The 107,110-nt window shown below is 44.2% G+C and overlaps 1 protein-coding gene across 5 annotated transcripts; it reads right to left on the bottom strand.

The window, feature by feature from the left end:
- Positions 1 to 36,829: 36,829 nt before the first annotated feature.
- Positions 36,830 to 106,659, bottom strand: tbc1d2 (TBC1 domain family, member 2). 5 transcript variants are annotated; one of them, XM_041186669.1, is made up of 14 exons: positions 106,268 to 106,657; positions 105,552 to 105,976; positions 83,869 to 84,016; positions 67,408 to 67,543; positions 65,196 to 65,335; positions 60,890 to 61,089; positions 58,285 to 58,665; positions 56,812 to 56,922; positions 52,301 to 52,485; positions 48,532 to 49,035; positions 43,764 to 43,884; positions 41,088 to 41,273; positions 39,045 to 39,166; positions 36,830 to 37,874 (listed from the first exon to the last, which is right to left on the bottom strand). In XM_041186669.1, the coding sequence occupies exons 2-14, from the start codon at positions 105,951 to 105,953 to the stop codon at positions 37,619 to 37,621; spliced, it is 2,892 nt and encodes a 963-aa protein (XP_041042603.1). In that variant the 5' UTR covers positions 105,954 to 105,976; positions 106,268 to 106,657; the 3' UTR covers positions 36,830 to 37,618. The 5 variants fall into 5 exon arrangements, with proteins under 5 accessions (XP_041042603.1, XP_041042602.1, XP_041042605.1 ...); XM_041186668.1 differs by having other exon boundaries at positions 105,552 to 106,657; XM_041186671.1 differs by lacking the exon at positions 48,532 to 49,035 and having other exon boundaries at positions 105,552 to 106,659.
- Between the last annotated feature and the right edge of the window lie 451 nt (positions 106,660 to 107,110).

The following is a 107,110-nucleotide window of genomic DNA, read 5'->3' as shown; positions in this document are numbered from 1 at the left end:
TCTCTATCTAGTCTGTGACTCTCTCTCTCCTTCTCTAGTCTGTCACTCTCTAGTCTGTCTCTCTCTCTCTCTCTAGTCTGTCTCTCTCTTTCTCACTCTCTCTCCCACTAGTCTGTCACTCATTCTCTCAATTTTGTCACTTTATCCCTTTCTAGACTCACTCTCTCTCTCTAGTCTGTCACTCTCTCTCTCTCTCTCGTCTGTCACTCTCACACTCTCTCTCTCTCTCTAGTCTGTTACTCTCTCTCTCTCTCTTTCTGGTCTGTCACTCTCTCTCTAGTCTATCACTTTCTCTCTCTCTAGTCTGTCACTCACTCTCTCTCTCTCTCTAGTCTGTCACTCTCTCTCTCTCCTTCTCTAATCTGTCACTCTCTCGCTCTCTAGTCACTCTCTCTCTCTCCCTCTAGTCTATCACTCACTCTCTCTCATTTTGTCACTCTATCTCTTTCTAGACTCACTCTCTCTCTAGTCTGTCACCTCTCTCTCGTCTGTCACTCTCTCTCTCTAGTATGTCACTCTCCCTCTCTCTAGTCTGTCACTCTCTCTCCCTCTCTCTGGTCTGTCACTTTCTCCCCCACTCTCTCATCTGTCACTCTCTCTCTCTAGTCTGTCTCTCACTCTCTCTCTTGTCTGTCTCTCTTTCTCCAGTCTGTCACTCTCTCTCTCTTTCTCTCTCTCTCGTCTCTCACTCCCTTATTCTCTCTCTTGTCTGTCACTCTCTTTCTCTCTCTCTCTCTGGTCTGTCACACTCTCTCTCTCTCTCTCTCTCTCTCTAGTCTGTCTCATTCTCTCTCCAGACTGTCCCTCTCCCCTAGTCTCTCTCTCCCCTAGTCTCTCTGTACAGAATGTAACACTTGCTTTCACTCTCCAGACTGCCCCACTATCTGCCTTTCTCTATCCAAGCTGCCCCACTCTGTCTCTCTCTCCCTAGGCTGCCCCACTCTGTCTTTCTCTCTCTCTCTCTGTAGCCTCTGTCTACAGACTGTTCTCTCTCTCCCTCCCTCTGTCTCTCTCTGTCCCTGTCCCCCTCTCTCTCTCTCTTTGTCTCTGCAGGTTATTCCTCTCTCTCTCTCTTAGACTATCCAACACTCACCCTCTCTTACAGACTGTCCCACTCTCTCCCTCCCTGTCCACAGACTGTCCCACTCAATCTCTCTCTCTCTCTCTACAGACTGTGTGTCTCTCTCTCTTTCTCTGTAGACAGACTGTGTCTCTCTCTTTACAGAATGTGTGTGTATGTCTCTCTTTCTACAAACTGTGTGTATGTATGTCTCTCTCTCGTTCTCGTTCTACAGACTGTATGTGTGTGTGTCTCTCTCTCCCCACACTGTCTCTCTCTACACACTGTCCCTCCCTGTCTCTCTCTCTCTCTACAGACTGTGTCTCTCTCTCTCTACAGACTGTGTGTCTCTCTCTCTCTCTCTACAGACTGTGTGTGTCTCTCTCTCTCTCTACAGACTGTGTGTGTCTCTCTCTACAGACAGTGTCTCTCTCTGTCTACAGACTGTGTGTGTCTCTCTTTCTACAGATTGTCCCTCCCTCTCTCTACAGATTGTCCCTCTCTCTCTACAGACTATCCCTCTCTCTCTCTACAGATCGACTGTCCCTCTTTCTCTCTCTCTCTACAGGCTGTCCCTCTCTCTTTCTCTCTCTCTCTCTCTCTCACCCCCCTCTCTTTCTCTTTCTTTCTCTCTCTTTCTTAAATGATATCACTTAAAGCAGCCTAGGTTTGATTTATGGCCTGTGCTTTGTTCGGGGTACCCCAGGCTCTCTATGTACTTGAAATAGGGAGGGGGGCGAGGGGAGGGCGGAATCAACCAGGGCATTCACTCGCCGGCTATCCCATGCATTCAGTTGGAAAAAAATAGATGAAGAAAGAATTGGGCTGTTTCTTCCTGGGTCAAAATCTTGGAACTCCCTCCCTAACAGCACTGTGGGTGCAGCTACACTATACATATAGCAATGGTTGAAGAAGATGGTTCATCATCCCCTTCTCAAGGGCAATGAGGGGTGGACAATAAATGCTGACCTGGCCAGCAACACCCACATCCCATGAACAAATAATAAAAAATCATCAGACGAGAAAAAAAAAGTCCATCCAGGCAGTCCATATAATTGTGATGGCTCTGCCTCACCTTACAGAGTCTCCCCACCATCCCATCCACCCTCTCAGTGCGATATAATCTCCTGGGAGAGGTGAAAAACCTGGGAAGGGGGGGGGTGAAAAAAAGCTAAACTAATTTGCAGCGGGGAGGGAAATCTGGAAAATTCTTCTCTGTCCCTTTATCAGTGATCCAAACAAGTCCAGGAGATCTCACCAACCCTGCCTTGTATGACACAGTATGCTCCTCTGATATGTAATGATCCATCGCACCCCATCTAAGAAGAGGTCCAGCTCTGTATTGAAAATACTCAGTGAATCAGCTTCCACTGTACAAGGCAGCAGATCCTGTTCCCCGGTAAGCAGGGAGCCACCTAAGGTCTGCTCTTGTTTTGCCCTTACTTGACTCATGCCAGAGTACGCTTCCATTCCATAGCCCATTAGGAAGAAGTGGTGGCTCATTGGGGTATTGCTCTCTTATCCCTGGGTCCAACGATTGTGGGTTCAAGTCCCACTCCAGAGGCTTAAGCACAATACCCAGGCTGATGCTCCCAGTGCAGTACTGAAGTGGGGCTTCACTGTTGGGGGTGCCATCTTTCAGATGAGATGTTAAACTGAGGCCCCTGTTTGCTCTCTTAAGCGCATGTCAAAGTTTCCATGGCAATTATTTTGAACAAAAGCCTGGGTGGCCATGGCCAATATTAATCTCTCAATCAACATTGCAAAAACTGTTCATCTGGTCATTATCTCATTGGTGTTTATGGGAGCTTACTGTGCACACATTGGCTGCCGTGTTTCTGACATTACAACAGTGACTACACTCCAAAAATTACTCTATTGACTGCTAAGCACTTGGGGATGTCCTGAGGCCATGAAAGGGACTCTAAAAGCATACAATATGTCTTGGTTAAACCTTAAGTGTCTCATGTAGGTGGCCATACCTCCTGTCCAGAAATTAATTTGTGGAATCACAACAGATTTCAATAGCTTCCTACCTTATCTGTGGTTTGGTTGGTAGCACTCTCACCTCTAGATTGCACAGTGCTGGGTGCAAGACCCCCCTCCCCAGAACATGAGCACAAAAATCAAGACTGACGCTCCAGCACAGTATGTTAACAGGACCCAATCTGATTGGTGAAGCAGAAACCAAGACAGAGATATTCTTTATTGAGAGAGTTTATTGACATGCTCAGTCTCGGAGCTTTCCTCCCACTCAACCCAGTGTCCCAGCTATCCCCTATTTATGGACTTTTTTAAAGAAACAACATTAATAAATTAAACTAAATAAACTGGTGGGAACTGTATCTAAAACAAAAACGTGAAAGGAAACTTACAAAATGAAATCAAAATGTCCTTTCAGGGGTGATGATGAACGCCCAGCCCTCCCAGTGCCCACCAATCGCAGAAGGCCTCGAGCATACTGATGGGCACCACATGCTCCCTCTCTAGGGCCACCCAGTTATGAACACAGTAGAGGGGCAGACAGTCAGGCTAGATGACCCCCTCGACCACCCACTGATTGGACGTGTTGATGGTCACCTTGGCCAGGCCCAGGAGCAGGCATACGAGGAGGTCCTCCACTCTCCAACCCACCTCCCCCACATCCCCTCCCACCACCACCCCCCCCACCCCCCCCACACACCCGCCGCCCCACCCACCCGCCTCCACACCAGGTGACCAAAGATCAGGAATGTGGGGCTGAAGCGCAACCAAAAATTGAGGGGCAGCCCCTTCAAAAAAAAAATGAAAGCGGGACTGCGATTTTGGGCAGTTTGCATACACGTGGAACACGGACTCCCCTTGGCCACAGAAAACCCACCCGGCCTGGGAGTCCGCGAGCCAGCTTAACCTACGATTGTACGGCACTGCTGCACGTAACACCCTCCACACCAGGACCCCAATGGAGAAAGGGGGGACTCCCACGTAGCGAGCCCTCCGCTGGGGACCTCCCTCACCACCGGACGGTACAGTAGCACGCCTCGGCATCTACTGATGGTGGAGGGAGGCGAGGAAATGGAGGCTGTGCAGCAGCAGCAGCAGCAGGCCCTACTGGAAACCCCTCCACGCCGAGCGGACAAGCACGGAGGGAATTTCCATGAGGCGGCTAAAATTGCGGGGCTGCAGCTCCTGAGGGAGGTGTCAGACACAGGACCAATATGAAATTTGGTCCGAAAGGGGGTCAGCTCAGACAGCAGTCCACTGTACACTTGAGTCGCCTCAGCGCCACGAGTACATTCGGGTCCAAGCACCACCGTTTTCAGGCTGTAGTTGGCTTTGGCCGTGAGCTGGACATTGACAGACGCAAAACAGAAAATGCTGGAAAAGCTCAGCAGGTCTAACAGCATCTGTGGAGGGAAAAAACCAGTTAATGTTTCGAGTCCATATGACTCTTCTTCAGAGCAGACACATGCCTGGAAAGTTCCTGCAGCATCATCTAGCTCTCTCTTCCGCCAGCCATCGAAATTCGTATTGAATGAGGTGTGGATTCCTGAGCAGCGACTCCGACGATAGCCGCTACTCCTGATGGGAGAGAACTCTGGCCTGAGGCAATCATGTTCCAGACTTTTATGTTTTTGGTTACCAGGTTTGCTTTGTCTGGCGAACGCTAGCTGCACCCTTGATATTAACACATTTGTTGGTGCTTGAAACAATATAAGCAGAGAGACCGATTAACTGAACAAACACTGTTGGTTTATTGGAACTAAGAACAGAGCACTGACACAATATGTGCTTCTTCAATCACCTCCAGTTACTCAAGAAGCCCGCGCTGTGTAGCAATTGGTCAATACAGTCACATGATCAACTAACTACACCCTCTTAAAGGTACATAGCACTCCACATTACAACACAAACCATAATCAGTTCCCTATAGAAGACAGGCAACTCCTTCAGCGAGGAATGGAGACCCCTCCCAGGTCTATAAACAGGAGCTGCAGGTCATAGTTGAGGCTGTGCACCTGGAGGAAGAAGTATGTCACCAGGGCACACCACTAGGGAAGGAGCTTGACATAGAGGTATCGTTGCCAGGTCTGGAGACAGAAACCTGCCGCTTGATGTGAAGACACACCAGTGACTGCCCACCCTCCCTGAGCAGGAGATACAGAACTTCAGCCACCACCCTGTACGTCCTTTTGTCCCAGAAGAAGTCATTAAGCCTCTTCTGTATTTTTGTGACAAAGGAGAGAGATCAAAGTGACCAGCTGGTACCACAGCATTACAGCAATCAGCTGGTTTATGACCATCACTTGACCCCTGTAGGACAGCACTCGGAGCAGTCCTGTCCAGCACCTGGGGTGAGCGGTGACTTTGACATCCAGCTCTTGTCAGTTGGCTGGCCAGGATTGCTCAGCAGGACTAAGATGGACTCCCAGGTAGAGGAGACTGGTGGTATTCCAGGCGAAAAGCCCGAATTCCTCCAATAGGGGGTCCAGCTGCCACTGACCAACTAGAGTCCAGAACAGTTGATCCTGGCAGAAGACAATTCAGGGTAGATTTTCTGGCACTCCCACATCCTCCGTGGGTCTGCTGGGTCTGTGAACATGAGCACGCCATCAGCATAGGCTGAAAGGACTACCCTCATGCCCGGCCGAGACAGAGCCAATCCTGACAACCACCTTCGCAAGAGGCACAGGAAAGGCTCCACGCAAATAGAACATAGCTGGCTGGACATGGGGCAACCCTGATACACTCCTCCCCCAAAACGAAGGAACGCCATCAGGGACCCGTTAAGCTTAATCAGACACACTGAGGCAGCATACAGAAGTCGGATCCAGGCAACGAAATGTGTCCCGACTCCGAAAGCTAGCAGAGTCCCAGATAGATATTCGTATTCCACCCTGTTGAACGCCTTCTCCTGGTCTAGGGAGAGGAAGGTGCCAGACAGGCCAGCCCCTCAGGGAACGGTGGATCAGGTACCAGGCGAGATGGATGTTATCGTAAATGGTCCGGCCTGGGACGGTGTAGAACTGGTCAGGGTGGATCAGGTGGACCAGCAAGGGGCCAAGATGTGAAGCCATTGCCCTGGTGAAGATTTTATACCCCATGCTGAGGAGGGAGATCGAGAGCCAATTCTTAAGCAAATGGTTTTGGCGGCCTTGGGGAGGGAGTTGAGGGGGGGGGGGGGGGGCGCGGTGGTGGGGTGGGGGGGGGGGGGGCGGGGGGGGGGGGGGGTTATGATTCTGTACATGCCCCACCTCCTTACAGATGTGGCACCGCACACTGTCTGCCAACCAGAAGATCTTGTATCCGGTCCCCTTGTGCTCTACAAGGAACCACCCCGCACCCCCCCACCCTCCAGTACCTCCTCCCAGACCAGGTTTATAAATGCCTGGCACCAGAGGGAGCTGGCTGACCTCCGTGAGGCCGCGCGGGATTGGTAGAACCCCAAACCTGTCCTCCCCCAAGGCAATGTAAGTGGGGGGTGGAGGAGCTCACCGGGTATGAAGGGCGAGACACTTGGAAGGACAACTCTCTGCACGGTAGTCTCAAGGGGGTCTACCGACAGGAATACCCCACCCACGATGAGCCCCTTGGCCGGGGCCAGGTGCACCGTCCACTCAGTCGTCAGGGAAAAGACTACCTTACCGTATATGCGGCAATGATGGCCGAGGGGCCAACAACCCCAGTCATGGCTTTCACGTACTCCTCAATGGTCATGTTGGGGTCGGTGTAGCTCTTCACCCAGAGGTTCTTGCTCAGATGTTTGAAAGGCGATGGGGCCCCAGGAGCAGCAGGGACTGAGGAAGCAGCCACCCCTGCTTCAGACTTGGAGGGACCCCACCACAGACGAAGATGGCGTCATCATAGCACCAAGAGCTACGCCCAGCCCCTTGGTTTTAGTTGAAATGTTTTAGGTGGGGAGTCTAAAGATAGGTGAGTGAAGCCTCCCCACCAGAAGAGGGAGAGGGAGAAAGGGTGAAGGCTGATCAGGAGGGAAGGGAGGGAGGAAGCTCACACAAGCTTGATGGGTGCTTTACACTCTCTCATGCAATGTTCTTTTCCAGGGGCAAGGGGAGGGAGAGTATCTTCACCTGGGTCAGCTGAAGCCACCCAGGCACAATCCTCTGGTGATGGTATGGAAGAGTTAAGTTGGATCAAATATTCACCTAGGCAGGTCCAGCCTGACTCAGGCCAGGTAATGATGGGAACTTTTGTATTCGGTAAATAACAAGTTGATGTTATTCAACAATTCACTGTTTGAGCAGCCACATTCGGAATACTTTCCCAGTCCCACTCGCTGAAACGCCCGCTCCATGTTTGGACAAGAGGGGAATTTGCAGGGCTCTTAATGAGCTTTAATCTGGTCTCTTTGCAGTGCACACACCCACAGCTCATTGAAGTAGTCTGTGTCTTCCTCCCCTTGCCAATAGCAACAATGAGATAATTGTGCAGGGCTCTTACTGAGCTATGATTAAGTCCCTCTGCAATGCACATACATTCTCAGCTCACTGAGGTAGTCTCTCTCTTCATCTCCTTGCCAAAAGCAATAGTCCAGAGGCACAATCACAAACACAGCACCCATCTTTGGATGTAATAAGTCCTTTGTGCTGTTTTTATATCTTCCTCTCCCTCTCACAGCAGAGAGGCTTCAGGGGCAGCTGGAAGGCCTTTTGGTGGATTCAGGATGTTCCTGGACTTTTCTGTAAAGACAAAAAAAAGCTGTTCTGAAGTTGCATTTAAGTTGAAAAAGGTTTTCTCAACTCACCCAATGGGTTGAAGTCTGCAACTTCATCTCCCTCTCCCTCTCTTTGACATGTTCAGGCTCATCAGCTCACCCTCCCACTCAACCCAGTGTCCCAGCTATCCCCTATTAATACTTGCTAAGGACAATTTATACCCATCACTTGTTTCTCTTAACCTTAACAATGGAATTGATAAACTTTAAAAATGTAACTACCAAGACATTAACACAATACTGAGGGAGTGCTGCAATGTTGGAAATGCCATCTTTCTGATCAGACATTACATCGAGATCCCACCTGCCTGCTCGGTTTGATGTAAAAGATCCCATGGCACTGATTTGAAGAAGAGCAGGTGAGTTATATACAGTATCCTGGGCTCAATATTAATCCCTCAATCACAAAAAAAGTTTATCTGGTCATTATCACATTGTTTGTGGCAGCTTGCTGTGCACAAATTAGCTGCCACATTTCCTACATTATAACAGTGACTACACATCAAAAATTATTTATTTGGCTGCCAAGTGCTTTGAAAGGCCCAAGGTAATGAAAGGTGCTACATAAATGCAAGTCTTTCTTTCTTCCGTTTTTATTACCTAACAAGAGCAAGCTCCTGGGTGATAAAGCAGCTTCCCTGGCTGACTTCCTCTTCCAAGTCCAGAGACACTGAAGCCAAATTCAGCAAAGCCCATAATTACCCCATTCTGTCAGATATGTAAAGCATTAAAGAGTAGGATTTATGTCTTGCAAGAATATCTCCAATGTGTTTTGCAGCCAGTGAATTGTTTTGAGCTGCAACAGCTGCTCCTGTGTAGGCAGACATGTGGCGAGGTCATCACATATTGGAGCGAAGAACTTCTGTTTGGCTCAGTTCCAAACCACATGGTGCATTTATCCATTACTGCCTCTGGTGTTCTGAATATCAACTATTATGCTACAACAACAACAACAACTTGAATTTACATAGCACCTTCAAAGTGCAGTTTAGAACGACCATTGCTCCATATTATAAAAACTGATGTAGAAGCACTAGAGAAGAGCAAAGAGGATTTACAAGGATGATACCAGAATGGAGATGTTCTAACTATCAGGAAAAACTGACCAGGCTAGGCGCTTTTCTTGAAGAGAAGACTGAGGGGTGACCTGATAGATGTTGTGAAAAATTTTGAAGGGGGTTCAGTAGGGTTGACACAAAGGATGTTCCCACTTTTGTGGAGGAGTCCAAAACTAAGGGCTATAAATATGAGTGTCACTGATAAATCTAACCAAAGAATTCAGGAGACATTCCTTTACCCAGAGAGTGGTGAGAATGTGGAAATCACTGCCACAGGGAGTGGTTGAGATGAATAGTGTTAAGTGGAAGTTCGATAAGCACATGAGAGGGAAAGGAATAGAAGGATATGATGATAGGGTGAGATGAAATAAATAGGGTGGGGGGAAGACTTGTGCAGAGTGTAAATACTGGTACAGACCTGTTGGGCAGAATGGCCTGTTCTGTGCTGTAAATTCAATACTACAAACAGAAATGAAATAATTAATTGAAATAGACACAATTGTAGAATTGCCTGGCAGTGTAAACAGGACAAGTACACTCATGGGGATACAAATACTGGGCTATAGCATGGAAGAAGGTGTGCAATCAGCTTCCTTAGCATAACGGGCTTTTCTGGGTTTGTCTGTGATTGTCTTATCCGAGTGCGTTCAGTAATCAGTGTGTGAAAAAACTGTTGCTTATTTTTAATTTTGCAACAGATAGCAATGTTATTTTTAACTTGTTTGCACACAATGCTTGAAATTAATCTTGTCGAAGCACATTAGCACGTTACCTGAGCTTGGCAAAGGCATTATGAGTGACCTGGTGCCCCTCCACCATATAAACAAGCCAAACTCCCCTGTCACACAGGTACATCTTGTTCTATAGTTTTGTCATGAGGATAACAAGCCAATTTTATCATGGAAGCCGGATTTGCCCATTGTGCTCTCTGTAGGCCTCCCTATAAAATCACACCTCCTGGGACCTGCTCCCCTTTGAAACAGTAATGCAAATGAGCAGTACATGAACACTGTTCTCCTTAACAGGACATAACCAGGAGATGAATTAATTATGAATTACAGAGAACATTTTAAACCCTGAAACAGGCCATTTGGCCAATGGCCCAAATGATGTCTATTCTCTCTGACGTCTATTTTCCACACAAGTCTTCACCCCATCTATTTACTTCATCGTTATTCCTTCTATTCCATCTGCCTCATGTGTTTATCTGGTGTGTGCTACACTTCACTCAGGGAGTCCAAATTGCTATGGCAACATACATGTTGTAATCTGGATCTGTGGATAGTGATGTTGGAGACAGCAACTTTCTTTCCACATGGCTGACCGGAATGGCTCCCTCTCTTACCGCCGGCCTTTGATGTGTTTTGGAAGCATTTGCAGGTTGATACTCAACCTGTTTGGCCACATTATGATTACATTTTCCCTGGCCATCAAGTCCTTGAACCTAGAGCTTCTGGCTGTCATGAAACTATAATATTTTTCATAATATTATTGTAGGCTCATGGGTGTGGATGGTTCTGTCTGTGTGACTAATTTAACTGAATAAGAGCCAGATAGACTGCAAGGTTGAAATTATCAAAAGACTTAGGTATAAAGCTGACTATTGAAATGGGGATGGATAAGCGAGGATGATGGTTAGACAGATAGGGTATGAATGAAATTTGCATTTTTAGATAAGTGAAGGGGTGTTTGATTGTCAAGGGGATGATAGGATGTTTACAGCTAACAAGGTCAGCAAGACCAAGCAGTATGTTTATTTTTCCCAAAGGTACTAATCAGATTGGCAACATGAAAGATTTTTATATTATGAGAAAAGTAGATTTCTGATGACATGTAAAACAATGGGATTTTACACGTTAAAGAGACAGAGAAGTACATAAAGAAGGATGGAAGGCTTTGTAGGTGCGGCCATGTAACATCTTGAAAGGTATACCATGTCAAGCAGCCCTGCGGAACAGCCTCTAGCAACCTCTCCAGAAGTCTGCTGTGTCCAGTAACTAAAGTTGTGTTAAAAGCCTTTGGAATTACACTGTCGAGTGGGTGCTGTGGTAACCTTGCTGGATTGCTTACTTAAATTTAAAACCTATTTTGGACTTTTGCCTTAAAGGGAGGGTGCAGTTGGGAGCCTGCTTAGTTAAGAATTTTGGAAACTGTTAAGGCTAAATAACCGTGTGACTGTAATCTTGGGTGTGTTTATTGGTTTGTTCTTTTTCTTTTGTTAATAAATGTTTTAATTTAATTTTAAAATCTCTAAAGGTGTTTGTGGACTCAATCATTCTGAATTCAGTACACATGTCTTTTTGAAATAAATAAAAACTACAAAACCATTGTATTAGCATGGCCAGGTTTCCCTTGTGGATTTGCACCGCCTGGCACATATCACCTGCCACATCATAACACTGGCTCAGAGGCTGGGACGCTACTCACTGTGCCACAGGACCTTTATGTGTTGATCTAGCTTCTCCTTAAATGTTCTTCACCTCAGAAACAGTAAGATTAGTTTTGAAGAAGTAACCTAAATGCCGGAGTTATGTGCCAGAGGCACAGATTTTTTTGTTTGAAAAGGAGCAAGCATCTGGCTATAAGTGAGACTTCATGTATCTGTGATCAAACTTGGTTTCAATCTACCCTTTGTTTTCATGGTATTCCCCCTGAAATAATTCACATGTTGGACAGCTTTAAACATGGCCATCGCCCTCACCTCCATCACCCCCAACACCTCATCCCCTTCCCACTACACCTTCCCATGTAATCACAGAAGGTGCAACACCTGCCCCTTACCTCCTCCCTCCTCACCATCCAAGGGCCCAAGCACTCCTTTCAGGTGAAGCAACGCTTCACTTGCACCTCCTTCAATTTGGTCAACTGCATTTGCTGCTCCCAATGCAGTCTCCTCTACATTGGAGAGACCAAACGCAGACTGGGTGACTGCTTTGCGGAGCCCATCTGGTCTGTCCACAAGCATGACCCAGACCTTCCTGTCGCTTGCCATTTCAACACACCATCCCTGCTCTCATGCCCACATGTCTATCTTTGGCCTTCTGCAATATTCCAATGAAGCTCAATGTAAACTGGCGGGACAACACCTCATCTTCCAATTAGGCACCTTACAACCTCCTGGTCTTAACATTGAGTTCAACAGCTTCAGACCATGAACTCTCTCTTCCATTATCGTCCCCCTTTTTAATCCCCTTTATATTCATTTTTATTTTTTATTCACTTATTTTTATTCATTTATCCATGGGTTTATCTCCTTTTTATCCCATTTTCTGTTCCTTTTTTTCCCCACCACTACCCCCTTCCCATCCCCCACAGGGCCATCTGTTACTTGTTCCATGTTGTTTTTTCACACAATGCTACCTTATTCTGCTATAATCACATTCTGCTTACTTACCTGTATGCCACTATTAGCACGTTTTTTAAAGCACTAACCACCACCATCAACACTCCCTTTGTTCTTCGGTTCATCAATCCCTCCTTTGTGCCCACCTATCGCTGGCCGCTCCACCCCCCAAAAACACTATAAATTTCATCACATTTCCACTTCTCTGCTGCTCTGACGAAGGGTCATACGGCTTTGAAACATTAACTCTGTTCCTCTCTCCACAGATGCTGCCAGACCTGCTGAGGTTTTTTTCCAGCATTTTCCATTTTTTGTTTCAATTGGAGCCAGCAAGGATTGGGAAGGCCAAATGGCCTGGTTTTGTGCTGTATGTAATTCTGTTTAAAACTATAATCCAGCGCATGTGTTGTTGTGGATGGAGGCAGGAATCTGAAGCAGGTTTCTCCCAAGAGGTAAAATATTGGGTGGAATTGCCCCAGGATTTGCACTAAGTGCGATATTGGGTGATAAAAAGGAAGTTTTCCCACGAGCTGCAATGGCGGCTTTTTCATGGTGTATCGTCCCCTTCCCGGCTCATTAATAATGCATTCCTGGGAAACACGCCAGGTCGCTGGCAGGCAGCCTCTGATTCGCCCACCCCACTGTCACCTCAGCCGTCAGTAAACTGGGTGCCATATTTAAAAGTCGTCCCTGCACAAAGCTAGCACTCTTCGAAGGATAAGAAGCTGCTGGGAACTGATGGCTTCCAAAGGGAGGAAACATGCAACGCCTTCCTCTAGCACCTATTGGACGCAGTGGAGGCCCACCGCAAAGTCCTCTACCCCCACTATGGGCAAAGTCCAGCAAGCAAGGTCACCAATCCAGCATGGGAGGTGGTGGCAGTATTGGTCAGTGCCAATGCCCTGCAAAAGAGGACAGCCACCCAGTGCCAAAAGATGATGAATGATCTCCTCCGTTCCGCCAGGGTAAGTCACTCTTCTCATCACTCTCAACTCACACACTCACAAACCCATCATACATCCACAGGGATCTCTCTCACTGCCGATTCAAGGGACATCACCATTCACTCTCTTCCACATACGTTCATCTGCCCTGCATATCATGTCCTCATCCCATCCATAACATTACTCATATGCCAGGCATCCTTACTATCTAGCCGGGCAGGCATCCAGCTCTTAATCTATACTCCTGCAGGGCAAGCTGGCTCACAATAAAAGGGAGAGATCACAGACTGGTAAAGGAACGCCTGACATCAAGGTCCTCACAGACTTTGAGAGCAGAGCCATCCAGCTGGCCAGCGATGATCGGGACTGGTCCTTTACTGATAGTGAGGTCGGTGGTGCTCAACCAAGTGAGGGTCCAGCAGCGCAACATCGATCAGACACCCATGCTGTGAGTGATGTGTCCTGTTTCACACACCCCTGCCATGCACTAATTATCTGTCCTTGTTTTCTCAGGCACATCTGGGAAACAGCCGAGGGAGTACACGACCCAGGGCATTGACTCATGTCCTGAACACACCTTGGAAGAAGAATCTGATGACACCCTCATTGAAGTCCCATCACAGCGCTCACCCACACTCTCCACCAGTGCAGAGACATACGCCTCGGTGGGACCTAGTGCTAGAGTAACCTCGGGATCACAATCTGGTGACCACATCGCACTGTCTGATCCGCAGCAGGCGGAGGCAGGGACTTCCCAGGTCCCCGGCACTCGGAGGACTGCTGGAGGGCAGAAATCTGCTGAGTCTGAGTCAGATGACAAGCCTATGGAGTCAGTCATACCACAGTTGCTGGAGCTGCAAAAGCAAGCTCGGGAACATCAGGAAGGGATGTCTATGCACTCCTCAGATTACAAGGCACAATGGAGGAGTCTGTCCACCTTCAGTCTGAGGTGATAGTGCTGGCATTGTAATGCACCGAGGTCAACACTGGTAGGATGGCGGCCGCCAAGGTGACCTTAGTCCAGGACATTGCTCCTGCACTGCTGCGGGGGCTCAATCTGTCGCTGATGTCTTGGTTGGCCTCCATTCTAGCTTCCCCTTCTCCTCATGGAGTCAGCCAGGGGCCCTAGGACACTCATAGGGAGAAGGATCAACAGGTGCACACCCCAGGGCCATCCACATAGGTGACTCTGGGTGTGCCTAGCCCATCCAAATCCCCTCTTCCTGTGACCCCAGCAGCTCCAGATCCACAGGCCGAGGAGGGTGCCACTGCCATACAGCAGGACCCCGAAAGCAAGCCGAGGCTCGCCAAGTCTCACCCCTCCAGAGGATGAACGTCAAGGTCATCACAGACAGAGTGTAGCAGTCAGCAGGCTGCTTCCATCTCCACTGTGGATGTCGGGGGAGCATCAATACATAGCAGAGAGTTAGGAAGATTAAGAAAATGTAGTTTCACCTCATGGGTGCAGGCATTAATCATATTTACATAATACTGACAATTGTAAATAAACTCCCAACAATGTCACCCTTTCTAAGGCTCCTTGTTACGATGAGAAGTGTTCGTGTCATTCAGATGTGAAACCTTGGTTCCTGCACAAGATAAAGGCAAGTGTCTCAGTCCAGTCCACAGTCTCTTCCCTATGCTTTGTGCAACCTTCCCAGTGTAGTGATGGTGCACCTTCACACTCATTGAACACATCAGTCATGTCTGCACCTTGATGGTGCTTGTCATTGCTGCCAGAATGTCCTGGGCTAGCGGCACAGTGTTCCGCCATTCTCTCTGTGTGCTTTCAGCACCCTTAAGTTGGGGCTGGCCCCCCATCTCTTCAGCATCTGTTCCTGGTGACGGTGTGCTCCTGAAGGGTTCAGCTCATGAAGAATGCCACAAGATCGGGGAAACTTTAACTTCTCCTGATCCTGGGGCATCCGTCATGGCATCTGTCTTCATCCTCCACGAATCTAGCGGTTATGAGGGCCTCCCGAGTGTGCCTGCCTTGTCTGGTCAATGTAATGGCCTCATTGCTGTCATTCTCGCCTTTGAGGACCTCCTCACCCTTATCCCTGTCAGCGTCTTCCTCATCGGAGGAGACATGCAGCTCCTCCATCTCCTCCTCAGCCAGCTCCTCTCTCCGTTGCAGTGCCAGGATGTGAAGGACGCAGGAGGCAATGACGATATGTTACACCTTCATTGGACTATATTGCAGGGCTCCGCCAGACTGGTCCAGGTGCCAGAGCTCATCTTCAGCATCCCAATGGTCTGCTCCACCAAGTTACGAACTGCTGCATGAGCCTCATTACACCGTCTCTCTGCTGCAGTCTGAGGCCGCTGCATGGGTGTCATCAGCCACATCCTCTGTGGGTAGCCTTGTCCCCAAGGAGCCAACCCTGCAGCCTCTGTAGACCCTGGAAGACATCAGGGGTCTGGGACCTGCTAAGGATGTAGGGGTTGTGGATGGTCCCTAGGAATCATGTGCGCAGACCTGCAGGATGCGTTTGTTGTGGTCGCACACTGACTGAACATTCAGCGAGTGGAAGCCTTGCGGTTGACATTGTTGACTGCTTGTTGCCACAGAGATCTAAGCTCCACACGAGTGCAGTCGATGACACCCTGTGGAAAACCTGAGATCTGCACAAATCCCAGCACTCCTGCTTGCTGGCTTTCCTGATTCCGAGCAAAATGCACAAAGTTCTGTGACTTTGTGAATATGGTGTCTGTGAACCCTTTGATATACATGTGTGTGGAGGATTGTGCGATCCCACACAGGTCACCTGTGGAACTGAGGAAGGAGCCACTTTCATGGCCACTGACAGTGGATGCCCTCCAAGTCCCCGTGACACCAAATCCTGCAGCAGGTGGCATATGTGACCAACCAGTTCCCTGGACATGCACTGTCTTTGGTGACACTGGTTCTCGGACATCTGTAGGAATGACAAGCGCCTTCTGTAAATCCTGGGTTCAGCTAGGTGCCAACCCACGATGGTTCACTGTGGCTCTTCAGTGGTGTGCACAGGATCCCCAGCCACCCCTTCTTCTTGAGGGTGCTGTTCCTCCCTCTGCCCAGCCAGATGCCTCTGTCGCTCTCTTCTCCATCATCTCCGCTCCCTGTAAGCCATGAGGCATACAGCTAGGTCACCAGGCCCCATGCTCCTGATGGACTCCTCCTGCAGGATAAAAGAGAGAGACACATGGGTTAGCATTGGTGTACTAAAAAGCCTTCTTGGTTAAGTCTGAAGGCCCCTTAATGCATCCAGGAGAGTGCTGGCCACCACTTGGATGGCCAGAGTTTAGAGCACTGCATGGCTGCCCAAAACCCCAACCACTTCTGCCCCACTCCACCCGATTGGCAGCAGCTTTGCCCACTGGACTGCATGCTGTGCTCTCAGCTCAGGCACAGGCATTCTCTTGCAAGGCTGTGCTGTTAGCTTGAACCATGGGGGAGACTGGTCCAAATTGGGGTAATGACACTGCAAGGGGCTGTGAGCGCCTCCGCCAGTGACTGCTCCATGGTCAGCCTCAGCAAGGAGATTATACAACATGCACAGCCGTCCAATTGTCTGTCAGCCCCCTAAAAAGCTCATTAACTTGCAGTCTGTGCCCAAGGGGTGAAAAACTCTGGAGCATTTGATGGCCCATTCAGGCCTCTGGGTTGCTTGAGCGGGCAGACAAGCTAGAGGCCCGAATCCAATCATGTCAATGTGGCTGCGCCTGAACTGTCTCAGCTGCGGAAGAATCCTCACTTAATACAAGGTTTCCCTAACGTGTGGCCACTTCCCTTCCCCACCCGCCCCCCCCGACCCCCCGACCCCTCCACATGTGCTTGTGCACCACCATCAGACCATGCTGCCTTGCCTCCCCAACTCACCCCAACCGCAGGGTATCCCTTGCCCCAGCACTGCACTGTCAGCCAGCTGGGAAAAAGCGATTTGCCTGTGCCTCTTCCTTAAAGTCGAACAGACGACCCTCGTGAGCACTGCGCAACGTTAGTGTGCTCTCACCGCCGAGTTCCCCTTGAAGTTCAGCTCGCCAGCTGCACACCTCTTAAATGCTGTTGAGAGAAACCTTGGCGTGTAATCACGCCAACGTGCTCGTATGATCCAGCATGGGGGAGGGGGATGATTCCAGTGGGCAGTCAAGATGATGTGATGCAAATGCATTGAAATTAGGTTCCTGACGTTGGATGGGGGAGGGGTGGGGGTGGAGGTGGCCCACCCTTGATGGGCAGAGCAGACAATCGTAAACTGGTTTCACAGCGGTGTGAAACTGGTTTTTGGCTTTCACGCCATATTGTCCGCTCATGTCCGCCATGACACCCCGACACTAAAGTTGGGGTTGGGGGGGTGGTGGGGTGATGGAAAATTCCAATCATTAACTTTGATGCCAGCTTCCATGTTTTTGTTTCACAATTTTATCCGGAAGAATGAGAAGAGGCAATACAAACCAACTAGTACAATTTTGAAAAGGACAAAAGAACAGAGACTTAGGAATTCATGTACACAATTCTGTATTGCTGGAGGGAGAAATTTGACACTGGGCCATTGAAGGAGATGTTGGGACAGGTGACTGAGGGTTTAGTCAAAGAGGAAGCCCCTAAAGAGCATCTTACAAGAGAAGAGAAGGGATTAAGACACAGTTGCCAATGGTGGAGCAATGAAAATCAGGAATAAGCATGAGATCAGAATTGGAGGGGCACGGAGGTGTCAGTGGGTTTATTTTATGTGATGGAGGCATTGCTGGCATTTGTTGCCCTCCCTATTGCCCTTGAACTGAGTGGCTTACTGGGCCATTTCAGGGCAGTTAAGAGTCAACCACATTGCTATGGGTCTGGAGTCACAGGATGGCATATTTTCTGCTCTAAAGGGAGGGAACCAGATGAGTTTTTACAACGATTGATGATAGCTGTCATTGTCACCATTAGACCAGATTTCAAGTCCTGATTTATTAATTGAATTTTAATTCCACCAGCTGCCATGGTGGGATTTGAACCTGTGTCCCCAGAGCATGAGCTGGGCCACAGCATTGCTAATCCAGTGACATTACCATTACGTGCACTATCTCCCCAGTGGGGTTGGAGGAGATTACAGATGTGGGGAGAGGCTGAGGCCATGGAAGGATTTGAAAACAAGGGTGAGAATTTTAAAATCAAGGCATTTCTCAAAAAGCTGCTCCTAAAAGCTTCAGAAGAGGAAGAGGAAATGGGATTGAATAGATTTTTTTTCAATGAAATGAACAAACCCAATTTACTTACTTGGAAATGGTGAGACATGCTATGCAAATCTGGAGTTAATAGGCAACTGTCTGACAGTGAATCTCATAAAACAATTTCCATCCTTGCCCTCTGACAACTGACTCCTACTTTGTTATTGTGTTGCAAGATACACCTATGAAAGACTTTTATCAATTCACAACTATACAGGTAACATAAAACTTGCACCCTGATTATATGATCAGGATGTTCTAATGGATAGCTGTAAGTCATTCATTTACCCTCATTTACGCATTTGGAGAGTATCTCAATGAATAAGGATAAGGGTTGGACCTGAGAGAACGGAATGCAGCAAGTTCAGAGAGACACAGGTTAGAGTGGGTGAGAAGAGCAGAGAAATTGAGACGACTGATGTCCCAACCCTAACATTGTCATCAAACCTGCTGAAAAGGGTGATGCTGTTGTTGTCTGGTGCACTGATTTGTACCTCGCAGAGGCTGAGCGTCAACTCGCAGACAATTCCTCCTACCTCCCCCTGGACCATGACCCCACCATTGAATATCTAGCCATTGTTTCCAGGACTGTTACTGACCTCATCTCCTCTGGAGATTTTCCTCCCACAGCTTCCAACCTCATAGTCTCCCAACCTCGGACAGCCCACTTCTACCTCCTACCCAAAATCCACAAACAGGACTGTCCCGGCAGACGGACCGTGTCAGCCTGTTCCTGCCCCACGGAACTCATTTCTCGCTAACTTGACTCCATTCTCTCTCCCTTTGTCCAGTCCCTTCCCACCTACATCCATTATTCCTCTGACACCCTACATCGTATCAACAATTTCCAGTTCCCTGGCCCCAACCGCTTCCTCTTCACCATGGATGTCCAATCCCTCTACACCTCCGTCCCCCACCAGGATGGTCTGAGGGCTCTCCGCTTCTTCCTCGAACAGAGGCCCGAGCAATCCCCATCCACCACTACTCTCCTCCGTCTGGCTGAACTTGTTCTCTCACTGAACAGTTTCTCCTTAAACTCCTCTCACTTCCTCCAAATAAAAAGCTTGGCTATGGGTACCCGCATGTGTCCCAGTTATGCCTGTCTCTTTATGGGGTATGTGGAACATTCCTTGTTCCAGTCCTACTCTGGCTCCCTCCCACAAGTCTTTCTCTGGTACATCGATGATTACTTCGGTGCTGCTTCATGCTCTCATCTGGACCTGGAAAAATTTATTAATTTTGCTTCCAATTTCCACCCCTCCATCATTTTCACATGGTCCATCTCTGACACTTCCCTTCCTTGACCTCTCTGTCTCAATTTCTGGTGATAGACTGTCCACCAATATTCATTATAAGCCTACTGACTCCCACAGCTACCTTGACTACAACTCCTCACACCCCGCTTCCTGTAAGGACTCCATCCCATTCTCTCAGTTCGTGCACCTCCGTCACATTTGTTCGGATGATGCCACTTTCAAAAACAGTTTCCCTGACATGTTTTCCTTCTTCCTTAACCGAGGTTTTCCACCCACGTTGGTTGACAGGGCCCTCAACCGTGTCCGGCCCATCTCCCATGCATCCGCCCTCACACCTTCCTCTCCCTCCCAGAACCATGATAGGGTCCCCTTGTCCTCACTTATCACCCCCACCAGCCTCTGCATTCAAAGGATCATCCTCCGCCATTTCTGCCAACTCCAGCATGATGCCACCACCAAACACATCTTCCCTTCACCAACCTCCCCCCCCCCCCGGCAGCTATCCATAGGGATTGTCCCCTCCAGGTATAGAATTTCAAGCACTGAAAAAGACCATTTGGTCCAACAGGTCCTTGCCAGTGTTTATTCTCCTCATCAGCCTCCTCCCTTTATTTCATCCTTAGCAACATGATCCTCTATTTCCTTCTCCGTCATGTCTTTGTGTAGCTTTCCCTTAAGTAAATCTATGCTTTACATCACAATTGCTGCCCATGGTAGCGAGTTCCACTTTCTCACCACTCTGCAGTTAAGGAAGTTTCTTACAGTTTAGGGTCCTTCCACCATTTTACACCAGGCATTTACACTGGAACCAGTGTAAAGCTTGGGTGCAGTATTGGTCAGAAAATGTTTAGTGTCCTGTGGAAACAGGTGCAACCCTCATTCCAAGTGGAGTGAGGCACCTAGACTGCCACGTACTGTATTTAATCTAATTGATCTAAAACTTCGCTGCCCATGTCTTAACTCATACCAAATCCTGTTCATCCATCACCCCTGTACTCACTGACTTACACTGGCTGCTGGTGAAGTTAACATCTTGGTTTTAAAGTTCTCACACTTGTGTTCAAATCCCTGAATGAGCTCGTGGCCCCCACGCCCTTTCTCTGTAATATTCTCCAAGCCCACAACTCTCTGACATATTTATGCTCTTCTAATTCTGACCTCTTTGCGCATCTTCAATTTTAATTGTCCTGCCATTGATGGTCGCGCCGTCAATTGCCTGGGCCGAGTTCTGAAATTCCCTTCTTAAACCTTTCCACCTCCCTACCTCGCTTTCCTCCATTAAGACACTCTTTAAAACCTACCTCTTTGACCAAACTTTTGGTCATCTGATCTAACATCTCTTTATGTGGCTCAGTGTCAGATTTTGTTTTATAATGCTTCTGCGAAGCACCTTGGGACATTGTATGTCCTTAAAAGTGCTATATAAATATAAGTTGTTGTTGTTTTTGATCTGTAGTGCATTATGTGAATGGCAACAATTAAATTGTACTGTAATGTACCATTGCAAATTTTATGAATAAAATTTGTTTTTGAAACAAAAATAAACAAATATTCTCCTGAATTTTCTATTGGATTTATCAGTGAATATCTTATCTTTATGAACCCTAGTTCAGGACTCCCCCACAAGTGGAAACATCTTCTCTATGTCTAGCCTATCATAATCTTAAAGACCTCAATCTGCAAATTCAGCCCTCCGTCTTCTCTTTGACAGATAAAAGACCCTTGTGCTTTCACTATGTTTTACAGATATTAAGCAGTTTGCAATTTTCAGCCTTCGGTTTCCAAAATGTCACATTTGAAAAAAGGACCAGTTTTAGTGGAGGATCCTTTTAAAACTTACATCTTTATGGTTCAGTGTGCAAATCAGCTCTTGCGATTTCATTAATGAATCATAAATTTTTTATTATGGATTAAATGCATTTGATTCTGGGCCATAAGGAAGAGGGAGAGAATAATTGTCCTCTTGCTCCCTTGTATCACAGTGAACTACGTGCACTAAAACACGAGTGCAAAATCACAAAAGGCTTATCAAATTCTTGCTAGCTGCAGGTGTACCTGCAGAATCTTTCATTTCAGAGGGGTCCTCTTGTTCCACTGTGCCTGTGTGGCTCTTTGAAAGAGCTACCCAATTAGCCCCACTCACTAGCATTGCAAATTATTCCTCTTCATATACTTATCGGACTCCTTTTTAGAAAGTTACTGTTGCATTTGCTTCCACTGTCCTTTCAGACAGCACATTCCAGGCCATGAGAAATCGCTGTGTAAAAAATAATCTCCTCATGCTGCTCTTTTCTTTAGCAAACTACCCCAAGGGGAGAATCTTGCCCTTGTCGGGCGGGCGGGAAGCCGACCGCTGCCTGCGATTGGGGCCGGTAGGTGATTTCACGCGGGCGGGCCAATAAAGGCCTGCCTAGCATGAAACGCAAGCGGCAGCATTCAGTGCTGCCTGTGCGGGCAGGGGGAGGGAAGGGCGGTGGGGGGGAGAGGCGGAGAGAGCAGGGTGAGTACAAACATAATCTCCCAGAGGCACAGAGCTGCCTTAGGGAGATGAAGAGTTATATAAAATATAAATAAACACATTAAAAATGTAATAAAACACGTCCCCCTAAGGTGACTCATCCCACCAGTGGATGAGTTTTCCTAAAAAAATGTAAAGGCCCGTAAGGGTTGGACGGGCAGCAAAACATTCTTTTTAATTGATAATTTAATGGCCTTAATAGTCCTTTTAATTGTCGGCGGACGCACTGCCGACTTCAGCACGCGCCCGCCGTATGAAATTTCGCACGACTCCGCATTGACATCGGAAAGCTTACCCAAAGTCAACGCGCCTCATTTTACACTTGAGTGGGTCAGACGCTCACCCACCCGCCCAGCTTAAAATTTTGCCCCAAATCTGTGTCTGACCCTTCTGCCAATACTCCTTATGTACTAAAACCTTTCATGATTTTGAAATACATCTATCAAATGTCCCCTTAGCCTTCTCTGCTCTGAAGAGAACAGTTCTAGCTCCTCAACATAACTGAAGTTCCTCACCCCCAGTACCATTCTAGCAAATCTCTTCTACTCTCTCAAAGGCCTTGACATCCTTCTTCAAGTGCGGTGCCCAGAATTGGCCCCAGTCCTCCAGCGGGGGCCCAACCATGATGGATAAGAACATTAGAGCATAAGAAATAGGAGTAGAAGTAGGCCATTCAGCCCCTCAAACCTGCTGCGCCATTCAATAAGATCATGGCTGATCCGTTGTAGCCTTAACTCCATTTTCCTGCCCCCATAACCCTCGACTCCTTTGTGAATCAAAAATCTTAACTCAGCCTTGGATATCCTCTCTCACTCCAACTCTACACGTTCGGAATTGGATTTGGAAAAATATGTTAAATAACAAGGATTTTTAACCATGAAAATTTAACCGATGCATTATTAGAAGAAACAGAACCAACTCAATCCAGCATAAAGTCAGATGTTCTTATTTCTATGAATGTTGGCTCTCCTTTCGCAAAAATGTAATTTATATTCAAGCAAATATTCAACATTTTAAATTGCTTGTTATGCCTGTGTGACTTTACCCTGTTGTACAGTGTTAGTTGCATTCGTGGTTCTGCGTTGTGTCACGCTGATTAGGTTCTCTGATTCTCTGGAGTTTCTTTTACGCCAAACTGCATCAAAATGTAAGTGTAGACCAACCAATCAGAGACAGAAAAGTGATAAGGTTTGGAGCTGCCCCCGCCCCTCATATCGAAACAAAGGCTGCAGATTGAATACTGGAGAGATTGAATCGAAATTCTCTCTCTCTGTTTCGGTTTAGATCTTTATCAGCTCCATTGCTGAATTCAGCCTCTGCTAATTTTTAAACACTCCCACTTTAGCAAAGAGCAAACACAAGAAGTTCCTGTATTGTCTGATGCATTCTGCAATCACAGTTCTGATCTGAAGCAATGCTTTAGGCAGTGGCATCTTTTTCACTTGAATACAAATTGTTGAGATTGTCACCTCCAAGGTCTGTCCTTTATCTGGAACGTAGCTTGTTCTGTCAATTATCAAAGTAAACAATAGCAAGATCTGCTATCACGCTTGGGGCACCAGGGAATTTCTACTAAACCTCAATAAATCACTGGTTAGGCCCAGTTTGTATGAAAAGGGGGATATCTGGGTTTGAAATGCAATCTGTTCTACACTCCTATCTGGCTTGCTGTCGTCATGCGACTATGCCTTGAGGCAATATTCAACATTAGAGCTCAAGGTGAAACAGAACCCAAAGATCAGTATGAGACTGCTATTACACAGCCAGCAGAATCATGTGAATTCGGACAGGTAAAAGGTGATCTGATTAAAGAGAGGTTGGCCTTAAGCATACGGGACCCCTCGGTGAGAGAAAGTACCTTGAAAGATGAGAAACCGATGCTCGAGAAACTGATAGAAGTGTTTAGAAATGCAGAAGCTGTGAAACATCCGCTATAGCATATGAATGGCTGAGCAGACCAGGAGATACATTATCCTGAGACACAGTCTAAGTCGAAAGAGCAGAGCAATGGTTTGTGACTGTTACAATGATGACCACAAGTCATTCACAAACCGTGGTGATCCAAAAAAGTCCTCAAAAGTAAGGTTAAGGCTACAAGATGGGACGAGACACATACTGAGAGGACAAATTAATCCGAGAGCCCAATGCAAAAGCAAGAATGAAGATCTGGAGTTCCAGATCATAGGTAGGATGCAACAACCACTCATCTCAGCCGAAGCAAGTCTAAAACTTGGACTTGTAACCCTGAACATGCCAACAGAGAAAGGGCAACAAAAGACTCCAGAGAGAGGGAAACATAACCCTACAAAGCGAGGGAGACAGGAGCCTCAAGATAGAGGGAGACAGTATTCAAGTAAACCGCAAGATGGTTGCCGACCACATCAATGCAATGAAATGCACAAGCTGAATTTAAATGAAGCAGTTCTACAGGAAAATGTACACATCAGAGCTGAACCGGAAGCTTTGAAGTGCAAGATTCAAGCTGAGTATATACCGTTGAAAACATAGGACAAACTGAAGTCTTCAGTGAAACAAGCTGTGCGAGATCTGAACAAACAAATTTCAGAGACAACCAGGAGGAAATGACAACCCTCAGTTCCACGGTTGATAAAGCAAAGTGGGAGCTGAGAAAACTCAACAAGATGTACAGCCAGGCAAAACAGCAGAAAAGGCACACAAAGAAGTTGAGACCCTGAAAAAGTTGCAGCCCTGAAAGACTCCTTGATTTGGCTATGGTCACCAACTTTTAGAGTGTTTTATAATCAGCAAGTCAAGAGCAAAAGAAAAGTCAGGCACAGCTTTATTTACAAAATTGTGAAGTCATTTATCATAAGGCCATAGAACTGTGCAGTATAAATACATTCTATAAAGAAGGAAGAAATTGAAAGAGAAAGGAAAGCAAGAATGAGAGAAAGTGAGAGAGAAAATGAGATAGAGAAAAATAAAGAGAGAGAAAGAGAACAAGAGAGCAAGAGAAAGTGGGCAAGAGAAAAACAGAAAGAAAGGCTTGTGTTTCTGTAGCGCCTTTCACAACCTCAGAATGTCCCAAAGTGTTTCACATGAAGTACTTTTGAAGTGTAGTCACTGTTACAGTCTAGAAAATATTGCAGCCAATTTGCACACAGCAAACTCCCACAACCAGCAGCGAGATAATAGCTAAATCATTTGTTTTTTTTTAAAGCAATGTTGTTTAAATGATAAATATCACCTTCTCAGCTGGATGTGAAAAGATCCCATGGTATTATTTCAAAGAGCAAGGAGTGTTCTCTATCTGTACAGGTTTATCATAACTTCTTTGCTTTAGTACTCTCTGCCCCCATTTATAAAGTCCAGAATCCCATTGATAATCCATTGTCTCAACCTGTCACAAGAACACAAGAAATAGGAGCAGGAGTAGACCAACGGCCTGCTTCACTATTCAGTACAATCATGGCGGATCTCGGGCTTCAACATTTTCCTACCCACTCCCTATATCCCTTAATTCCTTGCGACATCAAAAATCTGCCAATTCCTGCCTTAAATGTCTTCAACAATGGAGCATCCACAACCCTCTGGAGTAGAGAATTCCAAAGATTCACAACCCCTTGAGTGAAGAAATTTCTCCTCACCTCAGTCCTAAACAATTGACCCCCTAACCCCGAGTCTGTGCCCCCCTTGTTCTAGAGTTTCCGACCAGTGGAAACAATCTCTCAGCGTCCACCATATCAAATCTCTTTGGAATCTTGTAGGCTTCAATGAGATTACCTCTCATTCTTCTAAACTCCAGAGCATGTAGACCCAATTTACTCAGCCTTTCATTACAGGACAACCCCCTCATCCCAGGGACGAATTTAGTACACCTTCGCTGTATGGTCTCCAATACAGGTCAATCCTTTCTTAAACGTTGAGACTAAAACTGCATACACAGTAATCTATATGTGGTCTCACCAAAACCCACTATAACTGTAGCAAGACTTTTTTATTCCTGTACAGCAACCCCCTTGTAACAAAGGCCAACATGCCATTTGCCTTCCCAATTGGTTACTGTCCTTGCATGCTAACTTTCTGCATTGAATTTCCTGCATTCCTTACCTGTCCTGCCACCTTCAATGATTAGTGCATATACACTCCAGGCCTCTCTGCTCTTGCACCCCCTTCAGAATTGTACCTTTCATTTTCAATTGTCTCCTCTCATTCTTCCTATCAAGATGAATCATTTCACACTTCTTTGCATTAAATTTCATGTCACTTCCCGCTCAGTCCACCCAACCTGCAATTCCTCCTCACAGCTCACAAAATACAGGTCGAGTATCCTTTAACCAAAACCCTTGGGGCCAATTGCGTTTTGGTATTCACATATTTTTGGCTTTTGGATCCACTGTATATATGGTAGGCCCAGGCCTACTTACATTACCACAGCCTAAGCCCAGGCTAGCTATAGTCTACAAATACTAGAGCTGGGATTTTCCAGCCCCGCCCACTACTGGGATCTTCCAGTCCCACCGAAAGCCAATGGAATTTTGGCTGGCCCGCCGCAAACCTCACAGCAGGTCCCACCACGGCAAAGCCAGAAAATCCCAGCCTACGTTGTTTCTCCATTTGCCAACTCTCACACACCCTATTTCTTACCTGATAACACTTCTTTACATCTGTAATATATTACATTGCTTTACTAACATACAAATTAACTGCAAAGCTGTTCAAAAAAATGTTCGTTTTTTGGATGTGTTCAGTTTTCAGATGGATGAATGGATGGGTGAAGGAAATTTGACCTGTACTTCCAGGTTTTGTCTCATCTTCAAAAAGTGAAATTATTCCCTGTACATCCAAATTGAGGTCATTAATATATATCAAAACAGTGCAAATGGGATAGTGCAGCACTCCCTCAGTACTGAGCTGAACCATCAGCCTAAATTTTTGTGCTCAGAGGTCTCTGGTGTGGGACTTGAACTGATATCCATCTACGATAGAGCACAGTGTGCTGTCCACTGAGCCAGAGTGGCAAAAAACTAGGGTGTAGGACGACACGGTCCTGTTTCATTAACAGAACATTGACAGTGGAGCTGAACACCAAGGAATCATGAGCAAACAGCCACACCTTATCCTTATATAAAAGCAAAAAACTGCAGATGCTGGAAATCCAAAACAAAAACAAAAATACCTGGAAAAACTCAACAGGTCTGGCAGCATCTGCGGAGAGGAACACAGTTAACATTTCGAGTCCGAATGACCCTTCAACAGAACTAAGTAAAAATAGAAAAGAGGTGAAATATAAGCTGGTTTAAGGGGAGCTGGGACAAGTAGAGCTGGATAAAGGGCCAGTGATAGGTGGAGATAACCAAAAGATGTCACAGACAAAAGGACAAAGAGGTGTTGAAGGTGGTGATATTATCTGAGGAATGAGCTAATTAAGGGTAGAAAGCAGGACAAGCAAGGTACAGATAGCCCTAGTGGGGGTGGGGCAGGGTGAAGGGATTGAAAAAGGCAGAGATAAAACAATGGAAATAGGTGGGAAAAGAAAAATCTATATAAATTATTGGAAAAAAGGGGGGGAAATCGGAAAGGATGGAGGAGAAAGTTCATGATCTAAAATTGTTGAACTCTATTCAGTCCGGAAGGCTGTAAAGTGCCTAGTCGGAAGATGAGGTGTTGCTCCTCCAGTTTGCATTGAGCTTCACTGGAACAATGCAGCAGGCCAAGGACGGACATGTGGGCATGAGAGTAGGGTGGAGTGTTGAAATGGCAAGCGACATGGAGGTCTGGGTAATGCTTGCGGACAGACCGAAGGTGTTCTGCAAAGCGGTCACCCAGTCTGCGTTTGGTCTCTCCAATGTAGAGGAAACCGCATTGGGAGCAACGAATGCAGTAGAGTAAGTTGAGGGAAGTGCAAGTGAAATGTTGCTTCACTTGACAGGAGTGTTTGGGCCCTTATCCTTAAATTGGAGGGAAGGTCATTGATGAAGCAGCTGAAAATAGCTTGGCCAAAAATTATCTCCTTTGCCTTCATCATGTAACTACGATCAAGATTATGGTGCAACAGTTAGACTTACAACTGAACAATGTGAATTGGATAAAGCAGGATTTTAGAAGGATATGGGGAAGAAAGACAGACTGGGCCTTATTTCACTCGTGCAGTCAATCCTTGTGGCTCCTTAACTAAAGCAAAAAGGATTGAATAGCGATGTGTAAACAGTGATGTCTTTTAGTCTGAATTTGAATTAAATTTGAATTTAATTTGAATTAGTTTGAAGAAGTGGCCACCTGTCATTGGAATGTCAGCAAACAGCACCACACAGTGGTGAGATGTGGTCCCCATTTGTAATACTACGATCAGAGTAGGCACTCTCAGCTGTGTTCCTTTATAAAAGCAACCAAAGGCAAGGGCCTCTAACTGCAAGGAGCAGGGTGATGTTAGTGTTGGTTGTTGGGGGGTGGAGCAGGGGTGGATGCAGTCCCGTTTGGAAGGTTGCGGGTTTAAGTCCCATTCCAGAGAACTGCGCACAAAATGTCAGCTGGCATTCCCAGTGTAGTGCTGAGGGAGCACTGCACTGTCAGAGGTGCCGCCTTACAGATGAACTGTTAAACTGAAGCCCTGTCTACCTTCACAAGTGGACATAAAAGATCCATGGCACTACTTTGAAGAAGAGCAGGGTGTTCTCCCTGGCATTGTCGTCAATATTTATCCCTCAATCAACATCACTAAACATAGATAATCCTGCCTCATCACATTGCTGTTTTTGGGAGTTTTCTGTGAGCAAATTGGCTGCTGCATTTTCTAAATTACAATAGTGACTACTCTTCAAAAATATATCATTGGCTATTAAGCTCTTTGGAGCATCCTGTGGCTCTGAAAAGCCCCTAGCCAAGCTGTTCCAGTATAGCTACAACACTGGGACTGGCATCTACCCGACAACGTGGAAAATTTCCCAGGTATGTCCCGTACACAAAAAGCAGGATAAATCCAACCCACCGATTAAGGCCCCATCTGTCTACTCTTGATCATCAGTAAGTGATGGAAGGGGTCATCAACAAAGAAGCACTTGCTTAGCAATAGCTTGCTTGCTGATGCTCAGTTTGGGTTCCACTCAGCTCCTGACCTCATTACAGCCTTGGTTCAAACATGTACAGAAGAGCTGAACTCCAGAGGTGAGGTGAGAGTGATTGCCCTTGATGTCAAGGCAGCATTTGACCAAGTGTGACATCAAGGAGCCCCAGCAAAACTGGAGTCAATGGGAATCAGGGGGAAAATTCTCCATTGATTGGAGTCACAGCACAGAGGAAGATGGTTGTGATTATTGGAGGTCAATCATCTCAGTACCAGGACATCACTGCAGGAGTTCCTCAGGGTAGTGTCCTAGGCCCAACTATCTTGAGTGCAGCTCCAACAACACTCAAGAAGCTTGACACCATCCAGGACAAAGCAGCCCACTTGATTAGCACCCCTTCCACAAACATTCACTCCCTCCATCATCGTAGCGGCAACAGTGTGTACCATCTACAAGATGCACTGCAGGAACTCAACAAGGCTCCTCAGAGAGCACCTTCCAAACCCACAACTGCTACAATCTAGAAGGACAAGGGCAGCAAACACATGGGAACACCACCACCTGGAATTTCCCCTCCAAGCCACTCACCATCCTGACTTGGAAATATGTCACCGTTCATTCACTGTCGCTGGGTCAAAATCGTGGAATTCCCTCCCTAACAGCACTGTGGGAGTACTTAGACCACATGGACTGCAGCGGTTCAAGAAGGCAGCTCACCAACAAGGAAAAGCAAAACACTTTGGATGCTGGAAATCTGAAATAAAAACAGAAAATGCTGGAAAAACTCAGCAGGTCTGACAGCATCTGTGGAGAGAGAAACAGAGTTAATGTGTCAAGCCCATATGACTCTTCTTCAGAGCTAAAGAGAAGTAAAAATGAGATGGAATTTATACTGTTGGACGGGGGTGGAGCAGGTAAAGCAGAATAGAAGGTCAGCAATAGTTGGGGGCTAAAGAGAGATTGACAAAGATGTCATGGGCACAAGTCAAAGGGAGTGTCAATGGTAGTGATGAAGACTAAAGAAGGTGCTGATAGTGGCATAAAGGTGAGAAAGCAGAATGTGTTAAGAGCAGAACGCCACCATTTTCTCAAGGGCAATTAGAAATGGGCAATAAATGTTGGCCTAGCCAGCGATGCCCACATCCCATGAATGAATAAAAACCAAATGTAAATGCAAGTCTTTCTTTCTAATTAGTCATTCTTTGTTCAGGGTCTCTGTAGAGAAGCACCAAAGTATCAGGCAAATTTAGGCATAGCATCATGTAGCCAAGTCACTCAAGACAGACTCTCTTGGAATTCCTATGCCATAATAAAGGCGTGTCATTTAGATAAGTCATTGCTAAAACACAAACACACTGCAATTCCCAGCTCAATTTTCTGTTTATTCACAATAAGCCAACCTGCTGATTTACCATCTGGCCTCTTGTCTCCAGAGTCCTCGCCAGCCCACCTTCTGAGTGATAGGAGCACCTCTAAAATTTCATAACCTGAATGTTCAGTCAACTGGTTAACAGTAATGGGCAATAAAAATTATCTCCTGATCATAAGGGACATGGGATCTAGTTACAGGGGAGATCAATGACTCTAAGCACCAGAGGATATGTAGTATAGGCACAAAGATTGCAACAGCTACCATCTGAAAAATAAACTTCCAATTTACATGCACAATATAGAGGGATGGTGGTATAGTGGTAATGTCACTGGACAATTAATCCAGAGACCCAGGCTAATGATCTGGGAACATGGGTTCAAATCCCACCATGGTAGCTGGTGGAATTTAAATTCAATTAATAAATTTGGAATTGAAAGCTAGTCTCAGTGATGCTGACCATGAAATTATCAGTGATTGTTGTAAAATCTTATTTGGTTCACTAATGTCCTTTAGGGAAGGAAATCTGCCGTTCTTACCCAGTCTGGCCTACATGTGACTCCAGACTCACAGCGATGTGGTTGACTCTTAACTGCCCTCTGAAATGGCCGAGTAAGCCACTCAGTTCAAGGGCAATTAAGGATGGGCAACAAATGCTGGCCTTCTAGTGACTCTCACATCTCATGAAAAAAAATGCATGTTAGTTGGAGTTACAATTTAACAAATGAGAAAGTTATGATAAACAGGCATTGAATAATTTGTTTAAATTAGGTAACATTTAAGTATGCAAATTTAAACCTTTTTATGAGGGACTTAGAATGAGTAGCGTGTTCCCAGTAGGGTAGATTCATGTCTTTATGTCCATTTACTTTTTCTAAGAATGAAGACAAATCTAGCAAAGATTTTGATCTTTGTGGTACATTATTTTCTGTAAAATTGAAGTTTTGGTAACAAATTTAAAACGGTATTCTGCAACAATTTCCAGCACAGTATAACTAACCAGTTTATTTTTACTTGTCTGTTATTAAAAATATACATATATAATCAACACAAAACATGCTGGAATAAAACAAGTTTGGATCATTTTACAGGCCTTTGTCTTTTTATGTTCTTAAAACCTACTCCATCAAGTAAAATATGAGAGATGAACAGATGCTGCCTCCTGGAGGAGTTGAAAGGAGATTTATTTTCTATACGCTTATGTGTTTCGAACAATTGTAATAAAGGTATTTTGAATATTCCTGGAGGTTCCATCACATGACTTGCCCCCACACTCCAGTCAGCCAACACATCCATCCTTGTGACGTACTGCCTTCCTATGCCAATTGAAAAGCAAAAAGACTCATTTCCCACTTGAATGATACTTGACTGTCAGCCAAACAGCCTTTTTTCCTCCCCATTTTCAATATTTTTTATATCCGCTAAAGAGAAATGTTCAAAGAAAATTGAAAAACTATCGTTTTTAATGTCCCGATGATTTTTCTCCAGGATTACACCCTGCAGTGCCAGGAAGATTGATCTTCAATTCCTGGAGGCTCCAGGCCAATCCTGGAGGGTTGGCAACCCTATGAGGTATGGTTTAAAAAAATCTCATGTAAGACCAGAGACATGAGGAATCACTCTCTGGTTCGGTTGAGATGAATATTTTAATGACCATGATTTAAACCCTTCAGGTCATTCGGTGGATAATGGAACGAACAACACAACTCAGGAAGATCCTGGATTTAATGCTTTAGTGCTATAACTGATCCTGGCATCTTGGGGCTGGGAAAAATATCAATTCCAATCACTCGTTGAGGATTCCTGTTGGAAATTGTGTGGACTTCAGTTGAGGGCAGGGTCAGGAACAGCTGTGATGCTGTCAATGGTGCAACAGGTTGCCAACACCCAGCATCCAAGACTCGCTTTGTGGAGGAATGTCCTTGTCCACAGGGTGTCAAACCGTCACTGACAAGTGTGGGGCTGGTCCCCGGCAGGTATCAGCATCTTCAGGATAAAGGGAGGAGGGTGAAAGCATTTAACATATCGTGTTTGGACTGTGAATAAAACAAAGTGCAGAAGTGACAGCCACCTCCAATAATGTTTGTAATCATTATTAATGAGGTTTTTAAACACACATACCCACCCACCCACACACAGACACACAGAAACATCCACAAACACATAGAAACACACAGACACAGAAACACACAAAACGCAGCATCAACATCACCTCAGCTGGTACATGTGGAGTGCATCACCCTAAGAAATGGGGTTTTAATTTCCATGGGAGTTTGTTTGTGGATGAAACTCTCTCAAATATTTGTTCAGCTGTATTAGTTTCAACAATGATAAAAGTAAGCGACTGAATTGTTCAGGCTCTGCAGAATATTTTACGCCAATTAAAACTTAGCATTACAGATGTATGACAAAATTCATAATATCTATTATTTTTTTTTAAATTTCCAAGGGTTTTAAAGGGCCCTTTAATAAGTACCTGGATGAGCACTTGGCACGTCATAACATTCAAGGCTATGGGCCAAGTGCTGGTAAATGGGATTAGGTAGGTAGGTCAGGTGTTTCTCACGTGTTGGTGCAGACTCGATGAGCCGAAGAGCCTCTTCTGCACTGTGAGATTCTGAGAGTTTTGGTACCAGGCTCACCGACTGTGCAGCAAGAAGCAACACAAGGTGCAGGCAGCATACCTCATGCAAGACCAGGGCACTTAATGATAACAGTTGGCTGCATAATTTTGTTTTAGAAACATGTTAGTCTCATCACCTTGTCACGAGTATTCTCCAGAAGTAGAAAATTAGGTCTATTGCCATTTAAAACTATCACCTGACTGTTAGTCCGCTGGACACAAATATGGATAAACCCTGCCCGCTCCAGAAAAATCCAACATTATTCATTTGGAGTATAACGGTCGAAGAATCTAATTGGCTGTGACCATTTGAGCAGCGTCCATAATTACAAATGTGAAACTACTCAAGAGCGGTAGATTGGAGATCAGCTCTGCGGTTTTCCCATCTTCATCTTCCCTCTCTCTCTCATCCCTCACCCACACAACCATTTAAGCAAGTGACAGTGGGGTTAGCGGAGGTTCATACCAGAGGCTCAACTCTTGACCAGAAGGAAAAAGAGCAACAACAACTTGCATTTATATAACGCCTTTAACGTATTAACGTAATAAAATGTTGCAAGGCACTTTACAAAGCGCGATAAAGCAAAATTAGACACTGAGCTTCTAATTGGGTATTAAGTCTGATGGTCAAATGTTGGGTCATGTGGTAGGTTTTAAGCAGTATCTTAAAGAAAGAAAGGTAGAGACGTGAAGAGGTTTAGGGAGGGAATTCCAGGGCTTGGGCCCTAGACATCTGAAGACACGGCCACCAATGGTGGAGCAATTAAAATCGGGATGTTGAAGGGCCCAGAATTAGAGGAGTGCAGGTATCTCAGAGGGTTGCGTGGTTGGGGGAGGATTATGGAGACAGGGAGCAACAAGGCCATGGAGGTATTTGAAAAGAAAGACGAGAATTTTTATATTGAGGCATTGTTTATCCGGAAGACGATTTACGTCAGTACGCACAGGATGATGGGTGACCGGGGCTTAGGACACAGACAATAGATTTTTGGATGATCTGATATTTACAGAGAGTAGAATGTGGAAGGTTAGCTAGCAGCACATTGGAATTGTCAAGTCTAGGGGTAATAAAGGCAAGAGTGAGGGTTTCAGCAGCAGATGAACTGAGGCAGAGGCAAAGTTATGATCTTAGGCAGTGGCATGGTGTGTGGTGGCAAAATCCTCTCAAGGCACCTACATAAACTCTCTTGCATGCACACACACGCACATACGTCCTCGGAAGAGGAGTCAAAAGAGGCTGGTTTGATTATTATACTCACCTGCTCTCAAATGCTACATGATTTTGGATTACATCATGTGTGCAAGAAAAGGTGTAAAAAAAAATTCTAATCCACTACAGGACCTTTGGACATAATGATTAGCAGGTCCTTGTAAATCACTGCATTGATAAGGTCATTAAAAGATAAAACAAAATGGCCACTGGTCTAAACTGCTGGGGACAGTTTCTATAAAGTTCTGGGAGCTGAAGTCCATCAGAGACTGCTTTTGCTTTCTTGGGAGGGATAGGCCTGTTCCAGCAATTGTTGGGAGAGCTGGCCACAAGGTGAGAAAAGGAAAGGCTGGAAAGTACTGACCCAATCTCTTCGATCTCTATGAAATATTCATCTTAAATTGTATCTCTATTACAACTATAGCTTGTAATGTAAGGGTCTGGTGCTTGCAGGCTTAATGTGGGGACTGAGTACACAGTGATGTAAGAAGGCACATGACCCAGACCTCGGGTCAGTGTGGTGTTGAGCAGAGACGTGTTAAGATCTAGACATGGAGATAGCTCCTTGCCTGTACCCTTTGCTGTATATATGTAAATAGTTACAAGTAGTTAATAAAGACTTGCTGGTAACATACAGAAGATTGTGAAGACTTCCTTAACAGACACATTCTGTAACTAACACCATTATAACTTAGTTCACCATGAAAAAGCCTTTGAGAGAAAAGGTAAAACGCTGTGGTATCCGATTGATATGAGGTCACGTAGGTAACTTCCAGTCACGTAGCCAAGTCATCAGAACGCTGTGGCAACCTGTATAACCATACTGGAGAACAGTGTCTTCAGAAGAGAGGGAAGAAAGTTGGAAAAACAAGCACACATTTGAAAAGACACACGTGTGAATTCCCCCAAAGATCCAGATGTCAAAAACAACACTTTCCATTTTTACAAAGAAAACACATCACAAAAGTGAGGTTACATCAGCGATGCGACTTGAGGGGGATTTGGAAATGGTAGCGTACCTTGCAACACGGTTACTGAGTGAACGACTCAGTGTTTAACTTGAGGTATAATTACACCATGAGTTTGGAATTGTGAGCGTGTATTGGGTGTGAGGTTGGGTGTTTTAAAAAAATTTGAATAAACTAATTTGTGTGTTGAATGTGACAATGTTAGAAATGCAGGCCCCTTTAGGAGTGAATCAGAACAAGATTCAGAGTGAACTGAGACCAGGTGATGCTCATTGAAGCCTGGGCTGAAGAGTTGGGGTTTTTTCCCCAGTAAGGGGGGTTTGCTTCTGGACAGGGAAAGGATCCAGAAGAGAAGAGTGGAAACTGGTATTTGTATTGAACTATAGCTTAACAATTCACCATTGCAATTCACAGAATGTCTTTTGCTGCATGGTTCAGTAAATGGATATCCACCTATTAGACAGAATGCTCGTTGTGCCAGATAATTGAATATTTCCAAACCATAGCAACTAAATCACATAGCTGTGCAATGCACCAACACAAGTCTCAAGCCAGTCTCCTTACATCCAAATAGCTGGGCAGTTCAGCACTAATCCATTTTAAAAGGAATATCAGACTCTCTTTGGAACAGCCCCCCCCCCCCCAAAATTACGAAACTGTGCTTAGCTTGCATTCACATTATCATTGAGAACATCGTTACCAGTGGCAACAGAAAGAGGCATCTCAGATGGGTTTTGGCTCTTGACACCTGAGCAACATTGCAATGAGGTAATGGATACAGGCCCTGATTGGACGGGCTATGATTGACATCTCTGATTGCAAGCTTTCCAAGGCAGTTTTCAAACTGCATGGTCACACAGGTTGAGTATTTTTCCATGCACCCCCAACATTGGATAAGTGAGTTTCTGAAGAATAAAAATAGCAATTTTTAAAAAAGATATTTTAAGTTTTACATGTTTATTGGCCACGGCCCTTGATTGACCGATTGTGCCTGATTCCTGCCAACTCCCGAGAAGTCATCCCGTACCCAGCAGTGATGAGAACTGATACAAGTTATAAATTTCTCCACAATAAATATTTTATTTATTCTGTCATGGGATGTGTGCATCACTGGCTAGGCCAGCATTTGTTGCCTATCCCCAATTGTCCTTGAGAAGGTGATGGTGAGCTGCCTTCTTGAACTGCTGCAGTCCCTGAGGTGTAGGTACACCCACAGTGATGTTAGGGAGGGAATTTCAGGATTTTGACCCAGCGACAGTGAAAGAACGGCGATATATTTCCAAGTCAGGATGGTGTGTGGCTTGGAGGAGAACTTCCAGGTGGTGGTGTTCCCATGTGTCTGCTGCCCTTGTCCTGCTAGATGATAGTGGTTGTGGGTTTGGAAGGTGCTGTCGAAGGAGCCTTGGTGAGTTCCTGCAGTGCATCTTGTAGATGGTACACACTGCTGCTACTGTGCATCAGTGGCACAGGGAATGAATGTTTGTGCATGGAGTGCCAATCAAGTGGGCTTTGTCCTGGATGGTGCTGTAATAACACAGGTGAGGTCAACAGTTCAATTTTTATTGTCATACATTTTTTTTAAAAACTTGTACATAGGGATAATATCACCCTCTCCAATGAGGACTTAAATCAATCCTAAATACTTGGAATTGGTTTTGGGATTAGATTTCTGTCCCATAGTTGGAAAACTACTTACAAATAAGTTTGTACAACTAATATCCAACCACTTATACTAATAAGACATTCTCTGTGGACAAGCTTATCTGTTGAGTTCTAAACTGGGCTAAAATCAGGCATCAAAATAATAAATAATCCTCTTGTATGAACAGATGATTTATAGTCCACTCTCCTCTCATCTCTCAGGACAGGTTTCAACACAATTCAGACTGATTGGATGCAATCTCTTCCCTATCAATTAGGCAAAAGTGTACCGGAGCAGGCTTACTCCAGTCCTAGCAAACCTGACTCCAAAAGGATCAAAAAAGCCGAGATATTTCCGGACTGCGTGGCCCAGTCTCATTCACAGGATGTCCGGTGTGAGATCTGAAAGAAAAAAGTTCACAGCGATGCAGGTAACACTCTCCTGAGCTTTGAGGAAAGGCGCCTTCACCTGGGGAAAAGTGCATCAAGCTTTACTCTGCATCTGGACTCCGCTCCAGCTGAGCAAGGAGATTTGATAGTGACAAGGATGAACACAAGAAAGATACCACATAGTGGAACTGAACAACTTTCCTCGTGCACACTCCCTTGTAAGTGAAGGAAACAAGTCTTGAAGAAGGCCATTCCCATTATTGGAGATCTTGAGTGTGGGAGCTCCTTCTTGAAGAGCATGCTCATGACTTTGAAGTGACCCCTGCAGGAAATTCAGGTGATAGCGCCCCAGGATGATTCCTTTCAGTTTCATCCTCATCCTCGCTCGCGCCGTCAATCGTGACTTTTTGCTCCACTCTTTCTTTCACGTATGCTTCCCGTATGCGCTCCAGCTCGCTCAGCTCAGCGTTGAGTTTCTCCAGGTGTGCTGTCCGGCGGTTTTGAAGCAACTTCAAGGGAAACGGGTTCATTTCTACAAACGCAATGTTCATGAGCTTCCTGTGGAATACCAAACAATTACTAACCATTTGAGATTAAGAAAGGAAAGTGCTTGCATTTAATAGCACCTTTCATGACCTCGGGCATCCAAAAGCATTTTACAGCCAATGAAGTACCTTTTTTTTCCCCCCAAGTGTAATGTAGGAAACGCAGCAGCCAATTTGCACACAGCAAGCTCCTAGAGGCAGCAATGTGATAATGACCAGATCATTTGTTTTTGCAATGTTAATTGGAGCATTAAGTACTGGCCCAGGGAATCAGAGAGAACTCCCCAGCTCTTCTTTTAAAATAGTGCCATGGGGTCTTTTACATCCACCCGAGAAGGCATAGGAGGCTTTGGTTTAACATCACATCCAAAAGATGCCACCTCCGACAGTGTCGCATGCCTTCCGTACTCCAATCGGAGCGTCAGTCTAAATTTTGTGCTTACGTCTCTGGAGTTGGACTTGAAACAATAACCTTCTGACTCTGAGACAAGAGTATTGCCTATTGAGCCGTGGCTAGCACATAAAAAACAATAGTGATATATATCGAAGACAGCACAATGCTTGAATAGTAGACCTACAGTCACGTTGGTAGAAATTGGATGGTGTGTGCCCATAATCACTCTTTTATTGGGGTCAGAAGGTTTTGGGTTCAAGTCCCACTCCAGGACTCGAGCACACAATCAGCACTGGAGAGGTATTACATTGTCAGAGATTTCCAATCAACGATATTAACATCAAGTTATAAACAGCTCCTCTGAGGAATACCAATGCTATTGTTATTAATAGGAATTTATTTCTAAACTGATAGGATGTTTCCTCTGGCTGGTGAGTCTAGAACCAGTGGACACAACCTCAGAATAAGGGGCAGGCTATTTAAGACTGAGATGAGGAGGAATTTCTTCACTCAGGAGGTGGAGAATCTTTGGAATCTATAACCCAGAGGGCTGTGGAAGATTAATCATTGAACATGTTCAAGGCAGAAATCGATAGATTCATGGATACTAGTGACATCAAGGGATAGCATGGGAAAGTGGGGTTGAGGTAGATGATCAGCTTTGACCTAATTGAATGGTGAAGCAGGATCAATGGGCTGAATGGTCTACTCCTGCTCCTTAGTTCCTATGTTCCTACATTCCTAAACTATCCAACATTTTGGTAAATTCTAAACAAAATCAGGTCTTACCTTCCCTCTGAAATGTTTTGTGTCGCGCATCCAAGGTAGTTATAAATGGCCAGGCTATCATTAAGCTTCAGAATTTCTTCCTCGTTGTATTTCAAAATTGCTAATGCATAGCGGAATATTACCTGCAACACAAAGAGACGACATGCTGTAGCCTCGACATTTCTGCCCCTATCACCTCCACACAAGGTCAGATGTCAACCGTTAAACCCAACTCGTTTGTCCATTCTAAAACCTTGCGCTGTGGGTAATGCCATGGGATCGGTGACCGGCAAGAATTCTGTGAACTTTTCAGCTATCATAAACTCATCCAGCACAGAGGGAGGCCATGTGGCCTCTTTGAACAAGCTACCCAACTGGCCCCGCTACCCCCTTACCCTTCTCCATAGCCCTGCATTTTTTTCCCTTTTCAAGTGTTTACTGAATTCCCCTTTTGAAAGTTACTCTTGAATCTGCTTCCACTGCTCTTTCAAGCAGTGTGTTCAACATCATAGCTTGCTGCACTATAAAAATTGTCATGTCACCTCTGGTTTTTTTGCCAATTATCTTAAATCTGTGGCCTCTCTCTTTGCTGCCAGTTTGGCCACACAAACCTATCTCAGCCCATGCTGCTCTCACTCCTATCGAATCATCCACACTTTCAGCACTCAAAGAAATCAGCAGCCGGCGCAGCCATGATGGGCTGAGTGGCCTCCTCCTGTGCTGTATCATTCTGTGATTTTCCAGCTGACTCCCCCCTCTCCATAAGCTAATGGAAATGGGGCCAATTGCTGTGTTGCGTCTGGTTCCAATCAGCCAACTCTGGTTTAACTTCCAGACAAGAAACTCATTACCTAATCCATGCTCCTTATTCATTATAGAGTTATAGAAGGAGGCCATTCAGCCCAGCGTGCCTCTGCTGACCTTCTGAAGGAACCATTCACCTGGGGGCAGTCCCCAGCCTTCTCCCTGTAGCCTTGCTTTACAGCCAATAATCCAAACTTTCTTGAATGCCTTAATTGACCCCACCTCTGCCACACTCTCGGGCAGTGCATTCTAGATCCTAACCACTCGCTGTGTGAAAAGGTTTTTCCTCATGTCGCCATTGCTTCTTTTGCCAATCATCTTAAATTTATGCCCCCTGGTTCTCAATCCTTCCACCAATAATAACATTTTCTCCCTAACTACTCTGTCAAAATTCTCTCATGATTTTTGAATACCTCCATCAAATCACCTCTCAACATTCCCTTCTCCAAGGAGAACAACCCCAACTTCGCCAATCTATCTTCATAACTGAAGTTCCTCATAGAAGCATTCTCATCAATCTTTTCTGAATTCTCTCCAATGCCTTCATATCCATCCAATTGGTTTGGTGCCCAGAACTGAATGCAATACTCCAGATGAGGCCGAGCCAGCGTTCCAGACAGGTTTAATAAACTTTCTTGCTTTCGTACTCTATGCCCCTGTTGATAAAGCCCAGGATACTGTATGCTTTATTAATACTCCCTCAACCTGTCCTGCCACCTTCAATGGTTTCTGCACATAAACACCCTCTGCTCCTCCTTTAGAATTGTACCCTTTATTTTATATTGTCTCTCCACATTCTTCCAGCCAAAACGCATCGCTTCACACTTCTCTATGTTAAATTTCATTTGCCATTTGTCTACCCATTCCACCAGCCTGTCTATGTCCTTTTGAAGTTCTACACTTTCCTCCTCTCAGTTCACAATGCTTCCAAGTTTTGTATCGTTCACAAATTTTGAAACTGTGCCCCTGTACGCCAAGGCCTGGGTCATTAATATATATCGGGAAGAGCAAGGGTTCTAACACTGACCCCTCGGGAGCTCTATTACAAACCTTCCTCCAGTCTGAAAAATATTTTCCTGTTATTCAGCCCATTCCGTATTCATTATTTTCCTTTAGCAGAACTTGACCTTCTTTCTGACCCCAATTTGTTGTTTTTTTTCTTTTATGAAACCCTGTTTAATATACATACATTTTAACTATCATGAATATCTTTAGAAGAGCAGAAGAGTAGAAAGTATAACTTCAAGATCTTAATGGTACCTTTGTTCCCTCATACAGGAATGCATCCCAGACCTGGAGTAGGATGTTACTCTGAAGGCTGTCAACAAAGAGAACGAGGAACCAGTTAAACGTAATGTGAGAGAGGTCCACATTATACTGATCGAAGTGGGACATGAGCCTGGGCAGCTTCTCTGACAAGAAATCCTTAAATACTCTCTGGTCAACCTGTAATCAGAGAAACAAGGAATTAAATGGTCACACAGCACTATCCTCTTTCCTGAAGAGTCATACAGACTCAAAACGTTAACTATTTCTCTCTCCACAGATGCTGCTAGGCTGCTGAGTTTTTCCAGCACTTTCTGTTTTTATTTCAGGTCTCCAGCATCTGCAGTATTTTGCTTTTACCAACCTCTCTCCGGTTTATAATCCTTGACAAAATGAAGTTCACTATTGCTCCATTATCTTTCACATGTACTTAATTTGCTCCAGTGACTGGGTGACAGAGAACAGACCACTGACAAACAAGTAAAAGGTCCAACATCGACGAAAACTACATAAAATTACATTGGATTTACATTGAATGGATAGGCCATTCAAACATGGATCAGTTGAATTATGCTCCACACAAGTCTGCCCCCACCCTTCTTCATCTCACCCATCACTTCCTTCTATTTCTTTCTCCCTCATGTGTTTATCCAACTTCCCCTTAAATGTACCTATACTATTCCCCTCAACCACTCCCTGTGGTAGCAAGTTCCACATTCTCACCATTCTCTGGCTAAAGAAGTTTCTCCAGAATTGCTGATTGAATTTATTCATGACTATCAATACTTATGGTCCCTAGTTTCAGACTCCCCCAACAATGTAAACATCTCTATATCTAACTATCAAACCCTTTCATAATTGTAGCAAAAAAACTCCAACAGTTCACTCCTCAGCCTTCTCTTTTCGAGAGAAAGGAATCCCAGCCTGTTCAGCCTTTCCTGATTGTTGTAACTCATCAGTGTAAAAACCTCTCAAAAGCTGCGAGTGCATTGGGACTTGTTAAGGCTCAAGGCTCATCATGGTGCTCACAAAGTCAAGTATAAAACTCAGCACCATCTTTGCTGTCTAACTGGGGATAAACTGCAAGACTGTCTGGTTAAGTATTACGTTAGTGCCTGCAGAACATCTATAGTTCTTCAAAAGTGGCTCAACTCAGGCAAGGTGCTTTGAGATGTTTGACACACTTTTTTTTTTGCCCAATTGCATTCAAAAGCTAGCGTCTGGCACAGTACAGAAGCCTGACTTTGGGTTTAACCTAACCTCCAACTCAACATGGGAACACTTGTGACACCAGAGTGTCGATTTTTAAAAATATATATAATGAGTGCAAACTCCCAGGACGGAGCCTCATCATCAACACGTTGGGAAATTCTCAAAAGAAAAGCTCTGGATATGAATGTGCCCCTTAGAGTACATGCTCTCACTAACAGGCAAAGGGGTAGAATGTGTACCTTAGAGGAGGAAACTGTGGGGGGAGACTCTGCACACAGCATATCAGGCAAATATTTATTGCTTGAGCCACTGCACATAAGCGATACCAATTTCTGGTTCTTGGTCACATATGGTAAGAAGCCAGTTTATAGTATGGAGGCTAGCTTATTCCAACAAAGTTATTTTTACAAAAATATATTTTATTCATAAAATGTATAAATGTACATTACATGACCAAAGTTGATATCACATTAGGTGTACACCAAATCAGTTTTTTTCCAGTACTATATATTACTCATTACATTTACAATTAATATTTACAAGATTCATTAACATGTTATACACACAGCCCGAGAGGTTTTACCCAGTTTCCAGCCCCTCAGAGTTGAATGGCTGAAAGGGCTCCAAAGGTGGCCTTTCCCCATTGTGCCTTTGTGGCCCAAGCTTTAGCGCATCCCTCAACACCCAGTCCTGGAGCCTGCAATGTGCCAGTCTGCAGCACTTGGTCATCGACAGTGTAAGGCAGTGCAAAGCCAAATTCTCATGGTAACGGAGTTGATCCTTCAGAAAGCGTCATACTCCATTAATCCAACCTATCGCTTGAAGAACTCACTTCAGACTTGACCCCTACAAGCGTCCTTACTGAGAGAGTGTGCACCTTCTATACCAGGTAAACAGGTATTATACCTGCATGGATTTCTTAATAGCTTCCTTTGGATGCTTAAACATGATGAGCATTCCTACAAATGTCTCACAGAAACATGGTCACAAGAAGCCCTGCGCTTAGAAGCGTGTTAACTATTTGTCTGCTGTAATTAGCTTCATAAAAGTTCACTAAACGTCCGAGAACATCAGATGACCAACAGGAGATTAAAATCCTTCTGAACCTTCATTCATTCCCCGTAATGTATGAAACAATTCTATTGGATAAATGGAACCCAAGCCAGTTGGTGAAGTATGAAACTAGATACAAGTCCTTTTCTTGATAGCTGGTTTATTTACAAAATGCAGCATTACATATGTCTGCCTCCTATCTACTAACCCAGTGTCCCGGCACAGACTCTCTTTATAAGTGCTCTAAGTACTTAATTAAACTATGCCCCCTCACCAGTGTCTCTTGACAATATAATTAACACACCATTAATATACCCAACAGGTGTAACCCCTCCCCCACCACCAAAAATGTCCAGACACTTGTGAAGAATAGATTTAATTGATCAGAGAGACATAGATTCTCACCTGGGAGCCAGTGAGAGTCTTGCTGTAGTAATCCTCTGGCATAATGCAGTCAATAATGGCCACAAGGCACCAGAAAGCATCTTCTTCTTCTCGCAGGATCAACAATGCAATGGCCGCCAGTCTGGGAAAAGTCATTTTGATATTACTGAATAAGCAGCTTCCTTTCTCCCAGTGATCCCTCTTTTCCTCCTTAAGTTTAGAATTTCAGTTGAGATACAGGCCCAAAGTAACAGCACAACAACAACAAACTACATTTGTATAGTGCCTTTAATGTAGCAAAACATGCCTCACAGGAACAATTATCAAACAAAGGTTTGACACCAAGCCACATAAGGAGATATGAGGACAAGTGGTCAAAAGCTCAGTCAAAGACGTTGGTTTTAAGAAGACTTTTAAGAGGCAGAGAGGTTTATGGAGGGAATCCTAGTGTTTAGAGCCTCAGGAGCTGAAAGCATGGCCGCCAATGTTGTATCAATTAAAATTGGAAATGCTCAAGAGACCAGAATTGGGGGGGGGGGTGCAGAGATCAGGGAGGGTTGTAGGGACGGATGAGGTTACAGAGACAGGGGCAGAGGAGATTTAACACCGTGGTGCTAAAATAGAGGCGTTGAGAGAACAAGGGCCAAAGTAGATCAGCGAGTACAAAGGATGATGGTCAAGGCAGATTTGGTACAAGTTAAGACACAGGCAGCAGAGTTTTGGATGAACTCATGTCTATGAAGGTTGGAAGATGGGAGAGCGGCCAACGGAGTGTTGGAATAGCATGTCTGGAGGTAACAAAGACATGAACAGGTAATCTCCTTAGCAGCTCAGGCTGTCTTTTCTTGATGAGAAATTGTGGACAATGACCTTTGAAAGACTATTCCAGCACAACCAAATCATTCTGAAGCCCGATCATGAAGTGGGAAACCAGACGCCAATCTTTTTACTAAATTCTCGCTTTATTTACAGAATGCAGCTTTACATATGTCTGCCTCCTCCCTAACCAACACCCAGTGCCCCAGCGTTCTCTCTTTATATCCTTTTAAATACAACAATTAAACAAATAAGCTAATTAACTAATGAATAAGCTAATTAACTAATGCCTCTTAAAGGGGCAGTAACAAAAAAGAACTTCAAAGAGAACTTATCAAACTAAAATAATATTTCGTGGCAGGGGAGGGGGTGTGATGCAGCCCCTGCAGTGCCCACTGGTCGCAGAAGGCCTCCAGCAAATACATGGACACCATTTGCTCCCTCTCCAAGGAAACACAGGCGCGAATGTAACCACAGAGTGGGGGGCGGGGGGCAGGCAGTTGGGTCAAACAAACGCCTCAACTGCCCACTGCCTGGGCTTGTTAAAGGTTACCTTTGCAAGGCCCAGGAACAGGTTAACGAGGAGGCCCTCCTCTTTTCTTTAAACCGCAGAGCTATATAAGCAAGCGGTGGTAGGTGAATTGTCCTCGCGGAGTGTCGGTAACGACACAAAGGGCTGAATGGTCTCCTTCCGTGCTGCGACCATTTAAAGAGTCCAACTAATCTTAAGCAAGATATGCGCATGCCTCAAGTCCAAGAAGGCTCCCTTACCAGTACAGGGATTGACCCTGCGACCTTGGCGTTATTTGCGCTGTGCCCAAACTATCTGACCTCACCAGCTTCTATCAGACTCTCTTTATATGTGCTCAAGATACTTAATCAATCAATGCCCTTCGCCTGTGTATCCTCAACATCAACATTACAATGAACATACCATTAACATATTCACCACCCAATAGGAGTCATTATATAACCAATCTGGTATGGGAGAGCTTGTATCCCCCTTTCCCTATCCCAGGGATGCTGCATTAATTGTAGCATCAGGTGTCAGCTGAGTGGACAGCACTTGTCTGAGTCAGAAGGTTGTGGGTTCAAGTCCCACTTTAGACACTTGATTACATAGTCCAGATAGACACTCGCAGTGCAGCACTGAGGGAGTGCTGCGCTGTCCGAGGTGCCATCTTACAGATTAGACATTAAACCGAGCCCTCGCTGTCCCCTTAGGAGGTTGTAAATGATCCATGACCACAATGAAGAGGAACAGGGGAGTTCTCCCTGGTGTCCTGGCCAATATTAATCCCTTAAACAACAAAACTTTTTAAAAAAATAGATTATTGTTGTTGTTTGTTGGAGCTCACTGTGTGCAAATTGGCTGCCACATTTCTGTTTTTCCCTACATTACAACAGACTTCAAAAGTACTTATTGGCTGTGAGGCAGTTTGAGATGTCCCAAGACGGTAAAAGATACTATAGAAATGCAAATCCTTCCTTTTGCACAGTAGGTTCTGCTTTGGGTTTGGATTTGAATTCATCCCAGTCTGAGGGCCTAAAGGATTCCTCCAACTCATTGCATTGTCCATTCTGCTCCTTATTCCTCCCCCATAGCCTGAACTGAAGTTGAGGACACTGATCCCACTCACTGGCTTCACTCCCGAGGAACCACACCAGGGCAGGCGGGCTGGGGCGGGAGCCAAACTCTCGTGCGGCTTGGTTTTGTTCAGAGAGGAAAGCTTCCTGACGCTCTCAGTTCAAAGTACCCTGCTGGCAGCCTGCCCAGAGAAAAGCTATCAATCTGCCAGCGCCCTCGTCTTCATTAATGCTGCATTGCAGTGATCTTTGTAAACAGGGAACTAAACCAGACGAATGGCTGGTTCTTGGTAAAACATGCTTCATACTGAAATAACAGATAGGAGCCGTTGAAACAGGTCTGCAGAGTGTACTGTTTTGCAACAGCCATGAACGACTGAGTTCATCAATAGACAACAACAGGAAATACTGTGATGGTAGGGGCTGGGGCAAGAGGAAATATATTTGTAACAACAAAAACAAAAATACCTGGAAAAACTCAGCAAGTCTGACAGCATCTGCAGAAAGGAACACAGTTAATGAAATGTTAACTGTGTTCCTCTCCGCAGATGCTGTCAGACCTGCTGAGTTTTCCCAGGTATTTTCATTTTTGTTTCAGATTTCCAGCATCTGCAGTATTTTGCTTTTATCTTTGGAAATATATTTGTGTCTCAGGTTCCACAAGTACTTTGTCCACATTCTATCCCACACCAATCCCCACACACGTCACTCTTGTCCTCGTTGACATACCACCAGCAGGGATGGTGTCAAGCGGCCCACCCATCGATGGGACAATTGAGGGCCTTAAGTGGACATTTAATTACCACTTAAAGGCCTCATCCTGCAGTCGCTGGAAGAGGCCCACGCCAATCAGCCAGCTTGGCAGGTTTCTCTACGCAGGCAGGTGCCAGGAGGAGGCGGGGGGGGAGAAAGGGTTATCTCCTTAAAGGGCCCCCTGGACCCATCGGATGGCCCCTCCGCAAAGGCTGCTCTCCCCCACCCCACTGATTGGCCTCTGAAAGCCCTCCCACCCACCTTCGCTTGGGCAGCCAGCGAGACAGCCAAACACCGACCCAAAATCTTCCTGATCTAAGGTCGCACACCTCTGTGCCAAAGTGGAGAGCTGCCGGCCTCCGATTGGCCAGCAGCTCTCCAAAGACTGGACTTCCTGTTGCTGAGGGGGCAAAAAACTCCCACTTCCAGCCTATTAGCAGGCAATTGACCGTTCAATAGCTGCATGGCAGCCCGTGTTCCTTTGGCGGCTCCTCCGTCCAGACATTTTAGCCAGTGTGGGGGTTGGGGGGCGTGGTTGTGGGGAAAACTGGTGCCTCGTAAAATTCAGCCCCCTGTCTCCAGACCAGGCCCCTGAATTACTACCAGTCCAGTGACAAACCGTGGGCCGGGTTTTCATGCACCGAATCGAGTTGGGGAGGAGATGCCAAAGGCCTGTTTGCCGGTCTGCTGCCCCCATTACCAACCCTGCCTACTTTAGCTAGGCCGGGGTGGGAGAAATGACAAAGTGAAGTCACCCATATCGCTACTCGGGCACATTTTTATAATTAATGAGCTCGTTAGGAGCTTGCCGTCTAACGTCCCAAGGTTCTCGCACTGGGAGGGGATGGGGGAGAGGAAGGGGGGTGGTGGAGGAGGAGGGGGGTTGTGGCCAATGGGAGCTGCAAACAGCTCGATCCTGTTAGGAATAGGGTCGGCAGCTTGGGAAAAGTTTTCCTTTTAGTGAGATATTAAAAAAAAATTGAAGTTTTGACGAAAATCTTTATCGCGCAGCAATGAAACTTTAATCACACCAACATTTCGCTGCCCTATCCCTGGGTTCCAGCTCTCCAGCCTCCCCGGGAATAATGCAGTTTCTCTCCGAGTCAGGCCACAATGTGGTCGATGGCCCTGGTGTCCTTCCTGCCTCCGTTCACGACCCCCACCAACACCCTCCCAACCCCCTTCACTAGTCAACTGGAAGATTTGTCCCACTCATCAGTTAGGCTTCAACCTCGATAAAAATGGACCTCAGTTCCCGGCTTGCATCAGAATTGGGGTTGGGGGTGGGGCAGGTTCGTGACCCGGAGATGAAACCGCCTCCCATAATCCCGACTCTCCGGGAAAATCCAGCCCCGTGTATCTGCGTGTGTGTGCGTGTGTGTGCGTGTGCGTGTGCGTGTGCGTGTGCGTGTGCATGTGCGTGTGCGTGTCTCTGTGTGTGTGTGTGTGTGTTTATCTTTCTGTGTCTGTGTGTATCTGTATTTCTCGTATGTGTCTGTGTGTGTGTGTGTGTGTGTGTGTGTCTGTATCTCTTGTATGCGCCTGTGTGTATCTGTATTTCTCGTATGCGTCTGTGTGTGTGTGTGTGTGTGTGGCGCGCACGCATGTGAAAAGTAAGGTTAAGAAGGGATACCTGTTCAGTCCTTGGCAGTACCCAATATCGGGGTTTTGCCATGAATAGGCCAGTAACACACGGCGTAGCTTCTGAACCATTCTGGAGTTCGGGGAGCTGAAGAGCCTGTTGTTGGTCAGAGTCCGGTGGAGATCCAGTTCAATCTGCTTGGATGCTGCTTGATCTTTGTTCTTGCACAGCTTCAGCAGCTCCTGGTAACGTTTAGAACCATATCGCTCGCTTATGTGCCGAACCCACCGATTGACACACCACTTCCAAACATGTCGCCGGTACTCCTTGGGGATGCCATTACGGATCAGGCTCTTTAACTCTGGTGATGGCAGAAGCTCACCAAAGGTCCTGCCCAATAGATGGTTTGCCCATTTCACCTGGATGGCTTTCTCCTGGCCTTCCTGGCTAGCTATGAGTTGGATGGATTTTCGTTCAAGTGCCTGGATTTTGGCCAAGAGGTCTCTGTCCTGCAATGGGGAAGACACCGTCCTGAAGCCGTATTCATCATACTCACTAGGATTGGAAGGAAGAAACAAGCAGAGTTTACTGGTGAATATAACTGCAGGTTACGGGAAGATAAAAACATTTTTCTCAGCTCTGGCAACTTACTATCCCGAGTGGCAGCTGTGTCTCAGCTGGTGGCACACTTTCACCTCAGAGGCAGAACGTTACAGGTTCAAGTCCCACTCCAGAGACTTCAGCACAAAATTCCAATCAACACTCCCAGTGCAGTACCGGGGGAGGGCTGCACTGTCGGAGGTGCCATCCCCCGGATGACATGTTCAACCAAGGCCTTTTAAGTCAGGAGGACTTAAAAGATTCCAAGTTAACATTTCAAAGAGGAGCAGGAGAGTGCACCCCAGATGTCCTGACCAATATTTATCCCTGAACCAATGTCATAAGAAGTCTGGTCATTATCACATCACTGTTTGTGGGATCTTGCTGTGTGTGAAGTGGGTGCTGTGTGGTCTGGGGCAACTACGGGTCGATTAATTGCTTGTTGATTTTACAATCATTAATGGGCTAATCATAACTGATTGAATTTCACAGTTCTTAATTGGATTAGCCAGAACAATATGGTCACACATGGGGGAAGTATAACTGTGGCTACTGTAACCATTAATTCTTCGAGAAAAGACTTAGTTTAGCTACATATTTCTTCCCTGCATATGCTTGAATGAACTTCGCTATTCCACATATAATTGCCTCCGGAGTGGTGCTTGAAATCCTCACAGCATTGTGTTACCTACATTACAACAGTGATGGCACTTCAAATGTGTTTCATTGGCTGTACAGTGCTTTGGGGTGGCCTGGGTTTCTGAGGGATAACGCAAATCCTTCTTTCTTCAATTAATATTCCCCCCCCTCAAATTTTAATTATTGAAAACTGAAACTGCAGAGGCTTTGAGGTGAAGGGGTAAATGGAACATAGGACTTAAGAGGAGTAGGCCATTCGGCCCTTCGAGTCTGCTCCACCATCCAGTAAGATCACAGCTGGTCTGATTGCAGTCCAAACTCCACTTTCGTGTCTGCACTGCCACCCCCCCCCCACCCCCCCAGTCCCACCAATAACCCTTGATTCCCTTGTCTATCAAGATGGCTCCAGGGTAAAACATGGAATGTGTTTCAAATCAGCAACCAACCATTGGCCCATCTCTTCAGCTTTTTCTCAAATAAAAACTTCCGGTTTCAAATGAAATGCAACCACTTCCCCGTCCCCACTTCCCTTGTCAAAGTTCACTCAGCGTAACTTTGGCAGGACAACAGTGGAAAATCCTGGAGAAATGGCATTTTTCCAGGGTTCCAATGACTTTTTTTTAAAAAAAACTGGTTCATGGGATGTGGGCATCAGTGGCCAGGCCAGAATTTATTGCCTATCCCAATTTCCCTCGAGAAGGTGGTGTTGAGCTGCCTTCTTGTACCGCTGCAGTCCATGTGGTGTAGGTACACCCAAAATGCTGTTAGGGAGGGAGTTCCAGCATTTTGACCCAGTGACAGTGAAGGAACAGTGATATATTTCCAAGTCAGGATGGTGAGTAGTTTGGAGGGGAACTTCCAGGTGGTGGTGTTCCCCTGTGCCTGCTGCTTTTGTCCTTTTAGATGGTAGTGGTCATGGGTTTGGAAGGTGCTGTCTAAGGAGCCTTGATGAGTTGCTGCAGTGCATCTTGTAGATGGTACACACTGCTGCTACTGTGTGTTGGTGCTGGAAGGTGCGAATGTTTAAGGTAGGTTACCAGCTGCGATTAAATGTATTCCTGGAGGTTTCATCACATGACTTGCCCCCTTACTCCAGCCATCAGTTGGCCAACACATCCACCATTGTGACGCACCGCCTTCCTACGCTAACTGGAAAGCAAACAGACTCATTACCCAATTGGATGATGCTTTACTGTTAGCCAAACAGCCTTTTTCCCCCATTTTCAATGTTTTTACATCTGGTGAAGAGAAATGTTCAAAGAAAATAACAAAAAGCAATCTACTTAATGTCCAAATGATATTTCTCCAGGGTTGCACACAGCAGTGTCCTGGTGATTGATCTGCAATTCCTGGAGACTCCAGGCCAAGCCTGGGGGTTGGCAACCCTAGTTTAAGGTGGTGGATGGGGGTGCCAATCAAGTGGGCTCCTTTTTCCTGGATGGTGTGAAGCCTCGAGTGTTGTTGGAGCTGCACTCATCCAGGCAAGTGGACAGTATTCCATCACACTCCTGACTCGTCCCTAGAAATTGTAGTAACTCAAGTTATGGCAGGACAATGGGAAAAAAGCATTAGAAATACTAACACCAAGGATTTCAAGAAAGCCAAGGTAAGCAGGGGGAACATATGCCACCACAGACCTGGTACTGGTTACACTGAGTAGTGCCTTCACCCTCAAGACCACCACAGGGGTAGGGAAGTAGATAATGGTGCAGTGGTAATGTCACTGGACTTGTAATCCAGAAGCCCAGTGTAAAGCTCTAGGGACATAGGTTCAAATCCCACTATGGCAGGTGGTAGAATTTAAATTCAATTAATAAAAATTCTAAAATATAAAGCTAGTCTCAGCGATGGTGACCGTGAAACTATTGTCATAAAAATTCACCTGTTTCACAAATATCCTTTAGGGAGGGAAATCTGCTGCCTTTAACTCATCTGGCTTACATGTGACTCCAGGACCTACATCAGTGTGGTTGACTCTTAACTGCCCCAACCTAGCAAGCCACTCAGTTCAAGGGCAATTAGGGACAAGCAACAAACACTGGCCTTGCCACATCCCATGAAAGAATTCTATACTTTACTCTATAATCGATGAAGTTTAGAAGGATGAGGGGGGATCTGATTGAAACTTACAGAATACTGAAAAGCCTGGATAGAGTGGACGTGGGGAAGTTGTTTCCATTAGTAGGAGAGACTAGGACCCAAGGGCACAGCCTCAGAGTAAACGGAAGATCTTTTAGAACAGAGATGAGGAGAAACTTCTTTAGCCAGAGAGTGGTGAATCTATGGAATTCATTGCCACAGAAGGCTGTGGAAGCCAGATCATTGAGTGTACTTAAGACCGAGATAGATAGGTCCTTGATTGGTAAGGGGATCAAAGGTTACGGGGGAGGAGGCGGGAGAATGGGGTTGAGAAACTTATTAGCCATGATTGAATGGCGGAGCAGACTTGATGGGCCAAATGGCCTAACTTCTGCTCCTATGTCTTATGGTCTAATTAAAAAAAACGTAAGTCCTTCAAAGCTTCAAAAACAAAGAATGAGAGATTTTCCAAATTAAGGTTCACCATCTTGTTCCTACTCACTTGCAAAATCTGCCCCCTTGGTTACCAAATTTATCTTGAATCTCCCTTTTTGACTGGTCAGCAATAAGCTGCTTGACCATTTCCTGTGGCGTCCCATCTTGCTTGCTGGCATTGTCCTCAAGCTTGTGGAGCATCGTCAAATACTTGCTCTCAACCTGGCAGTATTTGGCCTCCAGAGCAGCACACTGCAGTGAGAAAAGAAAAGTCCCTGAACATCGAAAACAGACACAAAAAAAAGTAGTTTGCACATTTAATTTCACAACAGCCTCAGTTCAGGTGGAAAATAAGGCTTTAGTGCTGGAAGTAAACAAAAGCCCTAGCGACTAAGAGTTTTGATGGAGGAGGTGAGGGCAAGCTGTTTCCACTGCCAGAAGGGTTGGTAACCAGAGGACACAGAGTTGAGAGAATTGGAAAAGGAATCAAATAGAAGATTCCGAATTTCTTTCTCAACACAGTGAGTTGTTGCGATTTGGAATGCGCTGCCTGAAAGGGTGGTGGAAGCAGATTCAGTAGTAAGTTTCAAAAGGGGAATTGGGTAAATATTTGGAAAGGTAACATTTGCAGGGTTATAGGGGTGCTTGGGGGGGGCGGGAGGGGAGTGCATTCGGGGAAGGGGGTGAAATGTGGGATTAACTGAATAGCTCTCTCTGGGAGCTGCCAAATGCATCAGAAATTTCCGCCAACTCCAGCATGATGCCACCACCAAACACATCTTCCCTTCACCCCCCTGCCGGCGGTATTCCGCAGGGATCTTTCCCTCCGGGACACCCTGGTCCACTCCTCCATCACCCCCTACACCTCAACCCCCTCCCATGGCACCTTCCCATACAACCACATAAGGTGCAACACCTGCCCCTTTACTTCCCCTCTCCTCACTGTCCAAGGGCCCAAACACTCCTTTCAAGTGAAGCAGCATTTCACTTGCACTTCCCTCAATTTAGTCTATTGCATTCGTTGCTCCCAATACGGTTTCCTCTACATTAGAGAGACCAAATGCAGACTGGGTGACCGCTTTGCAGAACACCTTCAGTCTGTCCGCAAGCATAACCCAGACCTTCCTGTCGCTTGCCATTTCAACATTCCACCCTGCTCTCATGTCCACAGTCCTTCCTTGGCCTGCTGCAATGTTCCATTGAAGCTCAATGCAAACCGGAGGAACAGCAGCTCATCTTCTGACTAGGCACTTTACAGCCTTCCGGACTGAATATTGAGTTCAACAATTTTAGATCATGAACTCTCTCCTCCATCCCCACCCCCTTTCCGATCCCCCCCCTTTTTTCCAATAATTTATATAGATTTTTCTTTTCCCACCTATTTCCATTATTTTTAAATGTATTTCCATCCATTGTTTTATCTCTACCTTTTAGCCTATTCCTTCACCCCACGCCACCCCCAACTAGGGCTATCTGTACCTTGCTTGTCCTGCTTTCTACCCTTAATTAGCACATTCCACAGATAATATCACCACCTTCAACACCTCTTTGTCCTTTTGTCTGTGACATCTTTTGGTTATCTCCACCTATCACTGGCCCTCCATCCAGCTCTACTTGTCCCACCTCCCCTTAAACCAGCTTATATTTCACCTCTTTTCTATTTTTACTTAGTTCTGTTGAAGAGTCATACGGACTCGAAATGTTAACTGTGTTCCTCTCCGCAGATGCTGCCAGACCTGCTGAGTTTTTCCAGGTATTTTTATTTTTATTTTTTCAGGAATTCCTTTAGTTGACTTTAATGACAGTGGGGAGGGTGTGGCCATGGAAGAGCTGAAGGAGGAAAGATGTGTTTTTTTTAAAAAAAGCACTAGATATTCTGAAGAACCTGCGGCAGAAGTACTTTTTTCAGTTGTGGAATCGGTGTGAATTTTCAACGTATCAGATGGCAATGGGAGGAATATCTGCAATGCCCCACCAGGCGGAGACATCTCACACACACTCCATCCTTTCACAGCTCTCCCTCAGACCTTCCCCTTATAACCAGCTGCCATTCATAGAATCGGCAGCACAACTTCCCAGGGAGAAATTGAACATCCTCCCTGAAAAAACAGCTGTATTCATTAGCTAAGAGATGATGGGTTTGCCCTTTATCTGTATTGGATTTCATCTTTCATAACTCTCCCCAATGGAAAATTGTGGCCAGCTTTTCCCACAATTTGTTTTAAATTGGTAGTGCAACACCCCCACCCCCCTCCCCCCCAGCCCAGTTTTAGTGTCTTTTTTTTTTAATGTGGGCATCGCTGGCATGGCCTGCATTTGTTGCCCACCCCTGACTGCCCCTGGAACTGAGAGGCTTGCTAGGGTCATTTCAGAGGCCAGTTAAGGGTCAACCATATCGCAATGGGTCTGGAGTCACATGTGGGCCAGTCCAGGTAAGGACAGCAGATTTCCTTCCCGGAAGGAACATTAGCGAACCGGTTGGGTCAGGAAATCGTTTCATGATCACCATTGCTGAGACTGGCTTTCTATTCGAGATTCTATTAACTGAATTTAAATTCCATTAAATGGGATTTGAGCCCCAGAACATTAACCTGGGCCTCTGGATTACTCGTCCAGTGACATTACCACTACACCACCATCTCTTCCTGTAATGCATTGAAATATAAATCTATTAGATGGATCAGAAATAATAATGAGATCCTGATTCAGATCCCAAGAGGACTTCACTTAATACATCTCTCCATCTGAGGGAGTCTAAGACTAGGGGCTGTCAAAGATAGCCAATAATAAATCCATTTGAGAATTCAGGAGAAAAATCTTTACCAAGCAAGTGACGAGAATGTAGAACTCCCTACCTTAAGGGGTAGTTGAGGTGAATAGCTATAGATACATTTAAGGGGAAACAGATAAACACATGATGGAGCAAGGAATAGAAGGATTTGCTGATAGGGCACGATGAAGTAGGGTGGGAGGAAGCTCAAGTGGAAAAAAATCAAGAAATATTCAAGGAAAAAAGGAGACAGAAAGTTGGAATCTAATAGCCAGTTAGCCTAACATCTGTCATTGGGAAAATGCTAGAATCCATTATTAAGGAGGGAGTAGCAGGACATTTAGAAAATCATAATATAATCAGACAGAATCAACATGGTTTTGTGAAAGGGAAATTGTGCTTGACAAATTTAGTAGAGCTCTTTGAGGATGGATGTAGGGTAGATAAAAGGGAACCAGCAGATGTAATGTGTTTGGATTTCCAAAAGGCATTTAATAAGCTGCCACATACAAAGGTAAGATAAAGGTAAACACAAGATAAGAGTTTATAGTGTTAGGGTAATACATTAGCATGGATAGAGTTTTGGCTAAATATCAGGAAACAGAGTCAGAATAAATGGGTAATTTTCTGGTTTGAAAACTGAAGCCATTGGGTGCCACAGTGAACAGTGCTGGGGCCTCATCCATTTACAATCTACTTTAATGACTTGGATGAAGGGACTGACTGTATCGTAGTCAAATTTGCTGATGATACAAAGTTAGTAGGAAAGCAAGCTGTGAGTAGGCTACAAAGAGTCTGCAAAGGGATAGAGATAGGTTAAGTGAGTGGGCAAAAAATTGGCAGATGGAGTATAATGTGGGAATATGTGAGGTTGTCCACTTTAGCAAGAGGAATAGAAAAGGAGAGTATTATTTAATTAGACAGAGGCTGCAGAATGCTGCGCTCCAGAGAGTTCTGGGTATCTTTGTACATGAATCACAGAAGGCTAGCAGGCAGTTACAGCAAGTAATTAGGGAAGCAAATGTAATATGTTGGTCTTTATTGCAAGGGAATGGGGTATAAAAGTAGAGAAGTCTTGTTACTAACGTAGAGGACATTGATGAAATCACACAGAGTACCGTGTACAGTTTTGGTCACTTCACTTAAGGGGGTATGTACTTGCATTGGAAGTAGTTCAGAGAAGGTTCATTAGACAGATTCCTTGAATGAGGTGTTCGTCTTATGAGGAAAGATTGAACAGGTTGGACCTATACACACTGGAGTTGAGAAGATTGAGAGATGATCTTCTTGAAACACATAAGATTCTAAGGGACCTTGACAGGGTGGATGCTGAGAGGATAATTCCCCTTGGTGGCGGAATCTAGAAACAGGGGGCACAGTTTAAAACTAAGGGGTCGCCCATTTAAAACTGAGATGAGGAGGAATTTCTTCTCTCCAAGGGTCGTTAGTCATTGGAATTCTCTTCCACAGAGAGCAGTGGAGGCTGGGTCATTGAACATATTCAAAACAGATTTTTAATCTACAAAGGAGTCAAGCGTTATGGGAGGGGGGAGGGGGGTGGGCAGGCAGGAAAGTGGAGTTGCAGCAACAATCAGATCAGCCATGATATTATTGAATGACGGAGCAGGGCTGGAGGGGCCGAATGTCAAGTCCGACAGCCATTCCTCATTGCCCCTTCAGAAGGTGGTGGTGAGCTGCCTTCTTGAGCTGCTGCAGTCTGTGTGGTGAAAGTACCCCCGCAGTGCTGTTAGGGGGCTGTTCCAGTTGCAATGTATACCGTGACCTGTTCCACTCACCCACCCCCATACCTTCAAAGCCAGAGCCTTCTCCCGATCAGCAGTGGCCTGCCAAAGCTTGGTGACTTGGTAAATCTCGGAGTTTAAGAACTTGTTTTGGACTTTGTAAGCTTCTTGATCATCCTGTCAAAAATAAAATCCCAAAATATTTGAAATGGGCGACTTCAAAGTAACAACGGTTTATTTTTTTTTTAAAGTGAAGAAATGTGGCTGTACTTTCAAACTTCAAAAATTATGCTTTCTTGAGAAAAAAGTATGATTCATAAGCCATCAGAATAAGCATTGATACAGGTACTCCAACCACTTCAAGTTTAAATATGTTCCTGCTGCTTTTTATCTTCAAATCCACAGCAGCTTTCAAACTAAACGTAATCTCCTCTCAATAAACACAGGGATTTGGGATATGCGATAGAGTGAAGCCCCCATTTGCATTCTGCCTCTCATTAGGTAAACAACAACAACAACAGTGCCTTTCATGTAATAAAACATCTAAAGGCACTTCATAGGGGCATCAACAAACTAAATTCGACACCGAGCCACATTAGGGAATATTAGGGAAGATGGTCAAAAGCTTGGTCAAAGAGGTAGGTTTTAAGGGGTGTCTTAAAGGAGGAAAATGAGGAGGAGAGGTTTGGGAGGATGGGGGCTGATTTTCAGAGTTTAAGGCCTTAGCAGTAAAAGACACAGCCACCAATGGGTGAAGCAATGTCAATCGGGGATGCGTAAGGGATCTCGGAGGGCTGAAGGTGGTTGCAGAGATAGGAAGGGCCAAGGCCATGGGTGGGCTTGATCACATATTTGAAATCAGAGTTGCGCAGAGGCCAAAATTGAAGGAACTCAGAAATCCTGGAAGACCGGAAGAGATGGCAGAGATGAGAAGGAGTGTGGACACGGCCTCTACCAATTTTACCTGATACATCGAATGATCCAAGTCACATTTTACCTATGGATGCACAAAAGGTACATGTAACGTTGGTTCATCGCTTCACCATTGATGGCCGTGCTTTCCGCTATTTGGACCCAAAGCGTCAGAATTCCCTCTCTAAACCTCTCCAACCCTCTCTCCCTTTCCTCTTTTTTGAGTTTCTTAAAATCAACTCTTTGACCAAGCTTTTGATTGCTAAATCTCCTTTAGGTATCAGCTTTTGGTGGACAATGGCTCCTGTGAAGTGTTTTGCAACGCTTCATGACATTAAACAGTCTGAAAAGGAGAGCTCAGGCCGTTCAAGAGTGAAGCTCAGAAACACTTCAACGCACAAAGTGTGGTAGAAGTTTGGAACTCTCATCCGGAAACAATTCTGGATTTATTGTTCATTTTAAATCTGATATTTAAAGGCGTTGTCAAGGGACTTGGGGCAATTGTGGAGTTAGCTGGAAGATCAGCCACAATCGCATTGAATGGCAGACAGGCTCAAAGGGCTAGACGATCTTCCCGTGTCCCTACATAAGTGCCAGTTTGTGTCGTCATCAGCAATACCCAATCACCTTTAAATGTACAATTTGCTCCTCCAGTTTTCCAATGGCCTCTGTGGTGATTTTATCGCAGGTTTCTGGGAGGCAGCTTTCGTTGGCCATCTGCTGGGAGAGTTTCAGGATGACCTCCTGCTTGGCATGGTTTTTCTCCATCAGCAGCTGAGCATGTTGCTTCATCTCCCCGGTGAGGTCCGTCTGCATGCTCAGGCTCTGCTGCAGCTCTTGCTTTTCTTTCTCAAGCACGCAGGCCCGGTTTTCCAAGTCGCGGATCTGCCTCACTTTGTGCCGCACCAGCTCCAAGCGGGTGGACTCGTCAGCGGAGAGGTATGTGTTACAAGCCCTCTTCTCCTGCTGCGCGGCCTCAAGAGCCTTGTGCAAGAGCTTGACCAGTTCCTATCACAATAATCGGCAAATGTCAGCAATCAACTTTCTTACTCTTGAAACAAAAAAAGGCCCTTAGGCAATCTCGCAATCCCAGCTCAAAAAGAAAAAAAAATACAAAATGAAATAAACACTGGAGAGAGTGCAGAGAAAGTCTACCAGGACGACCCCAAAAATAAGGAATGTTAGTGATGGGGACAGGTTAAGAAAAATCAGTAAAATTCGGAAATGATTGGTACTGGTCTGAACTGGAGTCCCACTGTATGGTGTACAAGATCAGTTCAGACCAGTGCCAGTCAGTTCCCAAGTTTTACCGTTTTTTCCTTCTGGATGAGGATCTGGGATTGATCTCTGCTTAAAGGAGAAGGGCAGACGGCCATTAGTTTTTGGAATTCTCTCCCTCACCGACCCACTGCTCTCTGGGAAAGAGGATTCCAAAGACTAATCACCCTCAGAGAAGAAATTCCTCCTCATCTCCATCTTAAATGGCAGACCCTTTATTTTGAAACCGTATGTCCTAGTTCTAGAATCCCCCATGAGGGGAAACACCCTCTCAGCATCTACCCAAGCCTCCTCAGAATCTTATGTGTCAAATGTGAGTAATAGGAGCAGAAGTGAGCCTGTCCCTCGAGCCTGCTCTGCCTTTCGCTAATGACCAATCTTCCACCGCAGTTCCCCTTTGGCAATTGCCACATCTCTCAAAAGCTATGATTCTCAGTCTTGAACATACTCTGCAGTTCTGCAGCCTTCTTAAACAGGACACATGACAGAAAACTCACTGCGGTGTCTCATGGCCCTGTGATGCAATGCCATAGGAAATGATAAGTGGTTTCAATATTGTCACCATTTCCATCTTATTTTAGAGATATTACACATTGGATGGAAGGTGATGATGTGCAATTTGAGCCATGGGTTTGTATAAAACACCCACTTGGACAAAGGGGAGATGGTGACATAGTGGTAATGTCAATGGACTAGTTATCCAGAGGCCCAGGCTAATGCTTTGGGGATATGGCAGCCAGTGGAATTTAAATTCAATTAATAAATCTGGAATATAAGGCTATTCTCAGTAATGGTGATCATAACGGCTGTCATCATTTATTGTAAAAACCCATCTGGTTCACTAATGTCCTTTAGGGAAGGAAATCTGCCATCCTTACCCAGACTACATGTGACTCCAGACCCACAGCTATGTGGTTGACTCTTAAATGCCCTCTGAAATGGCCTAGCAAGCTGCTCAGTTCAAGGGCAATTAGGGATAGGTAACAAATACTGGCCTTGCCAGTGACACCCACATCCCATGAAAGGAGAAAGAAAAGGAAAGAGATAAGAATTATTCCAACAGGAATTTATGGCTACAATTATACAAGGGAAGAAGGATTTGCACCTTGGAATATCTGGAAGTGCATAGATCACAGCTGACATTCTGGCGATGGGGTACGGTAGCCCAGTGATTACGGGACAAAAGCAGCATCAGCTGAAATTCCAGCATGAGAAACATTTCCGTTATGTACTAAGTGGTTGACATCAGTCATTGCTCAGTGGGTAGCACTCTCTCCCCTCTGAACCTGGAGGTTGTGCGTTCGAGTCCAGCCCCAGAGACTTGAACACAAAACACAGGCTGACACTCCCAGTGCAGTACCAAGGGTGTGCTTCACCATCAGAGGTGCTGGCTTTCACTTGAGATGTCAAACTGTGGCCCCACCCGCCCTCAGGTGGACATAAAAGATCCCACGGATGTAATTTTGAAGAAGAATCAATGTACTCTCCTGGCTCTCCTGAGACCAATATTTATCCTTAGCCAATGTCACTGAAGCAGAAGATCTGGTCATTATCTCACTGCGTTTTGTGGGAACTGGCTGAGAGCAAATTGGCTCCACATTTTCTACATTCCAAAGCGGCTACATTTTAAAAATTGTCAGTAATGTGCTTTTGGGAGTCTACATAAAAACCAGTTCTTTCCTTCAATGTCCTTGGAGGGACTGACAAACCATCCAAAGTGAAGAGAAAAAAATTGCAGTGAAATAGGGAAAAGGAAGTGACAGTGGGACTGACTGGATTACTCTTCAAAGGAGACGACACAGTCTTGATGGGCCAAACGGCCTCCTTCCGTATTGTCCTGGTCAATGATTCTATAACCCTTTAGAAATACAAGTCAGATGCTTTTTGCCGTGATTTCAGTAACCTTGTACTAGGTGCTGCCATTACAGGAGTTAACAAGAGTAGGTTGCCTTACCCTCTGTGCATTAAGCTCATTGGTGAGTCCCAGGACATCATTATGTAACCTGGTGGCCTTGTCAGGGGCAATCTCATCCGTCACAGTGTCCTTCCCCGGAGTCATTGGAGTGCTAGTCTGTCGAATGGTCAGTGACTTCAAACTGCCCACTGAACATTTTTGAAATGGAGTGTTCTGTTCTTCCTGCTGTGTGTCCTTAACTAAAAGAAAAGGCAAACATGAGCCCATTACACATTACTGTACACACTGCATCTGGAGGGCAACTCAGTAAGGTCACAGTTCCAATGTTTGTTTGCTGCAATTGGGGAATTTTAACCTTCAGCCTCGCATTGGGAGTACATTTAAAACCACCATCACTGGGTTGACCTCCATTTCAGCGGAAAATCAGGAATTTCCCCCCATCTTTTCATAGCAGGCATACCAGTATTTTTATAGGATGATACAGCACAGAGGAAGGCCATTAGGCCCATTGAACTCATGCTGGCTCTTTGAAAGAGCTTCCTCACCTGTAGTCCTGCCCCCACCCCCCAAAAAAAGCTGAAGGAGTAAATACTTTTGTCTCTGATTCAGAAGTTTGTGGGTTCCAGTCCCATTCCAAGGACATGAGCACAAAATCCAAGTGAACACTCCAGGTGCAATGCCAAAGGTGTGCTGCACTGTTGGAGGCCCTGTTTTTCAGGTGAGATTTTAAACCCTCTTAGGCGGAGGTAAAGATCACGCAGCACTTTTTGAAGAAGAGCAGGAGAGTTTTCACCGGGTGTCTAGCTGACATTCATTCCCTCAATCAATATCTAAAACAAATTTATCATGCAGCTGTTTGTGGAATCAAGCTGTGTGCAAATTGGCAGCCATGTTTTTACACTACAACTGTGACCATACTGCAAAAGTATTTAATTGGCTGTCAAGCGCTTTGGGATGTCCTGAGGTCATGAAAGGTGCTATGGAAATGCCATTCCTTCTTTTCTTTTCCTACTAATCTAAAAAACTAGCAAACGTTTGAGTGGAGAAAGTTAAAGTCATGTTTAACGTCAATCAAGAGTTAACTGTGACACAGAATCACTTAATTGCTAACAAAATGGGCATCTCCAGCGTGGGACAAGGAGGGGCTAAAAAAAAAATCAATATTTAATAGAAACAGCATTGAAGTTTTATTTTACACTCAGAATAACAGAATTGCGAGTATCCTTTGATAATGGACATGTTTTTTTTCCCCTAAAGTCCCGCCATCACGGAAATATAAAAGGAGAACCCACCACTTAGTAACTCAATAGGGTGGAATTCAAACATCAGTTTTAAAATGCAAGTTGCTGGCAGAGGTTTTTCTTTGCTTGGTCATTTTCCCAAATATTTCAGAAAGCACTTGAACGTGACAAGCCAATCTTTCACAGCAAAGCTTAATCCCTTCTTTGCTCAGAGCTAATCCCCTGCTTCTCTTTCCAGACATGGAGCGGATTTGTTTTGTCCGATATTCGACAAATTAGACCAGAGGGAAGACCAGAGGAAATGGTGTATTGTTACCACACTGCCCTGGATCATTGGTGAACACTTCTTGTTTGTGTAGCAGAGCATTATAAAAGATGTTATGATTGCCAGGGTTATGAGGAGAGCGGAGTGATCCACAGACCACGGGATGCTATGTTCCAAGGTGAAATTTACTCTCTCATTGAAAAGACCAACGTAAACTAGACACCCCCATCTACTGCCAAAAAAGCTAGATACGTAGAAACTAGCATCCACAGAGCATTGCGAGTGAACAGTTCAGGCTCAGGATTAAGGACCAGCTGTGCTCCGAAGAAAACCCAAGTGATGATGTTGAAGTGGCTTGGTAAACTCCAAATCAATGATCACGGAAGCTGCCAATCATGAGGGAGGCAGGTCAAGATTAAGATTCACAGAGGCCTTGAAGGTGAACCTCATGAAACGTTGCATGCCTACCATGGACAGGGAGAAAGATGCACACAGAAGAACTACCTTGGGGGTCAATCTCAGGCGGTGGTGTTGCTTCTTTCAGACAGCAAGGAGTACAGGCAGCTACGGACAAACAGCAAGCTAGAAAAACCAGGCAGTCCCAACAACATCAGACAATTAATCCTTTCTCATGCTGCAATCAGGTGCCATAGCCACAGTCAAAAGCACAGTGGTGACTTCACACACTCAAGAAATGGCCGCTGTTAATAACGAAGGGAAACCAATGAGAGCAGCCAGAGGATCCACAAATTAGAAGACACAGATTTATGGTAATTGGCAGAAGAACCAGAGGGGAAATTTTTACACATTATGTTACGAACACTCTGCTTGAGAGGGCAGTGGAAGCAAATTTAGTAGTAATTTTCCAGAAGAGAATTGCATTAATTCTTGGAGAAAAATAAATTTGCAGGATCATGAAGAGAGAGCAGGGGACTAAGACTAATTGGATAACTCTTTCAAAGAGTTGGCACATGGACAAGAGGTCCTGGTAGCATATTGGCTATGTTACTGGACTCATAATCCAGGAGCCTGGATTAACGCTCTAGCGACAGAAATTCAAATCCTACCACAGCAGCTGAGAATTTAAAAATCAATCAATTAATAAATCAGGAATAAAAAATGCTGTTCACATTAATAATTATTATGAAACTACCAGATTGTTGTAAAAACCTATCATGGGGGAAAATTGGCTGTTCTTGCCCAGTCTGAGCCTACACATGACTCCAGACCCACAGCAATGTGCTTAATTCTGAAATGTCAAAACAAGCCATTCCTTTTTTTTTTAATTATTTCATGGGATGTGAACATCGCGGGCAGGGTCAATATTTGTTGCCCATCCCTAATTGCCCTTGAGAAGATGGTGGTGAGCTGCCTTCTTGAACTACTGCAGTCCATGTGGTGTAGGTCCACCCACAGTGCTGTTAGGGAGGGAGTGTCAGGATTTTGACCCAGCAACAGTGCAGGAATGGTGATATAGTTCTGCGATGAACTTGATGTACCATACAGATTTCTCATTTGAAACAGATAACTTTATTACAGAGTTCTTTTAGAAGCTACATACTCGAACCAAGTCCAAGACTAGAAAGCTCCGCCCCCAGGGTTACCCACACTTAGGGCTCATTTGTCAGAACAATCATGTGACCCCTAAAGGCAATAGGAAAGGTTATACCTTCAATAACTACAAGTTCCAAGTCAGGATGGTGAGTGACTTGGAGGGGAACTTCCAGGTGGTGGTGTTCCCCTGTGCCTGCTACCCTTGTCCTGCTAGATGGTAGTGGTCATAGTTTGGAAGGTGCTGTGTAAGGAGCCTTGCTGAGTTGCTGCAGTGCATCTTATAGATGGTACACACTGTTGCCACTGTGCATCGGTGGTGGAGAGAATGAATATTGAAGGTGGCAGACGGGGTGCTGATTAAGCGGACTGCTTTGTCCTGGATGCTATCGAGCTTCTTGAATGTTATTGGAGCTGCACTCAATCGGGTAAGCGGAGAGTATTCCATCACAATCCTGGCTTGTGCCTTGTAGATGACAGGCAGGCTTTGGGGAATCAGGAGGTGAGTTAGTCACCTGTTGTAGGTGGCTCATCATCACCTGGTCAAGGGAAATGAACAATGGGCCCTGCCAGCACTACTCACAGCCCAAGACAAATAAAATACAATGGGTCAAATGGCCTCCTTCTGGACTGTATCATTCCATGATTTTAGCAGAGGAGGGGGAGAAAAGGTTGTACAGGAACTATCGACAAAAGTCCACTTATGATTTTATAGTGCTTGATAAATTATCAATAAAACCAGAAGTCTCAACCTAGACAATAAAGGCAAATGATTCATTGTGTAAACTGTCAGTATTCACAGACTTTGGAAAACAGAATCTGCAGGAGGCCCATCAGAAGATCCTGGTCCCAGAGTCCAATATTTCAGTCATAAACCTGTTCTTATGCCAGGTTTGGCCTCAGGACCTTAGTGGTCTAGCGACAATGACTCTCAAGCAAATTATTAATTTTCAGTCTAAAGGTTAAGTTAATATTTGCTGCCTTAACACCTTGCAAATCTGTTTCCTGGTGAGTGTTTTTTTTACTATCTATCCATATAAAAAGCACAAGATTGTAGTGATATGTTGTTCATAAATGGGTACTTTCCAGGAATATTCCTTCCAAAAGATGTGGTACATGCCGTCTTCAGCCCATATTGAACCAGTTAAAAAAGCAAACAGAGACAGATAAATCAATCAGTCACAAATGACTGCGATCCCCTGGGGTGAGGAGCTCAGCCAGTTTTGGAAATATAAACAGATTAATTTTTGTCTGTAAGTGTGCCTGCTGTGTGCATGCAAGGTCCCACCTGATAGATCTCCTCCTTTGGTCTGGGATAGATCTTCAGCCATCTCATTAGGTCCCTGACTGACTTCCTCAAAACACGTCCTATTTTCCCTGAACAGCTTGCTTCCGGAGAACTGAAAGACGGCTTTAGAACCAAAATTTCTGTTTTCGGGAAGGGAACAAACAAAACAACAACAAAAAAAACCCACAATGCAGTGGTGATTAGTGTAAACAAGTCTTCAGTGAGTGAAGGGCAGTGCAGCAGATCCACTACCTAACAAAAACAAAGGATTAAAAATACAGCATGAAGTGAATCTGATTTTAGGACCTATCAAAGGCATGCATTGTTAAAACAAACTGCAAGTAAAGTCACAAGGCCATTTGTGATGTGTGTGTGTGTGTGTGTGTGTGTGTGTGTTGTAAGCTGTTTTTGTGACAATTCTGCACAAGTTTAAAATACCTTAAAACATTTCCAAGTTTGAGTTCAGTGTCATCATATTCTATTGGCGCTAAACTTGCTTAGGGATTTTCCACTTTAGATAGGAGCATCACAAAACCATGCTCAAAATATTTACAGCACAAAAAACAGGGCATTTGGCCCAGCTGGTTTATGCTTCACACCAGCCTCCTCCCTCCCTACTTTATCTCACCGCATCAGCGTAACCTTCTATTCCTTTCTCCGCCCCCCCCACATTGTTCATCGAGCTGTCCCCTTTAAATGTATTTGTGGTATTCAGCTCAACCACTCCCTGTGGTAGCAAGTTCCACATTCTCACCATTCTTTGGGTAGAGAAGCTTCTCCTGAATTCCCAATTGGATTTATTAGTGACTGTAATGCACATGGGTCATGCAGGGTTGGGGGAAGAAAAATAAAGCAACAAGTTTCCCACTCCAGCCCCTAACACAGTAACACCTTCTTGAACATTCATGTATGCATACATCGGGTCACGGTAGCACATTGGTTATGTTATAGGATTAGTAATCCAGAGACGCAAATTCAAATCCCAACACGGCAGCTGAGGAATTTGAACTCACATAAATTAAGTAACTGCCAGATTGTTGTTAAAAGGCCATTCTGGTTCATAAATATCATTTAGGAGAGGAAGTCTGCCATCCTTAAGTGGTCTGGCCTATATCTGACTGCAGATCCAATGTGGCTGACCCTTAACTGCCTCTGAATTGGTCTAGAGAGCCACTCAGTTGTCAAGGTGGCTTCTCAAAGACAAGGGGGAAATGTCAGTCTTGTCACATCCTGTGAATGCAGGATCAGCTCAACTAATCCATAATCTACCTCACACAGCTGACTAGCTTGCCTGTACTTGCTAACGCCTAGACCTACTTGAGTAATGAAGTCAAGAGCCATTGCAAATATTTGAACAGTAGGTCAATACTTGCAAGGAGGGGCAGGGGGTGATAAACATTTTTTATGAAGATGTTGCCCCTGTGAACAATAAAATGTCCAGTGGGAGTCAATGAAATAAATATCAAATGACATATTCATAATTCAGCCCAAAAAGGAGGCTATTTGGCCATTGTGCATCTTCTGACTCTTTGAAAGTGCTATCCAATTCGTCCCACTCCACAAATGCTCTTTCCCCATAGCCCTGCCAATTTTCCCTTGTCAAGTGTTTATTTGGACTCTCTTCTCACAGAATTACAAAATTGTTACAGTGAAGGAGGAGGCCATTTGGTCCATTGTGTCTGTGCCGGCTCTCCAAATGAGCGATTCACCCAGTGCCATTCTCCTGTCTTCTCCCTGTAACCCTGCACATTCTTCCTTTTCAGATAATAATCCAATCCCTTCCCGAATGCCTCAATTGAACCTGCTTCCACCATACTCTCAGGCAGCGCATTCCAGATCCTAACCACTCGCTGTGTGAAAAAGTTTCTCCTCGTGCCTCCATTGCTTCTCTAATCAATTACCTTAAATCTGTGCCCGCTGGTTCTCAATCCTTCCACCAATGGGAATGGTTTATCTTCTGTCCAGATTCCTCTTTATTTTGAGCACCTCTATCAAATCTCCTCTCAACCTTTTCTCCAAGGAAAACAATCCCAAACTCCCCAATCTATCTACGTAACCGAAGTTCCTCATCCTTGGAACCATTCCCTTTTTGAAAGTTACTGCTAAGTCTGCTTCCCCTGACTTTCAGGCAGCGCGTTCCAGATCACAACACAGCTTGCTGCGTACTCTTCTCATTCCCCTATCAAAAAGTATCGTGACAGCAAATACTCACTGGATTTCTGTCCCCAGGTGCTTGAGAGAGATGTTATGCAAGGTGGTTGGCTGCAGTGCGACTGGTAGAGAAGCTGCCTCCACTCCGACGAGACCAGTGGGCGTTTTCACGGGGTCCAAGAATTGGTCCGCTTCCTCTGAGGAAAGTGAGAACGTTTTGTTCCCCCTCATTAATAACGTGTAAGAGTGACCCGCTTGTCAGCAGTGCCAATCATTCCCAACATATGCTCGCTGAAATAAAAACAGAAAATGCTGGGAAAACTCAGCAGGTCTGACAACATCTGACCCGCTGAGTTTCCAGCATTTTCTGTTTTTATTTCAGATTTGCAGCAGACGCGGTGTTTTGCTTATATCCTTGCTGAAACTTAGCTTGCTGCTGCCATTTTGAAGAAAAGTTTTCCACGTTATTTCATAACCCAAACCACACAAAGGACCAAGGCAAGAATTTTACCCCTACAACAATGACCCCTAGAATAATCGCCTTAAAATCAATGTGTAGCTTGTGACCCGTCAACTTTTGTTAATGCGCACGCATGAGGAACAATGTTACATAGGATATACAGGACCAAATCAGGCCATTTGGCCCAACCTGTCTGTACTAGTGTTTGTGTTCCACTCGAGCCTCCTCCCATCTTTTCTCATCTAAATCGACCATTGTAACCCTCTATTCCTTTCTCCCTCATATACTTGCTTGGTTTCCCCCCCTAAATGCATCTATGCTATTCATTCAACCACCCCTTGTAGGAGCGAGTTCCACATTCTCACCACTCTCTGGGTAAAGACATTTCTCCTGAATTCCCTATTGGATTTCTTGGTGACTTTCTGACATTGATGGCCTCTGGGTTATGCTCTTCCCCACAAGAGGAAACGTTCTCTTTGTATCCACTCTGTCAAAACCTTTCAGAATTTTAAAGACCTCGATTAGGTCATCTGTCAGCCTTCTATCTTCAAGAGAAAAAAATAGAGACCCAGCCTGTCAATCTTTTCCTCATGCGTTTGCCCACACATTTCTGGTATTATCCTCGTAAATCTTATCTGCATCCTCGCCAGTATCTTTCTATCCTTTTCATAACCAGAGCTGCACACAGCGTGGTCTAACCAAGGTTCGATACAGGGCTAGTATAACTTCCATACTTTCCAGTTGTATTCTTGTAGAAATGGAACCCAGTGCTTGGTTTGCTTATTTTTAATGTCCTTGCTACAGCACAACTGCTAGCGATTGATGTATTTTTATTCCTCCACCCCACCTAGACTCACACCCTCTGTGGTAATGTGATGTGTAATATACCTTTAAGAAGAATGTTATAATGGAAGATCACAAGATCTTAGTATCCAACAGCAGAGTAGCACGGGCTACCTCTGTCGTTAATAGTCTGTAGTCAGTAGTTAGTAGTAGCAGCAGTAGTGTAGGGATAGAGTTTGAAGAGTAAGCACATGTTTAGTTGCTGCTGAGTATCCTTGTAAATTAACACAGAGTTTCTACCTATGAAGTGGCTGCTACTCAACTCGATCATTATCACCAAATAGGCCACCCCTTACAACAAGCGTGCAAACAGGATCCAACAAACCGGCAACGAGGGTTGAACAAGTTAAAAAGAAGCAAGCAAGAAAAACGAAATCAGCACTGGACCTCGCACAGCAATTGTAAGTAGAAGTTCCGTTCAAATCGTCAAAGTAGCTCCCTCATCATGCCGCAATTCAGAAGAATTGATCCTTTCGATCCAGCAATGCGCAATTGGTCCCACTATATTGAGCATCTCTCATTGTTTTTCCAAGCAAATGAGATTACGGATGAAGAGAAGAGGTGGGCGATTCTCTTAAGTACATGTGGGAATAAGACTTATGACTTGATTCGAAGATTGATGGCACCCAGTGCCCCAGACTCGAGAAATGTTGATGATTTAGCAGATCTGGTGAAGGACCATTACCAACCTAAGCCCTCAGTAATGATGCAAAGGTTCAAGTTTAATTCAAGAATTAGAGCCCCAGGGGAGACAGTTACAAGCGATGTGGCAAGCTTTAAGCAATTAACGGAGCATTGTGAGTTTGGTACATCCTTAAACGATATGCTTAGAGATCAGTGAGAGGTGTGAATGAGGACATGATTCAAAAGCGATTGTTATCCGTAACAATTTTGGATTTTAAGAAGGCACGAGAGATTGCACTGACAATGGAAGGTGCTGTTAGAGATTCAAAAGCGATACAGGGAGCGCAAAATGCTGCTACCCTCCATATTGTGCGGGAAGTCCCAGCCAAAAAGGGCACGAAAATGCAATACTCAACTGAGAGGCAGAAAACAGCCTCCGTTTGCAGGAAAATGAGAAAAACACAAGACAGTGTAAGGAAAGAGTCAAACAGACTTTTAAACAAAAGAAAAAACCAGTGAGATCTACAATGTAGAAGAGCCCGAAGGAACAGATTCAGATATTTATTCATTGTATAACTTGAAGGTTGTTGGACAAAACCAATCTAAGTAACAATGAGAGTGAATGGTAGACGTATTTAAGTGGAAGTGGACACAGGAGCTTCCAATAACTGGGGAACATACCTTCAAATATCTGAGCAATGGGGAACATCATTTAAATTTGGAAGAAAACACTGCCCAATTAAAAACATACATGGGCGAAGACATCCAAGCCAAAGGCATAAGTATTGTAATTGTTAATTATGGGAGCCAAGGTAAAACTACCCTTGATGGTAGTGACAGGCGAGGGACCAAACCTTCTAGGGCAAAACTGGCTAAAAGAGATCAAGTTGGAATGGGCTGAAATTTTCCAGTTGAGAGCAAGCGGGTTACCAGAACTAGCACAAAAGTACCCCACAGTCTACAGGGGCGAACTTGGGAAGACCTAGGGACTGCAGGCATAAATTCATGTGGATCCAAAGGCCATCCCCCAATTCATGAAGGACAGACCAGTACCTTATGCATTGAGAGAAAAGGTCGACATCGAATTGGACAGAGTAGAAAAGCTGGGCGTTATACAACCTGTGCAGCTTTCAGAATGGGCAGCGCCCATAGAGTTCTTAAGCCCAACCAGAGCATCCGAATTTGTGGAGACTACAAATTGATGGTTAATAAAGTCTCTAAGCGAGACAGATACCTCATACCAAATATCGAAATCCTGTATGCCAAACTGGCAGGTAGAACCACTTACACGAAGCTTGGTATAAGTCATTCATATCAACAATTAGGGTTAAATAATGCCTCCCGGGAATTCATCACAATTAATATCCAGAAAGGGTTGTACCAATATACTCTATTGCCTTTTGGCATCTCCTCAGCTTGCACCATCCTCCAGAGAATGATGGAAAGTTTACTACAGGGTCTGCCCCAGGCTGTTTTCTATTTAGATGATGTTTTGGTGACAGGGTTCATTGAAAAAGAGCACATGGCAAACTTTGAAGAAGTCTTAAAACGTTTCTTGCAAGCTGGAGTGTGTTTAAAAAAAGAAAAGTGCACATTCCAGGCAAGGGAGGTAATCTATTTGGGTCACCGGGTAGATTTACCTGGTTGAGTAAAACATGAGAGACATAAGAGAGGCACCTGCGCCAAAGAACACCTCAGAACTCAAATCATTCCTAGGAGTGATCAATCATTATTGACTGTTCTTACCAAATTTGTCTACAAAACTCTTTTCCATTATAGAACCACCCATCACACAACAACAGGTATCACACCTGAGGAACTATTGGTGAAATGCCATCTCAGGATGAGATTGAGCTTAATAATGCCAAATTGAGGGAAGGTGGAGAGGAGTAAGGAAAGTCAGAAAACCAGACATGACTGGCATAGTCATGAGAGAAAATTTACCATGGGAGAAACAGTATACATGAAGAAATTTGGAGAAGGACCAACGTGGTTACTGGGTGAAATAAGTGCAGTGACTGGACCTCTATCTTACCAAGTGGAGGTGGAAGGCCGAGTTGTATGGATACATGTGGATCGTCTGAGGAAAAGAGAAACTATGCACCAAGAAATGATGCCGCCAGTGTTCGCAACCAGGTCAGCGTTTCCTGTTGAGAGAACTGAGCCCAGTTCAGACACGTCTGTTGGTCCTTCCAAAGTGGAGGATACAGATCTGCAAGTGCCCACCGAAGCACCTGATGATCAGACACCTCCAGGAAAAGAAGTTCCTGACAAGGCATCTGAGGTTGTAAAGCTGAGGCGTTCTACATGCATAAGGAAACCCCCAGAAAGACTGAATTTGTAAATTACTTATCAGTGTAAATATTTTACTATTTTGAGAAGACTGTAATTGTAAAAATAAAATATATTTCTGAGTAAAGGGAGAGGTAATCTGATGTGTAATATACCTTTAAGAAGAAATTTATAATGGAAGATCATATGATCTTAGTATTCAATAGCAGAGGAGTGCAGGCTTCCTCTGTAGTTAATAGTCTGTAGTTAGTAGTAGTGTAGAGATAGAGTTTGAAGTGTAAGCACTTGTTTAGTTGCTGCTGAGTATCTTTGTAAATAGACAAAGTTTCTACTTATGAAGTATCTGCTATTCAACTCTATCATTATTACCAAATCGGCCACCCCTTACAACAAGCGTGCGAACAGGATCCAACAAACTGGTGACTAGGATCCAATACCCTCCAAGTAATAAGTGACCTCTCTATTCTTCCTACCAAACTGTACTACCTCATGTTTATCTGTGTTGAACTTCATTGGCTAATTATTTGTCCATTCTGCAAGTTTATTAATGTTCTCCTATACTGCGTTGCTGACCTCTTCAGTACTGACTATCCTCCCCAATTTGGTGTCATCTGTAAATTTAGAAACGTCCTGGGTACTTGGGGTATGAAGACGGCATTCTAGTGTACTGGATAGACGCTACCATTAGGGTCACTGTAGATACTGCTTCTGAACATCCGCATACAGGGGTCATTCCAGTGGGTAGGTTGATACCCAATGTATATTTTTTAAAATCTTGCATTTATATAGCATCTTTCACAACTTCAGTGTATTGCAAAGCACTTTACAGCCAATAAATTAATGCATAGTATTTATAACCCAGAAACAGGCTGTTCAGCCCAACAGCTTCATGCCAGTGTTTATGCCACACCAAGCCCACTTTTGAGGTGTAGTCACCATTGTAATGTAGGAAACACTGCAGCCAATTTGCACACAGTAAGATCCCACAAGCAGTAACATGGTGATGATCACAGATAATCTGGTTTGGTGATGTTGGTTGAAGGAGAAATATTGGCCCCAGGATACCGGGGAAAACTCCCCTGCATTTCTTCAAAAAAAATGGCCATGGGAGCTTTCCTATCCACCTGACAAAGCAGACAGGGCCTCAGTTTAACAGTTCATCTAAAAGATGGCATCTCTAACAGTGCAGCACACTCTCAGTATGACACTGGAGTGTCAGGTTAGACTTTGGGGTCACATATCTGAAATGCGTCTTGAACCCACAACTTCGAACTCAGGGGCAAGAGTGTTACCCAGTGAGCCATAGCTGGTAATGTACTGATGCAAGGAAGACATCCAGCATAAAAGAACAAAACTGCAAGTTATGAATAGGAAAAATAATGTAGCTTAGTGTTGTTAATATGTTAATACAGTTTGCACTAATGTTAGCATTGAACACATTCTGCTTGCACTAACTTACTAGATGTCCAAACGTATTTATAGTTCAGCACCTCAATTCTGGTTCTCTTTTATTCTGATGGTCAACAATGGATCTGTTTTTATGCAGTTACAGTGCCACTTCCTTTTCTGAAAATAAATCCGCCTGTACTTCAAAACGTAACAGATGGTGAGAAAACCACCTCAACAATCTACCCGTCGCAGATGCATCTGTCCGTGACCGTATTGGCTGGAGTGGCCACTGCACAGTCTTTGTGGAGGCAAATTCCTGTCTTCACACTGAGGATGCCCTCCATCGTGTCAGTCACGGCAGTCATACTAAACGAGATAGATTTAGAACAAATCCAGCAACTCAAAGCTAGGCATCCATGAGGTGCTGTGGGCCACCAGCAGCAGAAGAATTGTATTCAACCACAATCTGTAACCTCATTCCTGGCATATCCCTCACTCTGTCATTACTATCAAGCCATGGGACCAAGCATGGTTCAATGAGGAGTGCAGGAGAGCATGCCAAGAGCAGCAAGAGGCATACCTAAAAATGACATGCCAACCAGGTGAAGCAATAACACAGGACTACTTGCACGCTAAACAGTGGAAGTAGCACGTTATTGACAAACCTAAGCAATCCCACAATCAATTCCGTCATCACAGATGCCAGTCTTCAGCCAATTCAATTTACTCCATGTGATATCCAGAAATAGCTGGAGATCCCACAAAGGCTATAAGCCCCAACAACCTCCCGATTGTAGTACTGAAGGCTTGTGCTCCAGAACTTGCCGTGCCCCTAACCAGGCTGTTCCAATACAGTTACAACACTGGCATCTAGCTGACAATGTGGAAATTTGCCCAGCTATGTCCTGTCCACAAAAAGCAGAACAAATGCAACCCGGCCAATCACCACTCTATCAGTCTACTCTCAATCATCAGGTGTCATTGACAGTGTGATTAAGGAGCTTTTACACAGCAATTGCTCAGTTTGGGCCACTTGGTTCCAGATCTCAGTATAGCCTTGGTCCAAACTTGGGCAAAATAGCTAACTAGCAGAAGTTAGTTGAGAGTGACTACCCTCGTTATCAAGGCAGCATTTGACGGAACGTGGCATTGAGGAAGTTGGAGTCAATGGGAATCAGGGGGAAACCCTCCACTGGTTGGAGTCATACCTAATACTAAGGAAGACGGTTGTGGTTGTTGAAGGTCAATTATCTCAGCTCTAAGACATCACTGCAGGTGTTCCTCAGGGTAGTGTCCTAGGCCCAACCATCTTCAGCTGCTTCATCAATGACATTCCTTCCACAATTAGGTCAGAAGTGGGGATGTTTGCTGATGATTGCAAAATATTCAGTATCATTTGCAATTCCTCAGATAACGAAACAGTCCACTCCTGCTTGCCGCAAGAGCTAGGCAATATTTAGGTGTGGGCTGATAATGGCAAATAACATTTGTGCCACACAAGTGCCAGGAAATGGCCACCTCCAACAAATGAGAATCCAACAATCTCCCTTTAACATTCAACAATAGTACTATCACTGAATCCCTCACCATTATCATCCAGGGGGTTATCATTGAGCAGAAACTGAACTGGACTAGCCATATAAATACTGTAGCTATAAGAGCAGGTCAGAGGCTGGGGATTCTGCAATGCATAACTCACCTCCTGACTTCCCAAAGCCTGTCCACCATCTACAGGGTACAAGTCAGGAGTGTGATGGAATATTCTCCACTTGCCTGGATGAGTGCAGCTCCAACAACTCTCAAGAAGCTCAACATCATCCAAGACAAAGCAGCCCAATTGATCGGCACCCCATCGACAACCTGAAAACATTCACTCCCTCCACCACTGGTGCATAGTGGCAGCAGTGTGTACCATCTATAAGATGCACTGCAACAACTCACTTAGGGACCTTCAACACCACCCTCCAAACCTCCACCACCTAGAAGATCGAGGGCAGCAGGTGCATGGGAACACCGCTACCTGCAGCTTCTCCTCCAAGTCACTCAACATCCTGACTTGGAAATATATCATCGTTCCTTCACTGTCACTGAGTCAAAACCCTGAAATTCTCTCCCTAACAGCGCTGTGGGTGCACCTACTCCATATGGACTACAGCTGTTCAAGAAGGCAGCTCACCACCACCTTGTCAAGGGCAATTAGGGATAGGCACCAAATGTTGACCTTGGTCACATGCCATGAACGGATAAAATAAAATTATGGTAAATCTCCTCTGCACCCTCTCCAAGTCCTGACATCCTTCCTAAATTGTGATGCCCAGAATTGGCCATGTTACTCCTACTGATGTCTAACTTGTGTCCTATAAATGTTCAGCCTTTCTTTCTTGGTTTTGTATTCTAAGCTTTTGTTCATAAAGTGCAAGATCCTGTATACTTTTCTTTGAAAAGGAAGTCATATAATCAGTAAATAGTAGTGAGGCAAAAAGAAAAATAGTAATTATCTTATCTTAAATATTCCTTCTTGACTAGGAAAATGCAATTACATCCCCAAGAAGCAGACAAGAGTTATCTGCCAACCTCCCATTGTTCATCCTGCCTATCTCTTACTTTCTGGTGGCTTCTGAAGGACAGCTGGATTGAAACAAGACAGAAATATATTTCCAAAACCCTTTGAAGCTTGATCAAAAACAAACAGGAACTCAAGCACTTATCTCAAGCTGAAATAGAGCTGCCAATCAAATACATACTTACAGACAGAAACAATTTGCAATTCCAGGGACTGCTCCCTCGGCTGCCAAATTCAAATCCATTTGTTAACTGAATGCAAACTCCTTTTAACTGAAGGCTGTGTATCAGAGCACATGTCCCATCCAGTGTGGAGATGATTGGCTAATTGGCCTGTCAATTAAGTATTGAGCCCACAGTGCTGTGTGCACCGAGGACTAATTTTACATGTGGAATTTGTATGATGTTACAGCCTCCATTCATTTTACTGGAGAAATAATCCTGCCTTTATTGGGAGACTTTGCTGTAGTGTGTACAGGCTCAGTTTGCTGAGTAAGACTCTGGACTGTTTGCTGTTGTGAGCTGTTTACAACAGACTGTTCACTGAGTAAATGGATTTTGTTTGCTATAAGATAGACTGTTGGCTGTGAGTCTTGCTGCATGTCCTGCCCATTCTCCAGCTGGTTGACTGACAGAATACAACTCATTGGCCAACAGTGATGTCAATACTCACTTTGTTCACTATATTACTGTTAGACACAACACAAGGAAGAGAGGCAAATGGCTATTTAGCATCAAGAATGTGGTTTTGCACAGATGGATTTGAAATGTCTCTGGGCTAAATGAAACCTATGGACCTCAGCCACAAACTGAATATTTTAAGAAAATCTCATTCAACCCTCACAGAAAAGAAGAAAAACTAATTTTTTACAATGCCCATTGACAGCAAACCTGACAATCACATAAAAGAGAATGCTGTCACAAATCCTGTTCAGCTCCAGAGTAATTCTTTCCGTACAATAGGGAGGAGCTCGCTACCAATTGACCAAAATGGCGACAACTTTGTTCATCCAGTCCAAATCTCTTAATGATGAGGCAGAGCAACAGCACAGAAGGAAAGGAAAGGATGGAAATCCTGCACTGCGGATTCTAGTACCTTGTGGCACGTCCTGCCCCATCTTCCCAAAGGTCTGAGGATCGAGAAGTGGCCTGTTCAGTCACATGAAGACCCATGGCAGAAACCCACATTCCTGAGTGGACGTCATCCTTGAACCCAGGGACAGCCAGCCACAATGGCAATTTGGGTGATGACATAAAAAACACAGATATTACTCCCACCCACCAAGTTCAATTTTACTATATGATGCAATGGCTAATTAGGACATGTCCCAAATTTTCCAAGGGACAGTTGCAAATGTCTCTTAATTATTTGACTTTCACATCATATGGAAAACAGAAGGTAAAAGGTCCATCTCCCTTGATAAAATTACATGATGTCAGCTTTTGGCAAAGAAAGCCACAACAGATCATAGATGAAGTCAGTCAGTATTAGGGTATAACTCCCAGTATTCTGACTCACTATCTCTTCCAGAGTGGAACAAGATTGACAGGTTTCATACTGGCTTCTAAACAAACGTCAAATAACTTTAATAAGCAACCTGCATGTCAAAACAAGCTAGTCATTCCCAAACATGACTCAAATGAGGGTAGTGTCTGCTATGACTCAGTGGGTAGCACTCTTGCTCATTGACAATATTGGCAACATGAAAGATTTTTATATTATGGGAAAGGTAAAGTTCCAAAGGCATATGGAACAATGGAATTTACATATTACAGTGAGAGAAACATATATAAAAGAAAATGAAATGCTTTGTTGGGGGGCCATGTAAGATCTAACAGGAGTTTGTGAAACAACTTTTCGGAAGCCTCCAGCCATTTGTGCACAAGTTTGCTGTGTCCAGTAAATAAAGCTGGAGACAAGCTTTTGGAATTCCACTGTCAAGTGGATACTGTGGTGATTTGCTGGCTTGTTTTTATAAATCTAAAATCTATTTTGGACTGTTGCCTTAAAGGGGGTGTGTAAGTTAGACTCAGGTTAATTAGGAATTTTAGGATTTGTTATAGTATTAAGTAATTGTGGTCTTACGGATGTGATTGAAATGTTTTCTTTTGTTAATAAATATTTTAATATAATTTTTTAAATCCCTAAAGGTCTTAGTGGACTCATTACTTCTGAAATCAGTGCCCATATCTTCTCATAATAAATACAAATTGCAAAACTGTTGTGATAGCATGACCAAGTTCCCCTTGCGGATTTGGTCTGCCTGGCACACATCATCTGCCATGTCATAACACATGTGATGCTTCTCCTTATGGTGTAGGAGCTATGTTATCACAGAGTGGAAGATGGATCAGAAAGGCCAATTGACTATGTCTCGAGAACCCGCTCCACAGCCGAGAAGGGTTATTCTTAATTAGAAAAGGAAGGTTTATTGGTGGTGTTCAGCGTGACGAAATTCCACCAGTACCTAGATGGATGACATTTCACCGTTGTGTCGGACCATAAACCATTAATGGGTTTATTCATTGAGGATAAGGCCATTCCGCCAATAGCATCAGCAAGAATACAACGTTGAGCTTTGATATTATCTGCATATGAGTATACCTTTTTGCACAGTCCTGGCTTACATATTGCACATATGGATGTGCTCAGTTGTCTCCCATTACTAGATAACATTGTACATGCTCCAGTGCCACAGGAAGTTGTGCTTGTGCTGGTTTTCTTGGATCCTTCACCTGTGTGCATAGCAAATTAGAAATTGGACAAATAAGAGATCCAATTTTGTCAAAAGTCAGAGACCTTGTATTGCAAGGGTGGTCGAATTCATTAGTGTCTGAGGAGATGAGACCATTCCATGCCCGAAAAATAGAGTTAAGTTGTCAAGATGGAATCTTGTTGTGGGGATCAAGAGTTGTCGTCCCTTCGCAAGGAAGCTTCACTGTGCACATTCAGGCATATCAAAGCTGAAAATGCTTGCGTGAAGGTACGTCTGGTGACCAGGCATTGACTGTGACATTGAAAGCATGGTCAAGCACTATCTCCATTATCAGCAACAACAGAAGTTGCCTGTTTCAGCTCCACTGCATCTGTGGGAGTAGCCTGGTCAACCTGAGTTAGACTATGTATTGATTATGTAGGACCATTCTTAGGTACCATGTTTTTAATTGATCGTAGATGCACATTCTAAATGGATGGATGCGTATGAAGTCAGATTGCCAACATCGAGCACAGCTATTGAAAAGCTGCATAATTTCTGATAATGGTACAGTCATTACCAGTACAATGTTTCAGAAATTCATGAATTTAGATGGAATCACATATTAAAACAGCCCCTTACCATCCCTCATCAAATGATTTAGCTGAGAGAGCTGTGCAAACTTTCAAATCTGGAATGAAGAGGTTATCAGAAGGTACTTGAGAAACTCGCCTTTCCTGCTTTTTTCTCAGTTATTGTACGACACCTCATTCGACTGCCTTCATGTTCCACACCATCTGAATTATTGATGAAACGCCGCCTATGTACAAGGTTAAGTCTGGTGTGTCTAAACTTAGAGGGGAAGGTACAGAAGAATCAGAATAATCAAAAATTGAATCACAATATTCTTAACAAAGCTCAAAGATTTAGTGTAGGAGACACAGTTTTTGTGCGGATTTTTGGAAGTGGACCTTGTTGGGTTCCTGGAACAATTGTCTCAGAAACTGGTCCCTTGTCCTTCCAGGTGGAAGTGGAAGACTAAATTGTTTGAAAATATGTGGACCATCTCCAGGATACAGATGCATTCTAACAACCTACTAGTCCGCCTGTGATTAATGTCGAATCATGAATTTCTGAGGTGACAGATTGACCTAGAATAGACACGCCTGATGTCTAGTTGCCAAACTCTGAACTGCCACTTTCTAATGATGCATCTAGTGCTGCAGTTCCTGATCATGTTGATCCTGTGGAAGAACCTCAAGTGGTAGAGCTACGTTGCTCTAAACGAATAAGGAAAGAACCTCAGAGACTTAATCTTTAATCACCTGAGTTGCATATATGTATATATTGTTGGATATTCAAATGTTGTCTGAAATTGAAACTGCAATAAAAACTAAAGGGGGAGGAAATGTAGTAACTGAAGGTGTAGCCTTCTCCTACTGTCTATCGGGGTCACATGATGTTCTTGGAGGCTCCGACCAATGACCCCCAAGTACGGGTCATCCGGAAGGAGCGGGGCTTTCAGACGAGGATCCTGTTCAAGCATGTGGCATCTGAAAAGCTCTCTTGAATAAAGTTTATCTGTTTCTTGTTGAAACCGGCCCAATACGCCAAGTTATTACAGCCAGCTTCCAGCACAATGTTTCTTAAAGCAACAGAAAAGATTGCAGAAAATCAGTTTGTGCCGAATCCAATTTGCAGTTGAAATTCCGCAATCTTTTGCACTAGTTTGGCCAATTTCAAGCAAAGAAACCAGGATAACTGAACAGAAACCCTTGGCCAAAGGTGTTTTTGTTTTCATTTTGGTGTCACAGAGTCATAATGGCACAGATGGTGGCCTTTCGGCCCATCGAGTTTATGTCAACTCTCTGTAGAGCAATCCAGTCAGTCCCAATCTCCCGCTCTATCCCTGTAATTCAAAATCACAAGTGGCCTGGGCAGAGTAGATAGGCAGAAACTGTTCCCACTTGTGAAAAGATCAAGACCAAGAGGGCACAGATTTAAAGTGATTGGCAAAAGAAGCAAAAGTGATATGAGAAAGAACTTTTGTTACACAGTGAGTGGTTAAGGACTGGAATGCACTGCCTAATAGTGTGGTGGAGGCAGCTTCAATCGAAGCATTCAAGAGGGAATTATATTGTTATCTGAAACAGAAGAAAGTGCGGGGCTATGGGGAGGAGTCGGAGAATGGTATTAAGGAAAATGCTCATTTGGAGAGCTGGTGCTGACACAATGGGCCGAATGGCCTCCTTCTGTGCTGTAATGATTCTGTCGGTCTGCATGATTATTTCCCTCAAGCACCCAACCATTTCCTTTTCAAACCATTTCTTTGTTTACTTATTGTAGAATTTTAGCAATGGGCGAGAAGACAAAGAGGCTGTTTGATTGTAAGGGTCTGTTGCAGGCGGGAGGTCATGTGATGAAACCTTCAGGCATATGTCCAGCCAGAGTTGGCAATCCAAGGCTAAAGAGCCAGCTGAGCTGTGTGCAATGGGCAGAAATATTTACCTCACCCTCATTCCCTGTGAAGTCTGCCAAAGGCTATTTTCTCTCAAAGTCATGAAGGCCATCCGAATCTGCAGCAACTTGTACTTATATAGCACCTTTAATGTAGTAAAATGTCCCAAAGTGCTTCACAGGAGTATATAAAGCAAAATTTGACACCCCCAGCTACATTAGGAGATATTAGAGCAGATGACCAAAAGTTTAGTCAAAGAGGTAGGCTTCTAAAGAGTCTTAAAGGAGGAAACAAGTTTAGGGAAGGAATTCTAGATCTTAGGATCGAGGTAACTGAAAGTACAGCCATCAAAAATGGTGGAGCAATTAAAATTGGAAAGCCAGAATTAGATGAATGCAGATATCTCAGAGGACTGAGGGAGTGTAGATTAGAGGTAGGGAGGGAAGAGATTATGGAGGAAGTTAAGAACAAGAATGAGAATTTTAAAGTCAAGGTGTTGCTTGACCCAGAGCCAATGTAGCTCAACAAGCACAGGGGTGATGCATGAACAGGACTTGGTGCCAGTAAGGATACGGTTTCTGGTTGACTTCAAGTTTAGAGAGGGCAGAACATGGGAAGCCAGCCAGGAGTGTGCTGAAATAGTCGAGTCTAGAGGTAATAACGGCACGGATGAAGGTTTCAGCAGCAGGTAAGCTGAGACAGGGGCTGAGACAGGCAATGATACAGAAATGGAAATAGGCAAACAGTCTGGTGCAGCCACAGAGAGCTGCCGGGAGATGAATAGAGTCGGTGGCTAGTGGGGACCATATAAAAATATTTTGAATGTTGCGAACTGATTCAATAGTTATTATTTTCCAAGCATCTGTTCTATCAGCACCTTGTTGTAATTTTACTTGATGCCAATATCATAATTGTAAGCAAAAGTCAGTTAGGCTCAGTGGCTGCTCCCTAATTGAGTACGATAGCTCCTACTCCTTAAAAATTCAGTACACAATGTCTTCAGACCCTTGGCAGTGTTTAATTTCCAGAGGCCCTGTCACTCTGTCTGTTCAGGTAGATTCAAAAAATAAGCGAGTGATGTTCAAAGAGCAGGAGAGTGACCCCAGCTGCTATTCATCCCACAATCAACATCACCAGAACATTTGTTGGCACTCACTGTGCACAAATCGGCTGCCACATCTGCGAAAAAGTGACGTGTCAACCGTGACTCAGTTGGTAGTACTCACGCCTCTGAGTCAGAAGGTTACACATTCGAGCCCCACACCAAAGGCCCCACACCACAAATAGAGGGCCACGCTCCCACTACCAGCACTGTCAGGGGTGCAGTCTTTCGGACAAGATGTTTATCCAAGGCCCTGTCTGCCTTCTCAGGGTGGGTGTGAAAGATCTCATGGCCACTATTTGAAAGAGAATCAGAGCACCTTTCCCCGTGTCCTAACCAATATTCAACCCTCATCCACTCATCTGGTAATTATCACATTGTGCGGGAACTTGCAATTTGTCTACCACGTTTCCTATATTATAAGTGACTACTCTTCAAAAAAAAGTTAATTGACTATGAAGTGGCAATAATATCCTGAGATTGTTAATATTCTGAGAGTGTGAAAGGTGTTATACAATTGCAAGTTAATTTTGGAGCATTCCAAATGCTTGAAAGCTCCTTTGCAAATACAAGATCTTAAATTGTTAAACTGGCCAAATTACATTTACTTCCTTTGAGCATCAGTGGTGAGGTTTTTTGCGCCCCCTATATTCATATTGTTGAGTTCTACTATGATTTGAAGGATAGTTGTTAATCTTGGAAGCATTATCAATTTAATACATAGTTCTCCTTTCCTATCAGTTCGCAGGATATTCTGTCACCTTGCAGAAACAACAAACTACTGTCAGCATTTATATAGCACCTTTAGCATAGCAAAACGTCCCAAGGTGCTTCACAGGAGCAGTTACCAGACAAAATTTGACACTGAGCCACATGAGGAAATATCACGACAGGCAACTGAAAGCTTGGTCAAAGAGATAGGTTTTAAGGAGTGGTGGTGGAGAAGAGGAGAGGATTAGGGAGGGAAGTCCAGAGCTTGGAACCAAGGCAGCTTTTGTTTAATCACATTACACATGCCATTATTCAATCTAGCATGAGATTCACTTTATTACAGTTTTGCCGTGGATTTAAAAAGAACTTCGCATTAGAATCATAGAATGTCTACAATATAGAAGGAGGCCATTTGGCCCATCAATTTCATGCCAGCTCTCTGCAAGAGCAAGTTAGCTAGTCCCATTCTCCAGCCATTTCTTCATAACCCTGCAAATCTTCTCTCTTCAGGGCTTATCCAATTCCTTTTATAGGCATCACGATTAAATCTGCCTCCACCACATTCTCAGGCAGTGCATTCCACATCCTAAATATTTGCAGTGTAAGGAGGTTTTTTCCTCATGTCTCCGTCGCTTCTTTTGCCAATCATTTTAAATCTATGGCCTCTGCTTCTCAACCTTCCATCAATGGGGATAGTTTCCCCCTATCTACTCTTGTCCAGACACCTCATGATTTTGAATACCTCTATCACATCTCCTCCCAACCTTCTCTTCTCCAAGGAGAACAACCCCAGCTTCTCCAACCTACTCACATAGCTGAAGTCTCTCATCCTGGGAACCATTCTCATGAACCTTTTCTGTACCCTCTCCAAGGCCTTCACATCCTGCCCAGAATCGGAAACAATGCTCCACTTGAGGGTTTCATCAGGGTTTATCATAACTTCAGAAAATGCTCAAGCTTTAACTCTGAAGAAGAGTCATACGGACTCAAAACATTAACTCTGTTTCTCTCTCCACAGATATGACCAGACCTGCTGAGTTTTACCAGCATTTTCTGTTTTTATTTCAGATTTCCGGCATCCGCGGTATTTTGCTTTTATCATCATAACTTCCTTGCTTTTGTACTCTCTGCCCCTATTTTATTAATAGGGGTAAATATAAAGCCAGGATTCGGTATGCTTTTTTAACCACTTTCTCAACTTGCCCTGGCATCTTCAATGATTTATGCACATATACCCCCAGGTCCCTCTGCTCCTGCACCCTCTTTAGGACTGTACCTTTATTTTATACTGCCTCTCCTTGTTCTTCCTACCAAAACGTAGCAGTTTTCTGCATTAAATTTTATGCTAAGTTTTGAAACATTCAGTCTGATAAAGATGGACATACCTTCTGTTTTGAGTGCTGGTGGTGATTCAGGCTGCTCTGTGCAGATGTTGGGGTTATCTGTAAAGAGATTATTCTGATTCTCACCATATTCCCAGCGTTTCTGCTGTAACTGCTGTAACCAGTACATCATGGCTTGTCTATTTTTTGCCTGAAAACAAATCAATGATTTTTATAAAAAGCAAAAAGACATTTTCATTACCCAATCCCTTAATTTCAGATTCTTCTCATGTTAATAAACTGCGGCCACAAATGCTTTTGGGTTTCACCTTTTTTTTAATGCTAAGAAGATCCAACACAAAAACCTGCATTTGTATAGCGCCTTTAAATGCAGAAAAATTCCCAAGATGCTTCACAGGAGCGATGATCAGACAAAATTTGTCACTGAGTCACAAGGTACTAGGGTAGATGGTCAAAAGCTTGGCCAAAGAGGTAGGTTGTAAAGAGCATCTTAAACTGGGAGAGAGAGGTAGAGGGGCGAAGCGGTTTAGCAGGGGAATTCCACAGCTTGAGGCCTGAGTAACTCAAAACACTGCCACCAATGGTTCAGCAATGAAAATCAGAGATGCACAAGAGGACAGAATTGGAGGAGCACAGAGACCTGAGGATTGGGAGCCTGGGGAAGGTTAGAGAGATAAAGAGGGGATGAGGCTACAGGGGGATTTGTACACAAGGGTAAGGGTGTTAAATCTGAGTTATTGCTGACAAGGATATAGGTCAGTGAGAACAGTGGGTAATGGGTTAATGGCATTTGGTGCCAGTTAGGACATGGGTAGCAGAGTTATTTGTTTCCAGTTTTCCTTCGTGCTTTCAATTACATGCACTCACACTGACTCTACAATGCATAGCATCACACAACTGCGAATTTCAGATTAGCCAGTCAGTGTTGACAAAACCCAGCAGCCTAATTCCCTTCCTTGTTTCTGCATCAGATGAGAATGCTGGTTGAGTCAATGGATCAAAAAGCAAAATGATACTCTTTGAATATTGTGATCATAATGTAAAGGCTTGTTATTTTAATTTTGCAGCCAAGGTGTGAGGAGGTCTTGTGATGCAGTGGTATCCTCCCTGCCTCTGGATCAGAAGCCCCGGGTTCAAGTTCCACATCAGGACTTGATGGCCATGGAAGCTGCCTTCATTATGTGGTCAAATAGGCTGAGTATCAGCCTCTAAATTAACCGTGGCAGGCGGTAAGAGCAAGAGTGTTTCCTGGTCAGCCAGCTGCAGTACTTTGCCAAGCATAATCATGGACCAATCCAATGGAGGTCCACGGTCGCCAACTCCCTCTTAAGGCATGGGACCTGAAGGAGGAAGGAGCCAAGTTCATGCTTTGGCATTCAAAACAGTTAATTCCAATACACAGACTTACAGGCTAGTCAGCCCAAAAGGTCCACAAGAGCCCTTACGTTCCACACAAGCCTCCTCCTACCCTACTTCATCTCACTCCAAGAACATATCCTTCTATTCCTTTCCATATCTGTGTTTATCTAGCTTCCCCCTAAATGCATCTATTCACTTCAACCACTCCCTGTTGTAGCAACTTCCACATTCTCAGCACTCTCTGGATAAAGGAGTTTCTCCTGAATTCCCTCTTAAATTTATTCGAGGCTATCTTATTTTTATGCCCCTTAGTTCTGGTCTCCCCCCACCCCAACCCAAATGGAAACATCTTATCTAAAACTACCCCATCCCCCAATTGCTTCATAATTTCACAGACACTCCTTGGATCTCCCTGAACCAGAGAGGAGAGCCCATGTGTTTCAATAAAATTCTTCCAACTTCCATATAGTTAATTAAAATGAACATTCAAGGGCCTGCTCTAGTTCCATTTTCGCGCACCTTCTCCCCATGCAACAGCCAGCAAAGGTAAGAACTCAACAAATGAGGAATCACATGAGAAGGGTCCCCCATCGCCACATGACTCTGCAAGCACACGGCTCTGGTATAAATAAAATGCTTCTGGAAAAATGTAAGCTAATGCACAGCAGCAAAAGTGAAAGGCCGAAGGAAGTCTGAAACGTTTGGAACAAAAACAGAAACCACTAAAAAAGCTTAGGAATTCAAGTGCCATTTTCAAGCCTGCCTCACTTCACCTGCTGAAACCCTCATCCATGTCTTTTTTTTAACTCCAAGCTCCAATGATTCCTGACCCTGCCTCCAACATTCCACCCCATTTAAAACTGAGCTCATCCAAAATTCCGCAGCCCGTATCCTAATTCACACAGAGACCCATTCACTTGTCAGCCGCTGTATTCACTGACCTACATTGGCTCCCACTCTGACAGCCCTCCAATTTAAAAATTGTCACCCTTGTTTTCAAATCCTTCCATGGTCTTGTCCTTCCCTATGGCTGAAACAACCTCCAGCCATGCAACCTAGAGTGATACTCAAAATATGAGACCAAACCCACCAAGAAAACTGAACAACTTGTGGCCATTTTCTCTAGAAAAGAGAAGAATGAGGAATGACTGACTTGGGACCTTCAAGACAATGAAAGGATTTGATAAGGTACCCGAAAAACGACATCTCCACTTGCGGACAAGACCAAAACATAAAAATAAAGTAGTCACTGATGAATCTAATAATGAATTCAGGAGAATCTTCTCTACCCAGAGAGGGGTGAGAATATGGATCTGGCTACTACATGGGGTAGTTGAGGTGAATAGTACAGATAGAATCATAGAATAGAATTATAGAATAATTACAGCACTGAAGGAGGCCATTTGGCCCATCTTGTCTGTGCCAGTTCCCTGCAAAAGCAACTCATCTACTCCCACAGACCTGCCCTTTCCCAGTAGCCCTGCAATTTTCTTTTCCCCTTCAAGTGCTTATCAAAGTCCTTTTTGAAAGCTATAATTGGATCTACCTCCATCACACTCTCGGGCAGTGCATTCTAGATCCTAAACCACTCGCTGCAAAAGTTGCCTTTGGTTCTTTTGCCAATCTCCTTAAATCAGTGACATCTGATTCTCAAACCTTCCACCAATGGGAACTGTTTATCCCTACCCTCTGTCTGAACCCCTCATGATTTTGAACAGATCTCTCTCAACATTCTCTTCTGTAGGGTGAACAGCCCCGGCTTCTCTGATCTAATGTTACGACTGGGCGAGGTACCCCCAAATTGTTATGCCCCCGGGCGAGGAGGAGTAAACTGGCTCCCTTTCTTTAATCAACCCCCTCGGTTGGTTGCAACAAGGTTAATTTAAAAAGTATCCCTTCCCTCATGGATACTTTTTTCCCCAGTCCAAATGTATTTAGGTTTTAGGAGGAGTTAATTTAAACAGGCTTTCTTGAGTTAAACAAAGAGTGAGTTTATTAGTTACTAAAACTGGAGAAAAAAGATAAAAACACAACACACATACCCACAAATTAGAAATGACAAGTGAGTTCAAAAATAAAAGTTAAAAGATCAATCTTTGGCTTGTCTGTGAGGAGTAGCTGGTAAAATGCTGTGGCTGTTAAGTTGGATGACTCCGGTAGAGCTGACTTTGACAGTTGAGCAGTTGGTTTGAAGATTCTTGGTTCTGCAGGTTAGCTGAAGGAGTTGTCCTGTTTCCCCTTTTGACTGTGGCTTTGTTTACTTTTGACTCACTTCCAGAGCAACCAGAGAGAGAGACACATTTTTACCCGCAAGCAGAAGAATGACTAATTGGATGTTCTCCAGCTGTGACCTTCACAGCACACACTAACACAACAGAACTAGAATGCCAGAACTAGTACACAGGGACCAGAGTCCCTGGTTGGCTCTTTAGTCCTTTTTCTTGTGTATTCCTGGAAGGGAAAAAAACAAACATGTCTTTTGCCCAGAAGCTGTTTACTTTCAATTCAGATCATATCCACAGTCTGGGATATAACTCAACAGGGGATGGTTTCTGCCAAGATGGTACTCAGACTCCATTATCTCTGCAACCACAGGAGATTACAGTTCAATTTTTGCATTGTATCTCTTCCTTTGAAGTGTCTCTGTCTGAAGTAGGCCTTGGCACCTTTTAGGCACGATATTCCATTCTCTCTGGACTAGTTGGTCAAGTGTAATCCACATAGGAATTTTCTAGCAAGTGTTACTTTGCAGCCTCAGCCAGCTTTTGCTTGTATGTCCTTTTTAAAAAAAATGTCTTCCTCAAAAAAGTCCAATATGCTTGTAAGTGATTTGGGGCTATGATCCACTGCTATGACACTCTCCACGTAACTGAAGTCCCTCAACCCTAGAATCACTGTTGTAAATCTTTTCTGCATTTAAGGAGAAGCTAGATAAGTACATGAAGAAAAGAAGGATAGGTTGATAGGGTGAGATGAAGAGAGGTGAGAGAGGGCTCATGTGGTGCATTAACAATGACATGAACCGGTTAGTTTCTGTTCTAGAAATATCTTGTAAGTTGGAGTGGGTGTGGAGAGAAGAGACAAGGTACTTTTGAATACACAACCTCATGAAACATTTCTGCATTTTCTCATTTTAGTTTCAGATTTCTAACCTCGATGGTATCTTTTTTTTATTTCTGCTTCTGTAACATTTACACGATGCTCTAACTTGCAATGGAAAGACCAAGATTGGAAGCCCCGAGATAGAGGCAGTGGACAAATTCAAGTGCCTTGGCTCAGTAATAAACAACAAACTTATATCCAAGAGTGAAATCCAGGTTAGATTAGCTATGGTAAGAGGTGGGGCTTATGACTTAAATAGTGTTAGGAAGTCCAAAAACATGAAGCTGAAAAGACATCTAGTACAGACAACAGTGTGGCATGTTGCACGCGATGAATACAAGAGCTAAGCTCTGAAGAAAGAGGAGGAGAGAAGGATAAGGGCTCTTGAAATGTGGGCTTGGCAGAGGGTGCTCAGAATCAACTACATGGACAGAAAGAGTGGGCTAGATAAAGAGTTGAAGCTCAGGAATCAAAATGGTGGCTAAGTACAGTTAGGGAATAAAGTATGAACATTGGAAACAAAAACCCACAGCCTGCTCCTGGCAACAACTGAAGGCGAAATTGAGCATAAAAACAAAAGAAAATGGGATGGGTGGAGGACATTTGGACATGGACTGGAGGAGGTTTGAAGAAAGCCAGAGAAAAAGCAAGGTGATGCCAACGGTCAAGGCTATAGTGACAATAAACGAATGAACATTTAGTCAGGGCCCAATGCCAGAAAGCACTTTCTAAAAAGACAGGAAACATCTGCTGTAACTCAGACAATCACAATTGTGAAACATTTCCCCTATGATAAGATTATTTTTGGAACAGCACAGTTTCTTTTTCCCAATTGAGACTTAAATTGATACATGCCACACTATTTATGAGGGAAAAGAAAATAGCTGGCTTCAACTTGCATGTTGAATTGTATAACTGGGACTAATTTTAACCTAACTCTCCAGGTGGGGATCCCATGGGGTTAGGTGCAACATTGCTTTTAACTGGGGATAAAATTGGGTGATGTATAAAGTTGACATTGCACCCAATCCTGTCAGTATCCTGATGGGCAGTCTCAGTTAAAAAGTGTAAATGCTTTTGGTACAGATAGCACAGAAGAACTTGCATCACTTATCAATGTCATAGCACAGACAAGGATTCAGATACGACCCGCAGCAATGCCAATCACAGGCAGATGACTAATAAAGAGAATTCTCTGTTTGAGTTGGGTCAGGACTGAACTTGTTACATACGCATATGCACACACAGAAGGCTTTTATGGTCTCTCCTGCTGACGGGATTTTCCAGTCCTGCCCAAGTCAATGGACTTCTAAACAGCTCACTGCATTTTACGACCCAGCTCCCACCACAACGGGGCCATAAAATTCCACCCATACGTTCATAAGTCAAATCCGGTTGCTTTCAAACTGGAGCCAAGACTATTTTCACTATCAGTTCCTGAACACAATTTCTCTATAAATGATGGGACGGTGTGGCCTACTTAGAGGTAAGTTTGAAAGAAGTAGCCTCAGTCTGAAAATGAGATCTGGTTCCATTGTTGTGTTGTGGCAACTGATGGGAATAGTGAATCTGAAACAAGTTAGATTGTACAACATCTTTACTAGAGTATACACTGCAAGATCCTTCACCGGTGTATTATCAGGCAAAGCTTGACAAGAAACATAAGAACATATTAGAACAGTTCAAAGAATGAGGTTTCAAGAGTGTCTTAAAGGAGAAGAGAAAGGGAGAGAGGCAAAGGAATTCCAGAGCTTGGGGCCCAGGCAGCTGAAGGCACAGCCACCAATGGCGGAGCAAAGCAAGCAGGATGCTCAGGAGATCAGAATTGGAGAATAACAGATCTCTGAGAGCTCAAGGAGGTTACAAAGATATGGGGTTAACATAACAAAGAGGGGATGGCTTTAGAGAGAGTGCTGGAAAGATTTACAAGAATAGTCCTAGGGACGAGGGGGTTCAGTCACATGGATAGATTGGAGAAGCTGAGGTTGTTCTCCTTCGAGAAGAAAATGTTGACAGGAGATTTGGGAGAGGATGATGATGAGGGTTCCAGACAGAGTAGGTTGGGAAAAACAGTTTGTGGAAGGATTGAGAAGCAGATGTGACAGATCGAAAAAGAACCAAAGAACACATGAAGAAAATCCTTTTTTTTTTTTAAAACGCAGCGAGTGGTTAGGATCCGGAATGCACTGCCTGAAAGAGTGGTGGAGGCAGATTCAACTGTGGCTTCCAAAGGGGAATTGGATAAGCACTTGAAGGGGGGGAAAAAACTGCAGGACTCCCTGGAAAGGACAGGAGGGTGAGACTAGCTAAATTGCTCTTGGAGAAAGCCAGCATGGACACGAAAGACTGAATAGTCTTCTTCTGCACTGTAAAGATTCTGCATATCTCACATTAATATAACCCAGAATGTGGTGAGAAAATAAAACGGTGTTGTCGCAGGAATTCTGCTGCATCCACTTGTTTTGCAGACAAGATGTCAAATAAAGGCTCTATTTCACAATGAAAATGGAAGCAAAACATCCCATTGTGTCTATGGGCATGAAGCTTCCCCAGAGCCTTCCATTCCTATCACCAGTTTATTTAACTTTCTGTTAAATACTGTTCAAAACCAGGAGGGCTCTAGACAGAGCAGATTGAAAGGGGACAAGGCAGGGGAGTGGGATTAGCTGAGGTGCTCTTGCAGCCAGCCAGCACAGACACATAGGGATGAATGGCCTCCTTCTGTGCTGTAATCCTCTTAACTACTTCCTGTGGTAGTGAGCCCCACATTCTCAACACTCTCTGACTAAAGAAGTTTTTCCTGTGTGCCTTACTGCATTTATTAGTAACTGTCTTTTGTTTTATTCTTTCATAGGATGTGGGAGTCGCTGGCTAGGCCAGCATTTGTTGCCCATCCCTAATTGCCCTTGAGAAGGTGATGGTGAGCTGCCTTCTTGAACCGCTGCAGTCCATGTGGTGTAGATACACCCACAGTGCTGTAAGGAAGGAAATTCCTGGGTTTTGACCCAATGACAGTGAAAGAACGGTGATATATTTTCAAGACAAGATGCTGTGTGGTTTGGAAGGGAACTTCCAGTTGGTGTTGTTCCCATGTGCCTGCTGCTTTTGTCCTTCTTGGTGGCAGAGGTTGCAGGATTGGAAGATGCTGTCAAAAGAGCCTTAGTGAGTTGCTGCAGTGCTTCTTGAACATGGTACACACTGCTGCCACTGTGCATCGGTGGTGGAGGATGGGGTGCCAGTCACATGAACTGATTTGCTCTGGATAGTGTCGAGCTTCTGGAGTGTTGTTGCATATTTATGCTCCCTAAATATGTTCCCCTCTGCAAGTTGGAACCTCTTCTTTATACCTGCCTTATCAAATTCCTTCATAATCTTACAGATCTCTGTCAGCTCACCTCTGAGTCTTCTTTTTTTTCCCCCATGAGAAGATTCTCCGCTATTCAAAGCTCACAAAACATGGTATTAATCCTTTTGTTTCCATGAAACTAGGCACCCCTAACTCTTCCAGATTAATATCTAATAATATTGGGTATGACTGGTGGGACTGATTGAACAAGTGCTCAAAAAGGCAGCCAGTAACTATATGGCAATGACCTCAGACTCAACACATTCAGTACAAAGGCTCAACATTAGCTAACAAAATACCAAGAACATTCCCACATTTCCTCCCAAAATGACAGACACATAAGCAGATGCACACAATGACGTGGTTACATGCAGCACGGGAGAATAATAGTGGTAGCATTCTCACCTTGGAGTCAGAAGGCAATGGGTGCAAGTCCCACTCCAGAGAGACACAAGCTCAAATCTAGGCTGGCACATCCAGTGCGGCACTGAGGGAGTGCTGTACTGTCAGAGGTTTGGGCTTTCGGATGAAATATTAAACCAGATGCCCCAACCGCCCTCTCAAGTGCACGAGAAAGATCCCTTGGTGCTATGTCAAAAAAAGAGTGGATGAGGTACCCTGTTGTCTTGCAGCCAACATTTACCCCTCGACCAACACCATTAAAATCAGATCATATTGTCATTATCTATGCATAGGTTTGTGGGATCTTGCTGTGCGCAATTCAGCTTCTGCATTTCCTACACTACAACAGTGACTACACTTCAAAAATTGCTCCAATGCTCGAGACTGTGAAAAGTTCTGTGGAAATACAAGTCTTTCTTTTCTTTTAATTGGTTACTCTTTGGAACTCTTCTCATATTTTCTTCCATTTCAATGTTAGTAGATATTCCCATCAATAAGCCCTATTCCCCATGAACCAGAGTGTGTCTTTGCTTGCCCAACTTCTAAGTAATTATATCAGGAGCCGAGATAACCTTTGAAAACCTTACAAGTCAGCTCACTGTCTACATTGCATCCCCCACAAGCCTTTCTTGAATTTATAAAGAGTAGAATACATATAACTTAAGATCATGGCTTAGACTAAAGGGATTTATTAATCATAAAAAAACAGATTTGCAGTAATTATGGACCTTGTTATTCCTTCTGCACATCATACTTTAGGAAAGATGTCATATCTTTGGAAAAGGTGCATTCGAGGTTTCCTGGAATGATTCCAGGATTGAAGATTGCAGCTGCATGACAGACTGGGGAAGCTGGAGTTGTTCTCTTTACAGCAGAAGATGACCAAGAGGAGATTTGATAAGGGGGTCTTTAAAACACAAAGAGTTTAGCTAGAGCAAATAAAGAAAAATCATTTCCACTGGCAGAAGGGTCAATCCGGAGGGCACAGATTTAAGGTGATTGGCAAAGGAACCAGAAGCAACATGAGGAAAAGCTGTTTTTAAACACATTGAGTGGTTAGGATTGGGAATGCACTGCCTTCTGGGGTGGAGACAGATACAGCCTTCAAAAGGATAAATACTTGAAGATGAAGAAAAAATTGTAGGATGGGGGAAAAGAGCAGAAGAATGGGGGCCAACTGGATTGCTCGTTGGAAGAACCAGTGCACACTCAATAGACCAAGTGGCCTCCTGCTGCTCTGCATTATATGATTTTCTTAGAATCTTCCATTCTCTGCCCAAAGGCAGTTTCAACCCAGAGCACTACAATCTCCAAGGCAAGGTCAAGGAAACAGGTCCAGAATCCACCCCAGCCAGAACAGAGAATCGAACCCCTTGCTGTTGGCACCAATCCGATATACACAAAAAAGTTGTAATTCAATGAAAAATTGGACTAAAAAAACAGATTCTTGACCAGAATCTTAGGTGGCTGCTCAATATTACCTTACACAAGAACCTTCTACCTATTTAACTTGAGAGGCTGAAGAAGCATCGATGACTTGGAGAAAGTTAACCCAGATATACTTGCAACATCATTAACTGGAACAAAGGACATTAGTAACGTTAACTCCAATCCAAAAAGTGCTGTTAATCACCCACAGGATACTGTTCAAATTGAATGATTTAGCCCATTTTCTGAAAACCAATTAACAAATATTTTGATTGATTGTACTACTCCAAGAATAAATACAGAGAACTCCCCTCCACCCCCCAACTCAGTAACATTGGAAGCTGCTTCACCTGGAAGGTGGTGGAAGCTAATTTGGTAAATAATTTAAGGAGAAAGTTGAACAGATGCTTCAGGTTGAGGAACTCAGAGTTATAGACATAAAATGAGGATATGGGATTTAGCACGACTGCTCTTTCAAAGAGCTGGCACAGACATGGCGTACGGCCTCTTTCTGTGTTATAAGTTTGCATAAAATTTATTCTATAATTTCACGGGATTTACAGCACAAAAACTGGTCTTTGCGAGTGCTGATGGCCAGTAGAAGCCTTCTAATACCCATCTTAGGGAGAAGGCAGCTTGTATGGACCAGACCTCCATCAAAGTGGTTGACGCTTAACTGCCCACTGAAATGGCTTAGCAAGCCACTCAGTTCAAAGGCAACCAGGATAGGCAACAAATGAGGATGCCCAGATCTCATGAAAAGAATAATTTATTAAAAAATCTCCCTCTATCCTTCTATTCCTATCTCCCTCATGTATTTATCGTGTGCACATGCTAAGTGGGAGAACAGGCTGAACAGTTTCCACCTTCACGGTCTCTGACATATCATCAGCATCTCTTGGCAGGGCAAGGTCACCAACCCAGAGGTCCTGGAATGTGCTAATTCCATCAGCACACACTCATTGCTAAGCCAACGATGACTGCGCTAGCTCAGCCAAGTCCATTGGACGGCGACGACCAAAGACCTTCTGTACAGTGAACTGGCCACTGGGTCACAACCTCCTGGACGTCCATACCTCTGCCACAAGTGAGATATGAAGATGGCAGACATCAACACTGACAACAGGGAGACAGTAATTGGCAGCTGTGACCTCTGGAGATTTACTGTTTGGAAGGGCATTGGAAGAGGTGAGCATAAACAAAAGTTCTGTACTACCAAACGACTTTGAGTATTGCTGAAAAAAGAGACATGTCTAAGCTTTATGTCTTGCACTCATCAGGACACTTGCAAGAATACCAATATAAGGGGAAAAACAATTTTAAAAATTGTTTTTTCCCTCTTATATTGGTATTCTTGTGAGTGCCCTGATGACTGCAAGTTAAAAAGCTTAGACATCTTCTTCAGCTGGCCAAGAAGAGGGCCCAGAGAAAACAGAGGCCAGCGAATCGTGAACCTTCTCAGCCCACTATCTTCCCCTGCAGCTAATGTGGCAGGGACAGCCATGCCAGCGTGCGGCTGCTGAGCCATGCCAGGCAATACTTCATACAGAGTTGACCACCACAGCACAAACGATCATCTCATAAGACAGAAGGTTGCCAAGGACTTAACTGCCTTCCCCTTAAATAATCTGTGTTATTCATCTCAATAACTCCTGTAGCAAGTTCCACATTCTCACCACTGTGTGGTTAAAGAAGTTCCTCCGTTGGATTTAGTCGTGCCTACCTTATATTTATGTAAGGTAACTGAAAACCATCCAGATAGCAATACATTTAAAATAACCTTTTGTACCAGCATTCATTTGTCATGACTGTCAGTTACCTATTTCAAGATATTAAAACATACAGACTTTCCTAGGGGCGTTGGGGTAGGAGTAGACCACTTAGACCCTCAAGCCTCGTCCGATTGTTTTATTAGATTTTGACTGTTCTTGACCTCAACATCCACTTATCCACCTTTGCTTCATTTCCTTTGATACCCTTCACTAACAAGAATCTATTGGTTGTGAAAATTTACATTGACCCCAGCATCCACAATCTATTGGGGGAGCAAATTCTGCTAGGCTTTAAATGATGAAGTCTTCCCTGATTTTCACTCCTAAATGGCTTTACTCTGATTTTAAGATCATGACTCCTATTCGATTCCCCCAACAAGACAAAACAGTTTCTCCATCAGATTATCATTCCAAATTGCAAAGCATCCTCATAATTTATCCCTTTAAGCCCCAGTATTGCTCTGGTGAATCTGTGCTGTAGCCCTTCCAATATATCCTTCCTGCAATGTCCAAAACTCAGCACAGTACTGCAGTTGGGGCCTGAGCAGCAAGACCCTGAACAAAACAATGGAAGCATCACACCCTTCCCTTTATAATCCAGGTTCTTTAGAGATAAGATGACAACATTATATTCTACTTTTGATTACTTTTTATACCTGTGCACTGGCTTTTAGTGGTTTATGTTCACATCCACCAAATCCCTTTGCTCCCATTACCTCAGCATTAGGACTTGTGTCTCTCAGGTTCAAAACAGATGATCTCACACTTCCCCACTTTGGGAAAAAATGCAGCAGGCGGGGTTCATTCATTAATCTTCCAATGTCTCTTTGTAATCTCCTGTTCTCATCTGCACATTTTACTGTGCCTCCCAACAGGTTAACTGCAAAATTTGGATACACAAATTGTCTATTCCTTCATCCATGTCATGAGTACCAGTGGTAAGAACTTGAGATGCCAGTACAGATCCATGAGTAATGCTGCTGATCATATCCAGTCAATCAGAAAACATTGCCTTTATCATACTCTGTACATTCTACCTCCCAAACAATTACTAACCCTTACCATCACAAGGTTATTTCCACCATTCACAGAAACGTTTGTATTGCTGATAGGTCAATATTTGTTCCTAGTCCCTAATAGCCCTTGAGAAGGTGGTGGTGAGCCACCATCTTGAACTGTTGCAGTCCATCTGATTAAGGCGATCCCACAATGCTGTTAGGGAGGGAGTTCCAGCGACAGTGAAGGAACGAGGGTGCATATCCATGTTAGATATGTATCTTTGGTCTGGAACTTGCAGGTGGCGGTGTTCTGTTGCACCAACTGCTCTTGTTCATCTTGGCAGTACAGGTCACAGGTTTGGGAAGCACAGTTGAAGTAGCCTTCGTGAATTGCTGCAGTGCACCTTGTAGATGGCGTTATTGTTGCCACTATTCACCAATGGTGGAAGAAATGAACATTTAAGGTGGTGGATGGAGTGCCGATCAAGCGGGCTGCTTTGTCCTGAATGATATCGAGTTTCTTGAGCGTTGTGGGAGCTGCACTCATCCAGGCAAGTGCAGAGTATTCCATCACACTCCTAACTTGTGCCTTTTAAATGGTGGAAGTGCTTTGGGGAGTCAGGAGGTGAGTTACTCGTAGCAGGATTCCTAGCCTCTGACCTGCTCTTGCAGCCATAGTATTTATATGGCTATTAAAGTTCCATTTCTGATCAATGGTAACCCCCAGGATGTTGATGGTGCTGAGAGATTCAGTGATGGCAATGCCATTGAATGTCAAGGGGAGATGGTTAGGCATTCTGAGATAGTCCTTGTTGGCATTTGTTTAGCATGAATGTTACTTACCACATATCATCTCCATTAATGTTGTCCATGTCTTGCTGCATGCAGCACTGCCTGCTTCAGTATACGAGAAGTTGCAAATGGAATTGAATACTGCAATCATCAGCAAACATTCCCATTTCTAATCTTATGATGGAGGGAAGGTCATTTGATGTAGCAGCGAAAGATGGTTGGGCCTAGGGCACTACCCTGAGGAAGTCCTGCAACAATGTCCCGGGGCTGAGATGATTGACCTCCAACAACCACAACCATCATCCTTTATGCTAGGTATGACTCCACACAGTGCAGAGTTTCCCCCCTGCTTCCCATTGACATCAATTTTGCTAGGGCTCCTTGGTGCCACACTCAGTCAAAACCATAGAACCATAGAAAAGCTACAGTGCAGAAAGAGGCCATTCAGCCCATTGTGTCTGTGCTGGCCAAAAAAGAAAAAAAACTAGCAGCTCATTTTAATCCCACTTTCCAGCACCTGGTCCATAGCTTGCAGGTTACAGCATTTCAGATGCAGATCCAGGTACCTTTTAAATGAGGTGAGCATTTCAGCCTCAACCACCAACTTAGGCAGTAAATTCCAAACGCCCAACACCCTCTGGGTGAAAAAATTATCCTCATTTCCCCTCTATTCCTTCTACCAATTATCTGAAATCTATGCCCTCTGGTAATTGGCCCCTCAGCTAGGGGAAACTGGTCTTTCCTGTCTACCCTACCTATGCCCCTCATAATTTTATACACCTCAATTAGGTCACCCCTTAGCCTCCTCTGTTCTAAGGAAAACAACCCCAGCCTGTCCAATCTCTCCTCATAGCTGCAATTTTCAAGCCCTGGCAACATTCTTGTAAATCTCCTCTGCACTCTCTGCAGAGGAATTATGTCCTTCCTGTAATGCGGTGACCAGAACCGTACACAAAATTCCAGCTGTGGCCGAACCAGCATATTAAACAGTTCCATCATTACTTCCCTGCCTTTGTATTTAATACCTCACCCAATAAAGGAAAGCATTCCATCTCCTTTCTTGACCACCTTGTCCACCTGCCCTGCCACCTCCAAGGGCCTGTGGACATGCACTCCAAGGTCTCTCACTTCCTCAACCTCTCTCAATAATTTACTGTTTATTGAGTGCTCCCTTGCTTTGTTTGCCCTCCCCAAATGCATTACCACACACTTTCCCAGATTCAGTTCCACTTGCCACTTCTTCAGCCACTCAACCAAACCATTGATATTGCTCTGAAGTCGACAGCTATCCTCTTCACTATCAACTACATGGCCAATTTTTGTGTCATCTGCAAATTTCCCAATCATGCCTCCTGCATTTAAGTCTAAATCATTAATATATACAACAAACAGCAAGGGCCCCAACACTAAGCCCTGTGGAACACCACTGGAAACAGTTTTCCATTCGCAAAAACATCCATCGACCATTTCCTTTTGTTTCCTGTCACTGAGCCAATTTTGGATCCAACCTGCCACCTTCCCCTGTATCCCATGAGATCTTACTTTCCTGACCAGTCTGCCATGTGGGACCTTGTCAAATGCCTTACTAAAATCCATGTAGACAACATCCACTGCACTACCCTCATCAATCCTCCTCATTACTTCCTCAAAAAATCCTATTAAGTTAGGAAGACATAATGTTCCCCTGACAAAACCATATCCCTGATCAATCCATGACTTTCTAAATGACAGTTTATCCTGTCTCTCAGAATTGTTTAAAATAATTTGCCCACCACTGAAGTCAAACTGACCGGCCTATAATTTCCTGGCCTAACCCTCGCATCCTTTTTAAATAATGGTACAACATTCGCAGACCTCTAATCCTCTGGGATATTGCCTGTATCAAGTGAGGATTGGAAAGTCAGTCAAATGTTGCCCTGATGTCAAGAGCAGTCACTCCCACCTCACCTCTAGAGCTTGGCTCCTTTGTTCATCTTTGGACCAAGTTATAATAAGGTCAAGAGCTGAGTGATCCTGGTGGAACCCAAGTTGAGCAGCAGGCCTGTTATTGCTAAGCAAAAGCCCTCGATCGTAGTCAATGATACCTTTCTTCATTTTGCTGATGATTGGAAATAGGCTGATTGGGCAGTATTCCTGGGTAATTTTCGACTTTGTCAGGTATAATTACTTCCCATTCTATGAGCTTTCATTTTTACGTAGACTATACAGCACAGAAACAGGCCACTCGGCCTAACTGGTCAGCGCAGGTGTTTATATTCCACACGCATCTCCTCCATTCGATCTACCGCATCTAAGCCTTTCAACATATCTTTCTATTCCCTTTTCTCTCAAGCACTCAACTTGTTTTCCTTTCAAAGCATGTAAGCTATTTGTCTGAATTAGTTCCTGTGGCAGTGAGTTCCACATTCTAGTTACTCCCTGAGTAAAGGGATTGTTCTTTTTCTCCCTATTCAATTTATTAATAATGATCCTGTATTTATGGCCCTAGTTTTGGACTCTCCAACAAGTGGAGACATTCCCTCCAAATCTATCCTGTCCAACTCAATCATAACCTTAAAAATTTCAGATTTCCTCTATCAGGTCTCCTCTAAGTCTTCTCCTCTCTAAAGGGAAAAAAAAAACAACCTGTTCAATCTTTCCTGATAGCTGTAATCTCTCAGTTTTGGTACCAGCCTTGTAAATCCTTTTTTTGCACTTTGCCCAGTACTGAGGCCAGAACTGTGCACAATAATCTATGTGCATCCTGACCAGGGTCCTGTACAAGTTTAACATAACTTCACTACTTTTGAATTCTGTACTCCTAAAAATAAATCCCAGTGTTTTCCTAACATATTAAATGCTTTGCTAGCCAGTGAAGTTGCATTTAATGATGTGTTCACCCATACCTCCAGATCCCTTTGCTCTTCCATCTCATTCATTTATCTATTATCTACAATGAAGATGACATTTGTTTTTCTTGCCAAAGTGTATCATCTTACTCTTACCTATATTAAAATTAATTTGCCAATTAACTGCCCAGTCTACCAGTTTTCTAATGTCTTCTTGTATTTTGATCATCTCTTGTGTGGAACCTTATCAAATGCTAATGCATCAGGGAACTATTGCCTCCCATGTTTTTTATTTAAAATTCAATAAAGACATAATGCTTGACATGTTCCTTTTGTCTGCGAAGGACAGGACCCTTCATATGAATATACGGAGCTTCTCGCAAGTGTAGGTCAGCCATGTTGCAAGCCGTACTGATAATTCTCCATGGCAACACGACCAGAGTCGACTTGCCAACCGATCAGCACCCTTTTCTAATGCAGTATCAATTGCTGCTTCCTTTGAAATTTGGTATTCTTGCATCTGTTCTGATGAGTGCAAGATGAAAAGCCTCAACAGCATGCCTCATTTTTCCAGCAACACTCAAGTTCTGCATTGTCAAGTGACTACTTGTTGAACATCTTCTGGAGGCCCATACAGACAATAACCATAGACACCAAGTTAGTGACACCCACAAAATATTTTAACCTCATTAGTCAGGCATGACCTATCCTTCACCATTCTGTGCTGACTCTCTGATCAGCTCATATTTGTCTAAATACTCAGTCACTCCCTTCCACGGTGCCGTAAACTTCAAAACTCCCTCTTTGTCACCACCTTATTATCTATCAGTTGGACAATGGTGTAGATTCATGCCAAAATACATGAGTTATGATTAATCCAGACAAGTCTATGAGCTCATGTTAGACGTCCCAATCATTGTAAGATCACAAATGGTAATGTGATGCACAATTAGCTTACACTTACGCAAACAAATTAATTAACCAGTTTTGCAAGAGGGCTAATCAATGCATTTAAGCTTTTTTAAATGGAAAATATTTGCAGGGGCAATGGGAAAGAGCAATGAAAGTAGTTAGAAAATTACCAAACTGCCAGAACAGACATGATGGGCTGAATGGTCTCCTTCTCTGTTGCTCTCATTCTCTGAATATTACAAGTAGTACTGAAGAAATGGCCACTTCTAACCTTGCATAAAGCTGTCTTGAGCGAGAAGGAGGCATGTGCTCTGAATACTGAGTTCATGTCCATCAGGGAACTCAGTGGGTGTAGGGTGGGAAGAAAGAGGGGAGGGGTGAGAGAGCATGTCAGAGGGAGAAAGGAGGATAGAGAGAATGGGAGGGTGATTTGGAATGTACTGCTTAAAAGGATGGCAGAATGAGGCTCAGCAGCAAATTTTAAAAGGGAATTAAATGAATGATTGAAAAATAAGATTTGCAGTGCTATTGGGGAGAGAGCAGGGGAGTAGGATTAATTAGGTAGCTCTTTCAAAGAGCCATTGTAGGCATGATTGGCTGAATGGCCTCCTCTTGTGCTGTACGATAAGTAGCAGGATGGAGATAAAGGTGAGTAGTATAAGTTTCAATATGAAAATACCAGACAGTTAAGAGATAATTTCCACTAATTTGCTTTGTTCAACGCAATGGGAAATGGGCTAATATTCAAAATATAGTCAGATAGATATCTATTAGATACTCCTGTTTGAACAATAAAGACTAGTGGCAACAATGAAGGAACCTGACTTGGACAAATTATTCAAGCTAGCAATGTAGAAAACTGCACAATTCACACACACAGCTGTGTCACTTGCATGGAGTATGATTAATTTGTTCACTCCCTATCTGGTTAGGGTTTCTCACAATATTTCAGGAATTATAGCTTTGGTAGAATACTATTCACATCGAAATGTCTCCAGGTATTTTAAATAATGCACGCCAAGGAATTCAATGACTTTGGTCATTTAAGCAACCCAAGCAGTCACTTATGCATCAGCAATAACCCAGAATGTACCATGGAAAGAATGGTCAACCACATACAGATTGATGGCATAAGCCAAGGAAAAAATGTCCAGGGCACAGAAAACGCTGCTTGGTTTGGAATGGCACCATCAGACCTTTAATGACTAAACTAGGCACAAGAACAGAAAGCCAGGATGGCAGTTTGACCTTTCAGCTGAACAATGACATATTTAAAGGCAAAAGAAACCAAATAAAACAAAATTAATCGTAATTCTAGAAAATTATATGTTTTCTTACCTTTTTTAAAAAAGAAAGCAACACTGATAGTGACACCCATTTCAGCTGCATCAATCATTGCTGTATTAGGATGCAATTAAGCAGCCAGATTGCTGCCTGAAAGGGCAGTGGAAGGAGATTCAATAGCAACTTGCAAAAGGGAGCTGGATATATATTTGAAAAGGCAGAAAGATTGCAGGGCTATGGGCAAAGATTAGGGGGCATGGGACTTAATTGGATAGCTCTTCCAAAGAGGCACAATGGACCGAATGTCCTCCTTCCATACTGTATAATGCCATGAACATGGGCGGGGAGCTGCTGTAGCACTGCCCACTTGCTTCACCTTAAAGAGGGGATAAACAGAATATGTAAGAAGCTCTGCACACAGTCAACCCTGCCTCTTGATAATTCAACATCATTCTTTTTTGCAATGAAGGCATTTGAGTTGTCCAAATTTTTTTTTTAAAAAGTGATTAGGATTTGGAATGCGCTGTCTGACAGGGTGGTGGAAGTTGATTAAATCATAGCATTCCAAAGGAAAATTGGATGAATTCTTGAATGAGAGGAAAAATAAAACTGCAGGGACATGGAAAAAGGGGAGGAGTGGAGTGGAATTAAACTGGATTGTTCTTCAAAAGAGAGGCAGACTTGATGGGCTGAATGGCCTCCTTCCATGCAGTAAGATTCCATGATGTAAACTACAGGAAGTAGAAATTTAGCGCTAATTCTTTTTAAATTATCAGAAAATTTGAATAAAGCTGCTCTGAATGAAGACTGGACCGTGCTCAAAGTGTTGCTGCAACCCCAGGTCAACAGCTTGGTACCAAATGTCTGGACTGGCTCTACCAAATAACATTCTTCTTCAGCATTGTTGGGGACAGATTTAATGTAAGAGGTTCCAGAGCGAGAGCAGGCGAAACATTACAGAGGGTGGGGAGGCTGTGGCATGCATGACTGGAGTTAGTGACTGAAGCAGAGGTTACGTCACTATTTAAGAGTATGTTGAAGAGATGCCTTATTAAAAGGGGAATAAAGGCACACAGGAACAGGACAAGCATATGGAATTAACAATGCGGATAACCACCCCACAGGAAAGGTTGTGCCAAACAGATCATCTCCATGTTGTCATCCTGTGTAATTCTCCAACATAAGGCCTGAAGTCTTTTTGATTCATTCCATAAAAATAGTTGAAGGGAAGCTACAGAGTGTCTTCAAACCTAGTACTTAACTGGACTGATTAGTCTCATGTCAGAGTGGAACAGATGGAAGCATACCCATAAAGTCATCTAAAGTGAATACGGTGTAGAAAACATATAATACAACATCTTCAACATCCCACAAAGGATGCGCACATCATTTTTCCAGTGTATTTCCAAATTCCATGAAATCCATAAATGGTGAGGGGTTAGGAAATACTTGCATTCAGAGGGGCATCCTTCTACATGAATCAGAGTAAGTTAACGTGCAGGTACACCGAGCAATTAGAAAGGCAAATGCTATGTTAACTTTTGTTACAAAGGGATTGGAGGAGGAGAGTAAAGAAATCTTACTGCAATTATACAGGCTATTGGCGAGACCACACCTGGGGTACCATGTGCAGTTTTCGTCTCCTTAACCCTAGAGAGAGTGCAATGAAAGTTTACCAGACTGGTTCCTGGGATGAGGGATAGTCCAACAAAGAGAGATTGAGCAGAATGGGCCTAGACTCCCTGGGGTTAAGAAGCATGTGAGATCATCCAACTGAAACATAAAATTCTGAAGGGACTGGACATGGTAGATGCTGAGCAAATGTTTCCGCTGGCTGGGAATCTAGAACACGGCCACAGTTTCAGGATAAGGGGTTGGTCATTTAGGACTGAGATGAGGAGAAATTTCTCCACTCAGAGGGTGGTGAATCTGTGGAATTCGCTACCTCAGAAAACTGTGGATGCTCTATGTCATTGGATACAATCAACATAGAGGTCGACAGATTTTTGAGTACCAAAGGAATTAAGGGATATTGGGATAATGCAGGAAGGTGGAGTTGAGGTTAAAGATCAGCAATGATTTTACCGAATGGTGGAGCAGGCTCAAAGGGCCAAATAGCCTACTCTAGCTCCTATTTCTTATACTCTGCTGCCCATAGGGAAGGCAGTCCATTTACAGACCTGACCAATTCTGTTAGTCAAGAGGAACATGTTTTAGCAGCCCATCTTCATCTCCAAACTCACTAGCACTACCTCCAGCACCTGCCTAGCTGGTCAGGCTCAGCTAAGCAATCAGGAGAGCGCTGGAAGATGCCACTTCCTCAATAGGAAACTATGCCCCCAGCACTTGCACCACATTCAAAATGTCACTTTGGTTTTGCTGTTCCAGCAGAGTTTCACACAAAACCAAAATGCACAATCATTTGCATCAAATTAAATGTGGTTCATGCACCACTGCATAAAATTATTACTGATAAGCAATGTATTTACTCAGGAAATGGATAACTAAATCTTGCAAATAAGTCACCCAAGCTTCACTTTATACCTTATCTAAAAATCAAATGCCACTCTATTAAAATGATGATTTGCTTTCCATATTTCTTTCTAAACAATTCCATGTACCCAGCAAGGCAAAAGTAACTACTTGCTTCTAGTAGGTGAAAGGTGAAGAGTTGGTAATAATTGCTTTGAGTAGTATCAAACACTGCATTGCCTTACAGAAGTTAGCAAGTTAAGTAGTTGTCAGAAATTGCCTCATAGCTTCTCGATGCTTGAAGGCAAAATCTGTAATTACCGCAAATTTGTCAAAATATTGCAAAAACTGCATACTGAATCTCCTGTATCTTTCATAAGTCATTTTGTAATCATTCCATATTATAAACCATGAGAATGGAAACTTAAAGGAGATCAATATGTTTTGCAACGTCCAATGCTACATGTTTTTAAAAGCCCATCTCAACCATTAATTGGTCAATATTTCAGATACATTGTAAACTGCTAACATTGTATAGAAAAAGAGAGAAAGAGAGAGAGAAAGTAAAGGCACAGACAGGCAGAGAGACAGGCAGGCAGACACAGACTGGCAGAAAGGCAGACAGGCAGACACAGACAAGCAGGCACAGACTGGCAGGCACAGACTGGCAGAGAGTCAGGATACAGACAGGCAGACTCAGATTGGCAGAGAGGCAGGCAGGCAGGCAGACACAGACTGGCAGACAGACAGACACAGACTGGCAGACACAGGCTGGCAGAGAGGCAGACAGACAGACAGAAAAAGATACTCTTTCAGGCACCAAAACCTAATTAGCTTGCTTCACAGTCAAATATTTAATTCTCAACAAGAGGTCACCTCTGGTTGATCAGAAAGCCGGTGAGTGAGTCTGTGAATAAAACAGATAGTCTCATATTCTTTAAACATGTTTTTTTTTGTTAAAAATTACAAACTTCGAATGTTAACGGCATCACTGGTCAGCAACATAACAAGCCTGCAATGCAACACTCACCTTCAGGGTATAATCCTTCTCGGGAGTTGTGATTTCAAATGTTCCTTCCTCTGCCTCCAAACAGTAATTGAAGGCAGCTTTCGACAAGTCCATGCTCCCTAGCGGGTTGCTGTCCTGGGCTGTTCGGAAGTAATACAGGTGGCAGCTTTTCTGATCGAAGACAAACCAGCGAGTCTTGCAGCCTTTCAGTGGTCCTTTGCCCCCCAGCTTGTTGAGGTATCCGCAGAGTTTTTTGCCCAGGCGCCGCTCTTCCGGCTTCAGTTCCAGATAGTTCACCAAGTCATCGGGCTCGTCCTTCTTGGCCGAAGCTGCCTCTTGGTTCACGTCGCCGCAAGCCAGGATTTCCAACGACTTCTCCGTTTGACCAGTCTTGCCCAGTTCCAATTCATCTGCCATCATCATTGCCCAACAAATGCGCACCGGCACTATTGAGAGTGAAAATGTGGACAATAAGCAAATATGTCACAGAGGTCCCATATGCAGAATTAACATTTCAAGCACAGCGCTCTTTCAATGCTAAACTGGTTTATCCCATCCTTGCGGGAAATAGCACGAAACAGGCTTGAGAAATGTCCAAGCACAATAATCTCAGGACAGTTCCCCTCGATCCGTTAAAAACAAGGGCGAAGTTCGGTCCAAAGAAAGAGAGTTTTGCACCTCAAACCAACTTGAGTGAAAAAAGCAAATCTTAGCGGTATTTGGTCAATTTCACACACCCCCAAAAAACTTGGTCCATTTAATTCTCTTTAATTTGTGGTATTTTATCTCCTGATACGTAGAATAATAACTCAGCCTCGTCCCTTTCCGGCAGTTCAGCCTTTCCTGTCTCCATGCTGCGCCCACATCATCATTCGCAATACACTTTCCAATTTCCCTGTCTCCACACCCTGATCTTCAGATACATTCACGTTGCGCGCGGGCACATAGACAAATTCCAGGCTGGGCGTCCCCGACTCTCCTGGGGAGGAGGTGGTTAGAGGGGATTTTCCGCCAAATCTCGCCTCCAGCGGAACCTGCGCCGTCACACTAGCCGCCCGATTTTCCGACTCTGCGCGCACGCGACACCGACACGAACTTGGGACGAAATCCCATCCTCAGAAACTGCGTCGGGATATCCCATTGGTCGGAAATGCGGAGATTAGAAGCGAGGGCTGTCCCAACGTTACCTGGGTGACCGGTCATATTGCAGACCGCAAAAAGTTGCATAATACCGAGTTGCAAAACTTTTAATTCCAGAAATCAGTTCAAACATGCTAATGCCTTAGGGACATCGTGTTTACAACGTTGCAAATTCCTAAATGTGTAATTTAATAAAGTGAAAAGCTATTTTAAAGAATTCATCCTGGAGCAAAGAATAATGCTTCTTTCTGCAATTCTTATACATCAGTAATACAATGGTAATGTTTGGTTTAGAATGAAGGCAGTGTGTTCAAAGTTCAGTTGAACAAATAAAAAGGACTGCATCTTGAGTGTACAAAGCCAAAGAGCAAATGTTTAAACAATAGGCAAGCAAAACATCATGCTATAATCGTCAAAGTCGGACAGTTTCACTTTCAGCT

The sequence above is a fragment of the Carcharodon carcharias genome, chromosome 4, assembly GCF_017639515.1.
Source record: "Carcharodon carcharias isolate sCarCar2 chromosome 4, sCarCar2.pri, whole genome shotgun sequence".
NCBI classification, from domain to species: domain Eukaryota; kingdom Metazoa; phylum Chordata; class Chondrichthyes; order Lamniformes; family Lamnidae; genus Carcharodon; species Carcharodon carcharias.
Note: the sequence above shows the minus strand (reverse complement) of the source record. Positions and strands in the feature narration are given on the sequence as shown.

Bases quoted from the DNA above. Each gene is read 5' to 3' on its own strand.
- tbc1d2 (XM_041186668.1), bottom strand. From the start codon at position 105,953: ATGATGATGGCAGATGAATTGGAACTGGGCAAGACTGGTCAAACGGAG. The intron at 39,167-41,087 runs GTACCATTAAGA...TTTGTGTTGCAG, and splicing joins TCCTGTATGAGGGAACAAAG to GTAATATTCCGCTATGCATT. The intron at 37,875-39,044 runs GTAAGACCTGAT...GGTATTCCACAG, and splicing joins CAAAACATTTCAGAGGGAAG to GAAGCTCATGAACATTGCGT.